General features: G+C 38.5%; 1 protein-coding gene across 12 annotated transcripts; it reads left to right on the forward strand.

Annotated features, from left to right (window-relative positions):
• PRRC2C (proline rich coiled-coil 2C) lies at positions 17968-113038 on the forward strand. 12 transcript variants are annotated; one of them, XM_018060306.1, is made up of 36 exons: positions 17993-18204; positions 45833-45998; positions 46890-47067; positions 48611-48720; positions 49806-49931; positions 51494-51714; positions 54488-54570; positions 55242-55375; positions 55456-55543; positions 56984-57128; positions 58637-58690; positions 61595-62228; positions 67900-68069; positions 68501-68750; positions 70001-70211; positions 71418-73685; positions 77254-77462; positions 81427-81581; positions 82626-83433; positions 83842-83927; positions 84948-85136; positions 85261-85512; positions 87140-87232; positions 90111-90212; positions 94243-94444; positions 96592-96795; positions 101690-101802; positions 102038-102174; positions 105006-105237; positions 105464-105586; positions 106847-107065; positions 107390-107493; positions 107887-108013; positions 108851-109087; positions 110629-110681; positions 111130-113038. In XM_018060306.1, exons 2-36 carry the CDS (start codon positions 45887-45889, stop codon positions 111200-111202), a joined length of 8502 nt encoding a protein of 2833 aa, XP_017915795.1. In that variant the 5' UTR covers positions 17993-18204; positions 45833-45886; the 3' UTR covers positions 111203-113038. The 12 variants fall into 12 exon arrangements, with proteins under 12 accessions (XP_017915797.1, XP_017915787.1, XP_017915791.1 ...); XM_018060298.1 differs by lacking the exon at positions 110629-110681 and having other exon boundaries at positions 17983-18204; XM_018060302.1 differs by lacking the exon at positions 110629-110681 and having other exon boundaries at positions 17983-18204; positions 48611-48705.

Below are 127117 nucleotides of genomic sequence, written 5' to 3' on the forward strand. Positions count from 1 at the left end.
ATTGCCAAGACATTCCAAGTATAACCATAAGAGATCAAAAAACGGGTGATAAAAATAAAAAATGCATGGCAGCCCAATTTCTGGAAATCTCTGCCCCTTCCCCACAACAGTTGGAATAATCCTCCCATCATTAACCTATGAAATTACCCAGTCCATAAAAACTAACAAAGCCGTATTTCAAGACCTCTCACTTTCTGAGATGGCCCACTCTATGGAGTGTGTTTCTCTCTAAATAAATCCATCTCTTACCTATCAGTCTCTCACTGAATTCTTTCTGCAATGAGACATCAACTGAGCTTTATTAAGTCTTGAAACCAGGTGTATGATCTCAGTTAAAAAACTGTGGGTTCAGGTCCCAATTTGAATTGCATGGCTTCACAGTAATATTATCATACCCCTTAAAATTAACAATAAAAAACGGCTAACATCTAGTTCAGGAGAAATTTAGCTGTATGGAAGTTTTCAAGAATGAATCAAGATTACAAGTCTTTCAATAAGGCTTGATAAGCTTTCAATAAGGCTAAGAATTCAGAAGAAAAGAACTTCAAAACTAAAGACTGCAATCTCATTTTTTTCTTGTGCTGCTCTGCAAATATAAATCTGGACACTCAGATTCCAAAAGAAGATAAAAATAGTCTATGAATCAAAACCATTAATCATATCCTGTTATTTTTAGTTATGTTTCTTCCTGATATTTTAACTCAAAATCAGTTTAATATGTCTAATCACACTTTTTTTTTCAGGGAAAAAATATTTTAGGTTGAGGTGGAAAATTCTGACCAAAAGATACACTGAAAGCTAAATCAGAGTGGTTGTCAGAGTCTGTATCCACGACCTTGGATGAAGTGTTACTTAGTCACTTGGAAAGTCTTATATTAATAATCTGTCCTATGACTCAACTATCTGCCTCATAACACCCTCACAAAACACCCTCAAAAAATTCACACCTAGAAATGTAAAAAGTCACAAAAAATTAATGATAATTGGGTGACAGGTCACATTACCTTCCATACTAAAAGCAGACGCTAATAACAGAAATTTTGAGATAGCTTGTAAAAAAGAAAAAAATCTCTGAGTAAACTTTGGAGTCAAAGTGCTAGCGTTTTGCTTCTGTTGGAAGGCCCCGCCATACACAGAAGGTGCTCAAGAACACCTGCTGACTGGGTTTAACACTGGAACTAAACTTTTTCGACATAGTAACTATTAAATTCCTGATTATGTAAAATGCAATGGATATGTGTTACTTCACATTCTGGAACCGAGGAGGAGAAAAGTTTTTTTCTCATATGTGTTTTGCTCTGCACTCAGTGCTTTTTCTGCTGTCCCCAATTTATACATTTATATTCAGGGTTCATGCTGAATTTGCATCTGTGTGAATGGAGACTGCAGCGTCTCTACTTCAACCCCACTCCCAAATTTCAGGAAAGCCAGAGGACTGTCCATGGAGTAGGTGATAATGGGGGCATTTTCTGGACACTGATAGGAAGGTACTGGTCAACATTTTATTTTTACACTAATTCTTCTGGAATTACTCTACTAATTCCAGAAAGTCTACTCGGTAAGAACATCAGACCTCTCCAGACAATTCTGCTTCATCTTTTCCTGACCTAGAATTCACTAGACCTAAGTACACTTTACATTATCATGTATGCTTCTAATCACATACCAGCTTGTACATAAACACATTCCATCAGCCCACATACCAGTTTGGCAGCACAGCGTTACTCCCAACAGTAATATGAATAAAACAATAGCACTTGGCCTCTCTCTGAAGCTGTAGACTGAATTTTGCAGGAGGGATGATATGGGCAAAAAAATTTATATTCAGCTCAGTTCAGTCACCCAGTCATGTCCAACTCTTTGCAACCCCATGAACTGCAGCATGCCAGGTCTCCCTGTCCATCACCAACTCCCAGAGTTCACTCAAACTCATGTCCATCGAGTCGGTGATGCCATCCAGCCATCTCATCCTCAGTCGTCCCCTTCTCCTCCTGCCCCCAATCCCTCCCAGCATCAGGATCTTTTCCAATGAGTCAACTTTTCACATGAGGTGGCCAAAGTATTGGAGTTTCAGCTTTAGCATCAGTCTTTCCAATGAACACCCAGGACTGATCTCCTTTAGGATGGACTGGTTGGATCTCCTTGCAGTCCAAGGGACTCTCAAGCATCTTCTCCTACACCACAGTTCAAAAATATCAATTCTTCAGCGCTCAGCTTTCTTCACAGTCCAATTCTCACATCCATACATGACCCCTGGAAAAACCATAACCTTGACTAGATGGACCTTTGTTAGCAAAGTAATGTCTCTGCTTTTTAATATGCTGTCTAGGTTGGTCATAACTTTCCTTCCAAGGAGTAAGCTTCTTTTTTTAATTTCATGGCTGCAGTCACCATCTGCAGTGATTTTGGAGCCCCTAAAAATAAAGTCTGACACTGTTTCCACTGTTTCCCCATCTATTTCCCATGAAGTGATGGGACCAGATGCCATGATCTTCGTTTTCTGAATGTTGAGCTTTAAGCCAACTTTTTCACTCCCCTTTCACTTTCACCAACAGGCTCTTTAGTTCTTCACTTTCTGCCATAAGGGTGATGTCATCTGCATACCTGAGGTTATTGATACTTCTGGCAATCTTGATTCCAGCTTGTGCTTCTTCCAGCCCAGCGTTTCTCATGATGTACTCTGCACAGAAGTTAAATAAGCAGGGTGACAATATACAGCCTTGATGTACTCCTTTTCCTATTTGGAACCAGTCTGTTGTTCCATGTGCAGTTCTAACTGTTGCTTCCTGACCTGCATATAGGTTTCTCCAGAGGCAGGTCAGGTGGTCTGGTATTCCCATCTCTTTCAGAATTTTCCACAGTTGATTGTGATCCACATAGTCAAAGGCTTTGGCATAGTCAATAAAGCAGAAATAGATGTTTTTCTGGAACTCTCTTGCTTTTTCGATGATCCAGCGGATGTTGGCAATTTGATCTCTGGTTCCATTTATACTACCTAGAGCCAAAATCAAACCAACCAACCAACAAAAACTGATGTGTCTTGGGCTTCCCTGGTGATCCAGTGGTTAAGAGTCAAGCCCTGGTTTGGGGAGATCTTATGCTGCAGAGCAACTAAGCCCATGTGCCACAACTACTGAGCCTGTGCTCTAGTCTGGGAGCTGCAACTACTGAAGCCCAGGAACTCTAGAGCCTGTGTTCTGCAATAAGAGAAACCACCACAATGAAGACTAGTCCCCGCTCACTGCAACTAGAAAAAGCCTGCACACAGCAAAGAAGGTCTAGCACAGCCAAAAACAACTAACTGAATTTTTTAAAGAAACTGATGTGGCTTGACCAAGTTTTTCTTATTAGCTATACTCCTTTCTCAATCATCTTTGTGAACAGGAATAATGCCTTCAGTATATTTGCTTTCTTAGAAAACTACATCAGAATCATAGAAAGAATTTTTTAAAAACATGAGTCCCCAGGAACCCCCAGCCCTTTATCACAAATACCAAAGTGTGAGACTCAAGAATCTGTGATGTCAAGTTCCTCAGATGCTTTTCCCATGGCCAGCACCAAGAGTGTGTGAGAATCACTGCCCAGAATACCTAGAACATCACTCTATATACAGTTACTTTATATAAATTTTTAAATATTTATTTATTTGGCTACACTGGCGTCTGGCATGTGGTATCTAGTTCCCTGACCAGGAATCAAATCCAGGTCCCAGGTCCCCTGCACTGGGAGGCTGGAGTCTTAGCCACTGGACCACCAGGGCTATAAAAACCCAACAAATGTTTTATACACACACACACAGAGACATATATTTGATGAATGAATGAATAAGTCAAGACTGTGGAAATCAGCAACTCTCTGAGTTCTAACCACACCCAAGATCTACTGGTCTAGTCTCTTCTTTTTTTTGTTTTTACATGTATGACTTCATTGAATTTTCCTAAAGAACCTTTGATCTCAGCCTTCTTGTACAGATAAGGTCTAGTCTCTTCTGTCTTGCAGCTTGCATTGTCTGACCTAGACAGATGCTGACTGAATTCTGATCTGTGTGACCTCACCCCATTCCACCCCAAGCAGCCACCAACAATCCTACTCAGCCAAAAAACAGTGATAAGAAAACTGCTTTATTTTTACCCCTCGACCAGTAAAGTAAATAGACTGAAATCATAAACCCTGGCCTCACAGAAATACCTCCTGATATTCAACATAACAACTTATTGGTTATCTACTATAGACTGTATACGTGGCAGGCACAGTAGAGGATACAGAATGATTACAAGACTTGATACTTAACCTTGAATATTCAAGTTGATAAGACAGAAGAACGTGTCACATCCTGTGCTGGGAGCCTTTTGATACCATCTTATTCATTCCTCAGAGCAGTTCTCCAGGGGAGAAAAGTATCATCTTTAGGTTACAGGTGAAGAAGTTGAGGCTTAAAGAGGTTAAATACCATCTCACAATTATATACTGACAGAGTCTGTATTTGAACTTCTCTTCTTTCTGACTCTAGAATTGAAGCTATAAACCCTAAACTACTATATATTGTTCAATGGAGATTACTATCCACTCAATGTTATCCACTCCAGAAGTATGTAATAAGCATTTACTATATAGTAGGTCCTGGCATAGATGTAGATACACAGGGTCTCTGTCTTCATACAGTTTCTAGTTTAACTGGAAAAGGAGGTATTTAACAGTAAATGCAATGACGATTATAAGGGAAAACTACAGGATGTTATTTAGGAGCGGGTAACCAGGAACTTATTTTGGTCTAAGGATTCAGGAAGTAGCCAAATCCTTCTAAAGTCAGGAACTTCACTTCCCAGCTGCAGGATCTGGGGAGAATTACACTTCCGTATTTGCAAAATAATGACAATAACACCAGTTACAGATTTTGTGAAGGTTAAGAGATACAGTGTATGTAAAGCACAGAAACTGACAAAAAGTAACCACTCAATAATCATTAATTAACAGCTATTTAAAATTTTCATTCATATTTGAAGACAATAAGAATACACAAAAGCAGAGGTAAAACAGAGAAAAGAGCAGTAGGAGAAGGAAAATGCAGGGCAAAGCCCCTAAGCCAAGAGAGGCAAAGTATCACATAACTTGCTATAAGATCCAGTCCTGGAGAAGGTCCCCAACCTTACTGACAGCAGGGACCAGTTTCATGGAAGACAATTCTTCCACAGGCCTGGGGAAGGGGGATGGTTTCAGGATGATTCAAGTGCATTACACTTATCATGCACTTTATTTCTATTATTATTACATCAGCTCTACCTCAGATCATCAGGCCTTAGATCTCAGAAGCTGGGGTCCCCTGCTGTAGAGAGCTCTGCCAGAGAAAGCTGGACAGGTAGGTGGGGACCACATCAAGCCTTCAAGTAAAGATGTTTATCTTTGTACAAAGGCAAATGAAGCATCTAAAGGAATTTAAGACAAGAGACGTGTTGAGATTCAAATTTTAAAAGACAACCCCAAGGGAGGGTGGAGACAATTTCTGTTTCATTTTATATACATATATATATATATATGGTGCCATTGCCTTCTCCGATATATATATATATATATGTGATTTCCCTGGTGACTCAGACGGTAAAGCGTCTGCCTACAATGCTGGAGACCTAGGTTCGATCCTTGGGTCAGGAAGATCCTCTGGAGAAGGAAATGGCAACCCACTCCAGTACTCTTGCCTGGAAAACCCCATGGACGGAAGAGCCTGGTAGGCTACAGTCCGTGGGGTCACAAAGAGTCAGACACAACTGAGAATTCACCTTCACCTTCACTATACATATATAGGCAAATTGCCAACATCCGATGGATGATTGAAAAAGCAAGAGAGTTCCAGAAAAACATCTATTTCTGTTTCATTGACTATGCCAAAGCCTTTGACTCTGTGGATCACAATCAACTGTGGAAAATTCTGAAAGAGATGGGAATACCAGACCACCTGACCTGCCTCTGGAGAAACCTATATGCAGGTCAGGAAGCAACAGTTAGAACTGCACATGGAACAACAGACTGGTTCCAAATAGGAAAAGGAGTACATCAAGGCTGTATATTGTCACCCTGCTTATTTAACTTCTATGCAGAGTACATCATGAGAAACGCTGGGCTGGAAGAAGCACAAGCTGGAATCAAGATTGCCAGGAGAAATATCAATAACCTCAGATACGCAGATGACACCACCCTTATGGCAGAAAGTGAAGAAGAGCTAAAGAGCCTCTTGATGAAAGTGAAAGAGGAGAGTGAAAAAGTTGGCTTAAAGCTCAACATTCAGAAAATGAAGATCATGGCATGCGGTCCCATCACTTCATGGCAGATAGATGGGGAAAGAGTGGAAACAGTGTCAGACTTTATTTTGGGGGGCTCCAAAAGCACTGCGGATGGTGATCGCAGCAATGAAATTAAAAGATGCTTACTCCTTGGAAGGAGTTAGGACCAACCTAGACAGCATATTAAAAAGCAGAGACATTACTTTGCCAACAAAGGTCCGTATAGTCAAGGCTATGGTTTTTACAGTAGTCATGTATGGATGTGAGAATTGGACTATAAAGGCTGAGTGCCGAAAAACTGATGCTTTTGAACTGCGGTTTTGGAGAAGACGCTTCAGAGTTCCTTGGACTGCAAGGAGATCCAACCAGTCCATCCTAAAGGAGATCAGTCCTGGGTGTTCATTGGAAAGACTGATGCTAAAGCTGAAACTCCAATACTTCGGCCACCTGATGCGAAGAGCTGACTCATTGGAAAAGACTCTGATGCTGGGAAAGATTGAGGGCCGGAGAAGGGGACGACAGAGGATGAGATGGCTAGATGGCATTACCAACTCGATGGACATGGGTTTGGTTGGACTCCAGGAATTGGTGATGGACAGGGAGGCCTGGCGTGCTGCGGTTCATGGGGTTGCAAAGAGTCGGACACAACTGAGCGGACACGACTGAGCGACTGAACTGAACTGAATTGACAGGATTCCCTGGGAGCTCAGTGGTAAAGAATCTGCCTGCCAATGCAGGAGACTCAGATTCTATCCCTTGTCCAGAAAGATTCCCCTGGAGAAGGAAATGGCAACCCACTGAAGTATTCTTGCCTGGGAAATCCCATGGACAGAGGAGGCTGTCAGGTGGGCTACAGTCTGTGGGGTCACAAAGAGTGATACAAGACCTTAGCAACTGAACAACAACTATATATGCATGTATGTGTGTGTAATAATTTCCAATTAGTTTGCACATGCAGCTTTAGTAATTTCAGTGATGAATGCGTTACCTTGATTGTGGTAATAGTTTCACAGATATAAGTCAGATTTGATCAACTTTTATACTTTAAATGTATGCAGTATGTGCATGCGTGCTAAGCCACTTCAGCCATATCTGACTCTTTGTGACCCTATGGACTGTAGCTTGCCAGCCTCCTCTGTCCATGGGATTCTCCAGGCAAGAATACTGGAGTGGGTTGCCATGACCTTCTCCAGGGGATCTTCCCTACCCAGGAATCGAATGCATGTCTCTTATGTTTCCTGCATTGACATGTGTGTTCTTTACCACTGGCACCACCTGGGAAGCGTATGCAGTATATTTTATGTCAAATATACCTTTCACTTTGACCCAGCTTTCTGGAGCTATTAGTAATTGCCCTCCACTCCTCCTAGCAGCATATTGGACACCTTCTGACCTAGGGGGGTTCATCTTCCAGTGTCATGATCTTTTTGCCCTTTCATACTGTTCATGGGGTTCTCATGGCAAGAATACTGGAGTGGGTTGCCATGAACTTCAGTGGACCATGTTTTATCAGAACTCTCCTCTACGATCCATCCATTTTGGGTGGCCCTGCACATAGCTTTATTGAGTTACACAAGCCCCTTCGCCATGACAAGGTTGTGATCAATGACAGGGATTAAAAATAATAAATTATTTTCTTAAAAAATAAACAATTTTTATCAAAGATAGGAAGACAAATCAGCAGTGGCCAAAATACTCTACTTAGATGACGGATGGTGAGGGCTTAGATCATGATGGTGGCAACTGGAATGGAGAAAAAACTTGATGCTTCATTGGATATGGAGGGTATGAAGGATAAAGTCTGAAAGAGAAGAATCTGGGGATTTTCAGATTACTAGTTTGAGCAAGCTAGGTAGATGGTGGTACTGCAAGTTAAGTTCCCCAGACAAGAAACAAAAACTAGCATGCAGAACTTTAATTAGACTGCTCTTGAGATCAACACCAATGAAAGGGGGAGAAGAAAGCAGAATTAGACCGAGAATTAGCTAGCCATTTGTGGAGCTCTGGAACAGAGATGGCCCTTCAAATAGCCTGCAGAGGAGGTGGAAAGGCCAGACCTTTACACCATCACACCAATGGGACAAGAGGACGGAGGAACAGCCTTGGGCAAAGCAGCTCTCTTCAGATGAGGCAATCCCCAAAGAGGACTCATATCTGCAGGCCACTGCCAGCTAGCCATCTCTCAGGAACCACAAAAATAAGTCATTAATTTGGGCAGCAGATATCAGGGTCCTCCACTGTTGGGGACCCTCTCACTGAGAGACACAGGACACTTAGTTCTTAGACTGATAACAACTTTACATATAATGAAGGCACAAACAGCACTCAAGGAGGATTCTATAAATAGTTTGATAACAAAGTTTAAATCTGATGGTTACAGAAGGGTTTTAGAAGCCTCACTTTCTGAAATCACACCACTGCAGGAAAAACTCTCCAATTTCTTAAGATGATAATGATGAAGTTTCTTTGGAAATAAAAATAATCTGAGGAGACTGACTCTGTCTACTCTCTATTTCTCTCCATCCACACTGCAGGATTCAAACCCACCTCCCCACCCCAAGCCCTGACTACTCCTTTGATTATCATTCTAGCCTCCTAAAACAGTTGCTCCTATGCTCAGCCAACCTGTTCTCTACATTTCAAATGCTAACCATTTATACTAACTACTAACCAGCAGCTAGCACAGTGCCTGGTGCATAGTACCTGCTCAATTAATACTTGCTGAAAGAAAAAAAATGACTAAGGAATAAGATACATTACACTGTATTCAATGTGTAATGCCACGAAAATTCATGAATTTCACCTAGACTAAATTAATATCCCAGTGTAAATTCATCCAAAGACTCCTCTTGCCCCTGGGGCAGAATCTGACCCAGTCTATAAGGTCTTGGCAGTGTAGTCTCTGATCACCTCTGCACCTTTGCTTTTTACTCCTACCTCTCCTCTCTCTCCTTAAGTCCTCAGATATGCCATGTTCCCTTTGGTTTAGGGGTGTGTTTCCACATGATGTTTCCTCTGCCTGGGCCATTCTTCACCCTTCTCCATATACAAGCCAACTGCCTCTCTTTCCCTAAACACTGTCCCACCAAATATTGCCATACCTCCCCCATCACAGACACACACTCACTCTTAACATACATCCACATATATAGCTAATTCCTATACAGTGTTAGGATCCATGCTCCCTGACCAGCCCTCTCTGCAAATCCGGTTTAGGTGCCCATTCTTTCGGCTCACATGCTACCTTTTGATTCCCTCATCAGACCATTTATCACCATTAATTAAAACTGCTTATAATTTTTTTAACCTCACCCCTTTCTCACCCCACTTGATTATACTCTCCCTGAGAGCAGGAGTTTGGACTGTCTTATTCATTTTTATCTCCTTTGTGACTGGCACTGTGCCTAGAATATCATGCATGCTCAGTCACGTCCAACTCTTTTTGACCCCATGGACTGTAGCCCATCAGTCTCCTCTGTCCCTGGGATCTCCCAGGCAAGAATACTGGAGGGGGTTTCCATTTCCTTCTCCAGAGTATCTTCCCAACTCAGTGATTAAACCTGCATCTCCTGCATTGGCAAGCGGATTCTGTATCACTGTGCCACCTGGTAAGTTCTTAATAAATATTTGTTGAAGGAAAAAGAAAGCATAACATATATTAAATGTTATGTATTAAAATCAAAGCAAAAAATACAGATTCATGATACACATCATGACATTTACAAATAGACAAATAGCAAATATGCCATTTAAGTAATGTATTAAGAATTCCCATTCCATTTATTTTCTGCTATCCACTTCAAAAAGGTGAATTATCCCCATGACATGAGGTCATCTCATTGACCTCATGAAGTTCTATGCAACACTTACTTGCAAGATTGATGTCAATTCTTTAAAGCAAAATTCCCTCTAGGCTGATTTAGGGAAACTTTCTTCTAATACAAGGTGACAATAGTTAGTTATGATTTGTTAACAATCCACTTCATCTTAATAAGCCCTTAGACCCTCAACTATTACCAGGGGTTTGCTGGCCAGCCCAGAAGTCACATTTTTTGCTAGAGAACAGGCAACAAGTTGTTGCTCCTTGTTTTTTTGCTCCACGGTACCTGGAAAAAACTTACCTTATGCAAATTTGAGTGAGCAAAAAGTAATGATAATCTTGAGCCCAAATTTTCTTTCATATTTTGACCTAAGATAAAGGTCAAGAAGCTTTCCTGGTGGCCCACTTCCCCTGCACTCCCAGAGAACTTCCACCGCAGGGGCACAGGTTCACTCCCTGGTCAGGGAATGAAGATCCTGCATGTTATGTAGTCTGGCAAAAAAAAAAAAAAAAAAAAGTCAAAATGTCAAGCAAATAACTAGAACTTATATTTGCATGGTACCAAATAAACATAAATACTTTCTCATTACCTCCTCCTTTCATAACACTGGTAAAGCTGGATAATTAATTCATTGCTGAATTGTTGATTCAACTTGAATTTTAAGGAGAATGACTGTGGATTTCACTCTCTAAATCAATAAGCTGGTTATTTCAATGTTTTTATTTGCATCAGACCAAATTACTGATGATGTATTACTTAATGATTTTAAGCAACAGTATTTCTTGCTTTTGGTGTTGACCTTATAACAATGAATAATATTTGTTCATGCTTATTCTTTCTGTGCTTTGTAAATAATCACTTTAAATCACATCCTGTCGTTGAGTTGAGGGAGAATTCACTAGTAATGGTCATGTGGCATAATGCTCTACTGGCAAGAAAAGAGCCTAATCTAGTCAATGGCATCATCACTGTCCCTCCAGGTTAGACAGCAAGTGATGAAGAGATACAGTCCTTGAGTGAAGGGTCAGAGAAAGTATGCAAAGAGCCTTCCAGACAAGCTGGGAGAATGATATCAGCCTTGCTTGAAGCTAGACCTAAGTTCAAACACCAACTCTAGCACCAATCAGCACTGTGAGCTCAAAGTAAGCCCCAGATCCTTTTGAGCACAGTTTTATTAACTGCATTGCAATCTGCCACGTAGAATGATACATGTAAACTAGCACATAATTGCACTCATCTTACGGTAAAGCATCTGTCTACAATGCGGGAGAGCCGGGTTCAATCCCTGGGTTGGGAAGATCCCCTGGAGAAGGAAATGGCAATCCACTCCAATACTATTGCCTGGAAAATCCCATGGACAGAGGAGCCTGGTAGGCTACAGTCCATAGGGTTGCAAAGAGTTGGACACGACTGAGCGACTTCACTTTCACTTTCACTTACACACTGGCAAAGTAATCCTCAGAATTCTCCAAGCCAGGCTTCAATACTGTATGAATGGTGAACTTCCAGATATTCAAGCTGGATTTAGAAAGGGCAGAGAAACAAGAGATCAAACTGCCAACATCCGTTGGATCATCAAAAAAGCAAGAGTTCCAGAAAAACATCTACTTCTGCTTTATTGACTATGCCAAAGCCTTTGACTGTGTGGATCTCAACAAACTGTGGGAAATTCTTAAAGAGATGGGAATACCAAACCACCTGACCTGCCTCCTGAGAAATCTGTATGCAGGTCAAGAAGCAACAGTTAGAACTGGACATGCAACAGACTGGTTCCAAATCAGGAAAGCAGTATGTCAAGGCTGTATATTGTCACCCTGCTTTTTAACTTATATGCAGAGTACATCATGAGAAATGCTGGACTGAATGAAGCACAAGCTGGAATCAAGATTGCCAGAAGAATATCAATAACCTCAGACATGCAGATGATACCATACTTATGGCAGAAAGCAAAGGAGAACTAAAAAGCCTCTTAATGAAAGTCAAAGAGGAAAGTGAAAAGGTTCGCTTAGAACTCAACATTCAGAAAACTAAGATTATGGCATTGGTCCCATCACTTCATGGCAAATAGATGGGGAAACAATGGAAACAGTGACAGATTTTATTTTGGGCTCCAAAATCACTGCAGATGATGACTGCAGCCATGAAATTAAAAGACACTTGCTCCTTGGAAGAAAAGCTATGACCAACCTAGACAGCACATTAAAAAGCAGAGACATTACTTTGCCAACAAAGGTCTGTCTAGTCAAAGCTATGGTTTTTCCAATAGTCATGTACAGATATGAGAGTTGGACTATAACGAAAGCTATGCCCAAGAATTGATGCTTTTGAATGGTGGTGTTGGAGAAGACTCTTGAGAGTCCCTTGGACTGCAAGGAGATCCAACCAGTCAATCCTAAAGGAAATCAGTCCTGAATATTCATTGGAGGGACTGGTGCTGAAGCTGAAACTCCAATACTTTGGCCACCTGATGCAAAGAACTGACTCACTGGAAAAGACCCTGATGCTGGTAAAGACTGAAGGCAGAAGGAGAAGAGGACAACAGAGGATGAGATGATTGGATGGCATTATTGACTTAATGGACATGAGTTTGAGTAAGCCTCAGGAGTTGATGATGGACAGGGAAGCCTGGCATGCTGCAGTCCATGGGGTTGCAAAGAGTCAGACATGACTGTGTGACTGAACTGAACTGTATTAAAAGGATTTAGAATAGTGCTGGCCCCCATTAAGCATGTGATAATTTTTTTAAGTTTTTATTGAATTTGTTACAATATTGCTTGTATTTTATGTTTTGCTTTTTGGTCACGAGGCATGTGGGATCCTGACTAAGGATTAAACCCATACGCCCTGCATTGGAAGATGAAGTCTTAACCACTGGACCACCAGGGAAGTCCCAGCATGTAATAATCTGCAGCTATACCAGGGTTATACACAGTAGTTAATGCAGCACTAACAGCCAAGTGAGAAACACAGCACTGATGTGTTCAGTTGCTGCCAGGGGCTCCTCAGGCCAAACTTCTTGGTTTTCTGCAACCTGGCTAACTCCTCAAGATTAAAAGAACCTTCTCTGTTTATCAGACAAGGCTCCCTTCCTCTTGCGTGCACACATGCTAAGTCGCTTAAGTCATGTTCGACTTTTTGAGACCCAGGGGGCTGTAGCCCGCCAGGCTCCTCTGTCCACAGGATTCTCCAAGCAAGAATACTGGAGTGGGTTGCTATGCCCCCCTCCAGGGGATCTTCCAGGCCCAGGGATCAAACCCGTGTCTCTTATGTCTTGGCAGATGAGTTAGTGGTCTCCAGAAAGCACATCTTCTCAGCAGATCATAGAGATCAGAAAGAGACCTTAATGTGGAAGAACTTTAGAACTAACCTCTATGTTTCTGCTTCATTGTGGCCAGCATAGGGTAACTAACTGCCCCATTCTGCCCTGGACTGTTTCCTGGATCATGGGACCTTCAGTACTAACATCATGACAATCTCAGGCAAACTGAGATGACTTATCATCCTAGCATTTTCCAAGGTTGGGCAGGTGGCCTGATAATATGTAGCCTAACAAGTGGAGGGATGGTTAGCATTACTGACTAAATGAACAGTAATTTGAGCAAACTCCAGGAGATAGTGGAGGACAGAGGAGCCTGGCATCCATGAGGTTGCAAAGAGTCAGACATGACTTAAGTGATCGAACAACAATAAATTTTATTAATCCTATAATGATTAACACTTTTCAATTAAAACTCTCATGTAGGTAATAATGAACATTGAAATGAAGAGTTTCATTTCATTGCAATTTACCCAAGCTGTTGAAAACTTTTGAGAAGATTTTTCTCAATTCTCTTTGAATCACTATTCCTCTTTTCTTTACAAAGTTAACAATGGTCCAATCCTTCGAGTATTGTGCTATTAATTCCCATTTGAAGCAATTAACTCACTGATACTCTCAGCAACACAAAGAACTATTTCTCAAATAACTGTTTAATTAAGCCCAGCAGAAATAAGAATGGAGAATACAAAGAAACAGACTCTGAACTGGGCATGAAATTTTGTACCACATGGAATTCTCTTCTTCTATAGAAGCCTAAAGGTTATTCAAAATATCTAGTTCTACTATCATGAAACAATGCCATCTGCAGGAACTGTGGATGGATTAGGGATTATCATACCAAGAGAAATTAAGTCAGAGAAATACAAATATCATATGCTATCACTTACATGTGGAATCTAAAAAAAGAAGCAAATTCATTCATTTTCAAAGCAGAAACAGATTTAGACAAAACAAACATGATTACCACAGTGGAAGGGGTGGGGGAGGGATAAATTTGGAGTTTGGGATTAACAGATACATACTACTTTATATAAAATAGATAAAGGAACTATATCTTGTAATGGAACTATATCTTATAATGGAAAAGAATCTGAGAACACAGGTGTGTATATATATATATATATATATGACAATTAAAAAAGAGAAATGTATTATCAACCTTACTTCTTTTCATTACTATGTGGCAATAAATGATTTGAATTTGTGGCTTCATTTACACATTTTATATACAATTGGTTGGGCAACAAAAAAGTTAAAAGTGACTTATACTTTCAGAAATGCTACAGGTAGCAACCAAAGTTACAATTTTAGACGTAATAACTGAGTACTGTATTTATGTTTATCAGCAACATCTCAAGTTTCTCTTATCTGGCCTAAAACATTTAGAAATCACCTTTTCTGTATTTTCAATTACCACCTGCATAGCTTCTTTGTAATCATTTCTACTTTGCATTCCCTAGATCTCTCCATTTCCTTTTGGCCTCTGGATCCTTGCCCTATAACATTACTCACTTCCTGACTTCAGTGAGTAACTTCCAACCTGAGGCAAAACTGTAAACCAGTAAGTCTCTTTCCCCCATCTCCTTCCTCTTCCCCTCCTTTCTTCTCCATGGTACTCTCAGTTCATTAATGACATTATACCCTCTTGACTTAAATCCACTGCTCCAAGAACTTAGTTTCTCTTCTCAGCTAAGTAAATTCTGGGGGGTGGACAGTAAATCCCAATTTTTCAAATTTCTTTGACACACAACTTGCAATGAATGAACAATGCTTTTAGCCAAAAAGTACCTTTTATTCTATTATTTTAAAAAAGGGTCTGCTAAGCAAATTAATAATAGTCTGATAAATAATGAAAATCTTTAAAGTAATATTCCATTATTTTATACATAATGGAATATTTTTATATAACATACAATATATTTAGTATATAACTTCTTAGAAGTTCACAAAAGTAATTTTTCAAAGCACTGGCAATACATTTTCTTTATTGGAAAAATTACAATATCTGTTGAGGTTTATAAAATGAGCTTACAATTTCATTCAGTATTTGGGAATTATGGTTTTCATTACATCAGACTCATACTATTTCACAATTTACTAAATATGATTTGCTGGACTATTGGTGAAAGGAAACTAAAATTGTCAGGTGCACACAAACATTTAAGAAACACCATTACTAATGAAGAATGAAACCTTCATTGGTTCTTTTTCATCTCATACCTCATACATTTTCAGTATCTACAGGTTTACTGAGTCAATTCCAATGAGAAGGGTAGAAACTCAATGAAACCACTAGGAAATAAAGCTGGACAATCACAAACAAAGTAGGTCATATTGTTTGGAGAATCAATTTGTTTTCAGTAAAAAAACTAGACTGTCCTTATTTCATATATCAGTTGGCAATTTGATAATGTTATCTTAATGTTTAAAAAGTAGAACAGGAAATTAAATGCATGTTTTCATTCAAACTGTCATGAAAACATTTTTGTTATGACAAATTTATCTACACCAAAAGGGTGTTAGGGGAGATTTGCAAATAATCCGAAACAAAATAAAACTTTTTAAAGAGTACTATTTGGCTTTGGACATTGTCCAAAACCTAGTGATGGCAGTCAGGTTTTTCCCAAGATATTTGAAATAGGGATGGTAAGACCGCTTCCTGAAAGTTAAACTTTAAGATTATACACAATGGACACGAGCAGAAGTAGGCAAAGTCACCTTTAAAATGCAAACTTGGCTGACTTGATTGTGACTTGATTCTTATCGAAGAATATTGCTAAAAGGTTTGGGTAGCCATGGAAACAGAGAAAAGAGCATACAGAGGCACTTGAGGGCTAGTGTCCATCCAAATGCTGTCAGGAGAGAAGCAGCCCAAATCAACAGACTCGCAAGATGTCCCTACTGTACTGGAGATCAATATATAAAGCTGAACTATTGGAAACTGAGTATTTCTATCTTTGGGATGAAACTGTCCTGTCATGGAGACAGATGAATCAAGAACAGTCTATACACACAACTCAGCTTGTTCTGAATTTGTGCTCATCGAGCAACCTTCTGATAATGTCTTTGGTTTCCTGAATAAGTTTGTCTACATAGAAAATGCACTGGCTTTCCATCGTGAGTATTCAGGTATACAAATTACAGCTCTTGGAAATTAATAACTATTCTGGTTGCACGTGCCAGTCTTGTGACCTTGGTTAAGGTAAGTTCATCTGATTGCTGGAGCTGTTCCATGTTGCTAATGAAAAATATTTTTGTTCTAACAAACTCCAGACAACATTCTAGAGTATTCTGGAAAATTCACCAAAGTAATGCTTCCTGTCTCCTTGAGGGCAGCCAGCAGGCCTTTCCCTGGCTATACCAGCCAAGCACTTCCATTTCAAAAGAGCATTGACATCAACGGTGTGGGGACTGAATGCCTGTGATTTACCTCTCTTTATTTCATTTGTTCCAACACTTCTACAGTGACAATTTCATAATCATAATGGTGTAGAAGACAACTAACCTGTTTGAGCTTCATTTAAAACCTAAAAAAATGCCATCTGTTAAAATCTGAAACACAATGCTCTATAGTTGCACATGCATGCACACTACATATACATACACTGTATATATGTACGTACACAATTATCACTTGTTTCTCATAACAATTTTATGAGTCATGAATTTTTTTCATTACACATTAAAACTCTTCCTGGGACTTCTGTGGTTCAGAGGTTAAGACTATGCCTTCCAACGTTGGGGTAAGGGTTCAATCCCTGGTGTGGAAACTAAGGTCCCACACGCCCGTGGGTGCAGCCAAAAATTTTAAAACACACAAACAACCATTTTTCTGACTGTAAAATCTGGGTATTATATAAAGGTGAACATAACATTTTTTTTTATAAAATCTGATGGCTCTAAACACTATTAATGTGTTTGCCATTACAAATAGTTCAAAATACATTTTAAAGTTTTTTTTCCTATAAACATGCATATATGTGTGTTTATAATGTGTGTTTTTATAGCATATTTACGGCATAAGCATATTATGGCTTAAGCATTTCCCTTATCTTTAGACATTACTCAAAACTTAATGGCTTCCAAATATTCCATAATATAAATATATCATAATGCATTTATCTCTATATCTTTATCAACACACAAGTATTGGTGTTATGAGTACTGAGTGTTGTGTTTGCACCTTTCTAGAAAATACCAACATATTGCCAAATATCAAGGTTAAATTTTATGCATAGCTTAATTTTAATTAAACTGTCAAACTGTTGTTTGAACCAAGTCACACAACTATCCAGCACCTACCAAGAGCGCTCACTTGTCTGAAGGATAACAACCTGTAACTGAGGTCTCTCCAAGTTTCTGGAAAGGCCTCAGACAAAATCTTTACTCTGCAGCGCGAGCTCTAATCTTAGGAACTCCCCCCGTCCAGCAAGAGGCGCCGTAGCCTTCCGCCGGGGTTGGGCCGCCACGGAGTTCTCACGTGAGCCGGCCGTCTCCGCGCAGTGGGGGCGGTCTTGCGGGGATTCGCCTTACGCACGCCGCCGCATGACGTCGTACGTAGGGGCTGGCTAGCCGCCATCTTGTTTCTTTTTCTCGCTCGCTATCTCCCTCTCGGGCGGCAGCGAAAGTGCTTTGGCGGTTTGTCCACCCTGTAGCTTAGGCTTTCCGGATCCCGTGGTCCTTCCAGCCGCCCCCTACCCCTGTTTCCCCCTTCCCTTTCCCCGTATCAGAACTCGGCGGAACCCCTCGAAGTGCGCAAACACACTCAGCTTGACACTCACCCTGGCGGGTAAGGAAAGCGAGGGCGTAGGAGCTGCGATCAAAGCGGGCCCCATCGGGGAGGGCTGGCGTGGGGCGGCCCGGGGCATGGGAGCGCAGCCCGACCCTGGTGCCCAGCGTCGGGGGAGCCGCGTGCAGTGGGGCCTTCGGGTCGGGCGTCCCCTTTTTTCCTCGTTTACTACCGTCATCTCTGCTCCTGGGGGAGCCTCGGCCTCCTGCTCGGGGAGCGGGAAACCGGAGTCGGATCCGCCCCATGTGGTCTGCAGCGGGAGTTCCGGACCCGTCGGTCTCCTCCCACCCAGGCCTTAGCTCAGGCCCTGCAGGGGGATTACGCGTGTTGCCGGTTAAGGGAAGGGAGTTTTCCTTCCCGCAGGATAGACGGGTGCGCGTTCCCCAGACTGAAGGGCTCATGTAGGCCTTTTAATGCCTGCCTCTTCTTCGCGTTCAGTGGAGGGTGAAATTTGCAATGAGTCGTGTGCGGGAGAGACCGGGTTAAAGATCGGCTCGGTCAGGGGCTCTTGAGGGAATCAGCCTACTTCCGCTAGGGACGTGCTGCCCCCACTCCAGAGGCAGGTTCAGATAGCCTTTTCTCCCCTTAGGCCTCCATCCCCTAACCTGCAGGGTGAATCCCACCCTGCAGCTTCCTGGCTTTGAGAGATAGCGTTAGTATTGGTTTTACGGTAAAGGCCCCACTTCAGGACTTGAAGAAAAAGGCATGGTGGGTGGGAGTGGGCAATAGGAATCCTGTTAAATTCTTCCTTTACTCGAGGGGAATGTGTCTAATTCCTTTAAAGGGATGTATATTTGTTTTGACCTGATCTGAGATTCTTCTGAGGTTTCTGACATGCCTGATGTTTGCTGGCTTCTAAGGCTACCCGGATTTCCGCATTGACCGATCTTCAACCTAGGTCCATAGATTCATACCTCGCCAGGGTACTTTGAATTGTACAGTAGGCGGCTGTGCGGTAGGATTTTCATTCGTAATGCCCTCAGAAGAATCAGGATTCTTGATTTGAAGGCTTGATAGCGTACTTCTGCAGATAGAAATGATAGGATGATAACTTAAGCGCCCACCAAGTCCAACTCCAGCATTTGTTAAAAGTAGATTTAACCGCCCCTGTTGGTAATTAAGATGCTGCTCTGACTGGAGCCATTTTTAGGTGTGTGCCATCAGATGCACTGCAGCATCTTTTCTGGCCCCCCTCAGATGCGTTGATCTCCTAAAAAGAGGAGGAATAGATTGAATTTGAGTTTCTAGCATATAGTCAACTAATAATTCTCTCCTTTTCCGTAGTGGAATTTTCAGAATATAGACTTTTAATTTTACGTTTATACTTTGGTCGAGTGAGTTCTATATATGGTGGTTTTCCCACCTCCACTAGTTGACCTTTACTGAGCACAGAAATATGCTCTTTACAGACATTCTCTTTGTTAATCTTACAACAAGCCTTTGAGGAAGGTACTGTCATCATCCCCATTTTACAGATGAGGAAATGAAATTTGAGAAATTAAAGTGGTTTGACCAAGGTCACAGGGCAGTTTTTGATGGTGCTGCATAGATTCAAACCCAGATTGTCTAAACAGAAAGGGGATGCTCTGAGCTATCAAGCTGTCTCCCTGTTCTTTGTAATTTTGTAAACTATAGTAACTAAATTAAGATACAGTATTATTAGCCTATTTTTTGTTTTGCTTGAGTCAGTATAGAAACATTGTTGCATGTTAAGGTTAAAGTGTTGCAAGATGTAAAAAATAGATTACAGCTATTCTGGGGATGGGGTAGAAGCTAATTTTTGTACTTTTTATGATTTAAAGGCCAATTGAGTAAAACTCTATGGTACAACATGAGTTTTAAATTCTGCTATATGGCCTGTATTGATAAAATATTTTCTCATCTATGATAAAATATTTTCTCATCTATAAACTGGAGATGATTATAATAACTCCTTCAAGTCTTGTCATAGGATTATCATAGATAATGTATGGAAAGGGCTTATTGCTGTGCTCATACAAAGACAGCAACTAGCAGTGGAAGGAAAATGGCAGGATAATGGTAGAAGAAAACACTCTCAGCAGAAGGTAACCTGTATATTTTCAGAATAGGGTATACCTTCTTTGAGAACTTAATAAATAGTCCCCCCCCCCTTTTTTTAAAGATATTTTTAGACCTAAATATCTTTTTTACAAAACACTTGTGTGTTAGGTTTTGTTTCTTAAAGATTTCTTCATGTTCTGGAGTCAGTACACCTGGTATCAATATATTGGGCATGACTGAAAATACAGAAGTTCTGGCTCATCCCAATTCCTGTCTCTCCTCTACACTTACCCCTCTGTCTTTACTGGTAATATATCTTTGAAGACTAAATTATGTCCTCCAAGACTATATTAAGCCTCCAAGTGGTTTCCTCCCTCTGTCATCCCCCAAACACCACTTCAGTATGTAAGTCACTTGAGTAACTTGTGTTTCAGATTCTGTTTATGCCGTATTTGTGTAAGGCAAGGATTGATCACTGATAAAATGTTAACATAAATTGGTATAGAACCCTATTCTTACTATGAAGGAGATCCAAAAGTTGTGTCTGCTTGAATTATGACTGATATACCTTCAGTAGAGCAAAACTTGTCACTTTATGAACTGGCTAACCCCATGAAAACTTCTCAGTCTGTGTTAACTGTTGTTTAGAAGTCTTGAGAATTGATATGTTAGTTTTGAGTCATAACATTTGAAAATTCTCAGTAATGCCCTTGTTGCATCAGTCAGTACATCTTTTGGGGTAAAAGTGTTCTCTGGGGAGGCTAACTTACAGTAAACTTTTTATTGTGTATCTATCCACCACACCACCCTCCCCCCAGGCTAAATATAGTCTGACCTTTTTGCCAGTTATATTTCTAGTCATTATTTTGCTCTTGATTGACAGAATGCCTATCACATTTTGGGGCCTGTGTGTGAACATATTTGCTGGTAAATCAGAAGAAAGGCTGTTACTGAGTTTCAACAGTTGTCTGGTTGGCAGACACAAACGTTTATGTGGTTAGTCTGTACCTAGAGTTGAACACAAGATAGCAATGAAATTATTTCTGTCATTGTAATATACTGATCCATATGTGGTAGTGCCAGGTGTTCTACATTAAAGAAGAGTAGGACATCATCAGCATTTGTGGAGCACTTCAAAACATTATTGGGTATTATTTACATAACATTATCTAGTAGTATTCTGTTTACTTGTCTGTTCTGATACTAGTCTGTTTTCCCTTACTAGACAGTTTCTGTGTTCTTATCACTTTGTACAATAGTTGGCATATGCCTAGAGTTTATTATATGCTAATGAATGAGATTAGGAAACAAAGATTAGACCCACAACTAAGGTTCAGCTGACAAATAGTGGGGCAAAAGAATACCCCATCATCCCCCCCCCACCTTTATTTACCTATTGGAATCAAATGCTCTCAGGTAGTTTGTGTTTCTGTACTGTACATTGTGAGATTTACTTGCATTAGATTATCCTTCCTAATTTTTAGATTTATTCAACAAACATTACAGATTCTTTTAATTTTGTAAGGCACAGTGCATCAGAGGAAAATGGCTTTTGGTTCCTACCTCCAAGATGCTCACAGTCTTTAATATTAAAAGTTACTGCGTGATCTTTGGATTCATACTGGAAAATTAAAAATATACAGGCAGGCAATGAAAATTTGGGCAGAAAATTCATATATGGAAAACTATCTCTAGTACAGGTCGTGTCCAGCTGATGACAGGTAAAGGCGTGATGGCCGGAAGAGACGAACTGTAGTTATTACTATTCGGTGAGCACTCACCATGCCAGGTACTGAACCAAGAGCACTTTGAGGGTTCTCTCAGTCCATACAGTAAGCCTACAATGTGGACTACTTTATTAACATGACACAAGTAGAAAACTGGGATTTAAAGAGATCTAGTAATTTGTTCAAAGTTACTTAGCTAGTAAGTGAGGTTTGAATCATTGACCCAGGGCCTCAGTGCTTAACTTGTATACTACATGAATTTCCCAATGGCCATTGTTTCCCAAACTTTGGTCATTTACAGTTTTTGCTTTATCTTCAAACCATCTGTCAACATTATTCTTTAATTCGGCTCACTGTCTTTTAATCAAATGATTTTGAAAGAAAAATTTACATGATTATTTGGTGTTAGAGTTTTCCCTCAACATGTTGAAGTAAATATGTAATTTTAAATATCCCTCTATGGACCACTTAAAACCATATAATATGCCATCAGTAGTCATTTGTATTCCACCCTTTGGAACAGAACTGCTGTAAGAAATGAATACTGCATAGAATGAGGCAGCAGTTAGAATTAATGAAGGCCAGAAGTGATGAAAGTCTAGAAGTAGATTCATCAAACAGGAAATAGTAGCACTGCAGGAGTAGAGATATGAATTAGAACCTTAACTACATACTTGGGTCAGCCATGACCAGGATAAACTGCAAGGTAGAATGGGTTTATTTAGACAGAGAAATGTAATAAGATGTCTAAGACAATCTATGGCAAGAGAAGGAGAACACTGATGAGTAACTTGTCACTACAGAAATCAGAGTGGAAGAGAAAAGTCTGAAAATTAGGTTTTGTTAGAGCCAAATGTAGCCAAGTTCAGAAAAATATGTGAAAACTGGCTCTTGACTTTGGCTTGAGTGATTGGTGGTGGACCCTAAGAGAATGTAGGTCAGGTAATGAGGTTGAAAGGTTAAGCATGGAGGAATTAGTAGTGAGACTTCTTAATTTTTAGGTAGGTTGAATATTCAAATAAGCTCTGGACTAGGAGTTTTAAAACCTAGGGTTAGTCCTTTTGTCACTTTGTGCCAAAAGCTGTTAAACTTTTGGGGCAAGTGACTTGGTTTCTTCAAATTGTAGATACACTGTATTCATCTGGAAAATAAAGATAATACCTGTTTTCCCTATCATAGAGGATTGTTACAAAGATCACATTAAATGTGTTTCCTATGCTTTTTGAATGTACTCTTTGATATCACATGAGTCTTCCCTGATGGCTCAGACGGTAAAGAATCCACCTACAAGGTTGGAGACCCAGGTTTGATCCAGGTTGGAAAGATTCCCTGGAGAAGGGAACGGCTACCCACTCCAGTATTCTTGCCTGGAGAATTCCATGGACAGAAGAGCTTGGTGGGCTACAGTCCATGGGATCACAGAGTCAGACACAACTGAGTGACTAACATGAGTCTTAATGACATTTAAAACAGAAAAACATGAAAAATAGAAATTGGAAGGCTTCCATTGAGGATATTCTCAATGAGACTGGAAGATCACCCCATGGGTGTATATGTAGTTAGAGAATGGGTGTTTACAGAAGTTAAAATTGATTTTCCTTCCTCATTCTTTCCTAATGTATAATCTGAAAGTGCAGGGCTGCTGGCTATGGTTGTACCATTTGTGTACTGCACAGAGATGCCAGGCTAAGGGAGGTAGCAAGGACTGAAATCCATCCGTAATCTGCTTGCAGAGTCCTGTGCCCTAGGTAGGCCTCCTAGGGGAAGTCGTGCTTCCTCTTCTCCCTCCCAAGGCATCAACCCCCTCACCAAGAAGAGTACCTGTTTGTTTGCACAAAGGCCCTGTGAAGGCCAGTGCTCTGAAAGGCTCCTTAAGGAGAGATGTTAAAGATGCGTTTAGAACGTCAAAAACAATTGGGAGACTGGAGAAATGGTCTCTAGGAACAGAAAGCCTAGAACTTACTACCAAGATGGGTTAAGTAGTTGCACAACAGCAAGTACAGAATTTCAGTTTATCTAGTATATTTTAAAGATGGGCACTGTCACGTATTAAATATTTCTAGTAATTTGGGAACAGTATATTAAAATATACATAGATTATCAGCTTTCAGAGAGGCAAGAGCGTACGAGTAAAACTATAGTTACTATTTAATCTTTTTAAAAAAAACTAAATATTTTGGCTTTTCTTGACCTGTACTTTTAAGTAACTTAATGTTTGGTTTAAATTTTGTAGATCTTAGCTGAAGAATATTACATGAAAAATTGCTTCTGAAATGGGACAGATAGCGGAATTTTGTTTCAAAAGCAGGGAAAGGATGTTATTGAAACAAAGCTTTTGACAGAGATATGGAAGGTTGGTTATACTGCTGTATAAGTGTTAAAATTTAGATTAAGAAAAATTGGATTTTTCAATGTACAGTTGTGTAAGCCTAGTGGGCTGCCATCTATGGGGTCGCACAGAGTCAGACACTACTGAAGCGACTTAGCAGCAGCAGCAGTTACATGTAGCTGCACAATACAGAATGTAGAAAGGTGAAATATCTCCCAGCTGTAGAATCAGAGTCTTCTGACATTTTGGAGACAAATTATCTCTCTTGAAGAAAGAACTGTTGAATATGGATTGAAAAGTCAAGAACAGCTTACATGTGCCGATTGCTTGAAATTCTGACCTCACCATAACCACCACCAACCCCCCCACCACCCCCTCAGTTTTTTTTCTTTGGTTGTATTTGTCACAAACCTGAAAACATAGTATAAAAATGGAAATAGAAAGAGCTGGGTAAGTTAACATGTCTCAAGACAGATCATTTTAATGGTGGAGGAATAGAGCCAGTGCTTGATGGGGAGGGATGCTAACCAATTTTCTAGACTTAAAAATTTAAACTTTAAATTCCAACCCATAAAGACAGCTTTTTAGTCATGAAAAGTTTTGAATGATTAATGATGTTGGATGACTATCTTATGAGAGTGGTTCTCTTTTTCTTCCATAATACCCAGTATACTTAACCTTGCAAAAAAACAAAGTTGACTAAGAAATTATTTATGTGTTACTTTTTATTTATTACATATGAGTTTGAAAGTGTTAAATTATCATTTATTAAACTCATTATTAAGTACTAGACACCATTTAACAGCTCTGTACACACTTAAGACTCACAGCAGGCCAGAAGATGTAGCCCACAGATGGGGAAAGAAAAATTCAGAATTACATTTAATGAATTTCATTTAATTACATTTAATATTATGCCATAATATGTGTATGCCACAATTATGCTATAAAAATATCACCCAACTACTAAATGTTAGAGCTGAGATTTTAACTGAATCAGTTTTTAAGAGAAGTAATTGTGTAAATAGGAACAATTTTAAAATATTTCAGGTTGTCCAAAGAGTGCCCTGACAATCACCTTCCAGAGGAAGTGATAGGCACACACCTTCACTTTGCTGGTTTATAGTAGTTTATAGTACAGAAGATTTGATAGCTACATTTCTTTTCTGATTATTATTAGGGCTTTCTTGGCCCCAGAGTCTTAATTTTACGTTTCAGTTACTAAGAATTGCTTCAACCATTTTGATTAGAATGCCAACAGATATTTATATTACACTTTGTTTTTTAAAATGACAATTTTTAATGCTTTTGCTGCAGTGATATTGTAGTAGAGGCATTCAACATATAGCGATATTCTTAGCTTTACTATTATAGAAGCAGATGATCTTAAGAAATACTGGCTGTCACTCTTTGCTTTATTTTTTTTAATTTATTTTCTATCGAAATGTGGTTGGTTTACAATATTAACTTCAGGTGTACAGCACAGTGACTCAGTTATACATATATATTCTTTTATGTATCTGTTAATCCCAAACTCCTAATTTTTGCCCCACCCCACCCCCAAACCCTTTTCTCATTGGGAATCCTGTTTGTTTTCTTTGTGAATCTATTTCTGTTTGGTAAGTCAGTTCATTTGTTATTTCCCTAGATTACACATATATGCAGTATCATATCCTTGTCTTTCTTGTCAGAGTTACTTAATATGATAATCTCTAGGCCCATCCATGTTGCTGCAAATAACGTTATGTCATTCTGACTTTAGAATTACTGGTTATGAGCCTCCCTGGTTGGCTCAGTGGTAAAGAATCTGTCCGCAGTTCAGGAGATGTGAGTTCGATCCCTGGGTCAGGAAGATCCCCTGGAGATGAAAATGGCAACCCACTCCAGTTTCTTGCCTGAGAAATCCTATGAACAGAAAGAGCCTGGTGGGCTACAGTTCATGGGGGTCACAAAAGAGTTGGATACAATTTAGCAACTAAACAACAGCAAAGTGATTATAACAATTAAAAATGAAAGTGACCATAGAACTTGACCAGTGCAGCTTCTCATTCAAAGCATAAGTTACCTTTTAAAATATTTTTGATAAAGGCTTATGTTGCTTCTGCTTGAATGTATCTGGTGCCCAGGAAGATGCTGTAATTGACCTTTAACATTCATATTTTAAGATCTAAGTTTCCAGATACCTGGACACCATAATATTATTCAGACCTCTTCACTTTCTCTCAGCTTCCGTCATCTGCACCAGGATTTGGCTTTCCTTTCAGAGCTCTTCTTCCTCTCCCTGCCCCCCTCCCCCTCCCCCCCCGCTCCCCCCCCCCCCCACCGCCACACACAGAAACAGTTATGTATCTCTTCACAAGAGTTACTGTTTCTCTAAAAACCAAAACAAGCCATGGGCATGGAACAACAGGAGAGAGAGAGAATATCTTAGGTTTATTTCCTAGAAGCACTCTTCTCTCACATACCTCATGGTATTGGACGCACATTTTGTGCCTCAGCAAAAATACGTATCACTTCATTTCACAGCTCTTTGGGTTGCTTGGCTAATGGTGAAAGTAGAGAATGAGTTTAAGATATAACTTGTTCCACCTGTGGATAAACTGAACAGAAAATTTTTCTTTTGTATCCAGTTTAGTTTGTTTTTATTGGTTATCTTAATGAAGACAAAAATTGAGCGTAATACTCTATAAACAGTGTGATAAGCATAAGATTCAGTAGAACTGTCACAGTTCCAGAGTTGTACATTAGATTTCTGTTAAAGTAGCAATGTTTATAAAACAGTAGTATCACACTGCTCGCTGTTCACTAACTGTCCTTTTTGATATGAACAGACTAAATCTGTATTCTATATTTATGAAAGTCCGTTCTTGAAGTATGACTATATAGCTATTTATTAGATCCAGTTTAGTTCTACTCAACATTTGAAGATCTTTTTAAATCTTAAGAGAGTCATTTAATGCATTGTTACTTTTCCAGATGTATGTGTCATATGTGGTGTCTACTTTCCAGGTCTTTATTGAGGTTTTTGACAAATAAGAAAGGACAGGGTCCAATATATTCATATTTCTGGTCCCATTAATTCATATTGACTGTTCAAATGTAAAATAATTTTCAGCTTCAAATATTCTGTGATTTTCATTTGTCTTGTATTTAAGGAGTACATAAAGATGAGTACTTTGATCAGTGTGTTTAAAGTCAAGCAACTGGAGGAGGGATTAATCAAAAGTAAGGTTTTTAGAAAGATAATATTTTACAACATTGTAAATCAACTATATTCCAACAAAAGTTAATTTTAAAAAGAAAGGTAGAATTTTGTGACAGCTAGTTGACCTGGAACTCGAGTGGTGAATGTCTTGACTTCTTTACTTTAAATGGAAGATCAAGTTAAAATTTGAGTGATGAATGCTGTTTTCTGAAGTTATATATCAATCTTCTCTATCTTTGTTAGCTCCAGCTACCATGAGAAAAATACCATAAGCAAGGTGGCTTAAACAACAGAAATGTGTTTACCACAGTTCTGGAGGCTGGAGGTCCAAGACCAGGATGCCAGCTTACCTAGGTTCTGGTGAAGTCTCCCTGGCTTGCACATGGCTGAATGCCTTCTAGCTGAGTCCTCACATGACTGAGAGCTCTAATATTTCTTCCTCTTAGAAGAGTTCAGCTCAGTCACTCAGTCATGTCTGACTCATTTTGACCCCATGGACTGCAGCATGCCAGGCTTCCCTGTCTGTCACCCACTCCTGGAGCTTGCTGAAAGTCATGTCCATCAAGTCGATGATGCCATCCAATCATCTCATCCTCTCTCATCCCTTTCTCCTCCTGCCTTCAATTTTTCCCAGCATCAGGGTCTTTTCTAGTGAATCAGTTCTTTGCATCAGGTGGCCAGAGTATTGGAGCTTCAGCTTCAATCCTTCCAATAAATATTCAGGGTTGATTTCCTTTAGGATTGACTGGTTTGATCTCCTTGCAGTCCAAGGACTCTCAAGAGTCTCCTCCAGTACCAGAGCTCAAAAACATGAATTCTTCAGTGTTCAGCCTTGTTTGTGGTCCAACTCTCACATCCATACATGACTACTGGAAAAACCATAGCTTTGACTAGACAGACCTTTGTTCGTAAAGTAACATCTCTTTACTTATGTTGTGTAGGTTTGTCATAGCTTTTCTTCCAAGGAGCAAGCATCATTTAATTTCATGGCTGCAGTGATTTTGGGAGCCCAAGAAAATAAAGTCTATCACTCTTTCCTTTGTTTCCCCATCTATAGGCCATGAAGTGATGGGACTCAATGTCAGATCTTCGTTTTTTGAATGTTGAGTTTTAAGCCAGCTTTTTCACGCTCCTCTTTCACTTTCATCAAGAGGCTCTTTAGTTCCTCTTTGCTTTCTGTCATAAGGATGGTGTCATCCGCATCCCTGAGGTTATTGATATTTCTCCAGGCAATTTTGATTCCAGCTTGTACTTCATCCAGCCCGGCATTTTGCATGATGTACTCTGCATATAAGTTAAATAAGCAGGGTGACAATATATAGCCTTGATGTACTCCTTTCCCAGTTGGAAACCAGTCCATTGTTCCATGTCTGGTTCTGTCACTTCTCGATCTGCATACAGATTTCTCAGGAGGCAGGTAAGGTGGTCTGGGATTCCCTTCTCTTTAAGAATTTTCCAGTTTCTTGAGATCCACACAGTCAAAGGCTTTAGGGTAGTAGATGTTTTTCTGGAGTTCTCTTACTTTTTGTATGCTCCAACAGATGTTGGCAATTTGCTCTCTGGTTCCTCTACCTTTTCTAAATCCAGCTTGAACATCTGGAAGTTCTTGTTTCACATACTGTTGAAGCCTGGCTTGGAGAATTTTGAGCATTACTTTCTTAGCATGTGAGATGAGTGCAGTTGTGGGGTAGTTTGAACATTTGACATTGCCTTTCTTTGGGATTGGAATGAAAACTGCCCTTTTCCAGTCCTGTGGCCACTGCTGAGTTTTCCAAATTTGCTGGCATATTGAGTACAGCACTTACAGCATCATATTTCAGGATTTGAAATAGCTCTGCTGAAATTCCATCACCTTCACTAGTTTTGTTCGTAGTGATGCTTCCTAAGGTCCACTTGACTTCACATTCCAGGATGTCTGGCTCAGGTGAGTGATCACACCATTGTGATTGTCTGGGTCATGAAGATCTTTCTTGTACAATTCTTCTGTGTATTCTTGCCACCTCTTAGTATCTTTTGCTTCTGTTAGATCCATACCATTCCTGTCCTTTATTGTGCCCATCTTTGCATGAAATGTTCCCTTGGTATCTAATTTTCTTGAAGAGATCTCTAGTCTTTCCCATTCTACGTTTGTCCCATTCTAACCCACATATATATATGTTCCCATTCTATAGTACTTACAAGAGTACTAATCCCATATGAGGCCCACTCTCATCACCTCAGTTAACCCTAGTTAACTCCCAAAGGTACCAGCTCCAAATACCTTATGTTAATTGGTGTTTAGGGCTTCACCATGTGAATTTTGGGGAGACACAATTCAGTTAGTCACCCCTCCTTTTACAGTCTATAGTGCATTGATTCTTATGCTTTTTGCATTAATATACTTCAAAATGATGTTTCTACAACAGTTGAAATACATTTGTTGATTGAGATATCACTGTCTTGTTGCTTTAACTTTTTATCCTTTATATTCAACTCTATTATAATACAGTAAGTTTTGATAATAAAAACTTGAATCTTTTAAAATCTCTTAACCTCAAATGATATTTATTATTACATGTTTGATGTTTATTTCTTCTGTAATGAAAATTGAGTTCTGAGTTTCATATGGTGAGTTTCCCTTGGTTGCTGGCTTTGACATCAAGTCATCACTTCCTACATTATGAGTTTTATTAAAGTTGTTTCTTTATTGATAAGTTTTGGTGACTTAGGCTTTGAGCTCTTATATCCAACCTGATATTTTTACATTCTCCATCTCTGTAGTTCAGATTTAAGTAACAGTTTGGCTTCAAGAGACATTACCAAATTAGAATGTATAGAACTTGGATCCCTCTTTATGTTAGAAATGGGAGACATAAATATCAAAGATTACTCAGGGTTTTAAACCAGAGGTTATCGGAAAAGGTTATGGTAAAATCAGGGAGAAGAACATGTTTTGGAAAGCAGATAAACATTTTTTGAAAACTTCTTTTAGGGGAGGGAGAATAATCTTAATCTCCCAAAAATGTTGTAAAAATAGTTCCAAGAGGGACTTCCCTGGCTAAGACTCCGTGTTCCCAATTCAGGAGATCTGGGTTTGATTCCTGGTCAGAGAACTGGATCCTCCATGCCTCAGTTAGGAGTCTACATGCGACCTAAAGATCCTCAGTGCCACAGTGAAGTTCTCAAAGATCCCACATGCTGCAGCTAGGACCTGGCGCAGTAAAATAAATATTTTAAAAAAACAGTACAAAGAATTTCCACATCTGTTCATCCCTATTCCCTGACTATTAATGGTTTATTAGTGGATTTGTTTTACCGTTTTCTGTGTTGCACATGTGTATGCACTCAGTGCATATTACGTGTACTTAACTTTTAATGTCTTGATCTAAACCCTGTCATTACCTGTAAACTTAAATTCAAATGACAAGCTCCTATGCCTCCACTTTTCTCACACAGATAGTACACTTTCTCCTGGGCTTTTGTTGTTGTTAAACGATCAAAGCAATCAGTAATAAACTTGATTCAGCAAGCATTAAATAATCACTATTGTTAAAGAGTTTTTAATTCAGTCTTTTTGAAATTTCTAGTCCCTTCTACCCTCCTTATTTTTTTCCAACTTCTCTTCATTCTTGTGAAGTTTAGACTTTCTTGAAATGTTAATCATTCTGGCAGTATCCTTACCTCCCTTTTCTTTACACTTACCTGACACAACTCACATTCAGTCCAGCTGCTTACAAAGCCTCCCATTACTCCCCACTCCTAGACGTGCTGCTGAACGTTGTTGCTCAGTCGTGTCCAACTCATTGTGACCCTGTGGACTGCAGCATGCCAGGCTTCCCTATTCTTCACCATCTCCCAGAGTATGCTCAAACTCATGTCCATTGAGTTGGTGATGCCATCCAACTATCTCATTCTCTGTCGCGTCCCCTTCTCCTGCCTTCAATCTTTCCCAGTATCAGGGTCTTTTACAGCGAGTCAGCATCAGCTGGCCAAAGTATTGGAGCTTCAGCTTTAGAATCAGTCCTTCCAGTGAATATTCAGGGTTGATTTCCTTTAGGATTGACCTCCTTGTAGTCCAGGAGTCTCTCAGGACTCTTCACCACCATTCCAAGGCATCAGTTCTTCAGCGCTCAAGTCTTTTTTATTGTCCAGCTCTCACATCCATACGTGACTAGTGAAAAAAACATACTTTGACTATATGGTCCTTTATTGGCAAAGTAATGTCTCTGCTTTTAAATATGCTGTCTAGGTTTGTCATTGCTTTTCTTCCAAGGAGCAAGAGTCTTTAATTTCATGGCTGCAGTCAGTCCACAGTGATTTTGGAGCCCAAGAAAATACAGTCTCTCACTGTTTCCATTGTTTCTCCATCTGTTTGCCATGAAGTGATGCCATGATCGCAGTTTTTTGAATTTTGAGTTTTAAGCCAGGTTTTTTCATTGTTGCCGCTGCTAAGTCGCTTCAGTCATGTCCGACTCTGTGCGACCCCATAGATGGCAGCCCACCAGGCTCCCCCATCCCTGGGATTCTCTAAGCAAGAATACTGGAGTGGGTTGCCATTTTCTTCTCCATTTTTCATTGTTAACAGTCTTCAAACCACAGTCTTGGGAATACTTGTGTCCCTGGTTTCCAGCTTCTTCTGCGTTTCAATGCCTCATTTTAATTGTTGACTTTCTTTCCTCCCAGTTCTTTGAACATCTTTTCCAGCCTTCTCAAACCTATACGCAGTTGGTGGAGATCAGCATGTCTCTTTCATTTGTTCCTAGTACTAATGGTAGATAATATAGTACACGAGTAAATGTTTTTGTGCTTGAGTGGGGAAATTAAACATTTTTAGTTTGTAATTCTGTCAGTAAATTTAAGTGAGGATATTTTGTTTTATACACAATTAAAAAGCTTGATGGAAAGTGTTTGGTTGGGAATTATACTTACTGAAGTAGTGAACAGTAGATTAGATGGCCAAAGAGGAAAACACATAGAGAAGAGAAAGCTGACAAAACCAACTCTCCTGTATAGGGTTAGGAAAAAAAATGATACAGATGTCAGTTACAGGAACCAGTGAAAATGGTTTACACATAAGGTCTTTATATTTGTATGTGATACATGACTATTATTAGTATATATTCTTCTTTTATTTGTTCAATAAAACATTTGTTAAATGCGTCCAGTGCGCTTCTCTGGAAATGTTTGCAGTTTCTTTTTAATGTTAAGCGAGTTAAATGAGTGGGACGTTGTGCTGTGTTTCCTAGAGAAACTAAACAATCACCATAAGAACAACGAGAGAAGATAGGTAAACAGGTCTTGGATACCTAGAAGCTCATGGAGGCCAGAAAGATTATAATTCTGTCCTTTAATTGAAATTTTGCAGGTTGGTGATTTACAAAAGTATGGTGTTCGCCCCCCTAATATACTAGATTTTAAATATTACTTAATATTTTTGGTATGGAATACTTACAAATACTTTTGTAATTACAAATCAGTCACCTGAAGAAATTTTAGAAATGGTACCTAATCTCTCGATGTGTGGATATCCCTTAAGATTTTTTCCCCACAAATATTCAGCCTGCAATACCTATTCTTTCATGAAAACCATATTCGTGTTACTATTGTTTCATTCTTTCATTTCAAAAGGTTGATCGTTATATTATGGTAAACTGCTGCTTTTCAAATTTCCCTTAAGACCTTTTGAGAACAGACTGTTTGCTTTGAAAGCACTGACTTCCTTTTTTTCCGCTCTCCTCCATTTCTTCCTTTCATTTTAACTTTTTTTTGGTTTTTGCTCAAAAAAGGTAACATATTCACTGTTCAAAATTTAGAAAATGTAGGTGCACGTTTTGCTACATCTAATTTCAGTGGGAAAAACAACTAGTTTCTTACCAGCTTTGCTCAGAGTCATAGAACTTTGAATTTAGATGTTCATTTTTTCTTTTGTTAAACAGAGAAAGAGGATATATTATTCACACAGCTTTGTTTCTGCAGACTGACCCTCAAATCATGATGATTTAGACTTTTAAGTACATAGTAGACAGGATAGTAACATTATATATATATAAATTTTTTAAATCAGTTTTATGTCCAGAAAATGCAAATATTTGTGGTTTATTATGTATAAGCCATATAAGATATATATATATTTAATATAAATATGTATGTATGTTTCTATTTTGGCCTCACTGTGCAGCTTATGGGAATCTTAGTTTCCTGACCAGGGATTGAACCCTGGCCACCACAGAACTAAAAACTATTCTTTATAGTATACAAATGATAAAAAGCTTTCAAAGGGATACAAGTAGAGGATATAGTTCTTTGGTTTCTCATAACTGTCCATGTGTTTTTTTGAAATCTGAAGATAGCAAGTTTGAAGAGAGCATTCCTCTTGAGCTGACAGCTTCAAAAGTTTTTTTTTCTTTAATTAGTAATTTATGTAAATTGTACCCTTTTGTTACTTAAGATGTGGGTCTGCTGAATGCAGCCATGCATTTACTCAGAAATTGAGATTTTTTTTATTATTATTATTATTTTCTCCTCGATTGGAGAAGGAAATGGCAACCCACTCCAGTATTTTTGCCTGGAGAATCCCCATGGACAGAGGAGCCTGGTGGGCTACAGTCCATAGGGTCGCAAAGAGCTGGACATGACTGAGCGACTTTATTTTCTTTCTTTCTTTTTTCTCCTCCATTGGCTCTTCATGTCATTTAGAACAAACACATGGGCGATATTCTTTATTTTAGCCTAAAATATTCTGCAAAATTTGACCTCTGTCTACCTGACTTCCTCTCCTGCCTTGTTTTCAAGATCAGAATTGCTTTGTTTTTCTGGTGGTGGTTCTCAACCATAGCTATCCTTTAGAGCCAAAGCATTTGACTGTGTGGATCACAATAAACTGTGGAAAATTCTGAAAGAGATGGGAATACCAGACCACCTGACCTGCCTCTGGAGAAACCTATGTGCAGGTCAGGAAGCAACAGTTAGAACTGGACATGGAACAACAGACTGGTTTCAAATAGGAAAAGGAGTACGTCAAGGCTGTATATTGTCACCCTGCTTATGTAACTTCTATGCAGAGTACATCATGAGAAACGCTGGGCTGGAAGAAGCACAAGCTGGAATCAAAATTGCCAGGAGAAATATCAATAACCTCAGATACGCAGATGACACCACCCTTATGGCAGAAAGTGAAGAGGAACTAAAAAGCCTCTTGATGAAAGTGAAAGAGGAGAGGGAAAAAGTTGGCTTAAAGCTCAACATTCAGAAAACTTAAGATCATGGCATCTGGTCCCATCACTTCATGGGAAATAGGTGGGGAAACAGTGTCAGACTTTATTTTTGGGGGCTCCAAAATCACTGCAGTTGGTGATTGCAGCCATGAAATTAAAAGACGCTTACTCGTTGGAAGAAAAGTTATGACCAACCTAGATAGCATATTCAAAAGCAGAGATATTACTTTGCCAACAAAGGTCCGTCCTGTCAAGTCTACGGTTTTTCCAGTGGTCATGAATGGATGTGAGAGTTGGACTGTGAAGAAGGCTGAGCGCCGAAGAATTGATGCTTTTGAACTGTGGTGTTTTGAACTTTTGGGAGTCCCTTGGACTGCAAGGAGATCCAACCAGTTCATTCTAAAGGAGAACCATCCTGGGTGTTCTTTGGAAAGAATGAAGCTAAAGCTGAAACTCCAGTACTTTGGCCACCTCATGCGAAGAATTGACTCATTGGAAAAGACTCTGATGCTGGGAGGGATTGGGGGCAGAAGGAGAAAGGGACGACCGAGGATGAGATGGCTGGATGGCATCATCAACTCGATGGACGTGAGTTTGAGTGAACTCTGGGAGTTGGTAATGGACAGGGAAGCCTGGCGTGCTGGGATTCATGGGGTCACAAAGAGTCAGACAAGACTGAGCGACTGAACTGAACTGAGAGACACTTGGGGAGCTTTTTAAAGAATGCCATTGTCAGACCTAGCCCCAGAAATTCTGATTTAACTGGTCTAGCACTGAGACCTGGACATACATTACCTTTCAAAATCTTCCTGAATAAGTCTGTGCAACCTACATTGAGAACCACAGATGGATTTTCTTAACTCATATCCCCTTGTGCATAGAGGTCTTTCAAACCTTCATCATCCTGTCTAAAGTCTCTTTCCTCTCTGCTGTCTCTTTACCCAGTTTTTTCGCTTCCATGTTTTCATGTACTTATTTATTACAAGTTCCATGAACACAGGGGCATCATGGGGAGTTGCTAATGGACAGGGAAACTTGGCATACTGCAGTCTATGGGTTGCAAATAGTTGGACACAGCTGAGCAACTGAACATTTAAAACAACATTTGGCAGTTTATTAGTTCTCAGCACATTTGTTATATAAGTGTTGAATGGCTATTGTCACTGCAGCAATAGGGAGGTATTTCAGAAGACTTGTTTCTGTGTAACCTGTAGAGGGTTGCTTTGCTAAATTATATTTCAAGACTATACTAATTAGGCTTTAAGAGAACGTAGGTTTCATTATTTTAGGTTTTAGTATCCAAGGGCAAGAGCACACAATAGAGAAGATATGTTGTCCCTTGGATACAGTGTTGTTGATGTGGGTTAGGTTCCCATGCCAGTGCTCAGAAGGAGGAGGCATTTCTCACTACCACACTTGGAAGCACCTTTTACGATATAGGGAGAAATAATGACAATGGTGTTGTACCTAATGAACACAAAGTATTTTCATACATGTATTTGGATACTACTACTTTCTGATTTTTATTTGTTGTGTAAACTACAAGGCAGATCAGAAGTCAAATGAACTCACCAGCTTCTTTTGCTTTCTTCCCCTGTACATGCACGGTAAGTCGCTTCAGTCGTGTCCACCTCTCCACCAGAGTCCTTTGTCTATGATTTCTCCAGGCAGGAATACTGGAGTGGATTGCCATGTCCTCCTCCATGGGATCTTCCCAACCCAGGGATTGAACTCTCATCTCTTAGGCAGGTTCTTTACCATTAACATCACCTGGGAAGCTTCTTTCTTCCCCCATCTTCTCTAAATCTAAGCTTTCCACCTTACTTAATGTCTAGTTTTTCACACTCATCTTTTTCATTCTTGTTAGTGTTAACGTAAAATTTGACTCCTTGACTCCTTGTCCTTGACTCCTCTTTCCTACACTCCTGTGTCCAGTCTCCATTTTTCAGCCACGGCCTACCTCTTGTCCTAGGTTGTGACAGTCTGGTATCCTCATATTCCACATACGAGCCCCTGCAATCCATTCTCCACGTTCTTGCTAGAATGAGACATATATTTTTGGCCATGCCAAGAGGCTTGTGGGGATCTCAGTTCCCCCACCAGGGATTGAACCTGGGCCACAGCAGTGACAGTGCCGAATCCTAACCCCAGGACCACCAGGGAACTCCCAGAATATCTTTAAAACAAAAAGCCTCTACTCAGAGTTCATTTGCTTCAAAGATAAAATTTTAAATCCTAATGGTCATCCAGCCAATCCTCCCTTTCTTAATAGCTTCCACTTCACCGCTTTTTTGTTTTTGAACATGATTAGCATATCAGTGTGGGAGGGCCTTTGCATTTGTGTTTTCTTAAGCCTTGAAGCTGCCTGCTTCTCTGTTAGATTCAAGTCAGAAGCTCTCTCTCTAGAGAGGCTGATAATGATCCACTCATCTAAAGTACTTTTAGTTCAGTTCAGTTCAGTCACTCAGTCGACTCTTTGCGACCCCATGAATTGCAGCACGCCAGGCCTCCCTGTCCATCGCCTGCCCTTTTGTACTTTCTCCTGTTGTCCTGTTTGGTTTTATTTACAGTATTTGTCATCATGTGAAATGACTGATTACCTGTTATTTGAGTTATCAAACTGAAAAGATCTGTGAGAGCAGATACTTAGCTCTTATATCTCCAGTTCAGTAATGTTTCAAAATATGGATCACTTAATGACTGACCTTATCACATACCATATCATAGTGAATATCCTTATGTGTATGTATTTTACACGTTAGACTTCAGTTTAGAACGCAGCAGCACAGCTTAAAACATTCTTAGTTCTCAAGCCTTACAAAACAGGCCACAGACTGGATTTAGCCATAGGCCTTAGTTTGCCAAAGCCTGCATTTAGTTCACTGTAAATAGCATGTGAATTGTCTCTGTTTAATGTCAGAATTCTCTTGTGAAATCACCTGGGCCAGACACTGTTTGAGGATGGGCAGTTTTTGAACAAAGTTGGTTTTTTTTTCTCCTTTATTGTTTTTGCCTGTTTATCTTCAGCCAAATCTGGTAATTTCTGTTTTCCTAGAAAATACTTATTTCAGAGCATTCTCTTCGTGTGTGTATTTTATTGTATTTATCTCATTCTTCTTAGTGTTTAACTTAAAATTAGAGTGATTCAGCTAATTTCTATATTATTTTTTCCAAAAGAGTCAGCTCTTGAATGTATCAGTTATTATTATTCTGTTTTTAATTTGATTTTTCTTTTCTGCTCTTTTTGAGGTAACTTAAAATGATTTGTCTGGTAACGAAAGTACTTAAGAGCATTCCTTTCAGTTATATGATGTATGCAACATAGTTTGACAAGAGATGTGTTTATTTTTCATTTCCAGTTGATTTTCTTATATGTTTCTAGTTTTGTCCTTTGGTTAACTTTATAGCCACAAGAATCTTAAACTGCTTTCTTACCAATTCCAGGAACAAAAACAGTTTGTTGATTTCTTGTTTATTATGTTCTGACATTTTCTTTTGCTCCAGTATTAGCCCTATTTTTACATTGTTCTTCATTATTCCTTATCAGGCCTACCGATTCCAATTTCATATCTTGCCAGCCTATTTCCCTCCCTGCTGTCCCCATCTTCTTCACTTGTACAAACTAAAAACACTATTTTATGTCTCCTATACTTGTAATACTCTACTTCTGACATTTCTGTTTGCCTTGTGGGATGGGGGGAGATTCCCCACACCAAGCAATTAGATTCTCCAGCCGTTTTCCAGGTGTCTTAAAATCTAACACATTTCTGACCTAGGTACCTGGAGATGGGATCACATCCCAAAGATTAGTACAGGCTCAGTCGCACAAGACTGTCCCTTATCCCAACACTTCAGATGCCCGTCGAAAGTCCAGATTGTTACCCATGCTTCTGACTGGCAGGCTGGCTATAAATCGGGTTTGATTAATTTGCTAGAGCAGTTCACAGAGTCCAGGAAAACAATTTACTTATTAGATCACCAGTTTATTACAAAGTATTAAAGACTCTTTGTGACCCCGTGGACTGTAGCCCACCAGGCTCCTCTGTCTATGGAATGCTCCAGGCAAGAATACTGGAGTGGGTTGCCATGCCCTCCTCTAGCAGATCTCCCCAACCCAGGAATCAAACCCAGGTCTCCTACTTGCAGGTGAATTCTTTACTGTCCGAGGCACCAGGGAAGCCCTCTCTTTCTTAATTTGCCCTGGTAGATTTGCATGGTAATATTCTTGTTTGCTTTCAATCTAGAGGGCCTTGATCTTTTTAAAAATATTTTTTATTGACAAGTAATAAACTGTACATACTTAAAGTGAAGTATTTGATATTTTGCATATACGCATCATGAAACTTACCACAGTCAAGATAAGGAACATATCAATAAAAATTCCTTCTGTTCCTACCCATTCCCTGTACCATAGATATGTTTGCATTTTGTAGAGTCGACTACAACGTAAAAATTGAGAATTACATTTTATTTGGTGAACAAAACTGAAGACTTAAGTCTGGAAGTTAGCTTCTCAGGTGGCTCTTAGAAATCAGTCCAAAGAGGTAAGGGAGGAACCAGGATAAGTAGAAATTTTACAAAGAAACCCAGGTAGTTGGAACATCGAAAAATTACTGTTAATTAAAGAAAACCAGACATCTCAAGTTAATGAACTTAGTGTTTTTCTATGTATGATTCAAGGGTCTGGGCCCATTGAAATCATTCCTTTTATATGCACCTTAACTGTCTTGGGCCAGTGTCCTCCTTTTCTTCATCCTGAATGCCCTCAGGGTGCACAGTTGGCGTTGGCAGCTGTAGCTGCTGGCTTGATGGCAGTAACATTCTTTGTTTACTGATAATGGAAGGCAATATTTTTCATCCAGAGTTAAATTCTGTATATAGTGCATATGTTGGAAATCTAGCTTCTTTCTGCATAATCACTTTGAGATTTATCCATGTAGTTACATTTACCAGTAATTCATTCTTTTTTACTGCTTGGATATTCATTTCTTTTATGTATATACAACAATATGGTTTTCCAGTCACCTGTTGGTAAACAGTTGGATTGTTTCCAGTGTTTGCCTGTTACAAATAAAACTATGAACCAGAGTCCAAGTCTGTCTTCATATGGACATATGGACAATTCCATATGGACAGTCACATATGGAATTGTGATTGTGTGGTTGTTGGATGTTTTTTCTTCTTTAAGGACCTCCAAACTGTTTTCCCAAATGGTTATAACATTTTACACCCCCATGAGCAGACTTTGCGAGTTCCATTTCTTCCACATCCTTATCAACAGTTGCTTTAATCTGTAGTTTTTGCCAATACAGTAGAAGTATAGAGGTATCTTACTGTGGTTTAAATTTGAATTTCCCAGATACTGGAATGCTGAGCATCTTTACATGTGTTTATTTGCCACTTATGTATCTCTGGTGTCAAATCCTGTACCCTTTAAAAAACAACTGGATTCTACTATTAGGTCTGAGAGTTCTGTACATGTTCTAGATAAAAGTCTTTCGTCAGATACATGATTTGCAGATGTTTTTTTCCCAGAGAGTAGCTTTCATTTTCATTCTCAACAATGAGAACTTTCAAAAGGCAAAAGTCCAATTCAGAAATTTCACCTTCTATGGATTGTGTTCCCCACCCGCCATGTGGCTTGTTCCCAGACCATGGATGGAATGCATGCCCTCAGCAGTGAAAGTTCAGAGTCCTAACTACTGGACTGCCAGGGAATTCCCTATAGATTGTGCTTTTAGAGTACTAAGCAGTCTTTATATAATGTAATCCAGAGTCGCAAAGATTTTCTCCTGTTTTTTCTAAAAGTTTTATAGTTTCAGGTTTTACATTTTGTCTGTGTCTGTAGTTCTTTTTTTTTTTAATAGTTATTGACATATGATATTGTGTAAGTTTAAGGTGAATGGTGATTATGGCTGTAGCATTAGCTAAACCCTCCACAAATCACATGCATAATTATCATTACTTTGAGTGTGGTGACAGCATTTAACATCTTAGCAGCTTTGCAATACATATACAGTATTGTTGACTGTAATCATAATGCTGTACATTAGCTCTCCAGAACTTAACCCATCTTTTTTTTTTTTTTTTTTTTCTAATTTTATTTGTTTTTTGCTACTCTGGGTCTTTGTTGCTGCCCATGGACTTTCTCTAGTTACCGTGAGCAGGTTCTTATTGTGATGCCTTCTCTTGTTGCGGAGCACAGGCTCTAGGGCACGAGGGCTTCAGTAGTTATGGCACGTGGTGCCCTATGGCATGTGGAATCTTCCTGGACCAGGGATCAAGCTCATGTCCCCTGCATTGACAGTTCGATTCTTGACCACTGGACCACCTGGGAAGTTCACAATTCTATATATAAGTGACATCATATAGTATATGTCTTTTTCTTTCTGACTTCACTTAGTATGACAGTCTCCAGGTCCACCCACCCATGTTTCTGCAAGTGGCATTATTTCATTGCTTTTTATGCCTGAGTAGTGTTTCATTGTGTATATGTATATCTTATCCATTCATCTGTTGGTGGACATTTAGGTTGCTACCGTTTCTTGGCTATTGTAAATAGTGCTGGTATGAAGTAGCGGGAGTGGGGGTGCATGTGTGTTTTCACACTAGACTTTTCTTGGCATATATGCCTAGGAATGGGATTGCTAAAAGTGCCCACACATAACTGGCAAACCATGATGGTGCAGTTGGCTTTTCTCATGTATCCAGCATTGTTTATGGCTACAAATTCTTTGTCTTTAGAAATGCATATTCTCTTATAGAAATGGATACATTGTGATAGTTTCATCTTTGAATTATCTTTTGATAATTATCATTTGTACTAGCTTCAGTCATGTGTATTGATGATTTACTTTTTGGGAGAGTTAGTTGGTACTGTAAAGCTTTCTTGGGTTTTATATTAGAGAGACTCATATGCATATGAAAGAATAAATTCTCTGTTCTGTTGGCCTGAGAATTTGACTCTCCCCATCTTTCTTACCTCAGAATACATCCAGTATGGATTTGGTTTATCTGTTTGGTGAAAGAGCATGCACTGAAGGGAGTACCATATAGGCAGTAGTTTGTTAATAGTGGAAGAAACTCTGTACAGAAGTTTGATCTTTAAAAAAAGAACTACTTAGTATATTTTCTGGAATTTTTCTTTTTCTTTGTATTTGGAAATTCCTTATAATTTATAAGACATTTTTTATTTCATTTTACTTTTAAGTAGGAAAATTAAAGTTCATTTTGTGATTTTTTTTTTTTCCCAAGCTCTAAATGTTTTGTGATGACTGAATTGAATTAGATATTCTATCACCCTATGGTTGAATTGTGTTATGTTACTTTGTTTTCCTTGTGTAAACATACGGACAGGCTGAACTGCCCTAATTTGTTAGTTTTGTTTATTTATAAAATTGAGCATTTCAATACATTTGCTTAGTGGTATTATTTCTCTAGTGAATTGTCCGTTAACATAGCATTAATAATTAATAATTGGGTTTCTTCAAGTTTTTTCTTCAGTTTGTGAGCTCTTGTATAACATTTGCATTTTGTCAAATGTTGAGATATTTTTCCTGTTGACTTAGCTTTGTGGGGGTTGAATTATGCTGGGTCTTCTATGTAGTACATGGGCAGTGAGTGGACTTAATTGTCCTTTGGCATGTGGGATCTTAGTTCTGCGACCAGAGATTGAACACTTGTCCCTTTCATTGGAAGGTGGATTCTTAACCACTGGACCACTAGGGAAGCCCCCCAACTTAATTAATTAATTATTTATTTATTTTCAATTGGACGATAATTGCTTTACAATATTGTGGTTTCTGCCATGTATCAACATGAATCAACATACGAATAGGTATATGTTCCCTCCCTCTTAAACCTCTCCCCCACCTCCCACCCCGCCCTATCCAACCCCTCTAGGTTGTCACAGAGCACCCGTTTTGAGCTCCCTGCGAATTTGTGGTAATTGTATATGTTTCAGTACTACTCTCTCAATTCATATCCTCTCCTCCCTGCCTCTCCAGTTCCTCACATGCTTTGTAAACATTTGGTTGGTCTGCATCTGAAACCCTTAATGTGAAGTAGATGCCTGTGTTCCAGGTAAAGTTGAAACACTGTTCAAAACGAAGTGAAGTGAAATCGCTCAGTCGTGTCGGACTCTTTGTGACCCCATAGACTGTAGCCTACCAGGCTCCTCTGTCCATGGGATTTTCCAGGCAATAGTACTGGAGTGGATTGCCATTTCCTTCTCCAGGGGATCTTCCCAACCCAGGGCTCGAACCTGGGTCTCCTGCATTCTAGACAGACGCTTTACCGTCTAAGCCACCAGGGAAGTCAAAACAAAGGAGAAATGTAAACAGGCAGTGGGATTCTTTAGGAACACAGAATTCTGGGCTGGAGATACAAATTTGACATACACAGTTGGTAGTTGAAGCCTTAGAAGTGGGTGGGATTTCCTGCAGACAAATTTAGAAGGAAAAAGAAAGTGGTGAGAGGATGGGTAACACAGAAGGAAGGATTGGTCTTTGATGGAATGTAAGGAAAGGTACACTTCCTTTATTGCAGTGATTCTGAAGACTGCTTACATGTTTAGAATTGCCTGAGGAGCATTTTCAAAATAAGAATTGATAATCAGACCCCGCCTCACAACTCTAGAAACTGGTATGTTTTAAAATCCCCAAGTGATTTTAATTTGCAGCAAGGATTAAGGACCACTGCTTAGCATATATATGAAGATGAAAGTCGCTCAGTCGTGTCACCTGAGCCACTAGGGAAGCCCAGGAATATTGGAGTGGGTAGCGTATCCCTTCTCAAGCGGATCTTTCCGGCCCAGGAATCAAACGGGTCTCCTGCCTTGAAGGCAGAATCTTTTACCAGCCGAGCTACCAGGGATGCCCTAGCATATATACATGGTTATAGTAAATCATTATATCTCGCACTTTTGTGTTTGTTTTTTTTTTTTCACAATTACTGGGAGGGCTTTTTAAAGCACAGTGGTCTTATCCTCAGTTTGATTCAGTAGGTATGACTTTGATCCTGAGAATTTGTATATCTAACAAGTTTCTGGATGATCCTGAGAACCACTTTCAACAACAGGTGAAGGAAAGGCAACCCTTCGGAAAGACGGATGTAGATGCAGGTGGGCTTGTAGGTTTGCCCTAAGGAAATTTAAGTTTCTTAATGTTATTGCTTTTTTTATAATATAGGCAGGTGAAGGTCTCCATTAGTAGTTGTGGTATTAAGAGAAGTTTGGAGATTGTTAGGTGTTAAATTGCCATCAAATGAGGGTGAAAGAAGAAGTTGACGGTTTTTATTTTACACAAGTTACCTTATTTTCACCTGAAGAAAGATACCCTTGAATCTTAATTTTGTCATCTAGTGAATATGCACTGTCTCCTTTTTTGTCACTGGAGAGGAATATTCTTCCTGTATATCTTTGTCCATGTTATTGGTAAAAATATGTCAACAAGAGAGATTCTCGTGAGTATAGCTGTTTTCACACTGTGATCATTAGCACCCTTGGGATAAAATTAATTATATACATGTTAAATCCCTGATGGCTCAGATGGTAAAGCATCCGTCTACAATGCGGGAGACCTGGGTTCGATCCCTGGGTCGGGAAGAATCCCTGGAGAAGGAAATGGCAACCCACTCCAGTACTCTTGCCTAGAAAATCCCACGGATGGAGGAGCCTGGTGTCCATGGGTTCGCAGAGAGTCGGACACGACTGAGCAACTTCACTTCACTTGCACCTGTGATTGCAAGCGATCTATATGTTAATGTAGTTCTTTTGGTTGCAGGTAAGTGGTTTACACAGTTTATTTCAAATTGTAAATGTATACTTGGAGAAGCTAAGTAATTAGTTATAGGAGACAGCATGGTATAAACCGACTGACCAGTAGCCTTGATTTCAAAGCCAGTCTCGTTTATCTATGAACATCAGTTTCCTCATCTGTAAAACCAGAATACTAACTGTATCATAACATTTTTAGTCTAAAATGAGATAATAGATGTGAAGATTACAGATAAACTTTATGGCACTACATGAATACTGTATGTTAGTTGATATGAATGTAAAATCATCCCTCTGGATGTGATGCTTATTCTGTAATTGACAAATGTAAAACCAGTGCATGAAAGGATCTTTATGATGATAGGATCTACTCAGGCATTCCTTGACTTTGAATGCTTTTTGCATTATATCCTGTTCTGTACTCTTCAGCTCCCATGCTTATAGCTATTGTTGGTTTCTTGTTAGATTCACTACCTCCTGCCCTACTTCTACTCTCAAAACAAATAAAGCAAACATGCACAGAAAAAGAAACAATTCCTAAGATTGATAGTGCATACCTTAATAAATTGAAGAGAAATAGTATGAGAGCTAATCAGTATCTCCTCCCCTGTGTATTATTAGGCTAGTTTTTAATTAGGGTATATTAATTCCAAAGATGAACATTCTCTTTGTATATGAATGTTCATTAAAGTACTCTTTACTTCTCATATACAGAGACTTTTGACAAGTGTACACTATTTCTTTTTTTTTTTTACACTATTTCTTGAACACTTACTCTGTAGTGAAATAGAATACTATGTCTTAGATTTATGAGGGAGTGTTCTACCCTTTGCAGAATGCAGAGAAAATAGAATGTTCTTTCTATTCTAGACTGTTAAATAAAAGATTCTTGTTAGACACATATTGCCTGAAAACACAGGCATGCAGTTTATAAGAAGAGGATGTTATCCTTCTGTCCCATTTGGATTCCATATGTGTAAGCTGATCATGCCAGTCATCTCAGTCCTATTAGGTTGAATATTTGTTTATTAGATAGAAAGACATTCTCCATCAATTAACTGTAGTTCAACTGTTCATCTCAGTATGGCTTAAAACCCTTACTCTCTGTAGAATAGTTAAGTGGTTACAAACCATAAATAATATACTCACCAAGCACACGGCAGTTTATTTTGATTAACTTTGTCACATGTTGGTTATTGGAATTTTACAGTATTAAACAGGCTCATGAAATTATTATTAATGTGAGTTATTAAAGAATGATTTAACGTCTCGTTTTTATTTTTCAGAATTTCTGTGATCATTTGAATTTACTAAGTTTTTAGTAAACTAATTCTAAAATGTTCCTCCTTATTTCTCTTTCTTCTGTTAATCTTACAGACTGATTTTAAAGGGTGTGGCAGAAGGTTCTAGACTCGATGAGTTTCCACCGAAATGTCGGAGAAGTCAGGCCAGAGCACGAAAGCAAAGGATGGGAAAAAGTATGCGACACTCAGTTTATTTAATACTTACAAGGGTAAATCATTAGAGACTCAGAAAACCACAGGTGAGTAAAATCAGGTGGCTTTTATGTTTTTTGTAATTTTCATGGTTTCATTTTATTGCTCTAAGTGATAAACTAGAGCTATTGCTGTTAGGATCTAGGCAAATCTGTGTTAAAGCAGCCCTGTTTGTATTGGGCTTTTTATGTACATATCTTTGAGGGGATATGAAGTTTTTAAAGTTAAAAGTTTATAAATGTTTTAAAATATGTTTGTTTTTTTCCAGTTTGTTGTCAGCAGAAAATAAGTTAAACTATATGGTTCCAAAGGGGAGACTTGGTTAATGAGATTAATAGGTATAAAGCTAAAATTATTTTAATCAAGTGTAGTTGATTTACAGTGTTTGTTAATTTGTGCTGTATAGCAAAGTGATTCAGTTATACATATATATACATTTTTTATATTATTTTCCATTACAATTTATCACAGTATATTGAATACAGAAGGACTTTGTTTCTCCATTCTATATATACTAATTTGCATTTGCTGATCCCAAACTCCCATTTCACCCACTTCCCCTGGGCAACTACAGGTCGGTCCTATATGTCTGTGAGATTGTTTTATATCATATTTATTGTTTCACATATGAAGTTTTGAGTTTAAAATCAGTTCCTTAGGGAAAAGTACAAAACAGCACTTTCAGTGTTTTCTTTTTTGTAGTTTATAGAGTTAGTTCATCTGTTAGAATTTTTCAAGCATCTGTTCAGTGACTTGATAGTTAAATTTGAATACAACTTCTACCTTGGGTTATGTTGCAGGTTTGTGGCTTAGTTTTACATTTTGTTTCTTAAAATACTAGAAAATAATAGCTCAAGATTCCCATTAATTCCTATTGTCTTTTGTGTTGTTTTAAGAATAAAATAGTTACTAAGAAAGTTGATGTTACTGATCTTTAGTTGCAGCTCGCCATGGATTACAGAGTCTTGGAAAAGTTGGTATTTCTCGGCGTATGCCTCCACCTGCTAACCTCCCAAGTCTCAAAGCAGAAAACAAAGGCAACGATCCTAATGTGAACATTGTACCTAAAGACGGCACAGGATGGGCATCAAAACAAGAGCAACACGAAGAAGAAAAGTAAGTCGAAGTCTACTAAGAAAATGAAATCATTCCCCATTCTTTGAGTCCCTTCTATGTGCTAGGTGTTATGCTATGTGTATTACATATATCATGCCCTTTAAAATGTTGTATATATAGTCAGCTCTTGTGTAATTTTTACTAGGAGTGGGTTTAGTGGCAGTATTTTCAGGTGTCAGAATAGGACAGATGACAGAAATACTGATCATAAGTTTCCTTTTATCGTACACTGTGTTAGGCTCCCTCCTATTCCTCACCAAATCAGGCATTCTCTTTCTATGATTTAAGAGCTGCTTCTGTTAAATAATTTCCACAAAGCTTAGAGTTCCTGTCTGCCTCATTGAAACTACCTGATGTACATCATAGGTAATCAAGTAATACTATTTGAATGAATAAAGAATTAACAAGAAAACTGGCATGGAATTAGTAATGTCCCTCTTAATCATAATTCATTCAATAAATATTTAGTATTCTGTTTCAAGAACGATGCAGGGTTCTTGGTTTATTGAACGACCAAGCCAAGTAGTGGTAATTTTTAAAAATAAGGCAAGAAAATGAGTACTTGATACTTTTTGTCTATAACTGTTACTAAAGCTCTGTATTCTGGAGAACTTTATATGATAAATGCTACTACTTGGGTGAAGCTTATCAAAGGCTTATTGTTCTCTACTTCTTAGTTAATAGAATTATTTTGTAGTAGCAAGTCAGTTTTAGGTCTGAGTATACCAGAAATATATTGCATTTCTTAAGTCTGTTAACTGTTTTATTTTTAAGCCTTAACTCATTGCAAGGATTGAATGACACTGTGAAAGTGAAGTCGCTTAGTCATGTCCAACTCTGAGACCCCCATGGATTGTAGTCTACCACACTCCTCCGTCCATGGGATTTTCCAGGCAAGGGTACTAGAGTGGGTTACCATTTCCTTCTCCAGAGGATCTTCCCGACCCAGGGATTGAACCCAGGTCTCCCACACTGTAGGCAGATGCTTTGCCATCTGAGCCACCAGGGATGTCAGTTGAAACTGTAGACCCTTGTAAAACACGTTATACTCATGGGGACACATCAGTCAGGTTGCTATGACTTCTTTTGATTAACAGTAATATGTAGCGGTGAACCTATTGACTGCTGAATGGAGAGCTTGCTTATTAGCCTTAGCTCCTGGCTAATCCCACCAATCCAGACTGTATGTATGCCTGTAATGTTATTTCTAATTATAAATGTTTACTTCATCAAAAGTAATTTTTGGTAGCTATGTTCAATAATGAGTGCTATTTTTTTCTCTCTCTCTTCCTTTCCTCTTCCCTTCCTTTCCTTCCAAAATTAAAAACAAAGCTGTCATCTCCTTGGGTTATTCAAGGGTAGAAATAAAAGAGGACAAAAATAGCTGTACTTCTTTTAAAGGAATGTTGCAGAGAGAATGCATGGGGGGTGCATCTGAGTAAATATGTAGCTAAAATCATTTGTATACAGAGTTAGCTTAAGTGACATAATTATTTTGTTTAAACATACAATATCTGAAATAATGGATTCATATTTTTTTAAGAGCACCAGAAGTTCCACCAGCACAACCAAAACCTGGGGTTGCAGCTCCCCCAGAAGTAGCACCTGCTCCCAAATCATGGGCCAGTAACAAGCAAGGTGGGCAAGGAGATGGTAAGTAGACATTAGCTGGGGAAACTGGTTAGGCTTGATAGTTACTGAACAGCCATACAGAAGATAAGGGGCAAATTATACTGTTTTGGCAGGGGCAGAGAACACTGTCAAAAGAAATTATTAGACCCTTAAAAAAAAGGATCTTTTAAAAAAATCTTCTGGTCTAGTTAAGTTTCAGTATTAAGACCTATGTATGAGCCAGTAATAGGAATCAAAGAAGTAGTCTTTAAGATACCCCAAGCCCCACATTACTCTGTCTTTACCCTCTGTAACCAGACAAAATCTTGTGCCTTCAGTTCTGAGACAGAAAATACCCAGACATTAATGTTGATTGCTGTAAACCATATTAATTTCCATGCGTGCCCTTCAGCCTTTCCTGTTTCAAGCATGCTACTCCCAGTTTCCACGGTAGGGAAGATCTAGGAGAATAGCCATCAAGGACAGTAGCTGTGATACTTCCCTCCCCGATAGGAATGATGGACTCCCCAACAAAATATGATTTCCCCACTTGCAAATATGTCTGTAAAACATATAGAGAAACCCATCTAGGCCCTCAAGCTAATAAAGTCAGTTCTTTTAGTTTATGGAAGTGTAAAATAAATAGGCAGGCAGGTAGATAGGCAAATGAGTGAATAGTGAGGTGCCATCAGTATCTCAGCAGTTAAACAAAAACATCATAGCCTCACCATATTTGTAGTGTTGACTCATAAATTCTGTTTTAGTAATGTTGTTTAAACTGGTTCTTAGTGTTATTTATTAGCAAAATAATTTAACTTGTGTTGAAAATGAAAGGAGTCATAATAAAAGAGAAACAGAAGTGAAACTCTACTTGTTTGCTGCACCAATTTTAATGAGTCTGCCAGAATGATGTCTGGCAGATGCCTTTCTCAGACTTTGTTTTTCTCCTCATGGCTGTTCATTAACTTTCCAAGGGATTCTAATTCTAGATAAATTGAAAATTTTATGGATATGAACAGTTACCATTGCAGTGTGGAATAAATTACCAAAAAAAGGAGAGAGCTCTGTCCTGGGAGAGTTTTTGTATTATCTTCAGTATTGTATGTATTTTTTTTTTTAATGCGTAGGAATCCAGGTGAATAGTCATTTTCAACAAGAATTTCCCAGCCTACAGGCAGCTGGGGATCAGGAAAAAAAAGAAAAAGAAGCAAATGATGACAATTATGGACCTGGACCCAGTTTACGCCCACCAAGTAAGAATATTTTTTCTTAGTAAAAGTATAGAATAAGATTATATTTGTGTTCTATTTTGATATAACCTCCTGCCTGCTGCTGTTGTATGTAGTTTGAAAAGGCAGACAGTAACTATAGTTGATTGCCACTCAAGTATGGTTTTTACATGAACAGCATCAGTTTAACTTGAGAACTTGTTGGAAGTATGTGTCTTGGGCCTCACACCCAACCTACTAAATCAAAAGTTAGCTTTTTAACAAAATGACTAGGGAACTTACATCAGTATTTGGTTATTTTTACAATAGTCAAAATTTTTATCAAACCTCCCCAATATGCAATATTTATATATAAATTATGTCCATTCACTTGCTAATATTCAAGGATCCCTTGCTTTCTGAATTCAAACTGAGGAGCTAATCAGTTTGAATGGTAAGAGATACTTGTATTATGTGCATTATAAAGCATAAACTAAAAATAGAAATGTAAAATCTTTGAGAGATTTTAAAATGTCTAATTAATTTTTTATTTTTATTTTTAATTATAGTTATGTGGTTGATGAGTTTATATTAGGAATAATAGTGTCAGCTCCACTATTTTCTTGTTTAATTTCTTTTCACCAGTTATCTGTTGCTGTGTAATGTATTTGGCAGCTTAAGATAACAAACTGAACTGGACATTTCAGTCTCTGACGGTTAGGAATCTGGCAGCCACTTAGCTGGGGGTTCTCTCTCTTCAAAATTACAGTGAAGCCCTCATCTGATGCTGGCCTGACTGGGGCTGCTGTGTCAAGCTCTCTCGTGGCTCATTTGTGTGTGGGTGGCTCACAACATGACTTCCTCAGAAAAAATAAGGAGGGACAGACAGACATCTCTCACTCAAGATGGAAACCCCCAGGCTTTCATAGCCTGTTTTCAGAGAAGACCGCCAACACATCTATCTTACTGTACAGGTTGCACAGACCAATCCTGGTACACAGTTGAGTGGACTACATCAGGTGTGAATAGAAGGAGTAGAGACCGCTTGAACCAGAGTTTCCTTGTAAAACCAATTATCTGTTTTATCTGGTTACGTGTAGTTGAATCGGGTTACACAGACACTAAATCTGTGCACTTGGGCACATGTAATAGGCAGTAATAGACGAAAAATGAATAAGAGCATGCATCACTATCAGTCCTTTTGGGGTATAGAACTCCCTTCCCTCAGGACTGCTCTGGTATAACTGATTTTAATCTCTGTATCAAAAACTGGTGAAGCTTGATAGGGAATTCTTAATATTTTCTTCCCCAACCTCAGTGTTTGCTTCTGGAGGTAGCCTCTGAGGTATATCCTCTCTACTTTGGAAGTCACTGCTCTGACTACCTAAACACCTTCAAAGCCTAGATATCTAGTACAAACTAGATTAGACTTTTACTGTTTCTTCACTATGCTTACTTGATTTCTAGTACAGAGTAGATTAGACTTTACTGTTCCTTCACTGTGCTTACTTGCTAAAATATTCTTGAAATACGCCTCACTTGGTTGCACTCTGTTACATTTTGAGATTTTCTTTGTCTTCTTATTTTCCTATCTCTTTTCACACCAGATGTTGCTTGTTGGAGAGATGGTGGTAAATCTGCTAGTTCATCTTTAACGTCTGACCAAGATGAAAAGCCTGGCCAGGATGAAAGCACAGCTGGAACATCAGAGCAAAGTGATATCCTCAAAGTGGTAGAAAAGAGGATAGCTTGTGGTCCTCCACAGGCTAAACTGAATGGACAGCAGCCTGCCCTTGCTTCGCAGTACAGAGCTATGATGCCTCCTTATGTGAGTATTGTTGAATCAGCAAGGGGCTAAATAAGAGGTTTTTGATCTGGATACCAAGGAAATAATTGGAATGGGGAAAAATTTAGGTCTTTATTTTCATTAACATCTAACTAAAAATTAACATTTCCTTTGATTATGAATTTAGGAATCAATCACAGCAGTACCTGAGTTTTACCCTTAATAGGCATCATAGGTATTTTCATATAACATTACATTAAGATACTGCAAATATTTTTTATACTCAGCATAATTCAAATTAGTGTTACTTATTGAAGCATGCATGTTACCATATCACAAATTTTGCTTTTTAAATATCGTGGTGACAGAATTTTAGTATAATTAATTTCTTAGTAATCCTGTGTTTTCAGTTAGGCATTTAAAAACATTTTTATGAGATGAGGTCCATAGGATTTATCAGACTGCTAAAGGGGTTGTTCATGGCACAAAAAAGGTTAATACCTGCTTTAGTTCTAAAATTTTTATTAATATACCTTTAAGTGTTTTTAAAATCTTTGTATAATGAAATATTTTTAACATTCAGAAATAGAAAGCATGAACTTTCTTCCACCCATATCTGCCATACATCTTCAACAGTTACCAATTTGTGGTGCATCTTGCTTCACTTAACATTTCTCACCATCTGGGATTACTAAACAAATCCTAGTAGATCATCTCATCCATATATATTTTAGATTAGATTTTAAAAGAGAAAGACTAGGGGAAAATTCACAGTGCCATTATCACACATATATAAAAAAAAATTCTTTAAATACTAAATCATTGTTCCAGTTTCCCTGATTATCTCTTAATTAGGATCCAGATACCATCTATTCTTGAGATTGGTTGGTATTTTTCTTAGCAATTTTATTATCTATGATTATCTTTTCTTCCATCTCTTATTTTCTTAGGAGCATATCTGTTACAGTTTGTTATCCCGTGGAGTTTCTCATAGTCTGGATTTTGCTGATTCTGTCCTTATAGTTTCATTTAATATATATTTCTGAGGGGACTTCCCTGGCAGTTCAGTGGTTCCACACTCCCAGTGCAGGGGGCACATGTTTGATCTCCAGTCAGAGAATTAGGTTCCACATGCCACACATTGCACCCCCACCTCAAAAAAAAAGAACCTAAGAGTGGCAGGGGAAATTTAATTTTGAAAGTATATATTACTATATATACTTCTGACCCCCGTATTTCCTATAAATTTGTTGCCCTCTTTTTGTTTGCTCTCAGTCTACTGTGAAATTATATGGTGTGTTACATGTATTCAAGTAAATAAATTTACGTTTTATTTAACCATTCTAAGAGAGAAGGAAATAAATTATTAGTACAATTGCTTATTGAGTATTTTCTTTAATTGTTGGGGTGTATAATAAGGTCAGTCTTAAATGCTAACCTGACCTTGAGTAATGATTTGTATCCAAATACTTGTCTCCTGGTATTTTTCAAGTTGTGCTTCCAAGGACCCCTGAATTTCCAGATGTGGGGGTGGGATAAGGGAAGTTAAGAGGGAAGATCAAGTGAGCTCTGTTACCAGTTTGATCAATGAATTTATTCAAATAAAGTGTTTCACTAAACAAACATGTTTTAAAATATTATATATTGAGAAGTTGTTTCTACAATGTTTTTGAGGCAAATTCCTAAATTTTAAACATTTAACACCACATAAATTAATATCTATGCCTGAGTAATCAGAAGGATCTAATGCAACTTAACCTATGACCATTTGCCCTCAATCATCTGTTTGCTAATTTCAGTGTGGAAGTGAGATGGAACCAAAAATTCTCTGGAGTATTCCCCAGGCACAAAGCTTCCCCAGTTGAGTTTCAGCTGTTGCTTATCTTAATTAACCTTTGCTCCAACTCTGCTTAGAAATTTCTTCTTTACATAGCACAATCATATAAGCATAGCTTTTCTTCAAGTATGAACTAATTTCCTCATCTAATGGTTCTTTTGTTTTTAAAGAAAAACTAATCTATTTCAGGATATAAATTATGTATTTAAGGTAATACAATTTCATTTTTTTAAAACATAATTTAACCTGGATATGAGAAGAGTAAATAACCAAGCACTGCTTGACATTTCTTCCCTTAGAAACCATAGGATAATTCCCTTGGTATTACTAGTTGTCTTCATAAACTTATCATACAAATTCTCCTAAAGTCAGATTCACAGAGCCAAGTTCCCATGGAGAGCATCATCTTTGGGCCTTTGTATGTAACTACTATCTGTGTAATAACTTGACTCAGAATCCACTTGTGCCCTACCCATAGAAAATCCCTCAATTAGCTGCCTCCCCACTTCCTCCCTCACCTTTCTCTGGTTATGGGCTATCCTTGTATCTGAACTGAGTTCTTTACCAACAAATCTGCTCTCAGTTAATCTACCAAGACCGCATTAGGATGAGGTTTCACATTGTATCATTTCACATCTTTAAACTTGGTTAAGAAAATTGAAGTTTTCTGAGGTGCATGCATGTTGTGTTTGTTATATTTTCAGTTCCGTGCACAGTTATTTTTATGAAACTTTGTTAATGAGATAACAGAAGTTCTTAATATGATGTGTCCTAGTTCTTACCTCTTTGTAATGACTTGGTAGAGGCAGTAGTTTTATAAAAGGCTTGTTACTGACAGTGTTATCTATACCAGTAGATAAAATTCTATATTCACAGTGCTATTTAATCATTTCTATGTATTACAATTTCAGGCTTGGGTTAACTTTTTTTTTAATAACTTAGTAGCTAAATTTACCAATTTTTGTTTCCTTTATGCAGATGTTTCAGCAGTATCCTAGGATGGCCTATCCTCCTCTACATGGTCCCATGAGGTTTCCACCTTCTTTATCTGAAACAAACAAGTAAGACTATTAAATGATTAAAGTTTGCAGGGTATATGTATATATATATGTGTATATATATATATGCTTGTTAAAATTTTCAGGAGGTTGAGTAGATTGTGGGGATTTATTATTCTGTCTTCAAGGTACATTTGTCATCAACAAGTAATTGGTTAACTTTCCTCAAGATAGAACAAAACTACTTTAATCTTCTAAAACATTAAATCATTTGACATAAAATACTGAAAACTGAAAATTGTGGCCCCCGAAATGGATGGCACTTGTTTACTCTTTCTTCCTTCCATGACGTTGATAACCCCCATTCTTTTTTTTCTTAATTGTAAACCTTGAGCAGCCTCCTGAATGATGATTTTCCTTCAAGTTCTTTATTTTCAGATGAGTAGTACTCTTAGCCATATAGACTTCTAATGTATATTTGTTGTATTTTAAATGCTTGAAAATTTTGCTGTTAAATATCTGCATAAGAAATATCATTATGTATTGTCTTAAATTTGTGTGTTAATCTTACAGTCTCTTCATACACATGTCAGTGCAGAATACTTTGTATATCATCACGTAGAAAGCATTAATGTTGAATTGAAATTAACTAAATTCCAATCTTTTACTATTTTCCTAATTTAGTATCATTAAAACTTAGTATCCTTTTTCCCTCATAACCTGTCACTGCTTAGAGGCCTTCGAGGAAGAGGCCCACCTCCTTCATGGGCCTCTGAGCCGGAACGTCCCTCCATCCTTAGTGCGTCAGAACTAAAGGAGCTTGATAAATTTGATAACCTAGATGCTGAAGCTGACGAAGGTTGGGCAGGTAGGAGACAAGATTAATAAAGCATTTTTAGATTTTATACACTTTGAAACAGTCAGTCTGAATTCTCCTTAATTTAATAGGTGCTCAGATGGAAGTGGATTATACAGAACAGCTGAATTTCAGTGATGATGATGAGCAAGGAAGTAGTAGTCCTAAAGAAAACAGCAGGTAAGTTGTGATATCTGTTACTAATAACAGTGTGAATTTGTTAATGTAATGTGGGCCATTTATTTAATTTTATTTTTGCCTGCTCTGGGTCTTTGTTGCTCGCAGGCTCTCTCTAGTTGTGGCGAGTAGGCGCTGTTCTCTAGTCGTGCACTGACTTCTCTTTGCGATGGCAGCTTCTGTTACAGGGCACGGGCTCTGGAGAGTGCGGGCTTCAGTAGTTATGGCCTATGGGCTTAGTTGCCTCTTGGCATGTGAAATCTTCCTGGACCAGGGAGTCCAGGAAGTGAGTCCCTGTCCCTTGCAGTGGCAGTTGGATTCTTAAGGACTGGACCACCAGGGAAATCCCATAAGAGCCATTTATGCAAAGAGTTTTCATTGATAGGCATTTCCTCCCTGCTTATAGAATTTCTACGTTCTACTCTGAGGATTTTTACTGAGTGGGAAGGTGATTGATGAGCCAAATTTTCAAAGTATGAATAATCAAGGAATTAACAGTCTGATGTTTCTAAAGAAAATATTTATTTTTAAAAAAGAAGCTGTTTATATGGCTGAGTCCCTAACCCGTTCGCCTAAAACTATCACAACGTTATTTGTTAATTGGCTATATGCAATACAAAATAAAAAGTTAAAAACTACATAGATGCTCATCATCTAATGGAGATACTTTGAGAGACAGTATCAGGGATCATTTAAAACTTTTTACTTGCTTGACCTAATCCATATTTATAAAATTGGAGAAAACTTACTTGGGTTACAATAGCTGTTTCAAGTCTTTGATTTTTTTAAACTTAGCAAGGAGCAATAAGTTCTTGGGAAATGGGAGCTTTTCCTCTTTCTTTTTTTTTTTTAAATGTAGGGGCGAGGTCAGGAATATATGGGTCATAAAGCATAAAAATTGGGCTCTTAAATAGGAGCTTGCATGTACGTATCAGTATAGTTTTTCAGCCATATGTTGTAATCATTGCTGTTTGATGATCAGCTGTGAGATGCCTGTGATTTGTCATTACTTTTAAATACTACAGCTTGATTGCTGTTTTTCATTAAATCAGAGCAAATTAGAGTAAATAAGAATAATTAATTGTCTGGAGTATTAGTTGCATTCAGATGAGAGTTTTGGGTGAGAATAATAGATTAATAGAAAATGATGGAATCATATTGTGTGTCAAGTGTGAGTGTCTGTATTTGACAAGTACTCTATTGCAGCTTATATCTTGTGATAATCTGGCCAAGCCCAGGCCCCATCACATTGTAGATAATAGTGTATATTTCTCGAGTGAATAAATTTGCATTGCTCAATTAAAAAGCCATCTCATTCCTTAATGCATTTTCCCCCAAAACTATATGAAGGTAATGTCTTTTTTATGTTGAGAAAATGCATTTACTTAACATTTATATTTTGTCCATTCTACTTATTATTTCACTTGGGTTTTGATTCTTCAGTGAGGATCAAGGTTCAAAAGCCTCTGAAAACACTGAAAACCGAAAAGAACCAGATGAAGTTTCCAGCACCAAATCATCTTCTCAGATACCTACCCAGCCATCAGTAGCAAAAGGCCCCTATGGGAAAGGACCACCGTTCAATCAGGTTTGTGGGAATCATGAGGTTCTTGTCACTGCAGATAAGGGACAAGGATGAATTAGTCTTATAATCATAGAGTTGGAAAAAGACTTAGGAAATGGAAACTATATATTTTTTCTTAAAGAGACATAAACCATAGATTTATTGCATACCAACGGGAACTATCAGTACTATAGTAGCTAAAAATATCGAGTAGAAACTAAAGTTTCACTCTTTTCCTTCTTATAGCAGCTTGGTCAGGTCAGAGTGGAAGGATAAATTGTTTTTCCAAACAAACATACCTGAAGTGCTCCTCAGTTTATTGGATGCTTTGTAAATCCTAGTTAGTATTCATGTGTGAAATTATATATATTCCCAGTAGGGAAATCACACTAGGGTGTAAAGAAATCTATGAAGTCTGAGCTATTTTGAAAAACATTTTTTTTTCAAGGAAGCATATGGACGGTAGATACACTTGATCTTGCTTCTAAAATGTAGTAAGAACTACATTACAATGCGAGAATTTAAAGGGACTGTCTTCCAGAAAGCCTACTTTAGTAATTCATGGTATACTCAGCATGAATTTGTTGAATTCATACAAAACAAATGGAGGAATGGTGCCTTCAGGGAGGTTAAAAATAAGTAGCTAACAGTGCAGTGACAGAGTGCACATAGTTCTTAGAAACTTCTGTGTAAAAGATTTCATAAAAAACGTGCTACTTAAAGCAAGAAATAGCCAGTAAAAGGAAAGGAGCAATTCCAAAGGGAAGGGACCAGTTCCTACCAGAGTGGAGAAGTATGAAAGCTTCATGGAGAAACATGGCCCTGTGAAGAAGTCCCCAGCAGTGTGATATTGGAGAGGAGTAAGAGAGCTGTGTAAGAGCTAGTAGTTGTCGAGTAGTAGATGCTGTATCAGAAGTTTGCATTTCATAAGCCATTGGTGAGTCATTGGAAAGTAAATCTGTAAATTCTGGAAAAGCAGGTTTTTTTAAGTAATTTTTAAGTAAAACCTGTATTTCGTGTGACTTTTAACTGACGTAATAGGGAATGATGAACGGAGAAATATAAATAATATCTTTATGTGTGTGTGTGAGACACTGATATATAAAAACAAGTGACTAATCCATTCATATCTGGTTCCAGTGTTTTAGATGTTTCTTTTCTCTATATAAACTTAAAAAGTTTAGTCTGCCGTTAGGAAAAAAATTCCATAAAAAGAATTGGACCTATATAAATAAAAATTTGAAATTAAAGGCATAATTCTCCACAGCCGGATTACTTGGGCTACAATTCTAGAATTTTTACACTAAGAATCTATTTTTAACAAAGTTATTTTGTGTTTGTAACCTTATGAAATGCCTGAGTGACTCCATAGAATGTAGTTATATTATAGGGACTGATGTACTTTTACTTAAAAAGGAAAAGAGTAATGATGTTTTGCAGTCTTTTGGTCTCACTGAAAAACATTACAGTCAGAAATATTTGAAGTAGATACTTTTTATCTTACTTTGTAAAAATTTTTTTCTTTATAATAGGAACGTGGACCATCATCACACTTGCCACCACCTCCAAAGTTGCTTGCACAGCAGGTAAATCTTAACTAAATGCTTATTAATGGTCTGTAGGTATTATTTGCCCTATTTATTATAGTGGAAAGGTTCTGTGTTTCTTATTGATAATTTTTATGAAATAGTTACCAACTGTACCTTGTAGCTGCACCTCTTGCTTTAGCCTGTCCCTCTTCCTTCTCAGCTGATTAGCGTGCTCCTAATTTTTCTAAGAAAATAAGAAGCACCTGTTCTTCCTAATCAAGTACCTTTCCTGTACTTGTTTTCTATTGTCCTTGTTCCTTAGGACCACCTTTCTACTTGTTCCCTGGATCCCATCTTTGTCGGTTACCAATAATATTGTCTCTCACCTTCAAGAAAAGTTTTAAACACCAACCCTTCTTCAACTTCCACTACAGTTCACACCTCCCCATCACCACCACCCGTTTCCTCCCTATATCTCTGTTCTCCTTCATGGCAAAATTGTTTTAGTGAGTTCTTTACACTTCCTGCCATCACTTTCTCATTAACCCTCTCCAGTTATACTTTCGTCTCCCAGTATACCTTTGAAAAAATGTTATTATCAAGGTTAGTAATGACTGTTCCATCTTGCCACAGTCAGTTCTCTTATATTCATTTACTTAATCTCAGCAGCAGTTAGCATAGGGAATCTCTTCGTCCCTCCATCCTTCTAAAATTTGCTTTTGAGATATCACAGATATTAACAGTTCACAGGCCTTCCTTCCCTGATCACTGTTGTGATAGGTGCACGTACCATCACCATCATCTGCACTAGTCATTTTGCTTTTAACTGTTGCATGCTCTTTGTAGCATTTCTATACACATACAAGCTAAAACTAAAACATTTAGCAGAAAATGTAGAAGAAAGTCTTTATGAACGTGGGCCAACAAAAATGTCTTGGATGAGACAAAAAAGACATGAATTAGAAAGAAGAGATTGATCAGTTTGATTTTTGAAAAACATCTCTAAGGCAAAGAAAAGATATCACAGGAAAAATATTAGTGTTTCATCTGACAAGGAAATTATATTGGGCAGTGGGGGGTGCACGTACGTGTATTGAAAAACTCTTGCAACTCAACAATGAAACCAAAGAGTCCAACAGAATGATTTGAACATTCATTTCATAAAGTAAGGTATACAGATGGCTAATAAACACATGAAAAAATGTTCAATATTTTTAGTTCCCAGCAAAATGAAAACTAAAACCGCATTGAAATTTTGTTACATGTCCTGAATTTTCAAGGCTGATGGCACCAGTGGCACCAGATGTTGGCAAGGTATAGAGCAGGTGACACCCTCATACATTGCTGATGGAGCCATAAAACCTGTGATCACTTTGGAAAACAGTTTGGCAGTTTCTTATAGAGTGAAACACATAGTTGCCATATGACTTGGCAGTTCCATTCCTAGGTATTCATCTAAAGGAAATGAAAACATGCATTTACACAAATACTTAAGCAGGAATAGCTGTAGCTGTCTTATTCCTAGTTAAAAAACTAGAAGCAATCCAAAAGTATGTCTGTCCACAGACAAAACAGTATGTTTCTGATGCTGTAGTATCCAGCAATAGAATTGAGCAAACAGTTGTTGCACACAGTGACCCCAAAACCACTACCCTGAGCACCAGAAGCCAGATACAAAACAACAAAACTTTTTGTGTCCATTTTTGTGAAATTTTAGGAAAAGCAGAACTACTCTATACTACAGAAGTAGATTACTGGTTGCATGGGGTCAGGGATTCATAAAGAGGACTGATGAAAATGCTCTATAGGTTGAATGGGGCAGTAGTTACATAAGTTTATCATTTGTCCAAAGTCATCAAACTATACAGTTAAAATATATACATCACATTTTATGTAAATTATACTTCAGTAAAGTTGCTTTTCAAAAAAATGCTCAACTTAGGTGTGCTTATATAATTACTTTGTTTTTGCAGCTTGTCTTTGAGGTATGGATTAAGTAACAATACCAGAGAGATGGAGCAGTTTTTCTAAGGTAGCACTGTTAGTAAATGGTAGAGTCTGGATTCATGGTTTGGTTGGTTGGTTGGTTGTAGCATTCAGTCCAGTGTTTTCACCATATCATTGTTTTCTCTTTTGTAGGAATTCTGAATAGTTACATGGCTTTTAAGGTTTCTTCACCCTAGTAGCTATTAAAAATCAGTATTTTAAAAGCACATTTTTAGTTCCTTGATGTTTCAGCTCTTCATGTGCTTTTTTTCATTCTGCTTATCTTTGCATAGTTGTTGGCATTGATTTTAGACTTTGTAGTAATATGTTTTAGAGCACATCAGTTGAAAATTAAATCAGTAAAACTCAGTCTCTAAGGTGATTCCCTCTCCACCATGGGCTCCAGATATGAATCTCTCTTTAAACATAGACTTCTCAAAAAAAAAGGATTCTCTACCCAGGCTGCTTTCTAGGAGTTTCTTCTCCTTTGGTGTGTCAGCAGCAGCGGTGTCTCTGTGCACTTCACTTAGTTTCTTTGACTGTCCACTCTTTGCTTGTAACTGCACCCCGGTCTTGGCTCGTGTGGTGCCATGTTGCGTCTCTATGGGCTTCCTTTCCCCCTCTTTAGCATTCCATCCCTTGCAGTTACTGCTAAAGCACTCATATTCTAAATTTCCTTTGTCTCTAGATTTAGATTTTGAAATACTAGTTGTGGCAGCTTCTAATTTTACTCAGCAAATACTGAGTGAGCATTAATGTCTGGCACAATAGACAGGTACATGCTCAGTTAATATTAGATGGCTGGATTAACTATTCTAGAAACTTATCTAGATATACTATTTTCCCCACATTTTGCCTTTAATGTGTATGTTTTTCAGGGAAATTTTCTGATATTCTATGGAGAATTTTGCTCCTGCTGTTTGTGATATATCCTGTGTTGTCATACTCATCTGAGAATTTATTTTAAAATTTCAGCATCCTCCTCCAGACCGACAGGCAGTACCTGGAAGACCAGGCCCTTTTCCTCCCAAGCAGCAGGTCCCAGATGAAGATGAAATATGGAAGCAAAGAAGAAGGCAACAGTCAGAACTTTCTGCAGCAGTGGAACGTGCTCGTAAACGGCGTGAAGAGGAAGAGCGAAGAATGGAAGAACAAAGGAAAGCAGCATGTGCAGAGAAACTTAAACGACTGGATGAAAAGCTTGGCATAGTGGACAAACAACCCTCTCCAGAGGAAATCAGAGAAAGGGAGAGAGAAAAAGAACGAGAAAAGGAACGGGAACGTGAGAAAGAACTTGAGAAAGAACAAGAGCGGGAGCGAGAGAAGGAGAGGGAAAAAGAAAGGGAAAGGCAACAGGAAAAGGAAAAAGAACTGGAGCGAGAACAGGAAAAACAGAGAGAAATGGAGAAGGAAAGGAAGCAAGAAAAAGAGAAGGAGCTAGAACGGCAGCAAGAAAAGGAAAAAGAGCTGCAAAAGACGAAAGAACAGGAAAAGGAATGTGAGTTGGAGAAGAGAGAGAGAGACAAAGTGGACGAAAAAATTGAACACAAAGAACCTACTTCAGAACCTATGGTAGAAAAACCAGAAAGTGAAAACAGCTGTAACAAAGGTATGATAGTCTTGTTTGTCCTTATGTAAGCTTTGCAAAAGGCTTCCTATTAACTTATATTGTGAATGTTGGATGTTTGTGTATTTTTAAAATATGTAATCCAAATAAAAGTGATTGATGTTTTTTGGTTATAGGTTGAATTTTACTGGATACTTTTTTTTTATTTGAATACTTGAAAATGTGGGTTTTGTTCTGTAATTTTTTTTTATTATGATAAAATTCATGTAGCATAAAATTTAGCATCTTAACCATTTTTTATTAAAATGATATTAAAAGCACTCATCATGAACCATCACTGCCATCTATCTCCAGAACTCCTCTCATCTTGTGATATCAAAATTCTATATCTATTAAACAATAACTCCCCAGCCCCTGGGTGGTGATTCCTGTGGGTGTGATTGTAACTGTTGGCAGTGCCTCATGTGGGTGGAATCATATAGTATTTGTCTTTCTGTGACTGACATTTTTGTTTATCATAATGTCCTTAAGTTTCATCAGTTGTAGCATGAGTGAAAGAAAAAAAGAAAGGATAGAATTTCCTCCATTTTTAAGTCTACTAATCCATCACATAAATGCACACACCATATTTTGCTTACCCCATCTGTTGATGAACACTTGGGTTGATTCCATGTTTTACCTATTTTGAATAATATTGATGTGACTGTGAGTGTACAGAGATATCTCTTTGAGACCCTACTTTCATTTCTTTTGAGTCAGGCATACCTCAGAAATGTTGTAGGTTTGTTCCAGACCACAGCAATAAAGCAAGTCATGTGAATTTCTTGATTTGCCAGTGCATATAAAAGTTATGTTTATACTATTCTGTAGACTATTAAGTGTACAATAGCATTTTCTTTAGAGATATATATGTGTGTATATATAGTATGTGCATACCTTAATAATACTTAATTGCTAAAAATGCTAACCATCACTAACCCTTCAGTGAGTCATGATCTTTTTGCTGGTGTGGGAGAGTCTTGCATCAGTGTTAATGCTGCTGATGATCCAAGTGGTGGTTGCTGAACGTTGGAGTGGTTGCTGTGGCAAATGTCTGTAAGATAGCAATGAAGTTTGCTGCGTCAATTGGCTCTTATTTTACAAATGATTTCTCTATAACATCAATGCTGTTTCATAACTTTATCCACAAAAAATCTTTCAAAATTGGAGTCAGTCCTCTCAAACCCTGCTGATGCTTTACCAAGTAAGTTTATGTAATAATAATCTAAATCTTTCGTTGTCTTTTTAACAGTCTTCATAGTCATCCCCAGGAGTAGATTCCATCTCATAAAACCACTTTCTTTGTTCATCCATTAGAAAGCAGCTTACTGTCTATTCAAGTTTTGTCATAAGGTTGCAGCAATTCAGTTGTATCTTGGCTCCACTTCAGATTCTAGCTCTCTTGCTGTTTCTGCCGCATCTGCAGTTACTTCCTCCACTGCAGTCTTGAACCCCTCAAAACCGTCCAATACTAAGTCGAATAAAAGTAGCAAAAGGTGGCACCCTTGTCTTCTTCCTGACCTTGCAGAAAAACTTCTCAGGCTGTCAGCATTGAGTGTGGTGTTAGCTGTGGGTTTCTGATAAGTGGATTTTATTATATTGAAGTAGTTTCCTTCTATTCCTAGTTTGAGTATTTTTATCATAAAATTGTGTTGAATTTTGTCAAAAATCCTTTTCTGTATTAATTTTGATGATCATGTTATTTTCCTTTCATTCTGTCAATGTGTAGTATATTGATCAGTTTGTATATATTGAACCATCCTTGCATCCCAGGAATATATCCCACTTGGTAGTGGTAATTAGTATACTTTCAGTATGTTGCTAAATTCTATGTTCTAGTATTTTATTGAGAATTTTTGCATCAGTGTTCATAAGAGATATTTGTATTTATCTGCAGTTTTTTTGTGTCCTTGTTTGGCTTTGCTATCATGGTGATGCTGGTCTTGTAAATTAATTAGAAAGTGTTCCCTCCTCTTCTGTTTTTGGAAGTTTGAGAAGAATTGATGTTAGTTTTTTAAATGTTTGGTGGAATTCATCGGTGAAGCCATCAGGTCCAGGACTTGACTTTGCTGCAAGATTTTTGATTGCCAAGTCAATCTCCTGGCTAGTTAAAAAAGTCTGTTCATATTTTATGTTTCTTCGTGATTTTTAGTGTTGGTGGATGTTTTCGTTTTGGAGACTGTACATTTCATCTAGGTTATCCAGTTCATTGGTGTACAGTTGTTCATAGTTCTCTCATAATCCTTTTTATTTCTGTATAATTGGTAGTAATTTCCCATTTTCATTTCTAATTTTAGTAATTTGAGTCTTTTTTTCCCTTAGTTTACTGTCCCAGCTAAATATTTGTCAATTTTGTAGAGCTTGTCAAAGAACCAACTTCTGTTTTCATTGATTTTTCTCTGTTTTTCTGTTCTCTATTTTCTTGATCTCTGCTGTGAATTTTATTTCCTTCTGGTACCTTGGGTTTAGTTCTTATTCTCATTCCTTAAGTCATAAGTCTAGGTTATTGATTTTGAGAGCTTTCCTGGTCTTTAATGTAACCATTTATAGTTATAAATTCCCCCCTTTACTTTTCCTGTATCCTGTAAGTTTTTGTATGTTGTGTTTTTGTTTACATTCATCTCTTAAGTATTTTCCAACTTCCCTTGCACTTTCTTTTTTTTAATTTTTTGGTTGTTTAAGAGTGTTATTTAATTTCTTGGAGAAGGAAGTTATTTAATTTCCACAAATTTATGAATATTCCTTACTTCTCTAGTGGTTTTGAACTTCTTTCCATCTTGGTTAGAGAAAAAACTTTCTATATCTGTCTTTTGAGCTCTTTTGAGAGTTAATTTGGGTCCTAACATTGTCTGTTCTGAAAATGTCCTTGAAAAGAATGTGCTGTTTTTGAGTAGAGTGTTCTGTATGTGTCTGTGAATCTAGTTAGTTTGGTGGTGGTTTAGTCACTAAGTCGTGTCTGACTCTTTTGACTCCATGAACTGTAGCCTCTCAGGCTCCTCTGTCCATGGGATTCTCCAGGCAAGAATACTGGAGTGGGTTGCCGTTTTCTTCTCCAGGGGATCTTCCCGACCTGGGAATCAAACCTGGGTCTCCTGCATTGTAGGCAGATTCTTTACCAACTGAGCTACGAGGGAAGTCCAGAGTTGCCCTAGTTGGTTTATTAAGTCCTTTTTCCTTACTTCTGTGTGGCTGTTCTACTCATCATTGAGATGGAGTTGTTGAAGCCTCTGAATGTACAAGTATGTATCCCCTAGTATTTTGCATCATAGTTTTTTTGATGGTCCTGTTACTAGGTGTGTAAATGTTTATAACTGTTGTGTCTTGCTGTATTGAACCTTTTATTAGTATTTAATGACCTTCTTTGTCTTTTGTAAAACTTTGATTTAAAGTCAGTTTTATCTCAGTGTAGCCACCCTGCTCTCTTTTGGTTACTATTTCCATGGAATATGTTTTCATTTTCAGTTTATTTGTATCTTTGGATCTAAAGTGAGTTTATTGTAGATATCATATAGTTAGATGACCTTCAATTCTATTTTGTCAGCAAAATAGTATTGGCTTCATACTTAGATGCTGATTCTTTTACTCTTTTATGATTCCACAGCATTTAACTATATGAAATCTCCTTTGTTTATACATGGGTTAATACCTCTAAAATTTAAGTTGAATAGAGCTTAATGGGAATTTTGGATTGTCATAATTAAATGACTGCTCTGTTCATAATTTCATGTTTGTTTTTCTACCAGCTTGGATATATAAAAGCTTTCATAGGTTATCTATATGCTTACCAGAATGCTTCCCCTCCCCCGCCCCCCCCCCCCAAAAAAAACAACTTTGCTGGACTTCCCTGGTGGTCCAGTGGTTAATACTCTCTGCTTCCATCACAGGAGGCATGGGTTCATACCTGTTGATGTGTGGCACCACACACCCCCCCACCCCCCCAAAAAAGCTATTTCTTTGCTAGCTATAATCAGCTGATGTATTCTTCCCAAAATTGGATCAAAAACCCTAATTATTAGAACTGTGTTCCAAATTTAACATTTGGTCTTAGTAGAGTTAACAGTGATTTAAAATAGAAAGAGTTTTATTTCAGTACATTTCTGTTAATGGAAATACTGAAATTTTTTTTTCCGTAAAACCCATGCTGTTTCTGTAAGACAATGCTGCTTGAAGTTATAAAGCTATTTAAAGTTTTCCTTTAAGTTTTTAATCTGTATTCTAAGTTGCCTTCAAATTTGGTCCTTAATGTCACTATAAAGAGAAGTAAGAGTGTTTTGTCTCAACTTTTTCTTATCTCAACTTTTTTAAAAAATAAGATATAGTCCGTGCAGATTGTTGAGTTACCAAATTGCACAGATTTCTTATATTAAGCAGTCTAGAGATAATTTGATGTTGGTTATAGGCTTTTATTATGTATCCTGAGCACTTAGCTCAAAACGCTTAAAAAAGGTAAAGCAAAATTTCTCACCACAGAAATGAAAAATATTTTTATACTTTGATGAATTCTGAAAGAACAATCTTAGAGAATTTTATTCACAGTTAATGAGAAAAAACCATGAATTAGAAATAAGGAAATTCATTTTAGTCATAGTTTTGCAAGCAAATACATGTATTGACCCTGATTAATTTACCGTCAACAGCGACTATATATTGTACATGAACTAATTTTGGTTTTGTTTTTAGTGATCATTATTTGGTGGCACTTATATTTTCATTCACATTTTATATGTCCTCTGATGGCAATTTAACTTTAGCTGGGTTTACCAGTAACATGTACCCATTTTATTTTTAAAGGTTGCACCTTCTTGGCTGTCTTTTCCCTCTAATATTTTATCATTTTTAAAACATTTTTAATATTGAATGTAATACAAAGTTTGACTTTTGATTCTTTACTGCATGGTTTTACATTGGCTTTACATGAGCTTTCCCCTTAAAATTCACCTCTGATTCTCTGAGAAAAGAATTTATAACATAACATGGCTTTGTAGTTGTAACAAATGTCATTTTCTAGAATGAATATAACTCTGGTTTTCTTTGCGATGAGAACTTTTTTTGGTTGAGGGGATGTGTATCGTTCTCCTTTTTGTGTATCATAGTTGATACCTTTACATAGAACAATGATTTATATATTTGAAGATATCGGTGATCATTTGGTTGTCATGATCATTCGTTTTATGATCATTAAAATGAATGATCATAGTTTAGATTCATTAGTTTTCTCTATAGATAATCCCCTAATCAAAAAAATTTTATAAACCAACATGTTCTATTTTAAGTATTTATAGGCCATTCTTGTTTTCATCTAAATGCTAGTGAACCACAAGTAAATGTTGACAGCAGTGTTAACATTTATTGAAACAGTGAAAAATAGAGTTGGAAATGGTTTATTATCGCAAAATATCAAATACAGACTTTTGCATGATAAAGCATCTAGGCATGTGAGTTCTATCTTAAGAATCCATCTTTGAGAAAATCTGAGGTTTTGTTAAACTAAGGTTACCTCATTGCATTGATGGTTACCAATATTAAAGTACAAAATGGTTTTTTGGAGTAAGGATACTTTCTTCCTCATTAACTTTTAAAATATGTCTGATTATTTCACTCCAGTATGAACAGCATGTATTAATGTTAAGTGTCAGAGATGAGTATAATTATCTTTCACCTTTTCTTTGGACAGAGGACGACCCAGTTTTCACTAGACAAGATAGCAATCGCGGTGAAAAGGAGACCACGCAGGCAGCACATGAAACAGAACCAGAGTCAGGGTCTCAGCCTCGGCCTGCTGTATTATCTGGCTATTTTAAACAGTTTCAGAAGTCTTTACCACCACGATTCCAGCGGCAGCAGGTAACAATAAAAACATTTTATCTTGTACGTGTGATTTGAAAGGTATATTGTTCAGTAGTATGAGAAATAATTTAACATAAAATTCAAAATACCAAAACATACAAATTTCCTCTGAAAAGTTTGCCTCTTTTAAATTAGTAAAAGTTTGCTGATAGGGGCTTTATACGTTCCTTTTTTTCTTATGCCTCATCTTCCTTTCTAGGAGATGGTTTCTTGCAGTGTAATTGATGAGTGATTAGTTACTGAAGTATAAGGCAGAATGTCATAACTGAACCTTTGTTCTCTTGTCTTGCCATCTCTCACTGTCAAATGTGTTTTGAGTTCTTTTCCCTCAGGGTTTCAAAAAAGCCTGTTTTCCAATATGATTGGTTGTATTGATTTATCACATGGAACTAAAGGCTCAAAATGTGCGATCCTGCCTATTTTTTCAGGAACAGATGAAGCAGCAGCAGTGGCAGCAGCAGCAACAGCAAGGTGTGCTTCCACAAACGGTTCCTTCTCAGCCATCCAGCAATGCTGTCCCTCCACCACCACATAGACCTCTTTACCAGCCCATGCAACCTCACCCCCAGCATTTGGCTTCCATGGGTTTTGATCCAAGGTGGCTCATGATGCAGTCATACATGGATCCTCGGATGATATCAGGTAGACCTGCTATGGATATTCCACCCATTCATCCTGGTAAGTTGAAATTGGCATTGTCTCCTGGCTTACTTGCAGTTGTGCAAGTTTAGAGTTGTTCATTTTCCCCACAATTTTAATCTTACTTCCTTTGAGAGATAAAATCTAGTAAGAACTTATATAGGACTTCTTAGTCATAAAATGATGTATCTTCTTTGAGCACAGAGTAGTTAAATTCCAATTACTGTACCTACAGTGTGGTAAGACCAAAATACTGTACTTTCTGTTTTGTGAATATTATTTCAAAAATTTCAGATGGAAAATTACTGTCTTAGTTATAACATCTGTTGTTTGCTGCATTGTTTTCATTCTTTCAGGTGTTTCAGCATTTAATTTTATCCATATGTTATATATTACAGCTATTTTTTCTGTCATTCAGCCTACCACCTGAATTTCCTAATAGGTTAGCTAAAAACAAATAGCTGTGTTTATCAGAATAAACTCAGATAATCCAGTACTAAGATGGCATAGAGGAAAATTTAGAGGTGATAAAAATACGATCAAGAATTACATCTTGATTTTTAAATTTATACTGAAAATTTTTATTTGTTTTAGTTGGAAGCTAATTACTTAACAATATTGTAGTGGTTTTTGCCATACGTTGATATGAATCAGCCATGGGTTTACATGTGTTTCCCATCCTGAACCCTTCTCCCACCTCCCTTCCCATCCTATCCCTCTGGGTCATCCCAGTACACCAGCCCTGAGCACCCTGTCTCATGCATTGAACCTGGACTGGTGATCTGTTTCATATAGAATAGCATTGAAACATATATATTATCATATATGAAAACTTTAAAATTTAAGAGACATAATGTATGGCATACTGATCAACTAATTAAATTAATAGAATTTTCTATGGAAAATGTTTTTCTGAAAATTTATCACTTGGTGTAATTCTCAAAATGTTTAACATGCACAGAATCATGGTACTTGTTATCTGATTTTTATAGGCATTACCTTTTCTTTCCTTTAAAGTAAAATAGACTGTTTTTATGGTTTTGCTTGTGTTGCTTCCTGGATTTTTAAATCTATTTATTTAACAGCAACAATAAAAATCTCATTCACAGAAAAATTCAGTTTTCACTGATGGTTTTTTGAGTTAATCAGTTTTACTTGCCAAAAGTATTTCTTTAAATATAGAGATGTCCAAATAGTAATTAAGTATTAACCTGGATACTGTGTCTATAATGATTCTGTTTCCTTTGTTTTCTCCCCACACCCCCATCTTTTTCTGATCTTTTGTGTAGGAATGATTCCTCCTAAGCCATTAATGAGACGAGATCAGATGGAAGGGTCACCAAACAATTCTGAGTCATTTGAGCATTTGGCTCGCTCTGCAAGAGATCATGCGATTTCGCTCTCTGAGCCTCGAATGATGTGGGGGTCAGATCCTTATCCTCATACTGAGCCTCAGCAGGCCACCACTCCCAAAGCAACAGAAGAACCTGAGGATGTAAGGTAATTATTAAAGTCATTAGCAAGCCAATAGAATATTGTGGGGAAATGAAAACTGTGTAGTCTCCCTGGAGATCATTCTGACTTAGGACTGAGCCACAGATCTGATTTTCTCCCATTTAATATGCCTTATTTCATTCTAGGATGTATTTTCCTTTTCCCAGCATTTAGTATTGATTGATTAGGGCATTTTGGAACATAGTTCTTTCTGTACGTTTATTTAAATACTAAAATTTAGTGGTAGCTGTCAAAATTGTCAAGATTCTCCTGTACTTGACATATAGTCTGGCTAACGTGTTGATATAATTCTTCCACTTATTTAGAAATGTTAGACATTCAATTATCAATATCTTATGGAAATTTTCTGAGGTCAAGTTAAGGATAAACACTAATTTACAGTTACTTTGAAGTATCAGACAATTGGTGATCTTCATTAATTTATAATGATAAGTTAGAGCTTTTGCCTTTTCAACGAATTTGTTTTATGATGTTTTAAAATTCTGATTCATTGGGAAAGATGGACCTACTCTAGTGTATTCTGGTTATAAGTGAAAATTACCAGTTTTGATAGATATAACTTTCACATAAGCATGGTCTAAATTTCTTTTTCTTAAAGACTGAGTTTCATTTCTTTTTAATTGAGGAGAGTAGAAACATAACACACTATCTACCCTCCTGTCAAATTTTTAAGTATATAGTACAGTGTTGATAACTGTAAGCATAACATCGTATAATGGATCTCTAACTTTTTCATCTTGCACAACCAAAATTTTTTACCCATTTAATCACAACTCATTTCCTCCTAGTCCCTGGTAATTACTTCTTTATGGACTAGTTTTATTATATTAATAGTTTATATAAGTGGGATCATACAGTATTTGTTCTTCTGTGACTGGTTTATTTCACTTAGTGTAATCTTCTCATCTATGATGTAGCATATAGCAGGATTTTCTTTCTTTAAACAACATGCTGTTTGTATGCATATACATGTTCTGAACCCATTCATCTGCAGTAGACATTTAGGTTGTTTCTATCTCTTGGCTCTTATGAATAATGTTGCACTGAACTTTTTGTAGAGACATAAGGTTCTTTATGATTAGGACCCATTTTTTGTTTTTAAATTCAAGGGATTATTTTGCTCTACATGTACATGTGGAAAAGATTTTTTGCTGTGATGGCTATTATTTCTTTGAATTCTCATTATCGTAGGCCTGAAGCTCCATTGGATCAGGAACAGATAACTGCTGCTTATCCTGTAGAACATGGTCAGTTAGAGGCTCATCCAAAACCAGACTTTGTCAGAGAATCAAGTGAGACAGACGTACAAAAGTTTTTAAGTAGATCAGTGGAAGACATTAGACCTCGTCATACTGACACAAATAGTCAGTCTACTTGTTTTGATGTACCTGATCAAAAGACTATAGCCACTCCTCAAGAAGAGCGAATTTCAGCTGGAGAAAGTCAGCCTGCCCGGAAAAGAAGTGTTTGCCATGGATCTAACCATACTCAGAAATCAGAGGAGCTGAGGAATGAGCCATCTGCAAGCATTCCTAAAGTAACTAGCAGAGGTATTGATTCAAAAGAACCAGCAGAAAGGCCAGAGGAAAAAACAAAAAAAGAGGGCTTTATCCGATCTTCTGATGGACCAAAACCTGAGAAATTGTATAAATCTAAATCGGAAACTCGTTGGGGCCCAAGGCCTAGTTCCAACAGAAGAGAAGAAGGTAACGACAGGCCTGTGAGAAGATCAGGTCCTATTAAAAAACCTATACTTAGAGATATGAAAGAAGAACGGGAGCAAAGAAAGGAGAAAGAAGGAGAAAAGGGAGAAAAAGGAGAAAAGGTCACTGAAAAAGTGGTGAAACCTGAAAAGACAGAAAAGAAAGAAGCTCTTCCTCCACCACCTGCACCACCTGCAGCACCAGTTCAGCCACAGTCAGTTCCACCACAACCTCAACCAGAACCAGAGAAACTTCCTTCAGTAGAAACTTCGCCTTCAACTTTGGTACAAAAGCCACCTCAAGATACTGAGAAGCCTTTGGAATCTGTAAGTAGTGTTGAGATAGAGCCTGCAGTCAAAACCGTAAACCAACAAACTATCACAGCACCAACAGTCAAGGAAGAAAAGCAGCCTGAGAAAGTCATCAGCAAAGACCTTGTTACAGAGAGGACTCGACCAGATTCAAGACCAGCAGCTAAAAAAGAATCCACTGTACCCCCTAGGACCTACTGGAAAGAAGCTAGAGATAGAGATTGGTTTCCAGATCAGGGATACAGAGGTCGAGGCCGAGGTGAATATTACTCCAGAGGGCGAAGCTACAGAGGCTCTTACGGAGGACGCGGCAGGGGTGGCAGAGGGCACACTCGAGATTATCCTCAGTACAGAGACAGCAAGCCACGAGCAGAGCACGTGGCCCCAGGGCCCCTCAGGCAGCGAGAAGAAAGTGAAACACGAAGTGAGAGCTCAGACTTTGAAGTTGTTCCCAAAAGAAGACGGCAGCGAGGTTCAGAGACTGACACAGACAGTGAAATTCATGAGAGCGCAAGTGACAGGGATAGCTTGAGCAAGAGTAAGCTCCCCAAAAGAGAGGAGCGGCCTGAGAGCAGAAAGCCGGGAAAGCCACAGTCTTCTTTCAAGCCCGAAAATCATGTCCGAATAGATGGTAGACCTTTAGAAAAACCTTTTGTAAGGGATGATGATAAACCTAAACCAGGCTTCCTTCCTAAAGGAGAGCCTACAAGGCGAGGCAGAGGGGGAACATTCAGACGTGGTGGAAGAGATCCTGGAGGTCGCCCATCACGCCCTTCTACCTTACGAAGACCTGCTTATCGGGATAATCAGTGGAACCCAAGGCAGACAGAAGCTCCTAAACCAGACAGTGGGGAGCCACCAAGGAGACATGAGCAGTTTATCCCTATCCCAGCAGATAAACGGCCTCCAAAATTTGAACGAAAGTTTGACCCAGCTAGAGAGAGGCCCCGAAGGCAGCGTCCTACGCGACCACCAAGGCAAGATAAACCTCCCCGATTTAGACGACTAAGGGAGAGGGAGGCTGCTTCAAAAACCAGTGAGGTGGCAGTGCCCACAAATGGCACAGTTAATAATGTGGTTCAGGAACCAGTTAATGCTACTGGAGATATTTCTGGGAATAAGACACCAGACTTATCTAACCAGAACTCTTCTGATCAGGCAAATGAAGAATGGGAAACAGCCTCTGAAAGCAGTGATTTCAATGAGAGGCGTGAGAGGGACGAAAAAAAAAATGCTGATTTGAATGCGCAAGTGGTGGTAAAGACGGGAGAGAATGTTGTACCTCCAAAGAGGGAAATAGCAAAGAGAAGTTTTTCTAGTCAGCGACCTGGCATAGATCGCCAGAATCGGCGTGGTAACAATGGTCCACCCAAATCCGGAAGGAATTTCTCAGGTCCTAGGAATGAAAGGAGAAGTGGCCCACCATCAAAAAGTGGAAAGCGAGGGTGAGTATTTTATGTTACATATAATTACTTTTGCATCTTTTGACGGGGGAGGATGTGGGGCGTGCTACTCAGCTTGTGGGATCTTAATTCCCCAGCCAGGAATTGAACCTAGGCACTTGGCAGTGGAAGCGCAGGGTCCACGAATGGCTACTTTTGCACCTTTAGAGAAACTTAAACTATACTTCTTGGTAGAACTGTGCAAAGGCACCGCTCTATAGAGGATCAAGACATTCTTGTCCTGTAGGGTTGTTTTTTCCCTATACTAAAAGTGTAAAAGTGCTTGAGAAAGAGGTTAGTGGATCACAAAAGTTCTTGCCTGTTGTTATGTTCAGTTCAGTCACTCAGTCATGTCCGACTCTTTGCGACCCCATAAATCACAGCACGCCAGGCCTCCCTGTCCATCACCAACTCCTGGAGTTCACTCAAAGTCATGTGCATCGAGTCAGTGATGCCATCTAGCCATCTCATCCTCTGTGGTCCCGTTTTCTTCCTTCCCCCAATCCCTCCCAGCATCAGAGTCTTTTCCAATGAGTCTACTCTTTGCACGAGGTGGCCAAAGTACTGGAGTTTCAGCTTTAGCATCATTCCTTCCAAAAAACACCCAGGACTGATTGCCTTTAGAATGGACTGGTTGGATCTCCCTGCAGTCCAAGGGGCTCTCAAGAGTCTTCTCCAGCACCGCAGTTCAAAAGCATCAATTCTTTGGTGCTCAGCTTTCTTCACAGTCCAACTCTCATATCCATACATGACCACTGGAAAAACCATAGCCTTGACTAGACGGACCTTTGTTGACAAAGTAATGTCCCTGCTTTTGAATATGCTATCTAGGTTGGTCATAACTTTCCTTCCAAGGAGTAAGCATCTTTTAATTTCATGGCTGCAATCACCATCTGCAGTGATTTTGGAGCCCCCCAAAATAAATTCTGACACTGTTTTCCCATCTTATTTCCCATGAAGTGATGGGACCAGATGCTGTGATCTTTGTTTTCTGAATGTTGAGCTTTAAGCCAACTTTTTCACTCTCCTCTTTCACTTTCATCAAGAGGCTTTTTAGTTTCTCTTCACTTTCTGCCATAAGGGTGGTGTCATCTGCATATCTGAGGTTATTGATATTTCTCCTGGCAATCTTGATTCCAGCTTGTGCTTCTTCCAGTCCAGCGTTTCTCGTGATGTACTCTGCATAGAAGTTAAATAAACAGGGTGACAATATACAGCCTTGACGCACTCCTTTTCCTATTTGGAACCAGTCTGTTGTTCCATGTCTTGTTCTAACTGTTGCTTCCTGACTTGTATATAGGTTTCTCCAGAGGCAGGTCAGGTGGTCTGGTATTCCCATCTCTTTCAGAATTTTCCACAGTTTATTGTGATCCACACAGTCAAAGACTTTGGCATAGTCAGTAAAGCAGAAATAGATGTTTTTCTGGAACTCTCTTGTTTTTTTGATGATCCGCTGGATGTTGGCAATTTGATCTCTGGTTCCTCTGCCTTTTCTAAAACCAGCTTGAACATCTGGAAGTTCATGTACATCTCCTAAAAGAGTCCTGTTAAAAATTTGTAGCTTTGGGAAAATCGACACACCCGAGGACAGGATGTATGCAATGTCTTCCATTTGGTAGATCATCTTAGTGATGATGAGTAGCCTGCCTTTCTTGATTTCTCTCTGGAAAACTGTGGGGCTCACAGGTGTCCTCTGGAACTTAATCATATTCAGTACCTCTGTACTGGTTTCTAGAGAGTGAATGTTGAAACTGAAGGATACATTATATTCCCCTCTCAAGTTGCAAACCTACAGTAAACCATCTAGCTTACAGAGAGGCCTAGAAAGCAAAGTCCTGCCCCACCACCAGTAACAAATAGCATGACATTGGTGTTTTTAAAAGAATTTTTCTCAACTGTTCTAAATTTGGTCTGTTCTTTTTAAATATTAAAATGTTGTTTATAGTAAATTATTTTTTAGTACTAAAAAAATTCTAAAGTAGCATTATTTCTAGTTTTAAATCTAGGCTCTGGTACTTCTATTTGTATAAATTCTCTGCTTCCTCACCTGTAAAATGAGGAGAAAGCAGTAGAACTTTAAAAATGTGTGAAGATTCAGTGACATGATATTTACAAAACAGTGTAACACCTGGTATATAGTCAGCAACTATTATTATGGTGTGCCCGTTTTTAAAAAAAAAAAAAAAAAAAAAACAAATTCCCAGATTTGCTGCCTGAGCTGATAAGAAATTTATTCAGACAAAATATTATCTTAATCTGTACTGGTTAGATACACTTAGCATGTCAGGTTACTATATCAGTCAGTAAAAAATATTTTCACTTCCTGATAATTTAGAAAAAGTTCTAGGAAAGTAATACTACCAGTTGTGTTTATTGAGTACCAGTTTATCACAGAATTTAAACCTCTCTTTAAAAGTCAAAAGAATAGGATAATATATATAGTTACATTAACAATGTAGTTGTTGACTATAACCAAGCTGTTCGAATTTCAAGTAGTAATACTCAAGGTTTCAGCTACCTTAGCAAGTCTTTTGTACCATATAGATGGTAGCAGCCTGGACCTGCAGACATAGCAGTTACAGGCTATAGATTAATGTTTTCTAAGTGTCACATTTAGAAGAAATGAATTCATAGCTCACATGTTTGAGATCATGGTTTTTTTCAGGCTCTTGATAAGCTTTTATCTTGAGTAATACTATAGATTGAGCTGAAAGTGAATTGATAAGCCCATTTTTCATGGTGTATGTTCTTGACGTTTTTATAAAATGAACCCAAGAAAAGAATTTTTTAACAGGAAAAAACCCTATAGAAATACTTTTGGTTTGTGAAGTGGATTGGTTTCCATATTAAAACTGGTTTTTAAAATGTTTATATATATATATGTATGTATATGTATAAATCTGATTGAACTTTTAAAACAAAGACTTGTAAGCATAGAATTCTTTACACTGTTTTTTTTCATATACCGCCCTCTTGTGGAGAAGATCCACCATTGAATACTTTGGACTAGCTTAGATCACAGAAATTTTCTGCTATGAACAATGTCGATTAGCTCATTTATAAACATAATGAACACAATAAGAATAGACACAGTAAGAACCTTCAGGGAATAATTAGAATTCTAGAATTTAATTTCTGGAAAGAACTCTGAGGAGCTAGTCTTATTTCCTTTATTGGGAAACTCCATCTTAGAAAAGTTGTACCCAACAAAAATCACTGAGGCATTTCTATCCCACTGTTATTTCTTCTTAGACTGAACTTTAGAAACTGCCACTAAGGGCATTTTTCTTTTGATCAAGGATATGGTGACAGTGGGCTTCCCAGGTTGTTCAGTGGTAAAGAATTCACCTGCCAATGCAGGAGATGCAAGAGACACAGGTTTGATCCCTGGTTTGGGAAGTAGAAAATGGCAACCCACTCCAGTATTCTTGCCTGGAAAATTCCATGGACAGGTGAGCCTGGCGGGCTACGGTCTGTGGAGTCAAAAGAGTCGGTTATGACTGAGCAGCTAAGCCACACGCCACACACACATGTGGAGCTAGTAGTAAAATCTCAGATGATTATTTTGTAGGCCATTTGATGACCAGTCGGCAGGCACCAGTGGTGCTGATCCTGTCAATGGCAGCTCTGCACACCATCAAGAAGGAGCACCTAATGGTGCAGGACAAAAGAACTCCAAAGATTCTACTGGGAAAAAAAGAGAAGACCCCAAACCAGGCCCTAAAAAACCCAAAGAGAAAGTGGATGCGCTGTCACAGTTTGATCTCAACAACTATGCAAGTGCGTTTCAGATCACCTTTGTCTGTCTGTCTGTTGTCTGTCTGTCCATCTGTTACATTTAAGTAGATACTATAAGTAAATAAGGCATCAAGAAAAGAAAGTTGGACTTCAAGGTAGAGGTAGAGACTGATGATGATGATGATGATGATAGAGCTTTAACTGAAATAACAGCAACTTTTACCGTACCTGTGCGTGCTTGATAAAATTCTTGTTAAAGATAATCCACAGTTTCAGTTTTCTTAGGAAAGTAAATTAACCACTCTTCCTTGCTAAACAGATGTGGGGGGACACACAGAAAATCAAATGAAGATGCTTTGTATATATGCTGTGTTTGAAAAGAGAGAAGTGTTAACCTCAATGAATTATGACCTTGAGAAAATTGGTATCTAGGATATGGTAAACAGAGAATAAACAATAGGATGGGAGGTAGTGTTGCTGTGGATAAATACTTTCAGAAAGCCATGGAGTGATAGGATGTCAAATGTGAAGGATTAACACAGCCAGAAGGAAATATATGATGAAGACGTTAACAAGGAATCTCTAAGAGTAGACACTTACACAGACGAATATTGGTATTTCCCATTCATTCAGATGAGCCTTAAGCTCGAAATACTGAATAAGATTGAGAGATTTACTAAGTTGAGACTAGATAGTAGTATGGGAAACTGGTTAGGTACTGTTGTTATTGCATATTAGAGATGTTGATAAGAGTTTTCTTTCATCTAGTTAATGGTGGCTCATATTTCCTGGTGGCTCAGATGGTAAAGCGTCTGCCTACAATGCAGGAGACCTGGGTTTGATCCCTGGGTCGGGAAGATTCCTTCTATTCCCTGGAGAAGGAAATGGCAACCCTCTCCAGTACTCTTGCCTGGAAAATCCCATGGATGGAGGAGATTGTTGCAGGCTACTGTCCATGGGGTCATAAAGAGTCAGGTACAACTGAGAGACTTCACTTTCACTTTCTATACATATTAAATTTGATTTGGGCCCAGGACCTTGACATTATTATTTATAGACCAGCTATTTTCAAAACAGGGTCTTCAGACCATCAACATCACCTGGAAGTTTGTGAGAAAAACAAAATCTTGGGCCCTACCGCAGGTCTACTGAATCAGAAACTCCTGGCATGTAAAGCAATCTGTGTTTTAACAAGTTCTCCAGGGGATTCTAATTCCATTGCACGCAAACTTGAGAGCTAATTCTGGACTATCATTTTAGGATTCATGTGGAAAAGAAAGAATCTTAACTGTATGTTTTAAGAATCTTTAGAGTCTTTAGAACTGTGGTTCTTAATAGGGATGATTCTGTACCCCAGGGGCATGTGACAATTTCTAGAGACATTTTTGGTGTTGCAGCTGGTGGCTAGATGTTAATGACATTTATATATATATATGTCAGCCTCAGGCCTTAGCTACAGCACCTGGGCTTCTCTCAGGTTGTGGTGCACAGTCTCTAGAGCTCGAGGTCTCAGTAGTTGGTGCACAGGCTTAGTTGCTCCTTGACATGTGGGATATTAGTTCTGTGACCAGGGATTGAACCATGTCCCCTGCACTGGAAGGTGGATTCTTAACCACTGGGCCTCCAGAAAAGTCACCTACTGACGTATTCGTGGGTTTAGGCCCAGAAATGCTGTTAAATGTTTTATAGTGCACAGAACAGCTAACTCATAATGTTAGTAGTGCTGAAGTTAGAAAGCTTTGATTTAAAGTGGTTAAAGTAAATCCATAGGAAATTTGGATGATTGTGTGGTCCATGAGAAGAGAGAGTAGCATCCATCTAGACTTCATATTTGGAAAATGACAAAAGTCCACAGAACATGGCAGATTTGTCTTCTCAAATATTTGTTTACTAGTTTTTCCAAACAACTTCTGGAGTACGTTTGCATAGTAGTATTAAGACAGTATAAAAAGGTAAGTATTGTTTCTGAATTGATAATGAAAATTGAGCCATTAGTTTTAACTTGTTGAAGTTTTGTGGTTTTTTTTTTTTTTTTACAACATTAAAAAAAATGTTTTTGGCTCTGCTATATCTTCATTGCTGCAAACACCAGCTTCTCATTGTGAAGGCTTCTCTTATTGTGGAGCACAGCCTCTAGGCACACGGGCTTCAGTAGCTGTGAGGCACTAGTCTAGTTGCCCTACAACATGTGGAATCTTCCTGGACCAAGGATCAAACACATGTGCCCTGCCTTGGCAGGTGACCTCTCAGCCACTGGACCACCAGGGAAGTCCTTTAATTAATTTTGAGTCTTCTTTAGGTTCTTTAAAATAATCTGAATTTCCTAAAATTAGTTCCAAATCTTATGTAGCACCAGACAAGAACAGAGCGTTGATCACAAAGTATTGTTCTCATGTCCATAAAGCTTTATGCAGTTGAGTGAACTATTCAAAAGGTTTCTAAAGGAGCTTTTTGGCAAGAAAATGAAAATAATTAGTGATGGTATGACTATGAAGACAAGCTTTACACATACTTTCTAGTTTAAGTGAAAAACCAAGACAAATTCAGAAGGATTTAAAACATAAATAGAAGTGCTATAGGTAAATCAGAATCAGTGTTTTTTCCTTTTAAATCAGGTTTTTACTGAACAGACTAACAGTAATAGGTTTGTAAAGAGTGAAAGCCAAACTTAGTATTTTTTTTCCCTGTCAGTATTTCTATGAATGTGAATTTGTAGCTATTTAAAAAGAACTGTTTGCAGGTACATTCCCTTTGATCTACTCTGGGTCATATTCTCTTGGCAACCCCCAAAAGTTATCACCGTTCTGAATTGTGTGTATATCATTGCCAAGCAATTTTTAATTATGTGTTCCCCAATCACAACATAGTATAGGACTTTATGGTACAGTGGATAGGAATCTGCCTGCCAATGCAAAGAACATGGGTTCGGTCCCTGGTCTGGAAAAATCCGACATGCCCTGGAGCAACTAAGCCCGTGTACAACTACTGAAGCCCTCATAGGGCCTGTGCTCCACAAGCAAAGAATAGCCCCTGTTCTCCATAGCTAGAGAAAGCCCACACACAGCAACAAAAGACCTAGTGCAACCAAAAAATCACAATAAATTAATTATATTAAAAAAGAGTCCACCTGCTTAAAAAAACCCATATATTTATATTGTTTGCAAAATTAATTTGAATTGCCTCACCCTTTTCTTACATTCATTGTGTAAGCTTTATACCTGCAACCCAAAATCACATCACCTGAACTGTTTTTATTTTTCTTCTAAGTGTTAATGGGTCTAAATTTCTTATACTCACTAGAATGTATAGGATAATTTAACAAAGTAGAATAATTGTTAGACAATGCATTGAAAGTGTATCTTGAATTATTCTTTTGCTGGGTTATTATGATATATGTACATCTATATCACTTTATATTCCCATGGAACTTTGTAACATATATTTCATGTTTTTAAATATATGATACAGCTCACATTGTAGACAATAGTCTACATAAACTAAAGTCATTTAGAATCAAAAGAGCAGCTTAGCTTGTCAGCACCATGTTGTTAGCAAATCAGCCTCTTAGAGCTTACTGCGTCCTTTGAGAAGGGGAAACTAATAATGCCCACCTCTTAGAATGGTTAGATGCAAATAAGATAAAAGTGCTAACATAGGTCTTCATAGCACGATACACGTCTTGAGACTGGGAGAGGTAAAGTGATTTGACTATAAGATAAAAGACTTTTTTTATTTTTCTTTAAAAAAAAAAAAGGCATTGCCACTTCATTGCTTAAGGAGAAAAAAGATGTGTATCATTCACAGCAGATAGTTTTAGGGCTTGGTTTATCTATGAAATTTTCAAATTTTAGTAATAGCTATTTTATGTTGTGGAAAATGGGTTATTTTATGAATTATAAGTATTGGATTTTTGCCTTTTTTATTTTTAAGCACTATTGGAGTAAACATTTGTTTTTATCTTTTCAGTTGAAAAAATTTCACTTTAAATCTTATTCTATTCCTATAGGTGTTGTTATAATTGATGACCATCCTGAAGTAACAGTAGTTGAAGACCCCCAGTCAAATTTGAATGATGATGGTTTTACTGAAGTGGTATCCAAAAAACAGCAAAAGCGTTTACAGGATGAAGAACGCCGGAAGAAGGAAGAACAAATCATACAGGTTTAGTGTTTCAATTTGTTGCTGCTTTTTTGGATTATTATTGCTCAAAATATACTAGGAAACGGTTGAGGTTTCTTCCCACCTATAAGGTCAGGGCCTTACTTATTACTCAAGTGCTGAGAATGACCTGATTTTTCACAACTTTAAACTGTTTTTAACTGCAGTGAGATCAGTTTTAAATAAAATGTAATTACTGTATCTTACTATCTGCCTTAGAGAAGATCATCTTTATTTCAGAGCAACTTATTTGCCCCATCTTACTTCATTGCAGTGTTAAAGTTTTTAAATCATCTTGGAAATCTAGCTAACACAACTCCCATGATCTCTAATAACTTGCAGATTCTTGACCTAAGCCCGTTTCTCTTAAAATCTAAATTAGTTTATTTAAATGCATAGTATGAATCACAGTAAGTTTAATTTTTTACCGACCCAAACACCCATTTTGCTAAATGCTGGACCAGTATAAACATGAATAGAGCACGTGGGTCACAGTGATAAAGAGCCCTAATAGATTAGAAGGTTCTAAAACAGGAAGCACTGTAAAAATCCTATGTGTGTAATAATATTGAGTTTAACTGAGCATAGTCCTTGAACTAGATATTTTCAGAAGTCATTTATTGTTACTGTGTTTTAAGAAGGTAAATTAGTGCATACATTCTATATAGCATAACACCCACCAACACTCCCAGAATTAATGTTTTTGTGGCAAACATCAGTTGAGTGGAACCAATAATTTTTTGTCAGGTAGAATCTGATTTTGCTGCCAAATGAAATTAGTGCAAATTTACTTAATTTCTTTGATTTCAGAATTGTGGAAAAGAGCTTGTGGACCTGTGTATCAAGAATATATGTTTTTTCCCCTATAGCATATTGGCTTCTCATAATTTAAAATCTCATTAGCAACCTTGATGTTTTTATTTTATTGAGTAGGTATTTTGTAAAAGAACTAAATTAGTAGTAGGCGACTTTGTTGGAAGATCTGTTCATGAACTGTTACATTTCAGCTATGTTATTGACACAAATGATTCCTGCAAATTTTTTAAGGTCTGGAATAAAAAGAATGCAAATGAAAAGGGAAGAAATCAGACTTCTAAGCTCCCACCAAGATTTGCCAAAAAACAGGCTACAGGAACCCAGCAAGTACAGCCTCCAGCTTCAGCTCCAACCTCAGCTCCGGGTCCAGGGTCAACTTCAGCTCCAGTTCCAGCCACAATCCCAGCTCCAGTTCCAGCCTCAACCCCAGCTCCCCTTCTAGCATCACCCGCAGCTTCTGTTCCAGCCCCCGCTACAGTCCCAGTCTTAACCTCCACCTCAGCTCCACTCCCAGCCTTAGCCTCAGCCTCAGCTCCAGTTCCAGCCTCCACCCCAGCTACAGCCGCAGCCTCTTCTCCAGCTCCGGCTCCAACCCCAATCCTTGCCTCAGCTTCCTCTCCAGCGTCTGTCCCCATCCTTACCTCAGCCTCAATTCCCATCCTTGCTTCAGCCCTAGTACCAGCTTCAGCTCCACCTCCAGCCATCTCAGCCCCAACTGTCCCTGCCTCAGCCCCGACAGCCCCAGCCCCAGCCCCAACCCCCACCCTAGTCCAAGTCCCAGTCCCAGCTCCCACTGCCCCAGGTCAGACGCAGGGACAGACTCACAAACCAGTCCAGAGTCCACTACAGACTACAACACAATCTTCGAAACAACCACCTCCTTCAATTAGACTACCTTCAGCTCAGACACCTAATGGCACAGATTATGTAGCCACAGGAAAACCCATCCAGACCTCTCAGTCACATGGCACTCTTACAGCTGAATTATGGGAGAACAAGGTGGCCCCACCAGCTGTGCTGAATGACATTTCTAAGAAATGTAAGTGTGCAACAGAGAAGTGAGGGGTGGGGAATGGTGTGGGAATTGAGAGTTTGTTTTCAATTTTATTTATAAACTCAAAGTTTTTTTCTAGCCATCTCTTTTTTTCTTGGTAGAAAGCAGTAACAGTAATCTGTAATGTTAGCTTCCTTTCTTAAAACCTTTATTTCTAAGACAAGTGTGTTATACTTTTAACAGCCGTATTTTATGGACACAACTTTTTGTTGATAAAACAATGTAGTTTTTTGGGGGAATCATTTATTTTGGTGTGCAAGAATCTCTTTAAATAGCATGTGAAAATTCATTCTTTTATTGTCTAGCTACCATTAAAAGAAAGGGTTAAATAGATTATGAATTATTAACCTCTAAATTTTAATGGTCGTATTTCCCATGACTTATTCTTTTCAGTAGGTCCCATCAGTCCACCACAGCCACCTTCTGTCAGTGCGTGGAATAAGCCCCTAACGTCATTTGGATCAGCTACTTCATCAGAGGTAGGAGCAGATTTAGTAATGGCTTTTGTGGGGTTTTGTGGCAGTTTCCTTAAAACAGTTACTCAAACTTTGGCCTGTATCAGAATCACCTGGAGAGCTTAATTCCTGACCCTTAGTCTGTAAAAATACACCTTCCACTAATCTTGTATTTTAGATTCAGTTACAGTGTGACCTCTTAAGGACCTTTTTCTAAGTGATTTAACCATATTTTAATTGTTGCACATCTTTTATCTAAACTTGTTATTTTCTTTATCCATTATAATGCAGATTCTGCAAGTTAGATTGGTAGTGCCTAGCACAAACAAGGTGTTACATAAATTAGAAGTTTAATTGATAAATTCCTCGGGTATGTGCACTCCATTACCAATCACGAAGTGCTTTCATGTATATTAATTTTTATTTTCAGAGCAGAAGTGGATAACACTGGGATTCCTATCTTTTTTCTGCTCCTCCATTAATTTATTCATCTATTTGTTGTTTTACATTTGTTTTAAATGATTTTTTACATTTAAGGGTGTGATTTGCCCTACAGTTCAGGGCAATTAAAGCCAGAACGTTAAAACTTAAGTCTTGCCCTACTTTTTATTTTATCAGTTGTTTTCTAATACAGATCAGTAGTGGTTAAAGGAATACTTTCTTAAAATACAACCAATGTCAGTTATGGGACTTTTCAGGTGGTGCTATAGTAAAGAACTCGCCTGCCAGTGCAGGAGATGTAAGAGACATGAGCTCAGTCTCTGAGTCGGAAGGATCCCCTGGAGAAGGCCATGGCAACCCACTCCAGTATTCTTGCTTGGAGAATCCCATGGGCAGAGGAGCCTGGTAGGCTACAGTCCATGGGGTCACAAAGAGTCGGACATGACTGAAGCGACTAGCATGCATGCATTATCAATTAATCTGAATTAGATGAAGACTGCTTTAAACCTCCTATTGTACTTTTAAAATTTGTAGTATTACATAAATCATTCAGTCAAATTTGAACTCTACTTTGAAGCAAGTTTTTAAATGTTCTTTTACTAGGGAACAAAGAATAGTCAAGAAAGTGGAGTTGAAATTGGAATTGACACAATTCAGTTTGGTGCTCCAGCTTCAAATGGGAATGAAAATGAAATTGTTCCTGTGCTTTCGGAAAAAACTACCGACAAAATATCTGAACCTAAAGAACAACGGCAGAAGCAACCACGGGCAGGCCCTATCAAAGCCCAGAAGGTAAATACCGTTCGTGTTCCAGCCACTAACATATAAGGAGAATAAATAAGTTTTTAAATTGGATTTAGTTTTCAATGAATTGTCTTTGATCATGATGTGTTTTTGTCATAAACGTTGAATTTAGCTTCCAGATTTGAGTCCAGTTGAAAACAAAGAACATAAACCTGGTCCTATTGGAAAGGAACGTTCATTAAAAAATAGAAAAGTAAAAGATGCCCAACAGGTGGAGCCAGAAGGACAAGAGAAACCAAGTCCTGCTACAGTCAGAAGTACAGATCCTGTGACAACAAAGGAAACCAAAGCAGTTTCAGAAATGTCTACTGAAATAGGAACAATGATCTCAGTTTCATCCACAGAATATGGCACTAATGTGAAGGTAAGCAACAGGCAGTGATTACCAAGTCAGCTGATGGAAGCCAGGTCTAACATGAATGGGGAAAACAGCAGTAATATACTTTTTGTGTGTTTTTTTGCTTGAGGCATATAATTCTATAGCTTATATGGGTTATTATTTCTACAGAGATTTTATTTCATGGTGTGCATATGTGATCTAAAATTCCTTATAGTAAATTATTTCTTTCTTTGGAAACTAACTCTTAATTCTGAACTACTGAGTAGTTTAAAGTGAAAAAATATTTATACAAGATTAGAATGCTTTTCGGAGAAAGCAATGGCACCCCACTCCAGTACTCTTGCCTGGAAAATTCTATGGACAGAGGAGCCTGGTAGGCTGCAGTCCATGGGGTCGCTAAGAGTCGGACACGACTGAGCAACTTCGCTTTCATCTTTCACTTTCATGCACTGGAGAAGGAAATGGCAACCCACTCCAGTGTTCTTGCCTGGAGAATCCCAGGGACGGGGGAGCCTGTTGGGCTGCCATCTATGGGGTCGCACAGAGTCGGACACGACTGAAGTGACGCAGCAGCAGCAGCAGCAGCAGCAGAATGCTTTTCAGTGAGTTTATAGACTTTGAAAGAATTGCTGCATATTTCTTTTTATTTTGTTCATGGAGTTATAATGGACCCCCTCCTTACCTTGCACACTAATGAGATTCTGAGGTCAGGAAATAACATAAACTTAGTAACTCCAGGTACTGAGAGAAGGAAAAAGAAATGGCAACCCCCTCCAGTTCTCTTGTCTGGAAAATCCCGTGGACGGAGGAGCCTGGTAGGCTACAGTCTGTGGGGTCGCAAAGAGTTGGACACAACTGAGCGACTTCACAAGCCAGAGTAACTCCAGTATAGCCAGCTTTCTTCTAGAGTTGGAATAAGTCTTGTTTCATTGGTTGAGCACCAGAGGAATGACTGACTTGCATTTAGGGTCTACATTGAATGGAAAAATGTGTGTCTTTAAAAATACTCATTAAGGCAAGATAACACTGAGTGACTGATGGGGACTGACACTTGTGGGAGTAGCAGATTTCTGTCTGCCATTTGGTGTTCACTCTGGAACATATGCTCACTGGAAAGAAAGGTGGATGGAACCTTTCGTGTTACTTGAATATTTTTCTCTTTTTAATTGCCATGCAACTTAGTTCATGGAGGTGAAAAGCTCGTGTGATCTAACTCTACCATGTTTAAAGGAGAGATTCATGATGATAAACACGGAGTTTATCCTAAAATCTAATTGTGACAACTAAGATCTTGACATTCATTATCCATGTTTTATTTTGAAGAAAACAAAAAATCAGTAGTTGAAAGTAAGCTATAGATTTGAGTATAAGAACCACACAGTTATTTTAGAAATCCAGAGAAATAAATATTTGGTACTGTTGACAGCCTCCTATATTGCAGTATATATTTTAAATGTATAGGACTCTAGCAATGGTTGAAATGTGGTAGGTCCATGTTTGTTTTATCCCACTGTTGGTCTCTAAGATTTGAGTGTTAAGGTTTGGTATCCTCTCTTGCTTTCTTCCAAAATAACTTTACAACTGTTAGGCTGTCATTAGAAAGTGACTAACTCAATTTAAAACTTTTTTTTTTTCTCTTACAACTCCACAGGAGTCTGTAACAGACTATACTACACCTTCTTCCTCTCTGCCTAACACTGTGGCTACTAATAATGCAAAGATGGAGGATACTTTGGTTAATAATGTAAGTAACCAACTGGAGATATTGCAGGTTTGGATAGGAACCTGGCTATTGGAACTCTTAACCTACCTAAGAGTTGGTAGTAAGTTTGTATTTAGGAGCACTGTAAGGTAATTAGAGGAAATAGTCAAAGCTGAGTTGTTGTTTTTCCCCTGAAAATCATCACTTTAATACCCAGGCTTGTGATGCTTAGGCTTGGTTTCATATGTACTAATCCTGTTAACCTGATTTTGGTAAAAAAATTTTATTCTTAGTTTTCACATTCTACTGATTCAGCATTTAATTTTGTTGGTAATTTTGTTCTTAAATGACACCTTTTTATAATGCTGTGAAAGGTCGTTCACTTAAAAAGACAATTAGATTATTACTAAAGATTTATGTGTTTCTTTTTTAATTTGAAAAATGATACTGGACATTAACGACTTCATTCCTCTTCTGAAGACTGAAGGGTTTATCTTCATAAACCCTTGAATACTCTATTAAAAGATGACAGTCAGTTATATAAACCTGGCTCTCACCTCCCAAAGCAACCATATTATAATTTAAGAATCTGTTAAATATTGGTACAGTCCAGTACTTTGCATAGTTCATAGACTGACGGGTGAAAAATGGGTAAGCGGAAAAAAAAAAAGAAAAGCGTTTAGAAGTTACATGTGTGGCTCTTGTTTTGTAGAGCAGATATGGTGGAAATTTGGTCATCTGCTTTCTTTTTTAAATATAGTCCTCGATAAATAAAGGCTTTTCTTTAAAAAGTAATAATAATAACCTTTACAAATATATTTAGAGAGCTCTTAAAAGGCTTTAGTTCTATAACTTTGAGAATAAAAATTCTCGATTGTGTTTTATTACAATGTCTTTGCTGTGTTTTCTGTTTTTGTCTTTAGTGTCAGGTATAGAGACTTTTAGGTGAAATGCATTAGGGATCATTTAATCCAGCTTTTGTAGTCTGGCTGAAGGAAAAGGTATAGAAAGGAAGAAGTCACACATTTTGTCTTTGTGATAGGAGAGCACTTTTGGAGCTGGTGAATGTAATTTGTCCAATTTCTTCTTCCCCTGACCTTTTGAGGAAAGGTTTCTTTAACTTTCTGTAGGAAGCAATGGAATACTAGGGAAGGGCAAAAAGGCTTGGTCAGTTTAATTCCTAGTGTCACTATGTGGATTATCATTTGAATTGTGTCTTTTCTCATTTTAGAAAAATAGAGAATAGAATATGTTACCTTTTCCAGAGTATTATGATGCCTTCTGCCAAACTACCCTTTTCTAAAAATTTAATGTATAAAATATGAATATGGAAGGAAAGATCATTAAACTCAAAACCCTTAAAACTCATTAAATATCCGCATGAACGTTTTAATGGTTTCCGTCTGATCTGCATAGTGACTTGTATACAGAGGACTACTGAAGGGAAGATGCTCCATCTTGTGTATAAGTAAATAGTCTGTGTTTGATTTTTAGCAATGTATTCAGAATGTATTTGAAAACAAGCTCAGTTTGGGTCAGGGAGCATTTATAAAAAGTCATGAGTGTGAAATGATTTCACAGTGTTGCTTATTTGTGCCAAGTTTGGTGGTGATTCTGAGCTTAATATAGTGTTAGAAACAAACAAATTTCCTGTATGGGGAAATTTTTAGGACTTTTTGAAATGTCCTTTGTTTATTCATTAGGCTAGGGGTTCCATTTTATGCATAGAACTGTGGTCTTTTTAAAAATTAAACTGGGGAATTCCTTGATAGTCCAGTGGTTGGGACTCTGCACTTCTAGAGTGCATGAGTTTAATCTCTGGTCAGGGAGCTAGGATTCCCACAAGCCACTTGGCGTGTCTAAAAAATAAAAATTAAACTGAAAGATGGCTTATTTCCCTTGTTGAGGCTTAACACACTTTTTTTTAAGGATCTTAACGGATTTATGGGTTGTAGTACCTAATATTATAGTTGTTTTGAATCTTCAATGATTCAAATCAATTTAAATCTTGAAGATTTAAATGCAGGTGGTCTTTTTGATCATTAAAGCGCAGCTGTTTTAAAGATTTATAAAATAGTCTCCGTTAGATTGCCCATAGTATCACAAAGTGATTATCTTAAACCCTTCCCCAGCATTTCATTTTATTTAAACAACTGACTGAACCATCAGAATCAGTCATGTAGTAGTACATAATAAAATCGTAAGATCCAGAGAATTAGAAAAAAAGAGATAAAGGTAGCAAGTTTCCAATATCTTCAAGTTTCTATTAAATAACAGTACTTATCACAATTATGTATTACTACCACAGTTTCTTTAGTGTAACAAGGTGGAGGTGAGGTGATAATTATAGCCTTTCCTCCCAACATTACTTTTGTTCTTGAATCTAGTTATAAGTTGACTAGGTTGCTATAGAGAGACTTTCTTATATTTACTCTATCATGTTAAATGCTTCATATAGAACCTGTGGGTTCTGTAAATGGTAAAAATTATATTCCCTAGAGCTTTGCTTTACAATGTATGGTCCAGGGACCAGGAGTATCAGCATTACCTGGGAGCTTGTTGAAAGGCAGGATTTTGTGACTTACCCAGACTAAGCGAATTTGAATCTGTGTTTCAACAAAAACCCCAAGTGTTTTGTATATACATTAAAATATAGGAGCATGGCCTTTAAGTTTATACCTTATATCTGTGACAGATTCTTTTTCTGTCAGTGATGTATAGATAAGCAGGTGGTATTTCTTTTCAGACACTTGATCTAAGATGTCCAGAGTTATCAATTAGTGTAAATGCAGTGTAACTTCAGTCAAATATTCCTGTTGGTTCTAGTGAAAATAACCTTAGAATATATTAGCGTTATATTTGATGGGGGCTTTTGCAGCGGACTTAGTTAGATTGTGATATGTGTTGCCTACCTTTTCAGGTGCCCCTGCCCAACACCCTCCCCCTCCCTAAGAGGGAGACTATACAACAGAGCTCCAGCCTAACTTCAGTTCCTCCCACTACTTTCAGCCTCACCTTCAAGGTATGTACAACATCCATCTCTAAAGGTCCTTGATTGTTGCATGCAAGGGGACATAAGTTAATACTCTCGGCATTCTTACTAGTTTAGTGCAATAATCAGCAATACTAAGCTGAAGAAATGGAGTGATGTCAAATTACACCTTAAAATTTTATTAGTTTTTAACACCACATAGTAGTAGGTTGATATCTTCATATTTAAAATGAGGCCTATGCTTGTGAATTTTGTCTTAAAAATACAAGAGAGCGTTTTATGTTTGGTTTGTGTTGGGTTCCTCTTAGAGACTATAATAGTTACTGGAAACCAAGTAACCTGGTGTTGCATGTTTGTTTGTTTTTTATCGTAAGTACCAATAATGGTTAAGAATGCTAGTTTTCTGTCTTTCCTGTAAGTCATGTGTGAATTGAATGGATGCAAAGTGGTAGTTCTAAAGATGTAATTGATTAAAACAAGTAATTTTTGATTTAATTTTTGTTGGATAATTATTGAATAAGAGTCCAAAAGAGATTTTACACAGCACATGCTTTTTGTTGTCAAGGAGTTTCGGCTTTTTTTTTTTTTTTTAATCTCCTATTACACTTAAAATTTTGAACTGTGCTACATGTTACTAATACTCTTGTACAATTGAGTTATTTGAGACTATTTTATATCAGTTGTTCACCTCAAGAGTAGTCAGTGGTTAAAAAGAACAGATGTACAGATATGGAATTAAGTGAGGGTTATTTTTAGCTGCAATTTATTTATCTCTTTGGTGCTATGTATTTATAGTTTTATAACCTGGACCAGTATTTATCCTCTAATATAGCAGGACTTTCTCATGCTGCACTGGTTGCCAGTGAATCTTTTTGATGGTCAAGAGAGGAAGTAACTAAGTTGTTTTATAATGTGGTCAATGTTTGTTTCTAGACTCTTGGTGTTTGATTCTCCAGCCTCTTGATCACTTGTCCCCTTGACCCCCACCAACATCTTTTTTTTTTTTTAATATCCCCAACTTCTTTTTAAGAAGCTGCTTAAATACAAGTTTGAGATGATAAAATTTTTACAAGACAACCACTTCTGCTTTGTGTCATCTCCATCTTTACCCAGTCCTTACTATTTACTGCCAGTTCCTCCTACTCAAAGTCAAAGCTGTGGTTTTTCCAATAGTCGTGTATGGATGTGAAAGCTGGACTATAAAGAAAGCTGAGCACCAAAGAACTGATGCTTTTGAACTGTGGTGTTGGAGAAGACTCTTGAGAGTCCCTTGGACTGCAAGGAGATCCAACCAGTCCATCCTAAAGGAAATGAGTCCTGAATATTCATTGGAAGGACTGATGATGAAGCTGAAACTCCAATACTTTGGCCAACTGATGTGAAGAACCGACTCACTGGAAAAGACCCTGATGCTGGGAAAGATTTGAAGGCAGGAGGAGTAGGGGACAATACAGGAGAGATGGTTGGATGGCATCACTGACGTGATGGACATGAATTTGAGTAGGCTCTGGGAGTTGGTGATGGATAGGGAGGCCTGGCATGCTGCAGTCCATGGAGTCGCAAAAAGCAGGACAACGACTGAGCCACTGAACTGAACTGAACCTCATACTCAGCCTTTTTTGGTTTTTTTCCCCTTGAATGACTCTCAACCTGTATTTCATACTTATATCTTACATTTGATTCCTCGAATAAGCAAATATAATATCATTAGTTATTCTTTAGGCTGGGTGTTGATTCTTCACATTGCCTTTCACTGGATGTTTTTAATACCCCCCAAAATACAGTTGAATTAAACTAAATTTAAATTGTATTAGCTTAAGACTTTTTCTAGTTTATTTTTATTTTTTTAGTGTACCTTTATTTTATACTGGAATATAGTTGATTTACAATGTTTTGTTAGTTTCAGATGTATAGTGAAGTGATTCAGTTCTACATATGCATATATACATTATTTTTCAGGTATTTTTCCCTTATAGGTTATTACAGAATAGTGAGTAAAGTTCTCTGTGCTATACAGTAGGTCCTTGTTGATTATCTGTGTTTACTTTTTTTTTTTAATGCCTCTCTTTATTTGAGAGATTTATAAAGTATGGAAATCTCTATTAATATTATATGGGTATTACTGACAGTATATTTGTCAAAAGGAAAAATGAATATAGTTAAGTAATTATACCTTTTAGGTTCTTTGAATTTCTAAAATTAGAATCTAAATTTTCTTGCTGCCTAAGAAATGAAACCATGTGTATGGCTTAAATATTATGTAGAATTAGTAAGCTATAATTTATTTCCAGTACAACAAAACTGGTTTTCAAAGTCATTGTAGTCGTTAAAACTGCTCTAAGTCATAAGATCTCAATTCTAGCAAATTGCATTTTGTTGGACTTCTTAAGTGGTAGTGTGGGATTTTTTTGCTTCTGTTTCTTACCCTCTTAAGACTTTCGTTTTAAAATAAAACACATTAGAAATCAGCAAGGGGACTGTGAAGAAAAGGAAAGAAGCAAACCTAAAAGTGTCTTATATTTTGAATTTGTAGTAATGATATTAGCCATCAAGGTTAAATTGTATATAGTGTGTGTTTTAAGAGGAAAGTAGGGAGATATGTAATATTTCTAAAATTATTAAAATCAGGTTGAAATTTTTATAAAGTTGGTACTTCAGGGACCTACAAACTTCCCAGCAGTGATATTTTAAAATCTTATTTGTGAAAAGTATTCTCATGGGGCTTACCTGGTGGCTCACATGGTAAAGAATCTGCCTGCAATATGGGAGACCCAGGTTCGATCCCTGGTTGAGAACGATCCCCTGGAGTAGGAAATGGGAACCCACTCCAGTATTCTTGCCTGGAAAATCCCATGGACAAAGGAGCCTGGTGGGCTGCAGTCTTATTTGGTTGCAAAGAGGCAGATACAACTAACACATAGTATACATATACCCATGTAAGTCATTGCTGCTGAATTTTGTAGATTATCTTGGAGTTTTCCTTTCCACTCAATATTTTGACTAGTAGAACAAGAAACTTCAAAATTTCTGTATCTGTTCCTTTCCTGTTCAGTGAGCCTCAGGATAGTTGAGGATCTGCATCTTTGCTCTCCAATCCAGTATCTACATACCACATGTAGTTACTGAGCACTTGAATGTGGCTAATCCAAGTTGAGGTGTGTGCTGTAAGTGTAAAAGGAAATAGATACTGGATTTGAAATGTTACTTTTTAAATTAAAACATCTCAATTTTTATATTGATTATAGCTTTTAATTATTATTGTAGATATATTGGGTTGAATGAAATATGTTACCAGAATTAGTTTTACCTCTTTATTTTTTAGAGTGTGGCTACTAGAAAATATAAAATTACATGTGGCTTGCATTTATGTCTGTTGAACAGCTCTATATAGATTAAATAAGACCCATTTCTTCTTTTTAAGAAACCAAGACTACAGGTAAAATCAGCACCCACAAATACAAATGGTGGCAGTCAGACCTGAAATGCTTAATGGGGTCTGGACATGAAACAAGAAATAATAATTCTACTGAGCCCAAGCCTAAAGCCTGTCTGGTTACATTGCCTTTAAAACACTGTGAACATAAAATAGCCAAACAGAAGATACATCTCACTTGCCATTCAGATTTATCTCACTTGAAGGCTTAAAGGCTTAAAAAGAAAGATTGGAGAGAATGGATTTTAATGGAGGACCTTTAATGTCTTGCTTACTAGAATCAGAGCCTTAAATCAGTCCGAAAGGACATGGTATTTCTGTTTCCTTATTCACTGGTAGGAATAGGGACTCATATTTAGATGATTAAAGCTGTCACTATATTTCATTGACCTGCTTGCCAGAGCAACAAACCCTATAGAGACAAAATTAAAACCCACTGCAATTTGAGTAAAGGAGTGGAGATAGAGAAGAAAATGAAAGGTTTAAAAGCCTTATGGTCCTAATCTGAAAGATTGTATTTGGAATACATTTATGTATATATATTTGTTTATATATGTGTATTAGTTCTGTGTTAGGATAGTGAGTTTTTTTGTTTTTTGGCTTTAAAAAATGTTCTTTTTGTTCCAGATGGAGTCTGCTCGCAAGGCGTGGGAGAATTCTCCAAATGTAAGGGAAAAGGGATCCCCAGTAACTTCCACAGCACCTCCGATTGCAAGTGGGGTCAGCAGTAGTGCCAGTGGACCAAGCACTGCTAATTACAATTCGTTCTCAAGTGCATCGATGCCTCAGATTCCTGTTGCTTCAGTCACTCCCACAACTTCACTATCAGGTAGAAATCCTCGTGTACCTTTTCTGTAATGATCTTAAATTATTTAAAATTTCTTTAACATCTTTTCCTATTTACTCTTCCTAAAAGTATATTTATAAAAGGCGTAAAATTGTACATGAGATAATTATCAGCTCTTTTATAAACTTCTTACCAGTTTGCATTTTGATTTTCATTATTTAACTCATACAGCTAATTAGACCTATTCAGAAATAACACAGATGGGACTTCCCTGCTGGTCCAGTGGTTAAGACTTCACCTTCCGATGCAAGGGGTGCAGGTTCAATCCCTGGCCAGGGAGCTAGGATCCCATATGCCTTGCAGCCAGAAAACTAAAACAGAAACAGAAACACTATAGTAACAAATTCAATAAAGACTTTAAAACTGGTCCACATCAAAAAAATACTAAAAAGAAAGAAAGAAATAACACAGAATCACAAAGCTTTTAAGTTTTCTGTGATCTGTATCTAATTTGAAGGAGCTCTTGGCCTGAGTCTATTGATTTAACATATTTTCTGGGAAAGAGTTACAGGGTAGAAACTTTCCAGTCTGTTACTTGAATAAATGATATCCATTGGCTTTGGTGTTTTGGGTTTTATGTTGTTTTTAAGGAGAGTCCGTCAACACCCCAAATGAGAAGATGTTTTTCTTAAATGTTTCACTAGTGTGTAATCCTTTATCTCATATGGGGCTTTATCATTCTTAAAGAACCAGAGATGGTTCTGAAGTATTTGACTCTGTGAAGGTACATCCTTTTACAATATGCATAACCATGTTTCTTCTGAAAAGAGAAGTTCATTTTAAGCTTTCCTAATACTGTCTATATTTCTGAAACAGTAGGAAACTCCTTTTCCAATACCTGTAAAATGTATACAGCACAGAATTTACTTTCTCTGGCTAGTTTTCATTTAATGATTGCAGTAATGATTCTCAGTATTCCAGCTTTCTGTGCTAGTTTTAAGCACCAAAAGGACTAGACTTTGGGTTGTACTATAGTTATTTGATATTATCTGGAATCAGACATGTGTATTAAGACAAACCCAGAGGTTCACATCAAAGACAGTATTCCAGCTGTACTTCTTCCACCACCCATTTGCAAGACATCTTCATTATATAAATATTAACAGCTTAGGCCCCAGACTGCTTGGGGATAGGGAGTGAGGCTGTAAAGGAACCAGGAGGAGAGTATGGTAGGAAGATTAGGAAATAAAGAGATTGAGAAGTTTCCTGCCTTTTTCTTTGGAACCCAACTACTTCCTTTCCTTGGAGTCTAGTTTCCCTACCCTTCGCTCAACTAGGATAAGTTTTTAACAAGGACCTTCTTGCCTGGTCATCCAAATGGAAGAATAGAGATACCTCAGTGTTGGTCCTCTCTTAGAACATCATTTGATGTCTGAAAATAATAATAACTACTACATCTGACTTTTGAATCAAATACCTGTATTGTTATTTACTGTAGTATTACTAATTGTTTGTCTTGTTTTTAAAGTATTACTAAATACAAGGAGAGAAAAGAATAGTCTTAAGTTTGTGTCTCTAGGAGCAGTTTACATTAAATTTTTGTATTACATTAATAATAATTACTCTTAAGGTACAGCACTTTTTCATTTGTTCATGTTTATGCCTAGCCTTTAATAGATGTTCAAATATTCATTTGACGTTCTAAAGCTCCTTAAGGTATTTTGCCACAAAGAGGAAAAAAATCTAATCTTAAGTTTCTGTGACATTTGGGGGCAGTTGTGGTCTGTCAGGGCCCATTTATGTGCTTGTATTTATGTCTCACCATAAATGAATAAAGTTCTTGATTATCCTTAGTGATGATTGAAAATTATGTATTAGTTTGACATTAAGCTATGACAGTGTTGTGGGCTCTCAGTCTCCTTGTTTTGTGAGTTTATATTTAAATTTTCGATTTATATTTCTTCAGATTTTGTAGTCCTATTTGCATCTGATAATTGTTTCTTCCTATTATAAGCCACTTCATATCCACTTTTTGTCTGAGATGCAGTATATAAGAACATAATAAGTACTTACTTGGCGTACATATTAATTTTCCAGTTTCCAGTTGGTGCTTGAATTTACTTGAATTTGCTTGAATTTACTTAAATATACACTACACTTCTCTCATTTTATTCCTCTCCCCAATGTAGGAGCTGGTACATACACTACCTCTTCTTTGAGTACAAAATCTACAACCACGTCAGACCCTCCTAATATCTGTAAAGTGAAACCCCAACAATTACAAACGAGCAGCCTGCCTTCTGCAAGTCATTTTTCACAGTTAAGCTGTATGCCTTCCCTTATTGCTCAGCAACAACAGAGTCCACAAGTCTATGTGTCTCAGTCTGCAGCAGGTAAGATTTTTAAGATCTGAATAGAAGGAATTTAGAAAATGAAGATGTTTTAATGCTTCTGGTTTTTTTTTTTTTCTCTTTCCCTTACCTTTTCAAGTTTTTGTTTTTTTATTTGCATTGCAAATTTGTTTCCTCATAGAATTGAATGCTGTCTCTGGTAAGTATTCAGGGGCTCGTGACAGTTGTTTCTTACACATATGTTACATAGATAGTAGACAGATTAGTGTACTTATGGATTCCAAGTCTGCAGATAATCACCTGTGGATTTAAAGTGTTCAAACAAATTTTCACAAAGTTCCAAAAAACTAAGGTTGTATTGTCTGTGTAGGATAACTATTTATGTAGTATTTACATTGTATTAGGTATTATAAGTAATCTAGAGATTTAAAGTATATGAAAGGATATGCTTGGGTTATATGCAAATAATGTACCCAATTTTACATAGGAAGCTTGAGCATTTACAGATTTTGATATCTGGGCCGGGGACAGTGAGGGTGGTATCCTGGAACCAAGCTTCTACGGAGAGCCAAAGTTTGTTATCTGAAACCTGACAAATTGATGATAAAGTACATGAGGGAAGGATAAAACATAAGAACGACAAAGAAAGAAATTTATATATTGGGAGGGGTAACATCCTACTAAATTCCACAACATTCAGTTCAGGCGCTCACTTGTGTCCAACTCTCTGACCCTGTGGACCGCAGCACGCCAGGCCTCCCTGTCCATCACTAACTCCCAGACTTCACTCAGACTCATGTCCATTGAGTCAGTGATGCCATCCAGCCATCTCATACTCTATTGTCCCCTTTTCCTCCTGCCCTCAATCTTTCCCAGTATCAGGGTCTTTTCCAGTGAGTCAGCTCTTCGCATCAGGTGGCCAAAGTATTGGAGTTTCGGCTTCAACATCAGTCCTTCCAATGAACACCCAGAACTGATCTCCTTTAGGATGGACTGGTTGGATATCCTTACAGTCCAAGGGACTCTCAAGAGTCTTCTCTAATACCACAGTTCAAAAGCATCAATTCTTCGGCGCTCAACTTTCTTAATAGTCTAGCTCTCACATCCATACCTGACTACTGGAGAAACCATAGCCTTGACTAGACGGACCTTTGTTGACAAAGTAATGTCTCTGCTTTTGAATATGCTGTCTAGGTTGGTCATAAATTTTCTTCCAAGAAGCAAGCATCTTTTAATTTCATGGCTGCAGTCACCATCTGCAGTGATTTTGGAGCCCCAAAAAATAAACTCAGCCACTGTTTCCTCTGTTTCCCCATCTATTTGCCATGAAGTGATGGGACCAGATGCCATGATCTTAGTTTTCTGAATGTTGAGCTTTAAGCCAACTTTTTCACTCTCTTTCACTTTCATCGAGAAGCTCTTTACTTCCTCTTCACTTTCTGCCATACGGGTGGTGTCATCTGCATATTGAGGTTATTGATATTTCTCCTGGCAATCTTGATAGCTTATGCTTGTAGCTTGTGCTTCATCCAGCCCAGCATTTCTCATGAGGAACTCTCCATATAAGTTAAATAAGCTGGGTGACAATATACAGCCTTGACGTACTCCTTTTCCTGTTTGGAACCAGTCTGTTGTTCCATGTCCAGTTCTAACTGTTGCTTCCTGACCTGCATACAGATTTCTCAAGGGGCAGGTCAGATGGTCTGGTATTCCCATCTCTTTCAGAATTGTCCACAGTTTATTGTGATCCACACAGTCAAGGGCTTTGGCATAGTCAATAAAGCAGAAATAGATGTCTTTCTGGAACTCTCTTGCTTTTTCGATGATCCAGCAGATGTTGGCAATTTGATCTCTGGTTCTTCTGCCTTTTCTAAATCCAGCTTGAACATCTGGAAGTTCATGGGTCACGTATTGCTGAAGCCTGGCTTGGAGAATTTTGAGCATTGCTTTACTAGCGTGTGAGATGAGTGCAATCGTGCAATTGTTTGAGCATGCTTTGGCATTGCCTTTCTTTGAAATTGGAATGGAAACTGACCTTTTCCAGTCCTGTGGCTGCTGCTGAGATTTCCAAATTTGCTGGTATATTGAGTGCAGCACTTCCACAGCATCATCTTTTAGAATTTGAAATAGCTCAGCTGGAATTCCATCACCTCCACTAGCTTTGTTCGTAGTGATGCTTTCTAAAGCCCACTTGACTTCACATTCCAGGTTGTCTGCCTCTAGGTGAGTGATCACAACATCATGGTTATCTGGGTCGTGAAGATCTTTTTTGTACAGTTCTTCTGTGTATTCTTGCCACTTCTTAATATCTTCTGCTTCTGTTAGGTCCGTACCATTTCTGTCCTTTATTGAGCCCATCTTTGCATGAAATGTTCCCTTGGTATCTCTAATTTTCTTGAAGAGATCTCTAGTCTTTCCCATTCTATTTTTTTCCTCTATTTCTTTTCCCTGATCGCGAGGAAGGCTTTCTTATCTCTCCATGCTGTTCTTTGGAACTCTGCATTCAAATGGGTATATCTTTCCTTTTCTCCTTTGCATTTCAAGTATCTTCTTTTCACAGCTATTTGTAAGGCCTCCTCAGATAGCCATTTTGCTTTTTTGCATTTTTTTTTCTTGGGGATGGTCTTGATCCCTGTCTCCTGTAGAACTGTCCATAATTCATCAGATAGTTCTGTCCATAGTTCTATCAGTTCTAGTCCCTTAAATTTATTTCTCACTTCCACTGTATAATCATAAGCGGTTTGATTTAGGTCACGCCTGAATGGTCTAGTGCTTTTCCCTACTTTCTTCAGTTTAAGTCTGAATTTGGCAACAAGGAGTTCATGATCTGAGCCAGTCAGCTCCTGATCTTGTTTTTGCTGACTGTATAGAACTTCTCCATCTTTGGCTGCAAAGAATATAATCAACCTGATTTCGGTGTTGGCCATCTGGTGATGCCCATGTGTGGAGTCTTCTCTTGTGTTGTTGGAAGAGGGTGTTTGCTATGACCAGTGCATTCTTTTGGCAAAACTCTATTAGCCTTTGCCTTGCCTCTTTCTGTACTCCAAGGCCAAATTTGCCTGTTACTCAGATGTTTCTTGACTTCCTGCTTTTTCATTCCAGTCCCCTATAATGAAAAGGACATCGTTTGTTTGAGTGTTAGTTCTAGAAAGTCTTATAGGCCTTCATAGAACTAACTGTTCAACTTCAGCTTCTTCAGCCTTACTGGTTGGGGCATAAACTTGCATTACCATCATATTGAATGATTTGCCTTGAAAACTGAACACGTTAATCAGAGTTAAATTGTAAATAAACGATTGAAAAATATTCAGGCTCACTCATGATTTAAATTCAACATAAAAGGACAGTAAAGCGATTTGGAAAATATTAGGACGATTGATAATACTTAGCATATTTAATACCCAGTATCTGTAAGGATCCATAGGTATTATTACTAGGCTCTTAAAGCACATTGCTAGTGAGCGTATAAGTTGGCATAATTCTTTTAGAAAAGTGTCTCAGAATGTTCCATGTGTTCATCATCACTGTCTGTGGTTTGAGGGCTTCTCACTGCAGTGGCTGCTTTTGTTGCATAGCGCAGGCTCTGGGCACTTGGGCCCAGTAGCTGTGGCACACAGGCTTAGCTGCTCTGCAGCATGTGCGATCTTCCCAGACCAGGGATCAGACCCGTTTCTCCTGCATTGGCAGGTGGTTTCTTTACCACTGAGCCACCAGGGAAGCCAGTTTGGAGTCTTATCTTATAGATAAACCTACTTGTTAATCAGAGATATATGTATGGGCGTGTTCATTCATTGCCGTACTGTTTATAATGATAATAAAAGCAATATGGAAAGTTCTCCCAAACATACTGTTACATAAAAACAACATAACACAAAGTAGTGAATATAAACATGGAGAAGAAATCTGATAAGAATCTATACCAAATTCTTTCAGTTATTATGCTCTTAAAGCACATTGCTAGTGCGCATATAAATTGGCATAATTCTTTTGAAATATTTTGCCAAATTCTAGTTGGTTCAGTTTAGTTCAGTCGCTCAGTCATGTCCTACTCTATGCAACCCCATGGACTGCAGCATGCCAGGCTTCCCTGTCCATCACCAACTCCCAGAGCTTGCTCAAACTCATGTCCTTTGAGTCAGTGATGCCATCCAAACATCTCATCCTCTGTCGTCCCCTTCTCCTGCCTTCAATCTTTCCAGCATCAGGGTCTTTTCCAGTGAGTAGGTTCTTTGCATCAGGTGGCCCAAGTGTTGGAGTTTCAGCTTCAGCATGAGTCCTTCCAATGAATATTCAGGATTGACTTCCTTGAGGATTGACTGGTTCCATCTCCTTGCAGTCCAAGAGACTCTCAAGAGTCTTCTCCAACACCACAGTTCAAAAGCATCAATGCTTCAGTGCTCAGCTTTCTTTATAGTCCAACTCTCACATCCATACATGACTACTGAAAAAAACATAGCTTTGACTAGACGGACCTTTGTCAGCAAAGTAATGTCTCTGCTTTTTAATATGCATCTAGGTTGATCATCGCTTTTCTTCCAAGGAGCGTATAAATTGGCATAATTCTTTTGAAATAGTTTGCTAATTTCTAATTGGTAGATTTAAAATTAGGGTGGATTTGCTGGTTCGTTTTCAATTTTTGTGGATTATATAAAATTTTGCTAGTTTATACCCCAGTGGCAGTATATGAAAGTGTTTTTTTCTTACCTTCCACAAGTACAAGAGTGTCATTGTTTTAACTTGCATAACCTGTCAGGTAGAAGTGTTACATATTTTTCCTTTTGCATCTTTTCACATTTCTAGTTTTTCCTTAGCTATTTGAATTTTCAGAAGGCTCACTTAATATGAAGTCTGCTTTAAAGTTTGGTTTGAGGTTATTGTTTGGAAGATTCTGAAGGTGAGACACTGATTGCTTCTTGTTTTTGCTGCTAATCTGTAGCTCAGATCCCGGCTTTCTACATGGACACAAGTCATCTATTCAGTACCCAACATGCACGACTGGCTCCACCATCCTTGGCTCAGCAACAAGGCTTCCAACCAGGTCTCTCTCAGGTAAATATCACAGGCTTCTTTCACCCTATCATGTTTATGGTGTAACAGTATTTGGGGGTTCAGTTTAGGACTAGTAATGGATTGAAAAGGAATTTTAGGTGTTTGCATTTTGTTTTGTTTTCTAAAGGAACTGATACATAGCATTAATGTTTTGTTTCATGTCTCACATTTTTATTTTCTAAGTGTGTCACTTGTGTATATGGTGTTCACATACTGTTTTTACATTGCATTGCAGCCAACTTCAGTGCAGCAGATCCCAATCCCTATTTATGCCCCACTGCAAGGACAGCATCAGGCCCAGCTGAGTTTGGGTGCTGGGCCTGCTGTTTCCCAGGCTCAGGAACTATTCAGTTCTTCACTTCAGCCATACAGGTAAATGCTTTATAATTATGTTTGTGATGATGTTGGAAACAATGTAATTGCTGAACCTTCCTGCCATATCCTGTCTATTCCCTCCTTCCCCCCAAAAGCAAGATGACCTTCTTATAAACTGCATTATATAATTGTGTTGCATGTATGTCATGAACTTCAGCCTCTGGTAATTTCTATCAGACTTTATTGAACAAAGTGAAGCTTCAGAACTTCTTGAAGAAGAGGCTAACGGCAGTCCCATAAAAATTAGCAATCACAGAGGAAAACTGCTTAAGGACCTAAAGGTGTAAGTGCCACCTCACTGCTAACAGCTGTAAATCAGACTTGCTCTGTGTAAGAGCTAACATACGACAGATGATAGCAGTATGTAAGGAGGCAGAGGCCAGGATGGAATGTAATAAAAGCGAGAGAAGTGGAGTGTCTAAAACAGAGAACAGAAGTAGTAGTGATGAGTATGTTGTAGTATATGAGTATAATATAGAAGAAACCATTCTTTTGAAAGATTCATCCTGTTATCTTTGCAATTAAGCAAGTAATAAAAACTGATCTTTATCTAACTTTATATATATTACTCAGCCCTTGACATACACTAACTTATTTGGTTTTCCCAAAACCAGATAAAGTAGATTAAGTCATCCCTATTTGACATTTGAAGAGGTTGTGGGTTTTATTTTGTTTTTAGCCTAATGTTACAGTACAAATAAATGGCAGGTCCTGGACTTAACCCAGGTGTCTCTCATCTCCAACTTAATGGGACTGGCAGGGTGTGGTAAGAGTTGAATGATAGCAGTGATCATGGCATAACTCAGTCGTCATCATGGTACATCCATCATCAGTACTCGTGGTAATGGCTATGAACCATCAAAAAGAAAAAGAAATTCCGTTCAGGACATTCAGTGTAAATAAGCTTGCAAAATTAGGCATTTCCTTTTAGAAATTTGCTTTTAAGTGATTCAGGTAGAATTTCCATACTTTATAGATTAAAATTGGCATCAGTTGATACAGCTCATTTCTAGCTCATGTTTCATTCCTAAAGCAGGTGTTTTCAGCTAGTCATACTTTCTCAAAGGAGCAGAATTATGGGTAACTTAATAAATGTGGCTCTCACTTTTGTTTTTTATTAAAGATTATTCAGTAGCATTGAGTACATCTGTATAATTAATACTAATTATATAATTCTGATATTACTCTTGTCATTTACTTTGGTTATTCCAAAAAATTCTCAGTACAAGTAAAATTATTTACCCTAAATATAATTATAGGCAGTCTCTTTCATGTTGTTAAATTTGAGATTATATTGAAATTTGTAGTAAAACTTAAAAGTTGAGTAGAGGGACTTCCAGTGGTTAAGACTCTGCACTTAAAACAACAGCAACCAAAAAACCAAACTCCACAAATGTAAAAATCCAGAAAATATATATTCATTAAAAAACTTCAGTAGATTTAGAAATAGCAAATGGATTTAATCTCAAAACCAATCTCCTTTTAATTGGCTATTTGAAACACTGTTGAAACGTTTGCTACCTTTGAGCTGTGTTAAACAGAGTTCAGTAATTAGTAATGTCTTCAGTAGTCATGGGGGATGGATTTGCAATGCCCCGACATTCTGTATTTGTAACCCCCATTTTAACAATTGCCTTGGAAGATGAACTTTTTAAGTATATATATGTGATAAGTAATATGTGTGTGTGTATGTAAATATCTATGTAATTGTGACAAATTGCTACCTGGAAGGCACCAGTTTTGACTTGAAAGTAGTTGTTTGTATCCCTTCCACATCATTCTGCTGTTTCATGTTCTGAACCTAATTAGCGTAGTATTTATTAACAGGGAATCGTTGGAATTAATTTCTGCCGGGATGGGGTAGTTTTAACTGTATCCTGATGTTTTCTCATTTTATGTTTGAAGCATTATAAGTAGATGTTGTAAAAGTTAGTTGTGTCCCTAGAAAGGTGTTCCTGCTTAATGGGTTTTGTTCCTGCCTCCATCCCAGAAATAATAGGGCAGTCTAGGGTTAGATTTCAGCGTTGTATGTTTTTAAAAACCCTTCAAATATGCAATACAGTATTATTAACTATAGTCACTATGTTGTACATTACATCCCCTTTATAAGGGAGTCATATACCCTTTGACCATAATACTGTTTTGCATATTTGAACATTGCTAAGAGAATAAGATCTTGAAAAGTTTCTCATCACAAGAAAAAAAAAGTGTAACTATGTGTAGTGACTGATGTTAACTAGACTCATTGTGGTGGTTATTTTGCATATGTATGAATACCAAATCATTACATTGTACACCTGAAACTAGCGTAATGTTATGAGTCCGTTATGCTTCAATTAACAAAACAGAATTTTGTGGGTGCTTCTGTTGTTAACTACTATCTGCTTTATTCCATAGAGGTCTTGAAATATATGTACTACATGTTTATATATGTATACTATGTATATATTACTGTAATGAAATACAGATATTAAAAATCAGAACTGTTGGTGCTATAAATTCGAATAGACTGGTAATACCAAAGAGAAAAACAACAGATTTGGTTCTGAGCTTGCTAATGAACACAGGAAAATAGAATTATTCTCATTGTTAAAGAGAAGAAAATCTTTAGCATTTTCTCAGCAAGAGTAATAATAAGCCTTTTCCCAGAAGTTTAACGTGCAGAGCTTTGCTGTATATAGGGCTCAATAAATCTTGAAACAAGTGCTTTAGACACTGTCTGTATTCTCTACCTCTTTAGTTATGCTAAGTAGAGTATTTGGTCATTTGAGATAGTCATTCTTAAGAGTCCAGATTAAAACATGCCTTTCTCTGTAACATTTCTGTAGATCTCAGCCAGCCTTTATGCAAAGCAGTCTGTCCCAGCCATCTATGGTCCTTTCTGGTACTGCCATCCACAACTTTCCAGCTGTCCAACACCAGGAACTCGCCAAAGCACAGTCAGGTCTTGCCTTCCAACAAACTTCAAATACTCAACCTATTCCCATATTGTATGAACATCAGCTGGGTCAGGCATCAGGACTAGGAGGTTCTCAACTGATCGATACACATCTTCTCCAGGTAAGGCAAGAGCTAGAATCACGCACTGTATTTGTATTCCTATTCAGCACATTATTTAAGAAATAATTTTGAAAGGAAAAAAAATGTTAAAACACACAATGAAAAAACAAGATCTTCCTTTCTGTCTAATGCTAATAAGATTCATTGAGATTACTTTGAAGTCATAACCTTTTGATATCTGAATTGGAAAGTATTTCAATCTTACTTCTTACAAAATATTTTCTAGGCTAGAGCGAATCTTACCCAGGCTTCAAATCTTTATTCTGGACAAGTACAACAGCCTGGTCAGACAAATTTTTATAACACTGCCCAATCACCAAGTGCTCTCCAGCAGGTAAACTATGGCATGGTAAATTTCCTCAATTTTCTTTATTATTGTTGTCGCTATTGCTTTTGTTGTTGTTGGGGGATTAAAATAGAACCAAGATGGGGAGATGGTCCAGTGGCCTCAGGCTTTTTTTCTGAGGAATTTAGGAATTCTCTCGGGTCCACTGGTAGTGGGACATGTTTCAGTCTTACACCACCCCTCTTCTCACCCCCACTTCCCATAAAATCAGTTATGCTCTTTACCTCTTTTTAAAGGGGACTTCTTTTTATTTATTTATTAATATTTATTTTGTATCAGTTGCGGCACACAAGGTCTTTTTTGTGGCATACACGATCTGTAGTTTGGCATGTAAGATCTAGTTCCCTGACCAGGTGTCAAACCTAGGCCCCCTGCATTGGGGATGTGGAGTCTTAGCCACTGGTTCACCAGAGAAGTCCCTAAAATGGATTTTTCTATAATCAATTATTTTCACAAAAGATTCCACAAGTCTAAAGATTTGAAAACCATTGTCCAGGACATGCAGTTACATGTAAGTGTGATAAATGTGTTACCCATCCATGCTAGAGGTGAAAGAAGACCCTGAAGACCACCCGCACCAGTTAATATAATACATAGGACTGTGTAGCAGAGTATGATAGAGTAAAAATAACAAAGACATTTCTTAAGTATATGAATGTAATAATAATTTTCAGTGAAATGTGTATGTTTATGAAACTGTCTTCTGACAGTCTCATAAATCATCTTACTCTTTAAAAAGCTGGTGGAGGGCTGGAGGAGAGAGGCAGACCACTAGTCATTTTCTCAGAGCTATTTTGTGGTATTTTAGGGGGGAAGTTGAGAAAATAATACCGTATTGACATTCAAATTAAATACTATTTGTGTGACACCAGAAGGATTTTTTTTTTGTCAAAGCTCATTTGACCACACCTTAAAATAATATAAAAAATGTCCATTGTAAAAATGAAAGTTCTAACTACTTAAAGTGTATGTTCATGATTTTATTGTATTCTGGGGTTATTAAGATGTATTGTGGATTCAAAGACAGTCGTAATTATTTCATACAGAGTTTCTCTACTGCTAATCTGTTTTATTGTTGCACATTTAATAAAAGAATGGAGGTGGTCACTAATCAAGATATTTACATGTGAAATGTATTAATAGATTGAAGTATTCTGTTTAAAATCTTACTCACAAGTATTTGAAGAGTCATTTGTATAGTTAAAGGGATATACATACAACAGATAAGCAAATTGCTGCAGTTTCTGTTTGCTTATTTTCTAGGTTACAGTACCTTTACCAGCATCCCAGCTTTCTTTACCTAATTTTGGATCTACGGGGCAGCCTTTAATTGCTCTGCCTCAGACTCTTCAGCCCCCATTACAGCATACTGCCCCACAAGCACAGGCCCAGAGCATGAGTCGTACTGCACAAGTAAGCCAGCCTTTCAGGGGATTGATCCCTGCTGGAACACAGCATAGCATGATCGCAACCACAGGAAAAGTAAGTGAAGAGAAATGTATGCAGTTTCTTTGAGAATTTAAGGCCATGAGTTTAGATTTATGTATCTGTATAGTCTATAAGAATCAAGTCCATCAGCTTCTTCCACTCCCCAAAAAATGTCAGGCTCAGTATACTTATTTTTTAATCCACTCACTATTAATGTGTTTAGGCCCTGTGATTTTACCTTATAACAAAGAAATCATAAAATCTTGTTCTAAGGTTCTTTGCTCTGTGCCAGATGAAATTATAGATAAAATACTAAACACAGCACTTTAATTTATGGAATTGCAAAAAATGTTAAGTTTACTTTATGCTCTTCCTCAGATGTCTGAAATGGAACTAAAAGCCTTTGGAAGTGGCATTGATATAAAGCCAGGCACTCCTCCAATCAGTGGCAGAAGCACCACACCAACATCTAGTCCTTTCCGGTAAAATGGGCATTTAAATTTGCTTATAGAATTTCCAAATAACTGAGTACCATGTTTCTGTTAGATACTTAATATGTCACTTTTCCTATAATAAGCATAAGACATTCTCATAGTTTTACCCACAGTGTTAAGCTATTATTTAAGCTTAATTATAATAAGGAATGTATTTGTTATACTCTGTTTTAAGGGGGAAAAAAATTTAACCCTGGGAAAATCAAGCTAGTATGCTTTCTCACATGTGCACTTCCATTCCCAGCATAATGTTTGATAACTCCAGTAAATTTTCATCAACTACCAAGTATGATGAATCTGCCAAAAGCAATGTCTCTAAAAATCTAACAGCATTACTTACGTGGCACTACTGTTACTGACCAGTGATGGCTTCTTTCCAAGGGCTACTTCCACAAGTCCGAACAGCCAGTCCAGCAAAATGAACAGCATTGTCTATCAGAAGCAGTTCCAGTCAGCCCCTGCCACTGTGAGAATGACACAGCCATTCCCTACACAGTTTGCACCCCAGGTGGGCAGATATAAATGAGAAATGAATATTTCTTACTTGCAAGTGATTGCTAATCTGGCTAATTCTCTGACTTTATAATCTTGCCATATTATATAGAAACAGTTTTTAGTAAATTTATGACATTCAAATATATTCTGTACAGTTGTTAGCTAGACACAAGTAGTAACCATATAGTTCTAAAGCAGACAATTGAAATATAGTCAGAAGATTCCCCACACAGCTCTAAAAATTTGTTTCCGTCCCAAACCTTTTATCTTTTGAAGAAGCTGACTTTTCAGAGAAGGGTCCCAGTGCTTAACATTTTCTAGTTTTAAAGTTGGGGAGGGGGTTTGGTTTTTGTTTTCTATAGGCAACTATATGCAATTGATACAGAAATTCTAAAAGACATTCTAATATATGTGTAAACATGTTGGCTTCTCTTCCCTTCGCTAATCATTTGGAAGGACTAACTAAAGTTGATAAGAACTCTCATATATTTGTTGATCAGTACTATTTTCATTTATCTTCAGATTATATTTGGTATATGTGCCTTTTCTGCAGTTGTATCTGTTTTAAAAGATATCCTATTTAATAGCTTTTCTATTTCCCCTTCAGAATTTGTAGCTGAAATGCTAGAACCAGCTGAAGTGCCATAGCATGCTTTGCCTAATTTTTGTCAGATTCTCCAAGCATGGAGAATGTTTCTTCTTGGTCCTGTAATAGAATGGCACAAACCCATACACTTCCTTTCGCTGGCAGAATGGGCACAGATTTACTCTGGGATAAGCCAACCTAGTCTAGTTGGCAATTTTTTTTTTGTAACAGTTCAATGTTGTATGTTTTGTTTTTTTCACTCAGATTCTCTCTCAACCTAACCTGGTCCCTCCATTGGTAAGAGCCCCACATACTAACACCTTCCCAGCGCCTGTTCAGAGGCCACCAATGGCACTGGCCAGTCAGATGCCTCCTCCGCTGACCACAGGCCTCATGAGCCATGCTCGTTTGCCACATGTAGCCAGGGGTCCTTGTGGATCACTATCTGGAGTCAGAGGTAATCAGGCCCAGGCTGCGTTGAAGGCTGAACAAGACATGAAGGTTAGTACAGTGTTAACAGCCAACAGAGCACAAATCTGTCTCTGAACCATGTCTTAAGATGCCTCTGGACCCATAACTGCATATCCAGGCATTCATTGTCTTAGCAGACTTAACCAGACTAACTACTTTTGTTCATCCCCACCTCCTTTTTTTAATTTAATTTTTTTTCTTCCTACTCCCCCCACCCCACACACACATACACACACACACTGTTCTTTTTATGTTTTTGTTTTTTGGTTTGTTTCTTGTTTTTGCAACTATAGTCAGCAAGCAAGTTAACATTTTAAACTCTGTGGCCAAATGAATTGTTTATAGAATAAATGTTTGAGATCTGAGTTTAGCTGCTTTATTTTTTGGGAAGAGCAAATAATTAATATGAATTATTACAGGCTTCCCCATTTTCTTTCTTTTTGTTTATTCTTCCCTTCCCACCCCCACCCCCATCCCAAGATATAAATCATTGTTATGTGAAAACTCTGGAATGGGTAAGGCATGTTATCTTGATTTTTCTTCCTTCATGAGTCATCCAAGCATTCAAGTATAGTTTTCTTCTCAAACTGGTTTCATATCTTTTTTTTTTTTTTTTGCCTGCCATCTGAGGCATCTGTATTCCACAACTGATTGTGTAGTTGTAGATGAAGAATTCAAAAAGCACTTTGGGATCCTTCATGATAAAAGGCACTGATAAACATGAGGTTTGCTAAACGCAGAAGGGTGCCTTGAGGAGTCTGTGTGGGGACAGTCCTTGCAGCTTAAACTTAACCTGTCTGCCAGGACAGCTAGCTGAATAATTTGTTTCTGTTTCTATATTTACTTAGACTTGACTTTTGAAGTCTTAGTACTCCTGCCAATTTTGTCACTATATATATCAGGCTAGATGAGAACAAAAAAAAAGCTTACTGCTTTCAAATGGGAAATGTCCATAGTCACACTTTATTCTGAATTAGAAATATGTTTAGGACAATCCTGTTAGAAAATTCAGTTGATTCAGTAAAGTTTCTTTCTGGGTTGATGTCCCTTGTTTTGTGATCCTGAATTTAAAGATTGCCCTGCAGTGAAACACTTGTTGAATGTTATCTACTTTTATTAATGGTGCATACCTAGAATCTCCATCCATTTGTAACTATTAAAAATACTATATGTGTAGAAATCTGTGGAAACCATTTGGCCTTGGTTTCCAGTTCTATTGCCTCCTTGCCACTTGATTTTCCTACATCCGCATGTTGGAAATTACATTAGAGCTTAATAATGGGGTGGAAAAGGATACAGATGTCATGAAATTGCTTCAGATCTTTGAATAGTACAGGCTACCTGTAGAACATGAAGAGCTTTTGTTATATGCAAGAAGTGTAGAAACTTTAGTCTTAATTGTGTATATTATGGTGGTATAATTTACAGATTGACGTAAGTATATTCTTTGGGGGCACAGCGTCAATAAAACTAGGAAATTATTTTACCAGCTCAGAATGTGGTAGGAGCTATCAGAACTTAGTGATCAAGTGAAGTTGTAGTTACTAATTTCTGATGCTCTTCCCCTGCAGAAGAGAGCTGTGGGAAGAGGACTCAGCCACAAGACATTTGGTCCTAGGTGTTGGTAATGCCACAATATAAGTGCTTCCTTTTCATTTTATTGTAGACCACATATTGATAAATAGAAGTTTTAAGTATTACATTTATATGTTTTCAAATTTGCAAGCAGACTCCCTAAATAAAATTTGATATCAATGTTTTTTACAGAAAAGATACAAACCAACAGAAATTTATATTTTATTATTTTTTTACAAGGGCAAACTTTGGAAAGATGGTGGGAGGTGGTCCTATTCTTTTCAGTTTTTTTTTTGTTTTGTTTTGAATCACATGGAATGTTTTCAAAAATAGGAAGAAATCTATCCATTAAAAGCTGACAGATCAATGAGGTACTTTGGGGCCAAACCAACGTGGGGAAAACTGATTTGTGATTGGTAAAAAAATTTGAACTGAGATTGATTGACAGGCTTTGGTTATACTGCAGCATTTTCAGTTGTTGTTTCTCATTTTTTAAGGCAAAGCAGAGAGCAGAGGTTCTTCAGTCCACGCAACGGTTCTTCTCTGAACAGCAACAGAACAAACAGATAGGAGGCAAAGCCCAGAAAGTGGACAGTGACTCAAGTAAACCTCCTGAAACCCTGACCGACCCTCCTGGTGTCTGTCAGGAAAAAGTAGAAGAAAAGCCACCCCCTGCACCCACCATAGCCACCAAACCTATTAGAACTGGACCAATCAAACCTCAGGCGATCAAAACCGAAGAAACAAAATCTTAAAGTCTGTGGGTTATTGCAGAGGGTAGGGGAAGGGAGAGGGGAAAGAGGGAGAATGAAGTTAGACAATGCCGTCAGCCAAAGGGGTAAAGTGGCCTCTGACATTATCCTGTCCAGAGCTTGGAGGTGCACAAGGGACATAGGAGCAATTTACACTGACACAGAGCTGCTGCACCAGTAAAATGAGGCTTTGCCAGCTTGCACCTGCTGTATAACGTGCACTCTGTTGACGGCCATGCATCTTCAGCCAGAATTTGTACATGTATCCGTGCACACATTCCTTGAGTGCATATAATGTAGAACTAAAACCCTTATGGTTAGATGACACACCAGAAATATGAGGGAAATAACACCACAGAGGAATAGCTCAGCCTGAACAATGTGATGGTCCCAGCTAAGACATCAGATGTGGTTTCCCTCATGTTCTTGGAATATGGTTATAGCATTTATGGGCTTGGTGGTGAAGAACAGAAGACAACTGGTGCTGGATAGAGGAGCCTTATTTTTTATTATGGCAGCTTGCTATTTTTGTAACATGGTGATTGAGTTGAACACAATCAAAGTATAGTAACTGATCTCCCCTTCTTCCTGGATGAGTGAGCAGATGATGAAATATTGACGTCAACATCCTTGAACATATCCAAGTGGGCAGTGTTTGGCTACTGCTTCTGTTTGAAATGATGCTGTGTTTTGGTTGTGGCCCAAAGCTTTGAAGTGCTACTTGGCATCTCCTTTCTTCCATGAAGCTCTTAACCATTCAGACATGATGGAGTTGGTTAAATGCTACTTAGGTTGAGTCCTGCTTGCCTCTCTTCAGTCATCTTTGTATGAATCCAATGGTTGGTTTTTGTTTATTTTTTTAAACGGTTTTTAGCTGATGTTCATGAAGAGCAGTACCTAGAACTATGCCAATAAAGAAAGGAAATCCTATTTAAGAAGGTGCATTTCTGTACCAGAGCTGTGTCATAACCATCCTTTGGGCCCTCTGCTGGAAAAGTAGAATCAAGTCTCAAATAATGCCTTTTTAATTATATCCTCTAGCATTCTAGATGTAGGACAGTACTGTATCATACCTCTGTGAATGTAAAATATCTTGTACCTGCTCTATGATAAGTAGTAGTGACTGTGCTTTATCAGATCTGTTTTTAATGACGTTATTCTAGAATGTTTTCTTTCCAGATGATGATTGAGAAATGTAATTAAAAAAAAAAATGGTGCCAGGTACCACAACAGTAACAGAACTTTGCTGTTTTCTGAGGTTTTGTTTTTTTACTTTTTTTTTTTTAAATGGAGTGTGCTGGATGTCTCTATAATTTTGTTCAGATGACTGCAGAACTTGGAAAAGCTGTTGCTGCTATTGATGCATAACATACTGCTATTGGTCTTTTTATATAAATAAATAAATCTATATATATATATACATATATATATAATTTGAATTTTTGGAAACTTTAGCTGTGCTGTCAACTTTGGAAAAAGTATCCCAGTTGTACCGTGTTGGGTTGGCATTGTACAGAAATTAACAGCCATATTGGTCTAGAAACGTTAAACATAATTTTTTCCATTTGTACAGGGGTAACACACTGTATTAAATATGTAAGGTCTTATCTACATGGGTTTGATTACAGAAACTAATAAAGTATTCTCTAAATAATGAGTCTTGGAGCTTCCTATCAATTCCTAAAATCTGAAGTAAGAGTACATAATGCTCTAGGGGGAAAAATACCACCCCAAAACTCGATTTCTGACTTTGAAGAACTATAAAGCTTATTCAGTCAAAATAAGACTGTCTTTTGAGGATAGTATTTATGGCCCCTGTTCTCAAGGTAGCCATGTTCATTTGAAAACAGTCTGTCAAGGAAGAGGAGAGTTGTCTTTTTTGGTGTTGTAAACCGCTGAATGTAGACAATAGAATCACCATTCTTCTGGCTGGAAATGGAAGGACCCAAAATAAATCTTAGTAAAGCTTGGGTAAGGCTCACTAATTTACTCCATGTTCCAACATAGAATTACTCCAAAGAATTATTGTCAAAAGCACACACATTTTCCTGGACAGAGAAATATCAAAGGAGAAGGATATTTTACCTGAACTAGAGTTTAAGCAAGAGATGAGGCTTTGATATAATTTAGTCAGTTGAACAAGTACATATATGTGTCAGGTGCTGGGAATGTAGAAGACGGCTCTTACCTGAGTAAATACAGTGGTGGCTTGAAGTCTTGCAGGTTGCCATCACTGATACCTGACCTCTATTTCCTGGGACCATTTTCCGTCACTCTGTCTTTCCCCTGCCTAAATATGACCCTACTGCTTAACTTGATTGTATGATTAAAACCTAAAATTATTTGGGTAATACTAATTGATTTATTGACACGCTAGCTAATAAGTAGATTTATATGTAAATTTTGGTCTTAACTGGTTGCTGAGCAAAAAAAGCAAAGTCAACAATTTATTCATCTGAAATGAAAAGGGAGCTCCCAAATGCATTAGTATTCAGTGGAGAATTAAAGGAAGGAAGTTTCATTAATCAGGCTTGAGATTCCAGATGAGAAAGTCCTAGGTTCAGGGAAGATGTAGAGGGACAGAAAAAGGATGGGTCAATGTATTCTTTCTCTTTTTTGCCAAGAGATGTACTCAGTTGTGTCCAACCTCATGGGAACTGTAGCCTACTAGGATCCCCTGCCCAGGGGATTCTCAGGGCAAGAATACTGGAGTGAGTTGCCGTTTCCTACTCCAGGGGATTTTCACAACCCAGGAATCAAAACCACTTTCCAAGTCTCCTGCATTGGCAGGCGTGTTCTTTATATCACTTAAACCACCTGGGAAGTCCTTGCCAATAGAGGGTGTTCAATTTCAAATCTCGGGGGGAAAACCAACTATTCATAGATACTACCAACTTTTATTCCTCAGCAGCCCAGAATGACGTGGTTCAGGTGCTGCCTTTTTTTTTTTTTTTTTTTTTAACCTTCCTGCCAAAGGTACATTGAGGTAAAATTAGGGAGAATAGAATGGCTAAGTAGGCCTCCCACACAAAGCAATCACTTTCTTAACCATAGGGAAAGGCACATGGGTACTCCTGTGTATTCCAGGAATATCCCAAAAAAGTACCCAAGGCAGAAGTCACGATCTTTTTATAACTTAGTCTTGGTAGTGTTCAGTCAGTCAGTCATGTCCAACTCTGACCATATGCACCACAGCACGCTAGACTTCACCGTCCTTGGAGTTGCTCAAACTCCTATTCATTGAGTTGATGATGCCATCCAACTGTCTCATCCTCTTGTCTCCCACATCTGTCTTCAATCTTTGTCAGCTCAGGATCTTTTCCAATGAGTTAGCTCTTCCCATCAGGTGGTGAAAGTTATTGGAGCGTCATCATCAATCCTTTCAATGAATATTCAGGACTGATCTCTAGTATTGACTAGTTTGATGTCCTTGCTGTCCAAGGGACTCAAGCACCACAGTTAGAAAGCATCAATTCGGTGCTCAGCCTTCTTTATGGTCCAACTCAAGTCCATACAAGACTACTGGAAAAACCATAGCTTTGACTATAGGATCTTTGTTGGCAAAGTGATGTCTCTGCTTTTTAATACACTATCTAGGTTTATCATAGCTTTCCTTCCAAGAAGCAAGCGTCTTTTAATTTCATGGCTGCAGTCACCATCTGCAGTGATTTTGTGAGCCCAGGAAAATAAAGTCTGCCACTGTTGCCATTTTTCCCCCATTTATTTGCCATGAAGTGATGGGACCAGATGCCATGACCTTCATTTTTTGAATGTTGAGTTTTAAGCCAGCTTTTTCACTCTTCCTCTTTCACCTTCATCCAGAGGGTCTTGAATTCCTCTTCACTTTCTGCCATTAGGATAGTATCTGCAATATTTTGGCCACCTGACGTGAAGAACTGATTAATTGGAAAAGACCCTAATGCTGGGAAAGATTAAAGGCAGTAGGAGAAGGGGACGATAGAGGATGAGATGGTTGGGTGGCATCACCAACTGAATGGACATGAGTTTGAGCAAGTTCCAAGAGTTGGTGATGGACAGGGAAGACTGGTGTGCTGCAGTCCATGGGGTCGCAAAGAGAGCCGTGACTGAACTGATCTGCATATCTGAGGTTGTTGATATTTCTCCCAGCAGTCTTGATTCCAGTTTGCACTTCAGCCAGCCAGACATTTTGCATGGTGGCTTCCCTGGTGGCTCAGATGGTAAAGCGTCTGTCTACAATGCAGGAGACCTGGGTTCGATCCCTGGATGGGGAAGATCCGCTGGAGAAGGAAATGGCAATCCACTCCAGTACCATTGCCTGGGAAATTCCATGGACAGGAGCCTGGTAGGCTACAGTCCATGGGGTCGCAAAGAGTCGGACACGACTGAGCAACTTCACTTTCACTTTCTCTGCATTTAAGTTAAATAAGCAGGGTGACAATATACAGCCTTGAAGTACTCCTTTCCCAAATTTGAACCAGTCTGTTCCATGCTCGGTTCTAACTGTTGCTTCTTGACCTGCATACAATTTTCTCAGGAGGTAAGTAACATGATCTGATATTCCCATCTCTTTAAGAACTTTCCAGTTTGTTGTGATTCACACAAAGGCTTTAGGGTAGTCAATGAAGCAGATGTTTTTCTGGAATTTTCTTGCTTTTTGTGTGATCCAACAGATGTTGGCAATTTGATCTCTAGTTTCTCTGCCTTTTCTAAATCCAGCGTGAACATCTGGAAGTTCTCAGTTCACATACTGTTGAAGCCTAGCTTGGAGAATTTTGAGCATTACTTTGCTAGTGTGTGAGATGAGTGCGATTGTGGGGTAGTTTGAACATTCTTTCACATTGCCTTTCTTTGGCACTGGAATGAAAACTGACCTCAGTCTTGTGGCCATTGCTAAGTTTTCCAAATTTGCTGGCATATTGAGTGAAGAATTTTAACAACATCTTTTAGAATTTGAAATAGCTCAGCTGGAATTTCATCACCTCTACTAGCTTTGGTCATAGTAATGTTTCCTAAGGCCTGCTTGCCTTCACACTCCAGGAAGTGTGTGTGTGGACTTCACACTCCACACGCTCTAGGTGAGTGATCACACCATCATGCTTATCCAGGTCATTAAGACCTTTTTTGTACAATTCTGTATATTCTTTCCATCTCTTCTTACTCTCTTCTGTTAGATCCTTGCCATTTCTGTGATTTATTGCACCCATCTTTGCAAGAAATGTTCCCTTGGTATCTAATTTTCTTGAAAAGCTCTGTAGTCTTTCCCATTCCATTGTTTTCCTCTGTTTCTCTGCATTGTTCACTTGAGGCTTTCTTATTTCTCCTTACTATTCTTTGGAACTCTGCATTCCCCTTCTTTTTCACTTCTCAGCTATTTGCAAGGCTGAGAGATACCCTTGGTCTATGTTCCACACAACTAAGGGAGCCTAAGAGAAGTTTCAGTGCCCTTGTTGTAAAGTTAGTAATAATATTGATAGTTGTACATTTTTCTATTATGTTACAGAGAATACATATTCTCGTGTTCTATTTTGTGAGTGGGAAGCTGTAGTCATTAAATTTATGAGGAATTTGTGAGGGTTTGTGAGAAAAAGCTTACATTCATGGTAGTACATGAGAGGCAGTATGCATATATGTTCATATTCATCCTGGGTTTTATATATATATATACACACACACACATATATACAAATATGTTTATATAGACATGCATTTAAATACTTAAGACCAAAACAGGGTTAAATTAGGGATTTTTACAAATATTTTCTCAATCCTCACAACTCCCCTGGAAGAGAGTATTGCTTCTTTATTGTAACTTGGTTTATAGTGTTAATTTCTGCAATACAGCGAAGTGATTCAATTATACACATATATATTCTTTTCCATTATGTTTTATCAGAGGATATTGAATATAGTTTCATATGCTATACAATAGGACTTCATTGTTTATCCATTCTTTATATTATACAGTGGTTTGTGTCTGCTAACCCCAAATTCCAGACCCCTCGCTCCCCATCCTCCTCACCCTTGGCAACCACAGTCTGTTCCTTATGTCTGTGAGTCTGTTTTGTAGACGGGTTCATTCGTGTCATATCTGAGATTAGAGTGATATCATATGGTATTTATCTTTGTCTTTCTGACTTAGTGTGGCCATCTCTGTGTCCATCCATGTTGCTGCAAATGGCATTATTTCATCCTCTGTGGCTAAGTAGTATTCCATTGTGTGTGTGTGCGCTCCCATCTTTATCCGTCCCCTGTCGGTGGGCCTTTAGGTTGCTTCCATGTCTTGGATATTATGAATAGCACTGCTATGAATATTACTCCCCTCTTTTACAGGTAGAAAAACCTAGCCTCATAAAAGCTAAAATTACTTGCTCAATATCATTTGGCTCAAAATTGAGAGTCATGAAATCAATCAACCCCTTTTATTTGAAAGCCAAAGCACCTACCACCTCAAAGTGCTGAGTCATCAGGAAGGAGGGGAAATCAATCATGATGCTGCTGGGAGGAGGGGAGGACATGAATCAGTTTTTTAAATGTCAATAGGTAACAGGTCGAGATGTAATGCTTGCTGGCCTCTGTGCTTCCTCATTGCACATGTGGCTGAAGTCCCTTCCCCTGTTCTGCATTCAAAACCTGTCTCCTCCCTGCAACATCTTTGGGGATTTCTCATCAAGGTCACAGGGAACACCTGTCAGCTGTTACCTTCAAAGGGCGCGAATCAATCGACTAACACAAGCTGCCGAGAAAGATTGACTACAAGAGGTTAAAAAGGTCCAGGAGGTAGTTGGCAGCAGTGAGCTGGTTTGGGCCTTTTCCTTCACAGAGGCAGTGGAGTAACTGATGTGTGGGAACAGAGTCTGTGCAGAATAAGGGTGTTTCTTTAAAGACCATGAGCTGAGGTATGGAAGGGGTCATATCCTGAGCTGATCTGACATCAAAGGTGAGTCTGTTGGGCTTCCTCCTAAGAACAGACTTTTGCAGACGGAATGTCAGGCTGGTGAGTTCAGGCCTTTGCAACTCCTTTTCTGAGAACAGCCATGTCACCTCAAGAGTGTGACCGGGTGTCCAGGAATGGAGATTCACTTCTCATTCCGTTGGAAATGGCTTGGCATCGAGGCAGAACTGGAGAGTCGCCTGGCTCTGCAGTGGTGTCTTTGAAGCCAGACTGACCTCAGGTTCAGACTGTAGCTCTGTGCCCCGGGAAGGCTGCCTTACTTCTCTGTTGCTGTTTCCCCATCAATTGCTTCAGTAGGGATCACAATAACTTATATTGCAGTTACTGTGGTTATCAAATGAGGTACTGTAAAAGGATATCCCACAATGTCTGACTCTTAAGAGCTCCCACTGCTGCTGTTTCCCTTCTCAATATCAAGCCTCCAGTGCCTTTGAACAAGTAGCCTTGTCCACCCCATGTCCCTTCTTTTCTGGCTGTGCTAGGCCTTCGTTGCTGGGTGGGCTGCTCTCTAGCTGGGTGTGGGCTTCTCGTTGCAGCGGCTTCTCTTGTTGCGGAGCACCACCTCTAGGGGTCAACTGCTTCAGTATTTGTGCACAAACTTCGTTGCACCGCGGTATGTGGAATGTTCCCGCATCAGGGATCAAACCCATGTCTCCTGCATTGGCAGGCAGATTCTTTGCCACTGAGTCACCAGAGAAGCCCCCTCTTCCTGTTCTTTCGAAGTGTTCCAGGAAGAGGGCTCTGTGTGCCTCAGTGATGCCAAACAGCCCTGTGAGGGAAGGGCTGTTGAGGGAGTGGTGCTCGCGACAGGGGAAGCAGCCAGGACAGGGCCCAGCTGTGCAACCCCGGGAAAGACAGTTCACCTCTCTGGGCCTCTGTTTCCTCAGCTGTGCCCTGGGGGGAGCCATAGCTGCCCTCGGTTTCCATATCACCAGACTGGGGTAATAATACCGGCTGTATCTAATTGTGGGGAGACCTGGCTCTTCCCCAGGGCAGGCATTGGAATGGGAAGACATCTGCCTCAGGATAGGGGTGGGGCAGGGAGTGGAAGAGGGGTGGGCTGTGGGAGAACCCACTGAAAAAACAGGCAGGGAGAGTCCTCTGCAAACCCTGCCATGCTGGACCCAGACTGAGCTATTTCGACCCCTGAAGCAGCTTTGCTGGTGCTTTCATTTTAGATTCGCAGGTGCTGGTGAATCTCAACCCTCTGAGTGCAAAGCCATGGCTGGGAAAGGCTCCACGGGCTACAGCATTAACCTCCCCTACAGAGACCTGGCCTCCGAGGTGATGAGGCGCAGGATCACCATGACCAGGAGGTACTCCTGGGATCTGTGGTGGGGGCTGGGATGGAACACACATGCCAATGCCCACCAAGGGCCAAGGACTGCCTCTAGATTCAGGTTTATGTAAAGGCATCCATCCATTGCAGCAGGGCAGACTTTATGGATGAGAAGACACTGTCACCCATGGTGGGAAGCAGACCTTTGTCACGTGGTCCTTCAGTAGACAATGATAAGGGTACTGGGATGGACTTCAGATCGGTGGCTCTTGACTGAGGGTTGAGGATCACTTTGACAACAACTTTGAAGTTTTGATGTGCCCTCCCAGTATGAAAATGTATGTGGCTGCAAGATTTGGGGACAGTTTGGATTCCTGGAAGCTCTTTCTCTCTCCCAAGTAGATGGTCAGCTCCCTGTAAGGCAAGAACTATTTGTCTCCTTCACCACTCTATGCCTGATGCTCAGGACTCGGCTAGCACACCTTCAGATAGGGGAGACCTCAGCAGGTTGTCTGGCCCACAGAAGAGAGTTTGTCTGCCTTGAAGTAGCTAGCCGCCTGAGCTGCATGTTGGAGTTCTCAAAAAGTCCACCATCTGACGTCTTCCCCGGATGGTATGGTCAGTGGATAAAATACAGGATGCCTAGTTAAATTTGAATTTTAGGTGAACACCAGAAGGAGTTTTTTTGGTCTAAGTTAATCTGTGTGATTTGTGATATACTTTCAGTAAAAGAGGGGAACTCTCAGGTGACTCAGTGGTAAAGAATCCTCCTGCCAATGGAGGAGACACGGGTTTGATTCCTGGGTTAGAAAGATCCCCTGGAGGAGGAAATGGCAACCCACTCCAGTATTCTTGCCTGGGAAATCTCATAGACAGAGGAGCCTGCTGGGCTATATAGTCCATGGGGTCACAAAGAGTTGGATTCAATTGAGCACACACATCAAATACAGTAAAAAATGTTAGTTGTTTATCTGAAATTTACCTGGACAACCTATGTTTTACTTTGCTAAATCTGGCAAGCCTACAATGTCCACAGTAGGCTGTTCTGTCTTCTCTCTGGTCCGAAATCCCCAGATCCAGTAGGATGCCCAAGACATCTCATATATAAAGATTTATAACAAAAACATTACGACTCCAATTTCTATAAAAACTGAGCTCTTTTGAAATTGATGTTTGACTTGACTTGATGCTGTACCTTCACTGTGTGTCAGGAGACTATCCCGATGGGAGATAAAAAGCTGGAGGAAGTCCAGCTCTATTGCCCTGCTTCAGTCACTGGCAGCACATGCTAACAAGTTGCAGTTTGTCTGGGTGGTTTCTGTGATTTTAAAGTTATAGCATCTAGTCTCAACGAATGTAACCCTCAGTAGAGACAAGTGGCCTAACATAAATTTCTGCCAAGAAACGTGGGTTGAAATGATTCTAATTATTCAAATATGAGTAAACAACAATCATCAGAGCTGACACTTTTGAGTTCTATGGATATAGTATGAGCTTTAAAACGGTGATTTTATAAAACCTGAAAAATTTGGCCAAAAGTAAAAAATTTGAAATAGGGACCTCCATCCAGTTTGTTCACAGTGCTTCTTGACTTCAGTGTTTATTGGAATGTAAGATTTTAGTGAATTGATTTTAAAAATCATGTGCAATTTCTTAGTTATCATAGATATGGAAGTGTTAAGGGCTTCCCAGGAGGCTCAGTGGTAAAGAATCCACCTGCCAAGCAGGAGATGCAGGTTCAGTCTCTGGGTTGGGAAGATCCCCTGAAGAAGGAAATGGCAACCCACTCTAGTATCCTTGTCTGGGAAATCCCATGGACAGAGGAGCCTGGTGGGCTATGGTCCCTGGGGTCACAAAGAGTCAGACACGACTGCGCAATACGGCCTATCATGGAGGTGTCACATTTTACTGATGGGGTTACATGGCAAATTTGACGTGACTGATTAGACCATGAGAGTGGGCATTGTCTCCAGGGGGTTGTGGTCACTATGCTTTAACATCCATTCACGAAGAAAGAGGTTTCACAGTTCTGGGGCCTCTTCTGGCTTCCTTCCCTGTTAGCCCCTCCCCCATTACCCACACCCGCTCAGCAACATTAGGGATCAGCTCTGACTGGGAGATGCAGCACTGAGCTTGTGGTCAAGAGAGATCTGAGTCTGGATTCCAGTCCTGTCTTTTACTGGCCGCATGACCTGGGTGAATCACCTGTCTCAGCTTCCTCAGCAAAAAAAGCTAGTAGGGGTGAGCTGCCACTGAGAATCTGAATGGAGTTAGTTTCTAGTTAATTTCCAAGTCCTAGACCATAGCAGGTACTCCGGGAAATGTTAAATCTGAATCTTGAATCACTTGACTGGCTAGTCCTATTCCCTTGACAGCAGGGTTTGCCCAGCCCTGAGTAGAATGGAGATGCATGGCACATTCTAGCAAAAGGGGAGGAGAACCCAGCAGACTGGGTGTGGGGCGGGGAAGGGGTATATACAAGGTGGGGTGGGGTCTAGGCAGAAAGAAGAGCTGAAGTGAGCTAGGCTGAACTGGCCAGAGAATGAAAGTGGAAGTCATTCAGTCGTGTCCGACTCTTTGAGACCTCATGGACTGTAGCCTGCCAGGCTCCTCCTTCCATGGACTTCTCCAGGAGTTGGTTGCCATTTCCTCCTCCAGGGGATCTTCCCAACCCAGGGACTGAACTCAGGTGGCCAGATGCAAATAAAATCTTGAGAGAGAGAGAGAGCCTACTACCCTAGAGAAACTACAGAGAGCTGGCTGGTAGGGGTGAACCCCAGCTACGTTGGTTCCGTGGGACCAGAGGAGATGGTTCAATTCTCTCTGAGAAGAAATGACACGCAAAGTGTAAATAGAGAGTATGTCATTTTAGGTAAGGCAAGATGTCATCTAAAATGCTGAATGTTCTCTTTAGGGGCTGAGATCTGGGTGTTCTTTTTTCCTTCTTTTTAAAAATCCCGGTTTTATTTAAATGACATTCAGTGTGCCTTTCCTCCCAGAGAAGAAAGATTTACCAAGCAAAGTGATGACGCTGGGGAAATACCTTCAGATGTGGAATCCAGACAAGCCCTTCCGAGTGCAGCTAGCCCCAAAGTACCCCCAGCCCCACCTCCCTCTCCAGCTGAAGACTTCCTAAGCACCTAAAACATCGGTCATTTTGAACTGAACTTTGACAGAAAACAGTTTCTGCGAAATCATTGGGGTTGGCTTTGAAGAATGTCTTGGCAAATCTTGATTCTTTCTTTTCTAGTTTTCTTCAACCACCACTGAACACTGTTTACCCTTCCTCGTGCGCTTAATCTTTGGTCTCAAGCCAAGTCTCTGATGTTCATATTCACTAGTCAATTTTTGTTGTGCTAGAGAACAGTTATGGTAGTCAGTTGTGTTTGAATTTTTTAAAAAGCGATATCAGGTCTCCAATGTTTGTTAATAAATTTGGATGAGTGATAAGTCTAGGCCTCTGTGAATTTAAAGAGCTGAGTTCCAGAGAACTCTGAGGGGTTTGGGTTTTCAAAGCTCAGCCTGGGGCACAATAGTTTTATGTTCTTTTGTAGCTGTGTCCTGTCTTCTGGGCTGGGACTGGGCTATATTTCATATTTATGGACAACATATTCTAAATTTGCTTCTCAGAGGTGTAAGTGAACTTCAAACTCTAACAGAAGACACTTACCTGGAAAAGCAGCCAAGTGCAAAGTGACCTTGTTAGGGAGGAGAAGAATACTGCTCAGATCCCATGCTCAAGACACCCCAAATCACCTCTAAGGACTCCCAAGGGCTCTTGTGAAGAGTCTGAAAGCATCAAAGAGGTGATCATCCAAGTCCACATCTGAGAAATGTCCTCAGGTGCTGTTGGGGAGGAGGAAATTTCCTCCTCTATCCCTCTTGAGTTTTGGTGACTGGATTAATAATAAAATTGATGCCAGACAGATGAACAGGAAAAAGAAAAACAAATTTTGATTCATGCGCATGAAGGTGTCATGGAAATGGGACCAAAGCAGGAAGTTTTATAGTTTTTAGACCAAGAAACAATACATTTGTGAGGAGTGGACAGGACAAATAAATTTAGGTTTTGGGTGCTCAATTAAAGAATCTAAACAGAGTTTGGGCTCCGAGTAGTAAATTTGAAAAAAAAACACCATGATTTGTTTATATAGGCTTCTCAGCTTGAATTCTCTCTCTGACCATAAGGATGTCCTTTTATACGAGAGGTTTATTTCCTGCTTTTAGGGTCAGACTGAAAGGAGGGTCAGAGTATTCCTCTTGCACTGGCCCCCTAGATAACTTTAATTCAAGATAATCCATATGCTGTTGAGGCACATTTTGGGGGAAACTGCCCTGGGCCCCAACAAGGCCATCTTTTATTGCATTCACTTCTTTATAGAGCCCCTGTGGGTGTTCTGTCTCCAAGTCCACCCTTGTAAGTGTGCCCATGTCCCCCTCCCCACCTAGTCAGAGGGCTCTGCTATTGATGTGGAAGTCAGCTTCCTCCCCTTGTGTCTGCTGCTGCAGCAGCGTGGGGTGGGGGGAGCATGCCTGGAGCACTTGTCCTTGCCAGCTGGGGACTCAACACACATCACCTCATCCTCAGTAAACATGAGAGAACACACGTAGACACTCCAATAGGGTAGCCTCTAGCCACACGTGGCCACTTAAACATAAATTCATCAAAATTACATAAAATATAAAATTCAGTTCCTTGCACTAGTCATATTTTAGGCGTTCAATAGCTTCATGTGACTGGTGGCTACCATACTGGGTGTTAAGATAGCATGAATATCATTATAGAAATTTCTATTAGCTCTGAAACAGGGATTAAGTGACTTGCCTAAGGTCACACAGCCAGTTAAGAGTAGAATCAAGGAGGGGAAAGGGTGGGAAGGGGTACCCTTTGTGGTAGCTTTATTTCCAGTTTATTCTGAGCAAGTTCCAGGATATTTTTTTCTGTTTGTTTCTTTGTTCAAAAAATATCAAATACCTACTATGTGAGCTGATCCCTGCTCTCAGTTCAGTTCAGTCACTCAGTCGTGTCTGACTCTTTGCAAACCCATGAATTGCAGCACGCCAGGCCTCCCTGTCCATCACCAACTCCCAGAGTTCACTCAGACTCACGTCCATCGAATCGGTGATGCCATCCAGCCATCTCATCCTCTGTCATCCCCTTCTCCTCCTGCCCCCAATCCCTTCCAGCATCAGAGTCTTTTCCAATGAGTCAACTCTTCGCATCAGGTGGCCAAAGTACTGGAGTTTCAGCTTTAGCATCATTCCTTCCAAAGAACACCCAGGACTGATCTCCTTTAGAATGCACTGGTTGGATCTCCTTGCAATCCAAGGGACTCTCAAGAGTCTTCTCCAACACCACAGTTCAAAAGCATCAATTCTTTGGCGCTCAGCTTTCTTCACAGTCCAACTCTCACATCCATACATGACCACTGGGAAAACCATAGCCTTGACAGGACGGACCTTAGTCGGCAAAGTAATGTCTCTGCTTTTTAATATGCTGTCTAGATTGGTCATAACTTTCCTTCCAAGGAGTAAGCATCTTTTAATTTCATGGCTGCAATCACCATCTGCAGTGATTTTGGAACCCAAAAAAATAAAGTCTGGCACTGTTTCCACTGTTTCCCCATCTATTTCCCATGAAGTGATGGGACTGGATGCCATGATCTTCGTTTTCTGAATGTTGAGCTTTAAACCAACTTTTCCACTCTCCTCTTTCACTTTCATCAAGAGGCTCTTTAGTTCTTCTTCACTTTCTGCCATAAGGGTGGTGTCATCTGCATATCTGAGGTTATTGATATTTCTCCCGGCAATCTTGATTCCCGCTTGTGCTTCTTCCAGCCCAGCATTTCTTATGATGTACTCTGCATAGAAGTTACATAAGCAGGGTGACAATATACAGCCTTGACGTACTCCTTTTCCTATTTGGAACCAGTCTGTTGTTCCATGTGCAGTTCTAACTGTTGCTTCCTGACCTGCATATAGGTTTCTCCAGAGGCAGGTCGGGTGCTCTGGTATTCCCATCTCTTTCAGAATTTTCCACAGTTTATTGTGATCCACACAGTCAAAGGCTTTGGCATAGTCAATAAAGCAGAAATAGATGTTTTTCTGTAACTCTCTTGCTTTTTTGATGATTCAGCGGATGTTGGCAATTTGACCTCTGGTTCCTCGGCCTTTTCTAAAACCAGCTTGAACATCTGGAAGTTCACAGTTCACGTATTGCTGAAGCCTGGCTTGGAGAATTGTGAGCATTACTTTGCTAGCGTGTGAGATGAGTGCAGTTGTGCGGTAGTTTGAGCATTCTCCCTCTAGAGACATATTATTGAACAAAATAATACCTGCCTCCATGGAATTTATGTTCCAGTTGGAGAAGACAGAAAAAAGTATTTAAGAATAAATGGAATTATATGTTAGGAGATGATAAATATAATGGAAGAGACATTTAAAAATAATAAGGGCAATTACTACTGGGCATATACTCTGAGACACTCATAATTCAAAAAGATGCATGTATCCCAGTGTTAATTGCAGGACTATTTACAATCACCAGAACCTGGAAGCAACTTCGATGTTCACTGATGGATGAATGAATAACGAAGTTGCGGTACATATACTCAATGGAATGTTCCTCAGCCATAAAAAGGAAAAAATTTGAGTCGGTTCTAATGAGGTGGATGAACCAGAGCCTGTTATATAGAGTGAAGTAAGTCAGGAAGAGAAAGGCAAACATCATATATTAAAGCATATATATGGAATCTAAAAAAATAGTACTGATGAGCCTATTTGCAGGGTAGGAATAGACATGCAGACATAGAAAACAGACTTGTGGACACAGTGGAGGAAGGAGAGGATGGGATGAATTGAGAGAGTAGGATTGAAACATAAACACTGCCATGTGTAAAACAGATAGCTAGTGGGAAGCTGCTGTATAACACAGGAAGCTAAACTCAGTTCCCTGGGACAACCTAGAGGGGTGGGATGGGTGGGGATGGAAGGAAGGTTCCTGGATATATGTATGCCTATGGCTGATTCGCATTGTTGTATGGCAGAAACCAATACAACATTGTAAAGCAATTATTCTCCAATTATAAATTTAAAAATAATAAGAGTAATAATAGAAGTGGCAGGGGAAGCACCAGGTGAGTTGCAATTTTAAATATGGTGGTTTGAGTGTGTGTTAATCACTCAGTCATGTCCTACTCTTTGTGATTCCATGCACTGTAGCCCACTAGGCTCCTCTGTCCATGGAATTTCCAGGCAAGAATACTGGAGTGAGTTGCTATTCCCTTCCCCTGGGGATCTTCCCAACCCAGGGGTCAAACCTGGGTCTCCTGCATTGCAGGTAGATACTTCAAATTTATATCCTCAGCCCAGACTGCTCCTTTTCATAGAGGTGGCATTTAAAACCATGATGCTGGGTAAGATCACCAGAGGAATGAGTAGATAAACCCTAAAGTAAGCCCTGGGGAGGTTGGGACTTTATGATGGTCAATTTCATGTAACTTGACTGGACCAGGGGGTGG

The sequence above is a fragment of the Capra hircus genome, chromosome 16 (assembly GCF_001704415.2).
Source record: "Capra hircus breed San Clemente chromosome 16, ASM170441v1, whole genome shotgun sequence".
In the NCBI taxonomy this organism is placed as follows: Eukaryota; Metazoa; Chordata; class Mammalia; order Artiodactyla; family Bovidae; genus Capra; species Capra hircus.

Excerpts from the sequence above, each read along its gene's own strand:
- PRRC2C (XM_018060298.1), top strand. The coding sequence starts at position 45,887 with ATGTCGGAGAAGTCAGGCCAGAGCACGAAAGCAAAGGATGGGAAAAAG. Across the intron at positions 55,376-55,455 it reads AGCTGACGAAGGTTGGGCAG|GTGCTCAGATGGAAGTGGAT; the intron begins GTAGGAGACAAG and ends TTAATTTAATAG. Across the intron at positions 62,229-67,899 it reads TGAAAACAGCTGTAACAAAG|AGGACGACCCAGTTTTCACT; the intron begins GTATGATAGTCT and ends TTCTTTGGACAG.